The following is a 133,247-nucleotide window of genomic DNA, read 5'->3' as shown; positions in this document are numbered from 1 at the left end:
GGTTTTAGGCTTGATGGAGTGGTTTCAACGTCAGCCGAGGGGTTTTGGCCCTGGCGGAGTGGTTTCAGCCCCGACGCAGCGGTTTTGGTCCTGGCACAGTGGTTTCAGCCCCGACGGAGTGGTTTTAGGCTCGGCGGAGTGGTTTCAGCCCCGACACAGTGGTTTCAGGCTTGATGGAGTGGTTTCAACGTCAGGTGAGTGGTTTTGGCCCTGGCGGAGTGGTTTCAGCCCCGATGGAGTGGTTTTAGGCTTGCCGGAGTGGTTTTGGCCCTGACGGAGTGGTTTTAGGCTCGGCGGAGTGGTTTCAGCTCCGACGCAGTGGTTTTAGGCTCGCTGGAGTGGTTTTAATGTCAGCCGAGTGGTTTTGGCGCTGGCGGAGTGGTTTCAGCCCCGACACAGTGGTTTTAGGCTTGATGGAGTGGTTTCAACGTCAGCCGAGGGGTTTTGGCCCTGGCGGAGTGGTTTCAGTCCCGACGCAGCGGTTTTGGTCCTGGCACAGTGGTTTCAGCCCCGACGGAGTGGTTTTAGGCTTGGCGGAGTAGTTTCAGCCCCGACGCAGTGGTTTTAGGCTCAGCGGAGTGGTTTCAGCCCCGACGGAGTGGTTTTAGGCTTGATGCAGTGGTTTTAATGTCGGCGGAGTGGTTTTGGCCCTGGTGGAACGCTTTCAGCCCCGACTGATTGGTTTTGGCCCTGGCGGAGTGGTTTTCGGCCTGATGCAGTGCTTTTCAGCCTGACGGAGTGGTTTCTGCCCCGACGGAGTGGTTTTGGTCCTGGCACAGTGGTTTCCGCCCCGACGGTGTTGTTTTAGGCTCGGCGGAGTGGTTTCAGCCCCGACGGAGTGGTTTTAGGCTCAGCGGAGTGGTTTCAGCCCCGATGGAGTGGTTTCAGGCTCGGCGGAGTGGTTTCAGCCCCGACACAGTGGTTTTAGGCTTGATGCAGTGGTTTTAGGCTTGGTGGAGCCGTTTCAGCCCTGACGCTCTGCTTTTAGGCTCGGCGGCATGGTTTTGGCCCCGATGCAGTGGTTTCAGGCTTGGCGGAGTGGCTTGCGCCCCGACGGAGTTGTTTTAGGCCCGGCGGAGTGCTTTCAGCCCCGGCGGAGTGGTTTTAGGCTCGGCAGAGTGATTTTGGTCCTGACGGAGTGGTTTTAGCTTTGGCAGAGTGGTTTCAGCCCCGACGCAGTGGTTTCAGGCTCGGCGGAGTGGTTTCAGCCCCGACGCAGTGGTTTCAGCCCTGACGCAGTGGTTTTAGGCTTGATGGAGTGGTTTTGGCCCTGACGGAGTTGTTTCAGCAGTGGTGGAGTGGTTTTGGCCCCGACGCAGTGGTTTTAGGCTCGGCGGAGTAGTTTTAGGCCTGACGCAGTGGTTTTAGGCTCGGCGGAGTGCTTTTCAGCCCCGATGGAGTGGTTTTAGGCTTGGCGCAGTGGTTTCAATGTCGGCGGAGTGGTTTTGGCCCTGGTGGAACGCTTTCAGCCCCGACTGATTGGTTTTGGCCCTGGTGGAGTGGTTTTCGGCCTGACGCAGTGCTTTTCAGCCTGACGGAGTGGTTTCAGCCCCGACGCAGTGGTTTTAGGCTTGCCAGAGTGGTTTCAGCCCCGACGCATTGGTTTTTGGCTCGGCGGAGTGGTTTCAGCCCCGACGGAGTGGTTTTAGGCTCGGCGGAGTGGTTTCAGCCCCGACGGAGTGGTTTTAGGCTTGGCAGAGTGATTTCAGCCCCGACGGAGTGGTTTTAGGCTTGGCGTAGTGGTCTTAATGTCGGCAGAGTGGTTTCCGCCCCGACGCAGTGGTTTTCGGCCTGACACAGTGCTTTTCAGCCTGACGCAGCAGTTTCCGCCCCAGCACAGTGGTTTCAGCCCCAACGGAGTAGTTTTAGGCTTTATGGAGTGGTTTGAAGGTCAGCCGAGTGGTTTCAGCCCCGACGGGGTGGTTTCATCCGGGACGGATTCGTTTCGGTCCTGCCACAGTGGTTTCAGGCCCGACGGAGTAGTTTCAGCCTCAGCGGAGTGGTTTCGGCCTCGTCCGTGTGGTTTCAGGCTTGCCGGAGTGGTTTCGGCCCCGACGCAGTGGTTTTAGGCTCGGCGGAGTGGTTTCAGCCCCGACGCAGTGGTTTTAGGCGCGGCGGAGAGGTTTCAGCCCCGACGCAGTGGTTTTAGGCGCGGCGGAGTGGTTTCAGCCCCGACGGAGTGGATTTGGTCCTGGCACAGTGGTTTCAGCCCCGACACAGTGGTTTTAGGCTCGGCGGAGTGGTTTCAGCCCCGACACAGTGGTTTTAGGCTTGATGGAGTGGTTTCAACGTCAGCCGAGGGGTTTTGGCCCTGGCGGAGTGGTTTCAGCCCCGACGCAGCGGTTTTGGTCCTGGCACAGTGGTTTCAGCCCCGACGGAGTGGTTTTAGGCTCGGCGGAGTGGTTTCAGCCCCGACACAGTGGTTTCAGGCTTGATGGAGTGGTTTCAACGTCAGGTGAGTGGTTTTGGCCCTGACGGAGTGGTTTCAGCCCCGATGGAGTGGTTTTAGGCTTGCCGGAGTGGTTTTGGCCCTGACGGAGTGCTTTTAGGCTCGGCGGAGTGGTTTTGGTCCTGACGGAGTGGTTTTAGCTTTGGCAGAGTGGTTTCAGCCCTGACGCAGTGGTTTCAGGCTTGGCGGAGTGGTTTCAGCCCCGACGCAGTGGTTTCAGCCCTGACGCAGTGGTTTTAGGCTTGATGGAGTGGTTTTGGCCCTGACGGAGTTGTTTTGTCCCCAGCAGAGTGGTTTCAGCCCCGACGCAGCGGTTTTGGCCCTGGCGGAGCAGTTTCTGCCCTGACGGAGTTGTTTCAGCAGTGGTGGAGTGGTTTTGGCCCCGACGCAGTGGTTTTAGGCTCGGCGGAGTGGTTTTAGGCCCGACGGGGTGGATTCAGGCTCGGCGGAGTGGTTTCAGCCCCGACGCAGTGGTTTTAGGCTCGGCGGAGTGCTTTTCAGCCCCGATGGAGTGGTTTTAGGCTTGGCGCAGTGTTTTTAATGTCGGCGGAGTGGTTTTGGCCCTGGTGGAACGCTTTCAGCCCCGACTGATTGGTTTTGGCCCTGGTGGAGTGGTTTTCGGCCTGATGCAGTGCTTTTCAGCCTGACAGTGTGGTTTCCGCCCCGACGGAGTGGTTTTGGTCCTGGCACAGTGGTTTCAGCCCCACGGAGTGGCTTTAGGCTCAGCGGAGTGGTTTTAGTCCTGACGGAGTGGTGTTAGGCTTGGCAGAGTGGTTTTAGGCTTGGCGGAGTGGTCTTAATGTCGGCAGAGTGGTTTTGGCCCTGGTGGAGTGGTTTTCGGCCTGACACAGTGCTTTTCAGCCTGACGCAGCAGTTTCCGCCCCAGCACAGTGGTTTCAGCCCCAACGGAGTAGTTTTAGGCTTTATGGAGTGGTTTGAAGGTCAGCCGAGTGGTTTCAGCCCCGACGGGGTGGTTTCATCCGGGACGGATTCGTTTCGGTCCTGCCACAGTGGTTTCAGGCCCGACGGAGTAGTTTCAGCCTCAGCGGAGTGGTTTCGGCCTCGTCCGTGTGGTTTCAGGCTTGCCGGAGTGGTTTCGGCCCCGACGCAGTGGTTTTAGGCTCGGCGGAGTGGTTTCAGCCCCGACACAGTGGTTTTAGGCTTGATGGAGTGGTTTCAACGTCAGCCGAGGGGTTTTGGCCCTGGCGGAGTGGTTTCAGCCCCGACGCAGCGGTTTTGGTCCTGGCACAGTGGTTTCAGCCCCGACGGAGTGGTTTTAGGCTCGGCGGAGTGGTTTCAGCCCCGACACAGTGGTTTCAGGCCTGATGGAGTGGTTTCAACGTCAGGTGAGTGGTTTTGGCCCTGGCGGAGTGGTTTCAGCCCCGACGCAGTGGTTTTAGGCTCGGCGGAGTGGTTTCAGCCCCGACGGAGTGGTTTTAGGCTTGGCAGAGTGATTTCAGCCCCGACGGAGTGGTTTTAGGCTTGGCGTAGTGGTCTTAATGTCGGCGGAGTGGTTTCCGCCCCGACGCAGTGGTTTTCGGCCTGACACAGTGCTTTTCAGCCTGACGCAGCAGTTTCCGCCCCAGCACAGTGGTTTCAGCCCCAACGGAGTAGTTTTAGGCTTTATGGAGTGGTTTTAGGCTCAGCGGAGTGGTTTCAGCCCCGACGGGGTGGTTTCATCCGGGACGGATTCGTTTCGGTCCTGCCACAGTGGTTTCAGGCCCGACGGAGTAGTTTCAGCCTCAGCGGAGTGGTTTCGGCCTCGTCCGTGTGGTTTCAGGCTTGCCGGAGTGGTTTCGGCCCCGACGCAGTGGTTTTAGGCTCAGCGGAGTGGTTTCAGCCCCGACGCAGTGGTTTTAGGCTCGGCGGAGAGGTTTCAGCCCCGACACAGTGGTTTTAGGCTCGGCAGAGTGGTTTCAGCCCCGACGGAGTGGATTTGGTCCTGGCACAGTGGTTTCAGCCCCGACACAGTGGTTTTAGGCTCGGCGGAGTGGTTTCAGCCCCGACACAGTGGTTTTAGGCTTGATGGAGTGGTTTCAACGTCAGCCGAGGGGTTTTGGCCCTGGCGGAGTGGTTTCAGCCCCGACGCAGCGGTTTTGGTCCTGGCACAGTGGTTTCAGCCCCGACGGAGTGGTTTTAGGCTCGGCGGAGTGGTTTCAGCCCCGACACAGTGGTTTCAGGCTTGATGGAGTGGTTTCAACGTCAGGTGAGTGGTTTTGGCCCTGGCGGAGTGGTTTCAGCCCCGATGGAGTGGTTTTAGGCTTGCCGGAGTGGTTTTGGCCCTGACGGAGTGGTTTTAGGCTCGGCGGAGTGGTTTCAGCTCCGACACAGTGGTTTTAGGCTCGCTGGAGTGGTTTTAATGTCAGCCGAGTGGTTTTGGCGCTGGCGGAGTGGTTTCAGCCCCGACACAGTGGTTTTGGTCCTGGCACAGTGGTTTCAGCCCCGACGGAGTGGTTTTAGGCTTGGCGGAGTAGTTTCAGCCCCGACGCAGTGGTTTTAGGCTCAGCGGAGTGGTTTCAGCCCCGACGGAGTGGTTTTAGGCTTGATGCAGTGGTTTTAATGTCGGCGGAGTGGTTTTGGCCCTGGTGGAACGCTTTCAGCCCCGACTGATTGGTTTTGGCCCTGGCGGAGTGGTTTTCGGCCTGATGCAGTGCTTTTCAGCCTGACGGAGTGGTTTCTGCCCCGACGGAGTGGTTTTGGTCCTGGCACAGTGGTTTCCGCCCCGACGGTGTTGTTTTAGGCTCGGCGGAGTGGTTTCAGCCCCGACGGAGTGGTTTTAGGCTCAGCGGAGTGGTTTCAGCCCCGATGGAGTGGTTTCAGGCTCGGCGGAGTGGTTTCAGCCCCGACACAGTGGTTTTAGGCTTGATGCAGTGGTTTTAGGCTTGGTGGAGCCGTTTCAGCCCTGACGCTCTGCTTTTAGGCTCGGCGGCATGGTTTTGGCCCCGATGCAGTGGTTTCAGGCTTGGCGGAGTGGCTTGCGCCCCGACGGAGTTGTTTTAGGCCCGGCGGAGTGCTTTCAGCCCCGGCGGAGTGGTTTTAGGCTCGGCAGAGTGATTTTGGTCCTGACGGAGTGGTTTTAGCTTTGGCAGAGTGGTTTCAGCCCCGACGCAGTGGTTTCAGGCTCGGCGGAGTGGTTTCAGCCCCGACGCAGTGGTTTCAGCCCTGACGCAGTGGTTTTAGGCTTGATGGAGTGGTTTTGGCCCTGACGGAGTTGTTTTGTCCCCAGCAGAGTGGTTGCAGCCCCGACGCAGCGGTTTTGGCCCTGGCGGAGCAGTTTCTGCCCTGACGGAGTTGTTTCAGCAGTGGTGGAGTGGTTTTGGCCCCGACGCAGTGGTTTTAGGCTCGGCGGAGTAGTTTTAGGCCTGACGCAGTGGTTTTAGGCTCGGCGGAGTGCTTTTCAGCCCCGATGGAGTGGTTTTAGGCTTGGCGCAGTGGTTTCAATGTCGGCGGAGTGGTTTTGGCCCTGGTGGAACGCTTTCAGCCCCGACTGATTGGTTTTGGCCCTGGTGGAGTGGTTTTCGGCCTGACGCAGTGCTTTTCAGCCTGACGGAGTGGTTTCAGCCCCGACGCAGTGGTTTTAGGCTTGCCAGAGTGGTTTCAGCCCCGACGCATTGGTTTTTGGCTCGGCGGAGTGGTTTCAGCCCCGACGGAGTGGTTTTAGGCTCGGCGGAGTGGTTTCAGCCCCGACGGAGTGGTTTTAGGCTTGGCAGAGTGATTTCAGCCCCGACGGAGTGGTTTTAGGCTTGGCGTAGTGGTCTTAATGTCGGCAGAGTGGTTTCCGCCCCGACGCAGTGGTTTTCGGCCTGACACAGTGCTTTTCAGCCTGACGCAGCAGTTTCCGCCCCAGCACAGTGGTTTCAGCCCCAACGGAGTAGTTTTAGGCTTTATGGAGTGGTTTGAAGGTCAGCCGAGTGGTTTCAGCCCCGACGGGGTGGTTTCATCCGGGACGGATTCGTTTCGGTCCTGCCACAGTGGTTTCAGGCCCGACGGAGTAGTTTCAGCCTCAGCGGAGTGGTTTCGGCCTCGTCCATGTGGTTTCAGGCTTGCCGGAGTGGTTTCGGCCCCGACGCAGTGGTTTTAGGCTCAGCGGAGTGGTTTCAGCCCCGACGCAGTGGTTTTAGGCTCGGCGGAGAGGTTTCAGCCCCGACACAGTGGTTTTAGGCTCGGCGGAGTGGTTTCAGCCCCGACGGAGTGGATTTGGTCCTGGCACAGTGGTTTCAGCCCCGACACAGTGGTTTTAGGCTCGGCGGAGTGGTTTCAGCCCCGACACAGTGGTTTTAGGCTTGATGGAGTGGTTTCAACGTCAGCCGAGGGGTTTTGGCCCTGGCGGAGTGGTTTCAGCCCCGACGCAGCGGTTTTGGTCCTGGCACAGTGGTTTCAGCCCCGACGGAGTGGTTTTAGGCTCGGCGGAGTGGTTTCAGCCCCGACACAGTGGTTTCAGGCTTGATGGAGTGGTTTCAACGTCAGGTGAGTGGTTTTGGCCCTGACGGAGTGGTTTCAGCCCCGATGGAGTGGTTTTAGGCTTGCCGGAGTGGTTTTGGCCCTGACGGAGTGGTTTTAGGCTCGGCGGAGTGGTTTTGGTCCTGACGGAGTGGTTTTAGCTTTGGCAGAGTGGTTTCAGCCCTGACGCAGTGGTTTCAGGCTTGGCGGAGTGGTTTCAGCCCCGACGCAGTGGTTTCAGCCCTGACGCAGTGGTTTTAGGCTTGATGGAGTGGTTTTGGCCCTGACGGAGTTGTTTTGTCCCCAGCAGAGTGGTTTCAGCCCCGACGCAGCGGTTTTGGCCCTGGCGGAGCAGTTTCTGCCCTGACGGAGTTGTTTCAGCAGTGGTGGAGTGGTTTTGGCCCCGACGCAGTGGTTTTAGGCTCGGCGGAGTGGTTTTAGGCCCGACGGGGTGGATTCAGGCTCGGCGGAGTGGTTTCAGCCCCGACGCAGTGGTTTTAGGCTCGGCGGAGTGCTTTTCAGCCCCGATGGAGTGGTTTTAGGCTTGGCGCAGTGTTTTTAATGTCGGCGGAGTGGTTTTGGCCCTGGTGGAACGCTTTCAGCCCCGACTGATTGGTTTTGGCCCTGGTGGAGTGGTTTTCGGCCTGATGCAGTGCTTTTCAGCCTGACAGTGTGGTTTCCGCCCCGACGGAGTGGTTTTGGTCCTGGCACAGTGGTTTCAGCCCCACGGAGTGGCTTTAGGCTCAGCGGAGTGGTTTTAGTCCTGACGGAGTGGTGTTAGGCTTGGCAGAGTGGTTTTAGGCTTGGCGGAGTGGTCTTAATGTCGGCAGAGTGGTTTTGGCCCTGGTGGAGTGGTTTTCGGCCTGACACAGTGCTTTTCAGCCTGACGCAGCAGTTTCCGCCCCAGCACAGTGGTTTCAGCCCCAACGGAGTAGTTTTAGGCTTTATGGAGTGGTTTGAAGGTCAGCCGAGTGGTTTCAGCCCCGACGGGGTGGTTTCATCCGGGACGGATTCGTTTCGGTCCTGCCACAGTGGTTTCAGGCCCGACGGAGTAGTTTCAGCCTCAGCGGAGTGGTTTCGGCCTCGTCCGTGTGGTTTCAGGCTTGCCGGAGTGGTTTCGGCCCCGACGCAGTGGTTTTAGGCTCGGCGGAGTGGTTTCAGCCCCGACACAGTGGTTTTAGGCTTGATGGAGTGGTTTCAACGTCAGGTGAGTGGTTTTGGCCCTGGCGGAGTGGTTTCAGCCCCGACGCAGCGGTTTTGGTCCTGGCACAGTGGTTTCAGCCCCGACGGAGTGGTTTTAGGCTCGGCGGAGTGGTTTCAGCCCCGACACAGTGGTTTCAGGCCTGATGGAGTGGTTTCAACGTCAGGTGAGTGGTTTTGGCCCTGGCGGAGTGGTTTCAGCCCCGACGCAGTGGTTTTAGGCTCGGCGGAGTGGTTTCAGCCCCGACGGAGTGGTTTTAGGCTTGGCAGAGTGATTTCAGCCCCGACGGAGTGGTTTTAGGCTTGGCGTAGTGGTCTTAATGTCGGCGGAGTGGTTTCCGCCCCGACGCAGTGGTTTTCGGCCTGACACAGTGCTTTTCAGCCTGACGCAGCAGTTTCCGCCCCAGCACAGTGGTTTCAGCCCCAACGGAGTAGTTTTAGGCTTTATGGAGTGGTTTTAGGCTCAGCGGAGTGGTTTCAGCCCCGACGGGGTGGTTTCATCCGGGACGGATTCGTTTCGGTCCTGCCACAGTGGTTTCAGGCCCGACGGAGTAGTTTCAGCCTCAGCGGAGTGGTTTCGGCCTCGTCCGTGTGGTTTCAGGCTTGCCGGAGTGGTTTCGGCCCCGACGCAGTGGTTTTAGGCTCAGCGGAGTGGTTTCAGCCCCGACGCAGTGGTTTTAGGCTCGGCGGAGAGGTTTCAGCCCCGACACAGTGGTTTTAGGCTCGGCAGAGTGGTTTCAGCCCCGACGGAGTGGATTTGGTCCTGGCACAGTGGTTTCAGCCCCGACGGAGTGGTTTTAGGCTCGGCGGAGTGGTTTCAGCCCCGACACAGTGGTTTTAGGCTTGATGGAGTGGTTTCAACGTCAGCCGAGGGGTTTTGGCCCTGGCGGAGTGGTTTCAGCCCCGACGCAGCGGTTTTGGTCCTGGCACAGTGGTTTCAGCCCCGACGGAGTGGTTTTAGGCTCGGCGGAGTGGTTTCAGCCCCGACACAGTGGTTTCAGGCTTGATGGAGTGGTTTCAACGTCAGGTGAGTGGTTTTGGCCCTGGCGGAGTGGTTTCAGCCCCGATGGAGTGGTTTTAGGCTTGCCGGAGTGGTTTTGGCCCTGACGGAGTGGTTTTAGGCTCGGCGGAGTGGTTTCAGCTCCGACGCAGTGGTTTTAGGCTCGCTGGAGTGGTTTTAATGTCAGCCGAGTGGTTTTGGCGCTGGCGGAGTGGTTTCAGCCCCGACACAGTGGTTTTAGGCTTGATGGAGTGGTTTCAACGTCAGCCGAGGGGTTTTGGCCCTGGCGGAGTGGTTTCAGTCCCGACGCAGCGGTTTTGGTCCTGGCACAGTGGTTTCAGCCCCGACGGAGTGGTTTTAGGCTTGGCGGAGTAGTTTCAGCCCCGACGCAGTGGTTTTAGGCTCAGCGGAGTGGTTTCAGCCCCGACGGAGTGGTTTTAGGCTTGATGCAGTGGTTTTAATGTCGGCGGAGTGGTTTTGGCCCTGGTGGAACGCTTTCAGCCCCGACTGATTGGTTTTGGCCCTGGCGGAGTGGTTTTCGGCCTGATGCAGTGCTTTTCAGCCTGACGGAGTGGTTTCTGCCCCGACGGAGTGGTTTTGGTCCTGGCACAGTGGTTTCCGCCCCGACGGTGTTGTTTTAGGCTCGGCGGAGTGGTTTCAGCCCCGACGGAGTGGTTTTAGGCTCAGCGGAGTGGTTTCAGCCCCGATGGAGTGGTTTCAGGCTCGGCGGAGTGGTTTCAGCCCCGACACAGTGGTTTTAGGCTTGATGCAGTGGTTTTAGGCTTGGTGGAGCCGTTTCAGCCCTGACGCTCTGCTTTTAGGCTCGGCGGCATGGTTTTGGCCCCGATGCAGTGGTTTCAGGCTTGGCGGAGTGGCTTGCGCCCCGACGGAGTTGTTTTAGGCCCGGCGGAGTGCTTTCAGCCCCGGCGGAGTGGTTTTAGGCTCGGCAGAGTGATTTTGGTCCTGACGGAGTGGTTTTAGCTTTGGCAGAGTGGTTTCAGCCCCGACGCAGTGGTTTCAGGCTCGGCGGAGTGGTTTCAGCCCCGACGCAGTGGTTTCAGCCCTGACGCAGTGGTTTTAGGCTTGATGGAGTGGTTTTGGCCCTGACGGAGTTGTTTTGTCCCCAGCAGAGTGGTTGCAGCCCCGACGCAGCGGTTTTGGCCCTGGCGAAGGAGTTTCTGCCCTGACGGAGTTGTTTCAGCAGTGGTGGAGTGGTTTTGGCCCCGACGCAGTGGTTTTAGGCTCGGCGGAGTAGTTTTAGGCCTGACGCAGTGGTTTTAGGCTCGGCGGAGTGCTTTTCAGCCCCGATGGAGTGGTTTTAGGCTTGGCGCAGTGGTTTCAATGTCGGCGGAGTGGTTTTGGCCCTGGTGGAACGCTTTCAGCCCCGACTGATTGGTTTTGGCCCTGGTGGAGTGGTTTTCGGCCTGACGCAGTGCTTTTCAGCCTGACGGAGTGGTTTCAGCCCCGACGCAGTGGTTTTAGGCTTGCCAGAGTGGTTTCAGCCCCGACGCATTGGTTTTTGGCTCGGCGGAGTGGTTTCAGCCCCGACGGAGTGGTTTTAGGCTCGGCGGAGTGGTTTCAGCACTGGTGGAGTGGTTTTGGCCCTGACGGAGTGGTTTTGGTCCTGATGCAGTGGTTTCAGCCCCGACACAGTGGTTTTAGGCTCGGCGGAGTGCTTTTCAGCCCCGATGGAGTGGTTTTAGGCTTGGCGCAGTGTTTTTAATGTCGGCGGAGTGGTTTTGGCCCTGGTGGAACGCTTTCAGCCCCGACTGATTGGTTTTGGCCCTGGCGGAGTGGTTTTCGGCCTGATGCAGTGCTTTTCAGCCTGATGGAGTGGTTTCTGCCCCGACGGAGTGGTTTTGGTCCTGGCACAGTGGTTTCAGCCCCGACGGTGTTGTTTTAGGCTCGGCGGAGTGGTTTCAGCCCCGACGGAGTGGTTTTAGGCTCAGCGGAGTGGTTTCAGCCCCGATGGAGTGGTTTCAGGCTCGGCGGAGTGGTTTCAGCCCCGACACAGTGGTTTTAGGCTTGATGCAGTGGTTTTAGGCTTGGTGGAGCCGTTTCAGCCCTGACGCTCTGCTTTTAGGCTCGGCGGCGTGGTTTTGGCCCCGATGCAGTGGTTTCAGGCTTGGCGGAGTGGCTTGCGCCCCGACGGAGTTGTTTTAGGCCCGGCGGAGTGCTTTCAGCCCCGGCGGAGTGGTTTTAGGCTTGGCGGAGTGGTTTCAGCCCCGACGCAGTGGTTTCAGCCCTGACGCAGTGGTTTTAGGCTTGATGGAGTGGTTTCAGCCCTGACGCAGTGGTTTTAGGCTCGGCAGAGTGGTTTCAGCCCCGACAGAGTGGTTTCAGGCTCGGCAGAGTGGTTTCAGCCCCGACGGAGTGGTTTTAGGCTCTGCGGAGTGGTTTTGGCCCTGACGGAGTGGTTTTAGCCCCGGCGGAGTGGTTTTAGGCTTGGCGCAGTGGTTTTAATGTCGGCGGAGTGGTTTTGGCCCTGGTGGAGTGGTTTTCAGCGTGACGCAGTGCTTTTCAGCCTGACGGAGTGGTTTCAGCCCCGACGGAGTGGTTTTGGTCTTGGCACAGTGGTCTCCGCCCCGACGCATTGGCTTTAGGCTCAGCGGAGTGGTTTTAGGCTCGGCGCAGTGGTTTCAGCCCTGACGGAGTGGTTTTAGCCTCAGCGGAGTGGTTTTAGTCCTGACGGAGTGGTTTTAGGCTTGGCAGAGGCTTTTTAGGCTTGGCGGAGTGGTCTTAATGTCGGCAGAGTGGTTTTGGCTCTGGTGGAGTGGTTTTCGGCCTGACACAGTGCTTTTCAGCCTGACGCAGCAGTTTCCGCCCCAGCACAGTGGTCTCAGCCCCGACGCAGCGGTTTTGGTCCTGGCACAGTGGTTTCAGCCCCGACGGAGTGGTTTTAGGCTCGGCAGAGTGCTTTCAGCCCCGACGGAGTGGTTTTAGGCTCGGCGGAGTGGTTTCAGCCCCGACGGGGTGGTTTCAGCCCCGACGGATTCGTTTTGGTCCTGGCACAGTGGTTTCAGGCCCGACGGAGTAGTTTCAGGCTCGGCGGAGTAGCTTCTGCCCCGACAGAGTGGTTTTAGGCTCGGCGGAGTGGTTTCAGCCCCGACGCAGTGGTTTTAGGCTTGATGCAGTGGTTTTAATGTCGGTGGAGTGGTTTTGGCCCTGGTGGAACGCTTTCAGCCCCGACTGATTGGTTTTGGCCCTGGCGGAGTGGTTTTCGGCCTGATGCAGTGCTTTTCAGCCTGACGGAGTGGTTTCTGCCCCGACGGAGTGGTTTTGGTCCTGGCACAGTGGTTTCCGCCCCGACGGTGTTGTTTTAGGCTCGGCGGAGTCGTTTTAGGCCCGACGGAGTGGTTTTAGGCTCAGCGGAGTGGTTTCAGCCCCGATGGAGTGGTTTCAGGCTCGGCGGAGTGGTTTCAGCCCCGACACAGTGGTTTTAGGCTTGATGCAGTGGTTTTAGGCTTGGTGGAGCCGTTTCAGCCCTGACGCTCTGCTTTTAGGCTCGGCGGCGTGGTTTTGGCCCCGATGCAGTGGTTTCAGGCTTGGCGGAGTGGCTTGCGCCCCGACGGAGTTGTTTTAGGCCCGGCGGAGTGCTTTCAGCCCCGGCGGAGTGGTTTTAGGCTCGGCAGAGTGATTTTGGTCCTGACGGAGTGGTTTTAGCTTTGGCAGAGTGGTTTCAGCCCCGACGCAGTGGTTTCAGGCTCGGCGGAGTGGTTTCAGCCCCGACGCAGTGGTTTCAGCCCTGACGCAGTGGTTTTAGGCTTGATGGAGTGGTTTTGGCCCTGACGGAGTTGTTTTGTCCCCAGCAGAGTGGTTTCAGCCCCGACGCAGCGGTTTTGGCCCTGGCGAAGGAGTTTCTGCCCTGACGGAGTTGTTTCAGCAGTGGTGGAGTGGTTTTGGCCCCGACGCAGTGGTTTTAGGCTCGGCGGAGTAGTTTTAGGCCTGACGCAGTGGTTTTAGGCTCGGCGGAGTGGTTTCAGCCCCGATGGAGTGGTTTTAGGCTTGATGGAGTGCTTTCAGCCCCGACACAGTGGTTTTACCCTCAGTGGAGTGGTTTTGGCCCCGACGGGGTGGTTTCAGCACTGGTGGAGTGGTTTTGGCCCTGACGGAGTTGTTTTAGGCCTGATGGAGTGGTTTCAGCCCTGATGCAGTGTTTTCAGGCTCGGCGGAGTGATTTCGGCCCCGACGGGGTGGTTTCAGGCTCGGCGGAGTGGTTTCAGCCCCGATGGAATGGTTTTAGGCTTGACGGAGTGGTTTCAGCACTGGTGGAGTGGTTTTGGCCCTCACGGACTTCTTTTAGGCCTGATGCAGTGGTTTCAGCCCCAACAGAGTGGTTTTAGGCTCGGCGGAGTGGTTTCAGCCCCGACACAGTCGTTTTAGGCTTGATGGAGTGGTTTTAAGGTCAGCCGAGGGGTTTTGGCCCTGGCGGAGTGGTTTCAGCCCCGACGCAGCGCTTTTGGTCCTGGCACAGTGGTTTCAGCCCCGATGGAGTGGTTTCAGTCCCGACGCAGTCGTTTTAGGCCTGATGGAGTGGTTTTAGGCTTGGTGGAGCGGTTTCAGCCCCGACGCTCTGCTTTTAGGCTCGGTGGCGTGGTTTTGGCCCTCACGGAGTGGTTTCAGGCTTGGCGGAATGGTTTCAGGCTTGGCGGAGTGGTTTCAGCCCCGACAGAGAGGTTTTAGGCCCGGCGGAGTGGTTTCAGCTCCGACGCAGTGGTTTTAGGCTTGATGGAGTGGTTTTAAGGTCAGCCGAGTGGTTTTGGCCCTGGCGGAGTGGTTTCAGCCCCGATGGAGTGGATTTAGGCTTGCCGGAGTGGTTTCAGCACTGGTGGAGTGGTTTTGGCCCTGACGGAGTTGTTTTAGGCATGATGCAGTGGTTTCAGCCCCGACGCAGTGGTTTTAGGCTCGGCGGAGTGGTTTCAGCCCCGACGCAGTTTTTAGGCTCGGCGGAGTGGTTTCAGCCCCGACGGAATGGTTTCAGGCTCGGCGGAGTGGTTTCAGTTCCGACGCAGTGGTTTTAGGCTCGGCGGAGTGGTTTCAGACCCGACGGTGTGGTTTTAGGCTCTGCGGAGTGGTTTTGGCCCTGACGGAGTGGTTTTAGCCCCGGCGGAGTGGTTTTAGGCTTGGCGCAGTGGTTTCGGCCCCGACGGAGTTGTTTTAGGCTCGGTGGAGTGGTTTCAGCCCCGACGGAGTGGTTTTAAGTTCAGCCGAGTCGTTTCAGCCCCGACGCACTGGTTTTAGGCTTGATGGAGTGGATTTCCCCCTGACGGAGTGCTTTCAGCCCCGACGGAGTGGTTTTAGGCTCGGCGGAGTGGTTTCAGCCCCGACGGGGTGGTTTCAGCCCCGACGGATTCGTTTTGGTCCTGGCACAGTGGTTTCAGGCCCGACGGAGTAGTTTCAGGCTCGGCGGAGTAGCTTCTGCCCCGACAGAGTGGTTTTAGGCTCGGCGGAGTGGTTTCAGCCCCGACGCAGTGGTTTTAGGCTCGGCGGAGTGGTTTCAGCCCCGACGCAGTGGTTTTAGGCTTGATGCAGTGGTTTTAATGTCGGCGGAGTGGTTTTGGCCCTGGTGGAACGCTTTCAGCCCCGACTGATTGGTTTTGGCCCTGGCGGAGTGGTTTTCGGCCTGATGCAGTGCTTTTCAGCCTGACGGAGTGGTTTCTGCCCCGACGGAGTGGTTTTGGTCCTGGCACAGTGGTTTCAGCCCCGACGGTGTTGTTTGAGGCTCGGCGGAGTGGTTTCAGCCCCGACGGTGTTGTTTTAGGCTCGGCGGAGTGGTTTCAGCCCCGACGGAGTGGTTTTAGGCTCAGCGGAGTGGTTTCAGCCCCGATGGAGTGGTTTCAGGCTCGGCGGAGTGGTTTCAGCCCCGACACAGTGGTTTTAGGCTTGATGCAGTGGTTTTAGGCTTGGTGGAGCCGTTTCAGCCCTGACGCTCTGCTTTTAGGCTCGGCGGCGTGGTTTTGGCCCCGATGCAGTGGTTTCAGGCTTGGCGGAGTGGCTTGCGCCCCGACGGAGTTGTTTTAGGCCCGGCGGAGTGCTTTCAGCCCCGGCGGAGTGGTTTTAGGCTCGGCAGAGTGGTTTTGGTCCTGACGGAGTGGTTTTAGCTTTGGCAGAGTGGTTTCAGCCCCGACGCAGTGGTTTCAGGCTCGGCGGAGTGGTTTCAGCCCCGACGCAGTGGTTTCAGCCCTGACGCAGTGGTTTTAGGCTTGATGGAGTGGTTTTGGCCCTGACGGAGTTGTTTTGTCCCCAGCAGAGTGGTTTCAGCCCCGACGCAGCGGTTTTGGCCCTGGCGGAGCAGTTTCTGCCCTGACGGAGTTGTTTCAGCAGTGGTGGAGTGGTTTTGGCCCTGACGCAGTGGTTTTAGGCTCGGCGGAGTAGTTTTAGGCCTGACGCAGTGGTTTTAGGCTCGGCGGAGTGGTTTCAGCCCCGATGGAGTGGTTTTAGGCTTGATGGAGTGCTTTCAGCCCCGACACAGTGGTTTTACCCTCAGTGGAGTGGTTTTGGCCCTGACGGGGTGGTTTCAGCACTGGTGGAGTGGTTTTGGCCCTGACGGAGTTGTTTTAGGCCTGATGGAGTGGTTTCAGCCCTGATGCAGTGTTTTCAGGCTCGGCGGAGTGATTTCGGCCCCGACGGGGTGGTTTCAGGCTCGGCGGAGTGGTTTCAGCCCCGATGGAATGGTTTTAGGCTTGACGGAGTGGTTTCAGCACTGGTGGAGTGGTTTTGGCCCTCACGGACTTCTTTTAGGCCTGATGCAGTGGTTTCAGCCCCAACAGAGTGGTTTTAGGCTCGGCGGAGTGGTTTCAGCCCCGACACAGTCGTTTTAGGCTTGATGGAGTGGTTTTAAGGTCAGCCGAGGGGTTTTGGCCCTGGCGGAGTGGTTTCAGCCCCGACGCAGCGCTTTTGGCCCTGGCACAGTGGTTTCAGCCCCGATGGAGTGGTTTCAGGCTCGGCGGAGTGGTTTCAGTCCCGACGCAGTGGTTTTAGGCCTGATGGAGTGGTTTTAGGCTTGGTGGAGCGGTTTCAGCCCCGACGCTCTGCTTTTAGGCTCGGCGGCGTGGTTTTGGCCCTCACGGAGTGGTTTCAGGCTTGGCGGAATGGTTTCAGGCTTGGCGGAGTGGTTTCAGCCCCGACAGAGAGGTTTTAGGCTCGGCGGAGTGGTTTCAGCTCCGACGCAGTGGTTTTAGGCTTGATGGAGTGGTTTTAAGGTCAGCCGAGTGGTTTTGGCCCTGGCGGAGTGGTTTCAGCCCCGATGGAGTGGATTTAGGCTTGCCGGAGTGGTTTCAGCACTGGTGGAGTGGTTTTGGCCCTGACGGAGTTGTTTTAGGCATGATGCAGTGGTTTCAGCCCCGACGGAGTGGTTTCAGGCTCGGCGGAGTGGTTTCAGCCCCGACACAGTCGTTTTAGGCTTGGCGGAGTGGTCTTAATGTCAGCTGAGTGGTTTTGGCCCTGGCGGAGTGGTTTCAGCCCCGACGCAGTGGTTTTAGGCTCGGCGGAGTGGTTTCAGCCCCGACGCAGTTTTTAGGCTCGGCGGAGTGGTTTCAGCCCCGACGGAATGGTTTCAGGCTCGGCGGAGTGGTTTCAGTTCCGACGCAGTGGTTTTAGGCTCGGCGGAGTGGTTTCAGACCCGACGGTGTGGTTTTAGGCTCTGCGGAGTGGTTTTGGCCCTGACGGAGTGGTTTTAGCCCCGGCGGAGTGGTTTTAGGCTTGGCGCAGTGGTTTCGGCCCCGACGGAGTTGTTTTAGGCTCGGTGGAGTGGTTTCAGCCCCGACGGAGTGGTTTTAAGTTCAGCCGAGTCGTTTCAGCCCCGACGCACTGGTTTTAGGCTTGATGGAGTGGATTTCCCCCTGACGGAGTGCTTTCAGCCCCGACGGAGTGGTTTTAGGCTCGGCGGAGTGGTTTCAGCCCCGACGGGGTGGTTTCAGCCCCGACGGATTCGTTTTGGTCCTGGCACAGTGGTTTCAGGCCCGACGGAGTAGTTTCAGGCTCGGCGGAGTAGCTTCTGCCCCGACAGAGTGGTTTTAGGCTCGGCGGAGTGGTTTCAGCCCCGACGCAGTGGTTTTAGGCTCGGCGGAGTGGTTTCAGCCCCGACGCAGTGGTTTTAGGCTTGATGCAGTGGTTTTAATGTCGGCGGAGTGGTTTTGGCCCTGGTGGAACGCTTTCAGCCCCGACTGATTGGTTTTGGCCCTGGCGGAGTGGTTTTCGGCCTGATGCAGTGCTTTTCAGCCTGATGGAGTGGTTTCTGCCCCGACGGAGTGGTTTTGGTCCTGGCACAGTGGTTTCAGCCCCGACGGTGTTGTTTGAGGCTCGGCGGAGTGGTTTCAGCCCCGACGGTGTTGTTTTAGGCTCGGCGGAGTGGTTTCAGCCCCGACGGAGTGGTTTTAGGCTTGATGTAGTGTTTTTAAGGTCAGCCGAGGGGTTTTGGCCCTGGCGGAGTGGTTTCAGCCCCGACGCAGCGCTTTTGGCCCTGGCACAGTGGTTTCAGCCCCGATGGAGTGGTTTCAGCCCCGATGGAGTGGTTTCAGTCCCGACGCAGTGGTTTTAGGCCTGATGGAGTGGTTTTAGGCTTGGTGGAGCGGTTTCAGCCCCGACGCTCTGCTTTTAGGCTCGGCGGCGTGGTTTTGGCCCTCACGGAGTGGTTTCAGGCTTGGCGGAATGGTTTCAGGCTTGGCGGAGTGGTTTCAGCCCCGACAGAGAGGTTTTAGGCTCGGCGGAGTGGTTTCAGCTCCGACGCAGTGGTTTTAGGCTTGATGGAGTGGTTTTAAGGTCAGCCGAGTGGTTTTGGCCCTGGCGGAGTGGTTTCAGCCCCGATGGAGTGGATTTAGGCTTGCCGGAGTGGTTTCAGCACTGGTGGAGTGGTTTTGGCCCTGACGGAGTTGTTTTAGGCATGATGCAGTGGTTTCAGCCCCGACGGAGTGGTTTCAGGCTCGGCGGAGTGGTTTCAGCCCCGACGCAGTGGTTTTAGGCTTGGCGGAGTGGTCTTAATGTCAGCTGAGTGGTTTTGGCCCTGGCGGAGTGGTTTCAGCCCCGACGCAGTGGTTTTAGGCTCGGCGGAGTGGTTTCAGCCCCGACGCAGTTTTTAGGCTCGGCGGAGTGGTTTCAGCCCCGACGGAATGGTTTCAGGCTCGGCGGAGTGGTTTCAGCCCCGACGGAATGGTTTCAGGCTCGGCGGAGTGGTTTCAGTTCCGACGCAGTGGTTTTAGGCTCGGCGGAGTGGTTTCAGCCCCGACGGAGTGGTTTTAGGCTTGATGCAGTGGTTTTAATGTCGGTGGAGTGGTTTTGGCCCTGGTGGAACGCTTTCAGCCCCAACTGATTGGTTTTGGCCCTGGCGGAGTGGTTTTCGGCCTGATGCAGTGCTTTTCAGCCTGACGGAGTGGTTTCTGCCCCGACGGAGTGGTTTTGGTCCTGGCACAGTGGTTTCAGCCCCGACGGTGTTGTTTTAGGCTCGGCGGAGTCGTTTTAGGCCCGACGGAGTGGTTTTAGGCTCAGCGGAGTGGTTTTAGCCCCGATGGAGTGGTTTCAGGCTCGGCGGAGTGGTTTCAGCCCCGACACAGTGGTTTTAGGCTTGATGCAGTGGTTTTAGGCTTGGTGGAGCCGTTTCAGCCCTGACGCTCTGCTTTTAGGCTCGGCGGCGTGGTTTTGGCCCCGATGCAGTGGTTTCAGGCTTGGCGGAGTGGCTTGCGCCCCGACGGAGTTGTTTTAGGCCCGGCGGAGTGCTTTCAGCCCCGGCGGAGTGGTTTTAGGCTCGGCAGAGTGATTTTGGTCCTGACGGAGTGGTTTTAGCTTTGGCAGAGTGGTTTCAGCCCCGACGCAGTGGTTTCAGGCTCGGCGGAGTGGTTTCAGCCCCGACGCAGTGGTTTCAGCCCTGACGCAGTGGTTTTAGGCTTGATGGAGTGGTTTTGGCCCTGACGGAGTTGTTTTGTCCCCAGCAGAGTGGTTTCAGCCCCGACGCAGCGGTTTTGGCCCTGGCGAAGGAGTTTCTGCCCTGACGGAGTTGTTTCAGCAGTGGTGGAGTGGTTTTGGCCCCGACGCAGTGGTTTTAGGCTCGGCGGAGTAGTTTTAGGCCTGACGCAGTGGTTTTAGGCTCGGCGGAGTGGTTTCAGCCCCGATGGAGTGGTTTTAGGCTTGATGGAGTGCTTTCAGCCCCGACACAGTGGTTTTACCCTCAGTGGAGTGGTTTTGGCCCCGACGGGGTGGTTTCAGCACTGGTGGAGTGGTTTTGGCCCTGACGGAGTTGTTTTAGGCCTGATGGAGTGGTTTCAGCCCTGATGCAGTGTTTTCAGGCTCGGCGGAGTGATTTCGGCCCCGACGGGGTGGTTTCAGGCTCGGCGGAGTGGTTTCAGCCCCGATGGAATGGTTTTAGGCTTGACGGAGTGGTTTCAGCACTGGTGGAGTGGTTTTGGCCCTCACGGACTTCTTTTAGGCCTGATGCAGTGGTTTCAGCCCCAACAGAGTGGTTTTAGGCTCGGCGGAGTGGTTTCAGCCCCGACACAGTCGTTTTAGGCTTGATGGAGTGGTTTTAAGGTCAGCCGAGGGGTTTTGGCCCTGGCGGAGTGGTTTCAGCCCCGACGCAGCGCTTTTGGTCCTGGCACAGTGGTTTCAGCCCCGATGGAGTGGTTTCAGTCCCGACGCAGTCGTTTTAGGCCTGATGGAGTGGTTTTAGGCTTGGTGGAGCGGTTTCAGCCCCGACGCTCTGCTTTTAGGCTCGGTGGCGTGGTTTTGGCCCTCACGGAGTGGTTTCAGGCTTGGCGGAATGGTTTCAGGCTTGGCGGAGTGGTTTCAGCCCCGACAGAGAGGTTTTAGGCCCGGCGGAGTGGTTTCAGCTCCGACGCAGTGGTTTTAGGCTTGATGGAGTGGTTTTAAGGTCAGCCGAGTGGTTTTGGCCCTGGCGGAGTGGTTTCAGCCCCGATGGAGTGGATTTAGGCTTGCCGGAGTGGTTTCAGCACTGGTGGAGTGGTTTTGGCCCTGACGGAGTTGTTTTAGGCATGATGCAGTGGTTTCAGCCCCGACGGAGTGGTTTCAGGCTCGGCGGAGTGGTTTCAGCCCCGACGCAGTGGTTTTAGGCTTGGCGGAGTGGTCTTAATGTCAGCTGAGTGGTTTTGGCCCTGGCGGAGTGGTTTCAGCCCCGACGCAGTGGTTTTAGGCTCGGCGGAGTGGTTTCAGCCCCGACGCAGTTTTTAGGCTCGGCGGAGTGGTTTCAGCCCCGACGGAATGGTTTCAGGCTCGGCGGAGTGGTTTCAGTTCCGACGCAGTGGTTTTAGGCTCGGCGGAGTGGTTTCAGACCCGACGGTGTGGTTTTAGGCTCTGCGGAGTGGTTTTGGCCCTGACGGAGTGGTTTTAGCCCCGGCGGAGTGGTTTTAGGCTTGGCGCAGTGGTTTCGGCCCCGACGGAGTTGTTTTAGGCTCGGTGGAGTGGTTTCAGCCCCGACGGAGTGGTTTTAAGTTCAGCCGAGTCGTTTCAGCCCCGACGCACTGGTTTTAGGCTTGATGGAGTGGATTTCCCCCTGACGGAGTGCTTTCAGCCCCGACGGAGTGGTTTTAGGCTCGGCGGAGTGGTTTCAGCCCCGACGGGGTGGTTTCAGCCCCGACGGATTCGTTTTGGTCCTGGCACAGTGGTTTCAGGCCCGACGGAGTAGTTTCAGGCTCGGCGGAGTAGCTTCTGCCCCGACAGAGTGGTTTTAGGCTCGGCGGAGTGGTTTCAGCCCCGACGCAGTGGTTTTAGGCTCGGCGGAGTGGTTTCAGCCCCGACGGAGTGGTTTTAGGCTTGATGCAGTGGTTTTAATGTCGGCGGAGTGGTTTTGGCCCTGGTGGAACGCTTTCAGCCCCGACTGATTGGTTTTGGCCCTGGCGGAGTGGTTTTCGGCCTGATGCAGTGCTTTTCAGCCTGACGGAGTGGTTTCTGCCCCGACGGAGTGGTTTTGGTCCTGGCACAGTGGTTTCAGCCCCGACGGTGTTGTTTGAGGCTCGGCGGAGTGGTTTCAGCCCCGACGGTGTTGTTTTAGGCTCGGCGGAGTGGTTTCAGCCCCCACGGAGTGGTTTTAGGCTCAGCGGAGTGGTTTCAGCCCCGATGGAGTGGTTTCAGGCTCGGCGGAGTGGTTTCAGCCCCGACACAGTCGTTTTAGGCTTGATGCAGTGGTTTTAGGCTTGGTGGAGCCGTTTCAGCCCTGACGCTCTGCTTTTAGGCTCGGCGGCGTGGTTTTGGCCCCGATGCAGTGGTTTCAGGCTTGGCGGAGTGGCTTGCGCCCCGACGGAGTTGTTTTAGGCCCGGCGGAGTGCTTTCAGCCCCGGCGGAGTGGTTTTAGGCTCGGCAGAGTGGTTTTGGTCCTGACGGAGTGGTTTTAGCTTTGGCAGAGTGGTTTCAGCCCCGACGCAGTGGTTTCAGGCTCGGCGGAGTGGTTTCAGCCCCGACGCAGTGGTTTCAGCCCTGACGCAGTGGTTTTAGGCTTGATGGAGTGGTTTTGGCCCTGACGGAGTTGTTTTGTCCCCAGCAGAGTGGTTTCAGCCCCGACGCAGCGGTTTTGGCCCTGGCGAAGGAGTTTCTGCCCTGACGGAGTTGTTTCAGCAGTGGTGGAGTGGTTTTGGCCCTGACGCAGTGGTTTTAGGCTCGGCGGAGTAGTTTTAGGCCTGACGCAGTGGTTTTAGGCTCGGCGGAGTGGTTTCAGCCCCGATGGAGTGGTTTTAGGCTTGATGGAGTGCTTTCAGCCCCGACACAGTGGTTTTACCCTCAGTGGAGTGGTTTTGGCCCCGACGGGGTGGTTTCAGCACTGGTGGAGTGGTTTTGGCCCTGACGGAGTTGTTTTAGGCCTGATGGAGTGGTTTCAGCCCTGATGCAGTGTTTTCAGGCTCGGCGGAGTGATTTCGGCCCCGACGGGGTGGTTTCAGGCTCGGCGGAGTGGTTTCAGCCCCGATGGAATGGTTTTAGGCTTGACGGAGTGGTTTCAGCACTGGTGGAGTGGTTTTGGCCCTCACGGACTTCTTTTAGGCCTGATGCAGTGGTTTCAGCCCCAACAGAGTGGTTTTAGGCTCGGCGGAGTGGTTTCAGCCCCGACACAGTCGTTTTAGGCTTGATGGAGTGGTTTTAAGGTCAGCCGAGGGGTTTTGGCCCTGGCGGAGTGGTTTCAGCCCCGACGCAGCGCTTTTGGCCCTGGCACAGTGGTTTCAGCCCCGATGGAGTGGTTTCAGGCTCGGCGGAGTGGTTTCAGTCCCGACGCAGTGGTTTTAGGCCTGATGGAGTGGTTTTAGGCTTGGTGGAGCGGTTTCAGCCCCGACGCTCTGCTTTTAGGCTCGGCGGCGTGGTTTTGGCCCTCACGGAGTGGTTTCAGGCTTGGCGGAATGGTTTCAGGCTTGGCGGAGTGGTTTCAGCCCCGACAGAGAGGTTTTAGGCTCGGCGGAGTGGTTTCAGCTCCGACGCAGTGGTTTTAGGCTTGATGGAGTGGTTTTAAGGTCAGCCGAGTGGTTTTGGCCCTGGCGGAGTGGTTTCAGCCCCGATGGAGTGGATTTAGGCTTGCCGGAGTGGTTTCAGCACTGGTGGAGTGGTTTTGGCCCTGACGGAGTTGTTTTAGGCATGATGCAGTGGTTTCAGCCCCGACGGAGTGGTTTCAGGCTCGGCGGAGTGGTTTCAGCCCCGACGCAGTGGTTTTAGGCTTGGCGGAGTGGTCTTAATGTCAGCTGAGTGGTTTTGGCCCTGGCGGAGTGGTTTCAGCCCCGACGCAGTGGTTTTAGGCTCGGCGGAGTGGTTTCAGCCCCGACGCAGTTTTTAGGCTCGGCGGAGTGGTTTCAGCCCCGACGGAATGGTTTCAGGCTCGGCGGAGTGGTTTCAGTTCCGACGCAGTGGTTTTAGGCTCGGCGGAGTGGTTTCAGACCCGACGGTGTGGTTTTAGGCTCTGCGGAGTGGTTTTGGCCCTGACGGAGTGGTTTTAGCCCCGGCGGAGTGGTTTTAGGCTTGGCGCAGTGGTTTCGGCCCCGACGGAGTTGTTTTAGGCTCGGTGGAGTGGTTTCAGCCCCGACGGAGTGGTTTTAAGTTCAGCCGAGTCGTTTCAGCCCCGACGCACTGGTTTTAGGCTTGATGGAGTGGATTTCCCCCTGACGGAGTGCTTTCAGCCCCGACGGAGTGGTTTTAGGCTCGGCGGAGTGGTTTCAGCCCCGACGGGGTGGTTTCAGCCCCGACGGATTCGTTTTGGTCCTGGCACAGTGGTTTCAGGCCCGACGGAGTAGTTTCAGGCTCGGCGGAGTAGCTTCTGCCCCGACAGAGTGGTTTTAGGCTCGGCGGAGTGGTTTCAGCCCCGACGCAGTGGTTTTAGGCTCGGCGGAGTGGTTTCAGCCCCGACGCAGTGGTTTTAGGCTTGATGCAGTGGTTTTAATGTCGGCGGAGTGGTTTTGGCCCTGGTGGAACGCTTTCAGCCCCGACTGATTGGTTTTGGCCCTGGCGGAGTGGTTTTCGGCCTGATGCAGTGCTTTTCAGCCTGACGGAGTGGTTTCTGCCCCGACGGAGTGGTTTTGGTCCTGGCACAGTGGTTTCAGCCCCGACGGTGTTGTTTGAGGCTCGGCGGAGTGGTTTCAGCCCCGACGGTGTTGTTTTAGGCTCGGCGGAGTGGTTTCAGCCCCGACGGAGTGGTTTTAGGCTTGATGGAGTGTTTTTAAGGTCAGCCGAGGGGTTTTGGCCCTGGCGGAGTGGTTTCAGCCCCGACGCAGCGCTTTTGGCCCTGGCACAGTGGTTTCAGCCCCGATGGAGTGGTTTCAGCCCCGATGGAGTGGTTTCAGTCCCGACGCAGTGGTTTTAGGCCTGATGGAGTGGTTTTAGGCTTGGTGGAGCGGTTTCAGCCCCGACGCTCTGCTTTTAGGCTCGGCGGCGTGGTTTTGGCCCTCACGGAGTGGTTTCAGGCTTGGCGGAATGGTTTCAGGCTTGGCGGAGTGGTTTCAGCCCCGACAGAGAGGTTTTAGGCTCGGCGGAGTGGTTTCAGCTCCGACGCAGTGGTTTTAGGCTTGATGGAGTGGTTTTAAGGTCAGCCGAGTGGTTTTGGCCCTGGCGGAGTGGTTTCAGCCCCGATGGAGTGGATTTAGGCTTGCCGGAGTGGTTTCAGCACTGGTGGAGTGGTTTTGGCCCTGACGGAGTTGTTTTAGGCATGATGCAGTGGTTTCAGCCCCGACGGAGTGGTTTCAGGCTCGGCGGAGTGGTTTCAGCCCCGACGCAGTGGTTTTAGGCTTGGCGGAGTGGTCTTAATGTCAGCTGAGTGGTTTTGGCCCTGGCGGAGTGGTTTCAGCCCCGACGCAGTGGTTTTAGGCTCGGCGGAGTGGTTTCAGCCCCGACGCAGTTTTTAGGCTCGGCGGAGTGGTTTCAGCCCCGACGGAATGGTTTCAGGCTCGGCGGAGTGGTTTCAGCCCCGACGGAATGGTTTCAGGCTCGGCGGAGTGGTTTCAGTTCCGACGCAGTGGTTTTAGGCTCGGCGGAGTGGTTTCAGACCCGACGGTGTGGTTTTAGGCTCTGCGGAGTGGTTTTGGCCCTGACGGAGTGGTTTTAGCCCCGGCGGAGTGGTTTTAGGCTTGGCGCAGTGGTTTCGGCCCCGACGGAGTTGTTTTAGGCTCGGTGGAGTGGTTTCAGCCCCGACGGAGTGGTTTTAAGTTCAGCCGAGTCGTTTCAGCCCCGACGCACTGGTTTTAGGCTTGATGGAGTGGATTTCCCCCTGACGGAGTGCTTTCAGCCCCGACGGAGTGGTTTTAGGCTCGGCGGAGTGGTTTCAGCCCCGACGGGGTGGTTTCAGCCCCGACGGATTCGTTTTGGTCCTGGCACAGTGGTTTCAGGCCCGACGGAGTAGTTTCAGGCTCGGCGGAGTAGCTTCTGCCCCGACAGAGTGGTTTTAGGCTCGGCGGAGTGGTTTCAGCCCCGACGCAGTGGTTTTAGGCTCGGCGGAGTGGTTTCAGCCCCGACGGAGTGGTTTTAGGCTTGATGCAGTGGTTTTAATGTCGGCGGAGTGGTTTTGGCCCTGGTGGAACGCTTTCAGCCCCGACTGATTGGTTTTGGCCCTGGCGGAGTGGTTTTCGGCCTGATGCAGTGCTTTTCAGCCTGACGGAGTGGTTTCTGCCCCGACGGAGTGGTTTTGGTCCTGGCACAGTGGTTTCAGCCCCGACGGTGTTGTTTGAGGCTCGGCGGAGTGGTTTCAGCCCCGACGGTGTTGTTTTAGGCTCGGCGGAGTGGTTTCAGCCCCGACGGAGTGGTTTTAGGCTTGATGGAGTGTTTTTAAGGTCAGCCGAGGGGTTTTGGCCCTGGCGGAGTGGTTTCAGCCCCGACGCAGCGCTTTTGGCCCTGGCACAGTGGTTTCAGCCCCGATGGAGTGGTTTCAGCCCCGATGGAGTGGTTTCAGTCCCGACGCAGTGGTTTTAGGCCTGATGGAGTGGTTTTAGGCTTGGTGGAGCGGTTTCAGCCCCGACGCTCTGCTTTTAGGCTCGGCGGCGTGGTTTTGGCCCTCACGGAGTGGTTTCAGGCTTGGCGGAATGGTTTCAGGCTTGGCGGAGTGGTTTCAGCCCCGACAGAGAGGTTTTAGGCTCGGCGGAGTGGTTTCAGCTCCGACGCAGTGGTTTTAGGCTTGATGGAGTGGTTTTAAGGTCAGCCGAGTGGTTTTGGCCCTGGCGGAGTGGTTTCAGCCCCGATGGAGTGGATTTAGGCTTGCCGGAGTGGTTTCAGCACTGGTGGAGTGGTTTTGGCCCTGACGGAGTTGTTTTAGGCATGATGCAGTGGTTTCAGCCCCGACGGAGTGGTTTCAGGCTCGGCGGAGTGGTTTCAGCCCCGACGCAGTGGTTTTAGGCTTGGCGGAGTGGTCTTAATGTCAGCTGAGTGGTTTTGGCCCTGGCGGAGTGGTTTCAGCCCCGACGCAGTGGTTTTAGGCTCGGCGGAGTGGTTTCAGCCCCGACGCAGTTTTTAGGCTCGGCGGAGTGGTTTCAGCCCCGACGGAATGGTTTCAGGCTCGGCGGAGTGGTTTCAGCCCCGACGGAATGGTTTCAGGCTCGGCGGAGTGGTTTCAGTTCCGACGCAGTGGTTTTAGGCTCGGCGGAGTGGTTTCAGACCCGACGGTGTGGTTTTAGGCTCTGCGGAGTGGTTTTGGCCCTGACGGAGTGGTTTTAGCCCCGGCGGAGTGGTTTTAGGCTTGGCGCAGTGGTTTCGGCCCCGACGGAGTTGTTTTAGGCTCGGTGGAGTGGTTTCAGCCCCGACGGAGTGGTTTTAAGTTCAGCCGAGTCGTTTCAGCCCCGACGCACTGGTTTTAGGCTTGATGGAGTGGATTTCCCCCTGACGGAGTGCTTTCAGCCCCGACGGAGTGGTTTTAGGCTCGGCGGAGTGGTTTCAGCCCCGACGGGGTGGTTTCAGCCCCGACGGATTCGTTTTGGTCCTGGCACAGTGGTTTCAGGCCCGACGGAGTAGTTTCAGGCTCGGCGGAGTAGCTTCTGCCCCGACAGAGTGGTTTTAGGCTCGGCGGAGTGGTTTCAGCCCCGACGCAGTGGTTTTAGGCTCGGCGGAGTGGTTTCAGCCCCGACGGAGTGGTTTTAGGCTTGATGCAGTGGTTTTAATGTCGGCGGAGTGGTTTTGGCCCTGGTGGAACGCTTTCAGCCCCGACTGATTGGTTTTGGCCCTGGCGGAGTGGTTTTCGGCCTGGTGCAGTGCTTTTCAGCCTGACGGAGTGGTTTCTGCCCCGACGGAGTGGTTTTGGTCCTGGCACAGTGGTTTCAGCCCCGACGGTGTTGTTTGAGGCTCGGCGGAGTGGTTTCAGCCCCGACGGTGTTGTTTTAGGCTCGGCGGAGTGGTTTCAGCCCCGACGGAGTGGTTTTAGGCTCAGCGGAGTGGTTTCAGCCCCGATGGAGTGGTTTCAGGCTCGGCGGAGTGGTTTCAGCCCCGACGCAGTGGTTTTAGGCTTGATGCAGTGGTTTTAGGCTTGGTGGAGCCGTTTCAGCCCTGACGCTCTGCTTTTAGGCTCGGCGGCGTGGTTTTGGCCCCGATGCAGTGGTTTCAGGCTTGGCGGAGTGGCTTGCGCCCCGACGGAGTTGTTTTAGGCCCGGCGGAGTGCTTTCAGCCCCGGCGGAGTGGTTTTAGGCTCGGCAGAGTGGTTTTGGTCCTGACGGAGTGATTTTAGCTTTGGCAGAGTGGTTTCAGCCCCGACGCAGTGGTTTCAGGCTCGGCGGAGTGGTTTCAGCCCCGACGCAGTGGTTTCAGCCCTGACGCAGTGGTTTTAGGCTTGATGGAGTGGTTTTGGCCCTGACGGAGTTGTTTTGTCCCCAGCAGAGTGGTTTCAGCCCCGACGCAGCGGTTTTGGCCCTGGCGGAGCAGTTTCTGCCCTGACGGAGTTGTTTCAGCAGTGGTGGAGTGGTTTTGGCCCTGACGCAGTGGTTTTAGGCTCGGCGGAGTGGTTTTAGGCCTGACGCAGTGGTTTTAGGCTCGGCGGAGTGGTTTCAGCCCCGACGCAGTGGTTTTAGGCTCGGCGGAGTGGTTTCAGCCCCGACACAGTGGTTTTACCCTCAGTGGAGTGGTTTTGGCCCTGACGGGGTGGTTTCAGCACTGGTGGAGTGGTTTTGGCCCTGACGGAGTTGTTTTAGGCCTGATGGAGTGGTTTCAGCCCTGATGCAGTGTTTTCAGGCTCGGCGGAGTGATTTCGGCCCCGACGGGGTGGTTTCAGGCTCGGCGGAGTGGTTTCAGCCCCGATGGAATGGTTTTAGGCTTGACGGAGTGGTTTCAGCACTGGTGGAGTGGTTTTGGCCCTCACGGACTTCTTTTAGGCCTGATGCAGTGGTTTCAGCCCCAACAGAGTGGTTTTAGGCTCGGCGGAGTGGTTTCAGCCCCGACACAGTCGTTTTAGGCTTGATGGAGTGGTTTTAAGGTCAGCCGAGGGGTTTTGGCCCTGGCGGAGTGGTTTCAGCCCCGACGCAGCGGTTTTGGTCCTGGCACAGTGGTTTCAGCCCCGATGGAGTGGTTTCAGGCTCGGCGGAGTGGTTTCAGTCCCGACGCAGTGGTTTTAGGCCTGATGGAGTGGTTTTAGGCTTGGTGGAGCGGTTTCAGCCCCGACGCTCTGCTTTTAGGCTCGGCGGCGTGGTTTTGGCCCTCACGGAGTGGTTTCAGGCTTGGCGGAATGGTTTCAGGCTTGGCGGAGTGGTTTCAGCCCCGACAGAGAGGTTTTAGGCTCGGCGGAGTGGTTTCAGCTCCGACGCAGTGGTTTTAGGCTTGATGGAGTGGTTTTAAGGTCAGCCGAGTGGTTTTGGCCCTGGCGGAGTGGTTTCAGCCCCGATGGAGTGGATTTAGGCTTGCCGGAGTGGTTTCAGCACTGGTGGAGTGGTTTTGGCCCTGACGGAGTTGTTTTAGGCATGATGCAGTGGTTTCAGCCCCGACGGAGTGGTTTCAGGCTCGGCGGAGTGGTTTCAGCCCCGACGCAGTGGTTTTAGGCTTGGCGGAGTGGTCTTAATGTCAGCTGAGTGGTTTTGGCCCTGGCGGAGTGGTTTCAGCCCCGACGCAGTGGTTTTAGGCTCGGCGGAGTGGTTTCAGCCCCGACGCAGTTTTTAGGCTCGGCGGAGTGGTTTCAGCCCCGACGGAATGGTTTCAGGCTCGGCGGAGTGGTTTCAGTTCCGACGCAGTGGTTTTAGGCTCGGCGGAGTGGTTTCAGACCCGACGGTGTGGTTTTAGGCTCTGCGGAGTGGTTTTGGCCCTGACGGAGTGGTTTTAGCCCCGGCGGAGTGGTTTTAGGCTTGGCGCAGTGGTTTCGGCCCCGACGGAGTTGTTTTAGGCTCGGTGGAGTGGTTTCAGCCCCGATGGAGTGGTTTTAAGTTCAGCCGAGTCGTTTCAGCCCCGACGCACTGGTTTTAGGCTTGATGGAGTGGATTTCCCCCTGACGGAGTGCTTTCAGCCCCGACGGAGTGGTTTTAGGCTCGGCGGAGTGGTTTCAGCCCCGACGGGGTGGTTTCAGCCCCGACGGATTCGTTTTGGTCCTGGCACAGTGGTTTCAGGCCCGACGGAGTAGTTTCAGGCTCGGCGGAGTAGCTTCTGCCCCGACAGAGTGGTTTTAGGCTCGGCGGAGTGGTTTCAGCCCCGACGCAGTGGTTTTAGGCTCGGCGGAGTGGTTTCAGCCCCGACGGAGTGGTTTTAGGCTTGATGCAGTGGTTTTAATGTCGGCGGAGTGGTTTTGGCCCTGGTGGAACGCTTTCAGCCCCGACTGATTGGTTTTGGCCCTGGCGGAGTGGTTTTCGGCCTGATGCAGTGCTTTTCAGCCTGACGGAGTGGTTTCTGCCCCGACGGAGTGGTTTTGGTCCTGGCACAGTGGTTTCAGCCCCGACGGTGTTGTTTTAGGCTCGGCGGAGTGGTTTCAGCCCCGACGGTGTTGTTTTAGGCTCGGCGGAGTGGTTTCAGCCCCGACGGAGTGGTTTTAGGCTCAGCGGAGTGGTTTCAGCCCCGATGGAGTGGTTTCAGGCTCGGCGGAGTGGTTTCAGCCCCGACACAGTGGTTTTAGGCTTGATGCAGTGGTTTTAGGCTTGGTGGAGCCGTTTCAGCCCTGACGCTCTGCTTTTAGGCTCGGCGGCGTGGTTTTGGCCCCGATGCAGTGGTTTCAGGCTTGGCGGAGTGGCTTGCGCCCCGACGGAGTTGTTTTAGGCCCGGCGGAGTGCTTTCAGCCCCGGCGGAGTGGTTTTAGGCTCGGCAGAGTGGTTTTGGTCCTGACGGAGTGATTTTAGCTTTGGCAGAGTGGTTTCAGCCCCGACGCAGTGGTTTCAGGCTCGGCGGAGTGGTTTCAGCCCCGACGCAGTGGTTTCAGCCCTGACGCAGTGGTTTTAGGCTTGATGGAGTGGTTTTGGCCCTGACGGAGTTGTTTTGTCCCCAGCAGAGTGGTTTCAGCCCCGACGCAGCGGTTTTGGCCCTGGCGGAGCAGTTTCTGCCCTGACGGAGTTGTTTCAGCAGTGGTGGAGTGGTTTTGGCCCCGACGCAGTGGTTTTAGGCTCGGCGGAGTAGTTTTAGGCCTGACGCAGTGGTTTTAGGCTCGGCGGAGTGGTTTCAGCCCCGATGGAGTGGTTTTAGGCTTGATGGAGTGCTTTCAGCCCCGACACAGTGGTTTTACCCTCAGTGGAGTGGTTTTGGCCCCGACGGGGTGGTTTCAGCACTGGTGGAGTGGTTTTGGCCCTGACGGAGTTGTTTTAGGCCTGATGGAGTGGTTTCAGCCCTGATGCAGTGTTTTCAGGCTCGGCGGAGTGATTTCGGCCCCGACGGGGTGGTTTCAGGCTCGGCGGAGTGGTTTCAGCCCCGATGGAATGGTTTTAGGCTTGACGGAGTGGTTTCAGCACTGGTGGAGTGGTTTTGGCCCTCACGGACTTCTTTTAGGCCTGATGCAGTGGTTTCAGCCCCAACAGAGTGGTTTTAGGCTCGGCGGAGTGGTTTCAGCCCCGACACAGTCGTTTTAGGCTTGATGGAGTGGTTTTAAGGTCAGCCGAGGGGTTTTGGCCCTGGCGGAGTGGTTTCAGCCCCGACGCAGCGCTTTTGGCCCTGGCACAGTGGTTTCAGCCCCGATGGAGTGGTTTCAGGCTCGGCGGAGTGGTTTCAGTCCCGACGCAGTGGTTTTAGGCCTGATGGAGTGGTTTTAGGCTTGGTGGAGCGGTTTCAGCCCCGACGCTCTGCTTTTAGGCTCGGCGGCGTGGTTTTGGCCCTCACGGAGTGGTTTCAGGCTTGGCGGAATGGTTTCAGGCTTGGCGGAGTGGTTTCAGCCCCGACAGAGAGGTTTTAGGCTCGGCGGAGTGGTTTCAGCTCCGACGCAGTGGTTTTAGGCTTGATGGAGTGGTTTTAAGGTCAGCCGAGTGGTTTTGGCCCTGGCGGAGTGGTTTCAGCCCCGATGGAGTGGATTTAGGCTTGCCGGAGTGGTTTCAGCACTGGTGGAGTGGTTTTGGCCCTGACGGAGTTGTTTTAGGCATGATGCAGTGGTTTCAGCCCCGACGGAGTGGTTTCAGGCTCGGCGGAGTGGTTTCAGCCCCGACGCAGTGGTTTTAGGCTTGGCGGAGTGGTCTTAATGTCAGCTGAGTGGTTTTGGCCCTGGCGGAGTGGTTTCAGCCCCGACGCAGTGGTTTTAGGCTCGGCGGAGTGGTTTCAGCCCCGACGCAGTTTTTAGGCTTGGCGGAGTGGTTTCAGCCCCGACGGAATGGTTTCAGGCTCGGCGGAGTGGTTTCAGCCCCGACGGAATGGTTTCAGGCTCGGCGGAGTGGTTTCAGTTCCGACGCAGTGGTTTTAGGCTCGGCGGAGTGGTTTCAGACCCGACGGTGTGGTTTTAGGCTCTGCGGAGTGGTTTTGGCCCTGACGGAGTGGTTTTAGCCCCGGCGGAGTGGTTTTAGGCTTGGCGCAGTGGTTTCGGCCCCGACGGAGTTGTTTTAGGCTCGGTGGAGTGGTTTCAGCCCCGACGGAGTGGTTTTAAGTTCAGCCGAGTCGTTTCAGCCCCGACGCACTGGTTTTAGGCTTGATGGAGTGGATTTCCCCCTGACGGAGTGCTTTCAGCCCCGACGGAGTGGTTTTAGGCTCGGCGGAGTGGTTTCAGCCCCGACGGGGTGGTTTCAGCCCCGACGGATTCGTTTTGGTCCTGGCACAGTGGTTTCAGGCCCGACGGAGTAGTTTCAGGCTCGGCGGAGTAGCTTCTGCCCCGACAGAGTGGTTTTAGGCTCGGCGGAGTGGTTTCAGCCCCGACGCAGTGGTTTTAGGCTCGGCGGAGTGGTTTCAGCCCCGACGGAGTGGTTTTAGGCTTGATGCAGTGGTTTTAATGTCGGCGGAGTGGTTTTGGCCCTGGTGGAACGCTTTCAGCCCCGACTGATTGGTTTTGGCCCTGGCGGAGTGGTTTTCGGCCTGATGCAGTGCTTTTCAGCCTGACGGAGTGGTTTCTGCCCCGACGGAGTGGTTTTGGTCCTGGCACAGTGGTTTCAGCCCCGACGGTGTTGTTTGAGGCTCGGCGGAGTGGTTTCAGCCCCGACGGTGTTGTTTTAGGCTCGGCGGAGTGGTTTCAGCCCCGACGGAGTGGTTTTAGGCTCAGCGGAGTGGTTTCAGCCCCGATGGAGTGGTTTCAGGCTCGGCGGAGTGGTTTCAGCCCCGACACAGTGGTTTTAGGCTTGATGCAGTGGTTTTAGGCTTGGTGGAGCCGTTTCAGCCCTGACGCTCTGCTTTTAGGCTCGGCGGCGTGGTTTTGGCCCCGATGCAGTGGTTTCAGGCTTGGCGGAGTGGCTTGCGCCCCGACGGAGTTGTTTTAGGCCCGGCGGAGTGCTTTCAGCCCCGGCGGAGTGGTTTTAGGCTCGGCAGAGTGGTTTTGGTCCTGACGGAGTGGTTTTAGCTTTGGCAGAGTGGTTTCAGCCCCGACGCAGTGGTTTCAGGCTCGGCGGAGTGGTTTCAGCCCCGACGCAGTGGTTTCAGCCCTGACGCAGTGGTTTTAGGCTTGATGGAGTGGTTTTGGCCCTGACGGAGTTGTTTTGTCCCCAGCAGAGTGGTTTCAGCCCCGACGCAGCGGTTTTGGCCCTGGCGAAGGAGTTTCTGCCCTGACGGAGTTGTTTCAGCAGTGGTGGAGTGGTTTTGGCCCTGACGCAGTGGTTTTAGGCTCGGCGGAGTAGTTTTAGGCCTGACGCAGTGGTTTTAGGCTCGGCGGAGTGGTTTCAGCCCCGATGGAGTGGTTTTAGGCTTGATGGAGTGCTTTCAGCCCCGACACAGTGGTTTTACCCTCAGTGGAGTGGTTTTGGCCCCGACGGGGTGGTTTCAGCACTGGTGGAGTGGTTTTGGCCCTGACGGAGTTGTTTTAGGCCTGATGGAGTGGTTTCAGCCCTGATGCAGTGTTTTCAGGCTCGGCGGAGTGATTTCGGCCCCGACGGGGTGGTTTCAGGCTCGGCGGAGTGGTTTCAGCCCCGATGGAATGGTTTTAGGCTTGACGGAGTGGTTTCAGCACTGGTGGAGTGGTTTTGGCCCTCACGGACTTCTTTTAGGCCTGATGCAGTGGTTTCAGCCCCAACAGAGTGGTTTTAGGCTCGGCGGAGTGGTTTCAGCCCCGACACAGTCGTTTTAGGCTTGATGGAGTGGTTTTAAGGTCAGCCGAGGGGTTTTGGCCCTGGCGGAGTGGTTTCAGCCCCGACGCAGCGCTTTTGGCCCTGGCACAGTGGTTTCAGCCCCGATGGAGTGGTTTCCGGCTCGGCGGAGTGGTTTCAGTCCCGACGCAGTGGTTTTAGGCCTGATGGAGTGGTTTTAGGCTTGGTGGAGCGGTTTCAGCCCCGACGCTCTGCTTTTAGGCTCGGCGGCGTGGTTTTGGCCCTCACGGAGTGGTTTCAGGCTTGGCGGAATGGTTTCAGGCTTGGCGGAGTGGTTTCAGCCCCGACAGAGAGGTTTTAGGCTCGGCGGAGTGGTTTCAGCTCCGACGCAGTGGTTTTAGGCTTGATGGAGTGGTTTTAAGGTCAGCCGAGTGGTTTTGGCCCTGGCGGAGTGGTTTCAGCCCCGATGGAGTGGATTTAGGCTTGCCGGAGTGGTTTCAGCACTGGTGGAGTGGTTTTGGCCCTGACGGAGTTGTTTTAGGCATGATGCAGTGGTTTCAGCCCCGACGGAGTGGTTTCAGGCTCGGCGGAGTGGTTTCAGCCCCGACGCAGTGGTTTTAGGCTTGGCGGAGTGGTCTTAATGTCAGCTGAGTGGTTTTGGCCCTGGCGGAGTGGTTTCAGCCCCGACGCAGTGGTTTTAGGCTCGGCGGAGTGGTTTCAGCCCCGACGCAGTTTTTAGGCTCGGCGGAGTGGTTTCAGCCCCGACGGAATGGTTTCAGGCTCGGCGGAGTGGTTTCAGTTCCGACGCAGTGGTTTTAGGCTCGGCGGAGTGGTTTCAGACCCGACGGTGTGGTTTTAGGCTCTGCGGAGTGGTTTTGGCCCTGACGGAGTGGTTTTAGCCCCGGCGGAGTGGTTTTAGGCTTGGCGCAGTGGTTTCGGCCCCGACGGAGTTGTTTTAGGCTCGGTGGAGTGGTTTCAGCCCCGACGGAGTGGTTTTAAGTTCAGCCGAGTCGTTTCAGCCCCGACGCACTGGTTTTAGGCTTGATGGAGTGGATTTCCCCCTGACGGAGTGCTTTCAGCCCCGACGGAGTGGTTTTAGGCTCGGCGGAGTGGTTTCAGCCCCGACGGGGTGGTTTCAGCCCCGACGGATTCGTTTTGGTCCTGGCACAGTGGTTTCAGGCCCGACGGAGTAGTTTCAGGCTCGGCGGAGTAGCTTCTGCCCCGACAGAGTGGTTTTAGGCTCGGCGGAGTGGTTTCAGCCCCGACGCAGTGGTTTTAGGCTCGGCGGAGTGGTTTCAGCCCCGACGCAGTGGTTTTAGGCTTGATGCAGTGGTTTTAATGTCGGCGGAGTGGTTTTGGCCCTGGTGGAACGCTTTCAGCCCCGACTGATTGGTTTTGGCCCTGGCGGAGTGGTTTTCGGCCTGATGCAGTGCTTTTCAGCCTGACGGAGTGGTTTCTGCCCCGACGGAGTGGTTTTGGTCCTGGCACAGTGGTTTCAGCCCCGACGGTGTTGTTTGAGGCTCGGCGGAGTGGTTTCAGCCCCGACGGTGTTGTTTTAGGCTCGGCGGAGTGGTTTCAGCCCCGACGGAGTGGTTTTAGGCTTGATGGAGTGTTTTTAAGGTCAGCCGAGGGGTTTTGGCCCTGGCGGAGTGGTTTCAGCCCCGACGCAGCGCTTTTGGCCCTGGCACAGTGGTTTCAGCCCCGATGGAGTGGTTTCAGCCCCGATGGAGTGGTTTCAGTCCCGACGCAGTGGTTTTAGGCCTGATGGAGTGGTTTTAGGCTTGGTGGAGCGGTTTCAGCCCCGACGCTCTGCTTTTAGGCTCGGCGGCGTGGTTTTGGCCCTCACGGAGTGGTTTCAGGCTTGGCGGAATGGTTTCAGGCTTGGCGGAGTGGTTTCAGCCCCGACAGAGAGGTTTTAGGCTCGGCGGAGTGGTTTCAGCTCCGACGCAGTGGTTTTAGGCTTGATGGAGTGGTTTTAAGGTCAGCCGAGTGGTTTTGGCCCTGGCGGAGTGGTTTCAGCCCCGATGGAGTGGATTTAGGCTTGCCGGAGTGGTTTCAGCACTGGTGGAGTGGTTTTGGCCCTGACGGAGTTGTTTTAGGCATGATGCAGTGGTTTCAGCCCCGACGGAGTGGTTTCAGGCTCGGCGGAGTGGTTTCAGCCCCGACGCAGTGGTTTTAGGCTTGGCGGAGTGGTCTTAATGTCAGCTGAGTGGTTTTGGCCCTGGCGGAGTGGTTTCAGCCCCGACGCAGTGGTTTTAGGCTCGGCGGAGTGGTTTCAGCCCCGACGCAGTTTTTAGGCTCGGCGGAGTGGTTTCAGCCCCGACGGAATGGTTTCAGGCTCGGCGGAGTGGTTTCAGCCCCGACGGAATGGTTTCAGGCTCGGCGGAGTGGTTTCAGTTCCGACGCAGTGGTTTTAGGCTCGGCGGAGTGGTTTCAGACCCGACGGTGTGGTTTTAGGCTCTGCGGAGTGGTTTTGGCCCTGACGGAGTGGTTTTAGCCCCGGCGGAGTGGTTTTAGGCTTGGCGCAGTGGTTTCGGCCCCGACGGAGTTGTTTTAGGCTCGGTGGAGTGGTTTCAGCCCCGACGGAGTGGTTTTAAGTTCAGCCGAGTCGTTTCAGCCCCGACGCACTGGTTTTAGGCTTGATGGAGTGGATTTCCCCCTGACGGAGTGCTTTCAGCCCCGACGGAGTGGTTTTAGGCTCGGCGGAGTGGTTTCAGCCCCGACGGGGTGGTTTCAGCCCCGACGGATTCGTTTTGGTCCTGGCACAGTGGTTTCAGGCCCGACGGAGTAGTTTCAGGCTCGGCGGAGTAGCTTCTGCCCCGACAGAGTGGTTTTAGGCTCGGCGGAGTGGTTTCAGCCCCGACGCAGTGGTTTTAGGCTCGGCGGAGTGGTTTCAGCCCCGACGGAGTGGTTTTAGGCTTGATGCAGTGGTTTTAATGTCGGCGGAGTGGTTTTGGCCCTGGTGGAACGCTTTCAGCCCCGACTGATTGGTTTTGGCCCTGGCGGAGTGGTTTTCGGCCTGATGCAGTGCTTTTCAGCCTGACGGAGTGGTTTCTGCCCCGACGGAGTGGTTTTGGTCCTGGCACAGTGGTTTCAGCCCCGACGGTGTTGTTTGAGGCTCGGCGGAGTGGTTTCAGCCCCGACGGTGTTGTTTTAGGCTCGGCGGAGTGGTTTCAGCCCCGACGGAGTGGTTTTAGGCTTGATGGAGTGTTTTTAAGGTCAGCCGAGGGGTTTTGGCCCTGGCGGAGTGGTTTCAGCCCCGACGCAGCGCTTTTGGCCCTGGCACAGTGGTTTCAGCCCCGATGGAGTGGTTTCAGCCCCGATGGAGTGGTTTCAGTCCCGACGCAGTGGTTTTAGGCCTGATGGAGTGGTTTTAGGCTTGGTGGAGCGGTTTCAGCCCCGACGCTCTGCTTTTAGGCTCGGCGGCGTGGTTTTGGCCCTCACGGAGTGGTTTCAGGCTTGGCGGAATGGTTTCAGGCTTGGCGGAGTGGTTTCAGCCCCGACAGAGAGGTTTTAGGCTCGGCGGAGTGGTTTCAGCTCCGACGCAGTGGTTTTAGGCTTGATGGAGTGGTTTTAAGGTCAGCCGAGTGGTTTTGGCCCTGGCGGAGTGGTTTCAGCCCCGATGGAGTGGATTTAGGCTTGCCGGAGTGGTTTCAGCACTGGTGGAGTGGTTTTGGCCCTGACGGAGTTGTTTTAGGCATGATGCAGTGGTTTCAGCCCCGACGGAGTGGTTTCAGGCTCGGCGGAGTGGTTTCAGCCCCGACGCAGTGGTTTTAGGCTTGGCGGAGTGGTCTTAATGTCAGCTGAGTGGTTTTGGCCCTGGCGGAGTGGTTTCAGCCCCGACGCAGTGGTTTTAGGCTCGGCGGAGTGGTTTCAGCCCCGACGCAGTTTTTAGGCTCGGCGGAGTGGTTTCAGCCCCGACGGAATGGTTTCAGGCTCGGCGGAGTGGTTTCAGCCCCGACGGAATGGTTTCAGGCTCGGCGGAGTGGTTTCAGTTCCGACGCAGTGGTTTTAGGCTCGGCGGAGTGGTTTCAGACCCGACGGTGTGGTTTTAGGCTCTGCGGAGTGGTTTTGGCCCTGACGGAGTGGTTTTAGCCCCGGCGGAGTGGTTTTAGGCTTGGCGCAGTGGTTTCGGCCCCGACGGAGTTGTTTTAGGCTCGGTGGAGTGGTTTCAGCCCCGACGGAGTGGTTTTAAGTTCAGCCGAGTCGTTTCAGCCCCGACGCACTGGTTTTAGGCTTGATGGAGTGGATTTCCCCCTGACGGAGTGCTTTCAGCCCCGACGGAGTGGTTTTAGGCTCGGCGGAGTGGTTTCAGCCCCGACGGGGTGGTTTCAGCCCCGACGGATTCGTTTTGGTCCTGGCACAGTGGTTTCAGGCCCGACGGAGTAGTTTCAGGCTCGGCGGAGTAGCTTCTGCCCCGACAGAGTGGTTTTAGGCTCGGCGGAGTGGTTTCAGCCCCGACGCAGTGGTTTTAGGCTCGGCGGAGTGGTTTCAGCCCCGACGGAGTGGTTTTAGGCTTGATGCAGTGGTTTTAATGTCGGCGGAGTGGTTTTGGCCCTGGTGGAACGCTTTCAGCCCCGACTGATTGGTTTTGGCCCTGGCGGAGTGGTTTTCGGCCTGGTGCAGTGCTTTTCAGCCTGACGGAGTGGTTTCTGCCCCGACGGAGTGGTTTTGGTCCTGGCACAGTGGTTTCAGCCCCGACGGTGTTGTTTGAGGCTCGGCGGAGTGGTTTCAGCCCCGACGGTGTTGTTTTAGGCTCGGCGGAGTGGTTTCAGCCCCGACGGAGTGGTTTTAGGCTCAGCGGAGTGGTTTCAGCCCCGATGGAGTGGTTTCAGGCTCGGCGGAGTGGTTTCAGCCCCGACGCAGTGGTTTTAGGCTTGATGCAGTGGTTTTAGGCTTGGTGGAGCCGTTTCAGCCCTGACGCTCTGCTTTTAGGCTCGGCGGCGTGGTTTTGGCCCCGATGCAGTGGTTTCAGGCTTGGCGGAGTGGCTTGCGCCCCGACGGAGTTGTTTTAGGCCCGGCGGAGTGCTTTCAGCCCCGGCGGAGTGGTTTTAGGCTCGGCAGAGTGGTTTTGGTCCTGACGGAGTGATTTTAGCTTTGGCAGAGTGGTTTCAGCCCCGACGCAGTGGTTTCAGGCTCGGCGGAGTGGTTTCAGCCCCGACGCAGTGGTTTCAGCCCTGACGCAGTGGTTTTAGGCTTGATGGAGTGGTTTTGGCCCTGACGGAGTTGTTTTGTCCCCAGCAGAGTGGTTTCAGCCCCGACGCAGCGGTTTTGGCCCTGGCGGAGCAGTTTCTGCCCTGACGGAGTTGTTTCAGCAGTGGTGGAGTGGTTTTGGCCCCGACGCAGTGGTTTTAGGCTCGGCGGAGTAGTTTTAGGCCTGACGCAGTGGTTTTAGGCTCGGCGGAGTGGTTTCAGCCCCGATGGAGTGGTTTTAGGCTTGATGGAGTGCTTTCAGCCCCGACACAGTGGTTTTACCCTCAGTGGAGTGGTTTTGGCCCCGACGGGGTGGTTTCAGCACTGGTGGAGTGGTTTTGGCCCTGACGGAGTTGTTTTAGGCCTGATGGAGTGGTTTCAGCCCTGATGCAGTGTTTTCAGGCTCGGCGGAGTGATTTCGGCCCCGACGGGGTGGTTTCAGGCTCGGCGGAGTGGTTTCAGCCCCGATGGAATGGTTTTAGGCTTGACGGAGTGGTTTCAGCACTGGTGGAGTGGTTTTGGCCCTCACGGACTTCTTTTAGGCCTGATGCAGTGGTTTCAGCCCCAACAGAGTGGTTTTAGGCTCGGCGGAGTGGTTTCAGCCCCGACGCAGTGGTTTTAGGCTCGGCGGAGTGGTTTCAGCCCCGACACAGTGGTTTTACCCTCAGTGGAGTGGTTTTGGCCCTGACGGGGTGGTTTCAGCACTGGTGGAGTGGTTTTGGCCCTGACGGAGTTGTTTTAGGCCTGATGGAGTGGTTTCAGCCCTGATGCAGTGTTTTCAGGCTCGGCGGAGTGATTTCGGCCCCGACGGGGTGGTTTCAGGCTCGGCGGAGTGGTTTCAGCCCCGATGGAATGGTTTTAGGCTTGACGGAGTGGTTTCAGCACTGGTGGAGTGGTTTTGGCCCTCACGGACTTCTTTTAGGCCTGATGCAGTGGTTTCAGCCCCAACAGAGTGGTTTTAGGCTCGGCGGAGTGGTTTCAGCCCCGACACAGTCGTTTTAGGCTTGATGGAGTGGTTTTAAGGTCAGCCGAGGGGTTTTGGCCCTGGCGGAGTGGTTTCAGCCCCGACGCAGCGGTTTTGGTCCTGGCACAGTGGTTTCAGCCCCGATGGAGTGGTTTCAGGCTCGGCGGAGTGGTTTCAGTCCCGACGCAGTGGTTTTAGGCCTGATGGAGTGGTTTTAGGCTTGGTGGAGCGGTTTCAGCCCCGACGCTCTGCTTTTAGGCTCGGCGGCGTGGTTTTGGCCCTCACGGAGTGGTTTCAGGCTTGGCGGAATGGTTTCAGGCTTGGCGGAGTGGTTTCAGCCCCGACAGAGAGGTTTTAGGCTCGGCGGAGTGGTTTCAGCTCCGACGCAGTGGTTTTAGGCTTGATGGAGTGGTTTTAAGGTCAGCCGAGTGGTTTTGGCCCTGGCGGAGTGGTTTCAGCCCCGATGGAGTGGATTTAGGCTTGCCGGAGTGGTTTCAGCACTGGTGGAGTGGTTTTGGCCCTGACGGAGTTGTTTTAGGCATGATGCAGTGGTTTCAGCCCCGACGGAGTGGTTTCAGGCTCGGCGGAGTGGTTTCAGCCCCGACGCAGTGGTTTTAGGCTTGGCGGAGTGGTCTTAATGTCAGCTGAGTGGTTTTGGCCCTGGCGGAGTGGTTTCAGCCCCGACGCAGTGGTTTTAGGCTCGGCGGAGTGGTTTCAGCCCCGACGCAGTTTTTAGGCTCGGCGGAGTGGTTTCAGCCCCGACGGAATGGTTTCAGGCTCGGCGGAGTGGTTTCAGTTCCGACGCAGTGGTTTTAGGCTCGGCGGAGTGGTTTCAGACCCGACGGTGTGGTTTTAGGCTCTGCGGAGTGGTTTTGGCCCTGACGGAGTGGTTTTAGCCCCGGCGGAGTGGTTTTAGGCTTGGCGCAGTGGTTTCGGCCCCGACGGAGTTGTTTTAGGCTCGGTGGAGTGGTTTCAGCCCCGATGGAGTGGTTTTAAGTTCAGCCGAGTCGTTTCAGCCCCGACGCACTGGTTTTAGGCTTGATGGAGTGGATTTCCCCCTGACGGAGTGCTTTCAGCCCCGACGGAGTGGTTTTAGGCTCGGCGGAGTGGTTTCAGCCCCGACGGGGTGGTTTCAGCCCCGACGGATTCGTTTTGGTCCTGGCACAGTGGTTTCAGGCCCGACGGAGTAGTTTCAGGCTCGGCGGAGTAGCTTCTGCCCCGACAGAGTGGTTTTAGGCTCGGCGGAGTGGTTTCAGCCCCGACGCAGTGGTTTTAGGCTCGGCGGAGTGGTTTCAGCCCCGACGCAGTGGTTTTAGGCTTGATGCAGTGGTTTTAATGTCGGCGGAGTGGTTTTGGCCCTGGTGGAACGCTTTCAGCCCCGACTGATTGGTTTTGGCCCTGGCGGAGTGGTTTTCGGCCTGATGCAGTGCTTTTCAGCCTGACGGAGTGGTTTCTGCCCCGACGGAGTGGTTTTGGTCCTGGCACAGTGGTTTCAGCCCCGACGGTGTTGTTTTAGGCTCGGCGGAGTGGTTTCAGCCCCGACGGTGTTGTTTTAGGCTCGGCGGAGTGGTTTCAGCCCCGACGGAGTGGTTTTAGGCTCAGCGGAGTGGTTTCAGCCCCGATGGAGTGGTTTCAGGCTCGGCGGAGTGGTTTCAGCCCCGACACAGTGGTTTTAGGCTTGATGCAGTGGTTTTAGGCTTGGTGGAGCCGTTTCAGCCCTGACGCTCTGCTTTTAGGCTCGGCGGCGTGGTTTTGGCCCCGATGCAGTGGTTTCAGGCTTGGCGGAGTGGCTTGCGCCCCGACGGAGTTGTTTTAGGCCCGGCGGAGTGCTTTCAGCCCCGGCGGAGTGGTTTTAGGCTCGGCAGAGTGGTTTTGGTCCTGACGGAGTGATTTTAGCTTTGGCAGAGTGGTTTCAGCCCCGACGCAGTGGTTTCAGGCTCGGCGGAGTGGTTTCAGCCCCGACGCAGTGGTTTCAGCCCTGACGCAGTGGTTTTAGGCTTGATGGAGTGGTTTTGGCCCTGACGGAGTTGTTTTGTCCCCAGCAGAGTGGTTTCAGCCCCGACGCAGCGGTTTTGGCCCTGGCGGAGCAGTTTCTGCCCTGACGGAGTTGTTTCAGCAGTGGTGGAGTGGTTTTGGCCCCGACGCAGTGGTTTTAGGCTCGGCGGAGTAGTTTTAGGCCTGACGCAGTGGTTTTAGGCTCGGCGGAGTGGTTTCAGCCCCGATGGAGTGGTTTTAGGCTTGATGGAGTGCTTTCAGCCCCGACACAGTGGTTTTACCCTCAGTGGAGTGGTTTTGGCCCCGACGGGGTGGTTTCAGCACTGGTGGAGTGGTTTTGGCCCTGACGGAGTTGTTTTAGGCCTGATGGAGTGGTTTCAGCCCTGATGCAGTGTTTTCAGGCTCGGCGGAGTGATTTCGGCCCCGACGGGGTGGTTTCAGGCTCGGCGGAGTGGTTTCAGCCCCGATGGAATGGTTTTAGGCTTGACGGAGTGGTTTCAGCACTGGTGGAGTGGTTTTGGCCCTCACGGACTTCTTTTAGGCCTGATGCAGTGGTTTCAGCCCCAACAGAGTGGTTTTAGGCTCGGCGGAGTGGTTTCAGCCCCGACACAGTCGTTTTAGGCTTGATGGAGTGGTTTTAAGGTCAGCCGAGGGGTTTTGGCCCTGGCGGAGTGGTTTCAGCCCCGACGCAGCGCTTTTGGCCCTGGCACAGTGGTTTCAGCCCCGATGGAGTGGTTTCAGGCTCGGCGGAGTGGTTTCAGTCCCGACGCAGTGGTTTTAGGCCTGATGGAGTGGTTTTAGGCTTGGTGGAGCGGTTTCAGCCCCGACGCTCTGCTTTTAGGCTCGGCGGCGTGGTTTTGGCCCTCACGGAGTGGTTTCAGGCTTGGCGGAATGGTTTCAGGCTTGGCGGAGTGGTTTCAGCCCCGACAGAGAGGTTTTAGGCTCGGCGGAGTGGTTTCAGCTCCGACGCAGTGGTTTTAGGCTTGATGGAGTGGTTTTAAGGTCAGCCGAGTGGTTTTGGCCCTGGCGGAGTGGTTTCAGCCCCGATGGAGTGGATTTAGGCTTGCCGGAGTGGTTTCAGCACTGGTGGAGTGGTTTTGGCCCTGACGGAGTTGTTTTAGGCATGATGCAGTGGTTTCAGCCCCGACGGAGTGGTTTCAGGCTCGGCGGAGTGGTTTCAGCCCCGACGCAGTGGTTTTAGGCTTGGCGGAGTGGTCTTAATGTCAGCTGAGTGGTTTTGGCCCTGGCGGAGTGGTTTCAGCCCCGACGCAGTGGTTTTAGGCTCGGCGGAGTGGTTTCAGCCCCGACGCAGTTTTTAGGCTTGGCGGAGTGGTTTCAGCCCCGACGGAATGGTTTCAGGCTCGGCGGAGTGGTTTCAGCCCCGACGGAATGGTTTCAGGCTCGGCGGAGTGGTTTCAGTTCCGACGCAGTGGTTTTAGGCTCGGCGGAGTGGTTTCAGACCCGACGGTGTGGTTTTAGGCTCTGCGGAGTGGTTTTGGCCCTGACGGAGTGGTTTTAGCCCCGGCGGAGTGGTTTTAGGCTTGGCGCAGTGGTTTCGGCCCCGACGGAGTTGTTTTAGGCTCGGTGGAGTGGTTTCAGCCCCGACGGAGTGGTTTTAAGTTCAGCCGAGTCGTTTCAGCCCCGACGCACTGGTTTTAGGCTTGATGGAGTGGATTTCCCCCTGACGGAGTGCTTTCAGCCCCGACGGAGTGGTTTTAGGCTCGGCGGAGTGGTTTCAGCCCCGACGGGGTGGTTTCAGCCCCGACGGATTCGTTTTGGTCCTGGCACAGTGGTTTCAGGCCCGACGGAGTAGTTTCAGGCTCGGCGGAGTAGCTTCTGCCCCGACAGAGTGGTTTTAGGCTCGGCGGAGTGGTTTCAGCCCCGACGCAGTGGTTTTAGGCTCGGCGGAGTGGTTTCAGCCCCGACGGAGTGGTTTTAGGCTTGATGCAGTGGTTTTAATGTCGGCGGAGTGGTTTTGGCCCTGGTGGAACGCTTTCAGCCCCGACTGATTGGTTTTGGCCCTGGCGGAGTGGTTTTCGGCCTGATGCAGTGCTTTTCAGCCTGACGGAGTGGTTTCTGCCCCGACGGAGTGGTTTTGGTCCTGGCACAGTGGTTTCAGCCCCGACGGTGTTGTTTGAGGCTCGGCGGAGTGGTTTCAGCCCCGACGGTGTTGTTTTAGGCTCGGCGGAGTGGTTTCAGCCCCCACGGAGTGGTTTTAGGCTCAGCGGAGTGGTTTCAGCCCCGATGGAGTGGTTTCAGGCTCGGCGGAGTGGTTTCAGCCCCGACACAGTGGTTTTAGGCTTGATGCAGTGGTTTTAGGCTTGGTGGAGCCGTTTCAGCCCTGACGCTCTGCTTTTAGGCTCGGCGGCGTGGTTTTGGCCCCGATGCAGTGGTTTCAGGCTTGGCGGAGTGGCTTGCGCCCCGACGGAGTTGTTTTAGGCCCGGCGGAGTGCTTTCAGCCCCGGCGGAGTGGTTTTAGGCTCGGCAGAGTGGTTTTGGTCCTGACGGAGTGGTTTTAGCTTTGGCAGAGTGGTTTCAGCCCCGACGCAGTGGTTTCAGGCTCGGCGGAGTGGTTTCAGCCCCGACGCAGTGGTTTCAGCCCTGACGCAGTGGTTTTAGGCTTGATGGAGTGGTTTTGGCCCTGACGGAGTTGTTTTGTCCCCAGCAGAGTGGTTTCAGCCCCGACGCAGCGGTTTTGGCCCTGGCGGAGCAGTTTCTGCCCTGACGGAGTTGTTTCAGCAGTGGTGGAGTGGTTTTGGCCCTGACGCAGTGGTTTTAGGCTCGGCGGAGTGGTTTTAGGCCTGACGCAGTGGTTTTAGGCTCGGCGGAGTGGTTTCAGCCCCGACGCAGTGGTTTTAGGCTCGGCGGAGTGGTTTCAGCCCCGACGCAGTGGTTTTAGGCTTGGCGCAGTGGTTTTAATGTCGGCGGAGTGGTTTTGGCCCTGGTGGAACGCTTTCAGCCCCGACTGATTGGTTTTGGCCCTGGCGGAGTGGTTTTCGGCCTGATGCAGTGCTTTTCAGCCTGACGGAGTGGTTTCTGCCCCGACGGAGTGGTTTTGGTCCTGGCACAGTGGTTTCCGCCCCGACGCAGTGGCTTTAGGCTCGGCGGAGTGGTTTTAGGCCTGACGCAGTGGTTTTCGCCCTGGCCGGTCAGTTTTAGCCCTGACGGAGTGCTTTTCGGCTTGGTGGAGTGGTTTTGGCCCTGAGGGAGTTGTTTTAGGCTCGGCAGAGTGGTTTCAGCCCCGACAAAGTGTTTTTACGCTCGGCGGAGTGTTTTTAGGCTCGGCACAGTACTTTCGGCCCCGACGGTGTGGTTTCGGCCCCGACGGAGCGGTTTTTCAGGCTTGGCAGAGTGGTTTTAAGGTCAGCCGAGTGGTTTTGGCGCTGGCGGAGTGGTTTTAATGTCAGCCGAGTGGTTTTGGCGCTGGCGGAGTGGTTTCAGCCCCGACACAGTGGTTTTGGCCCTGGCGGAGTGGTTTCAGCCCCGACGCAGTGGTTTTAGGCCCTGGCAGAGCAGTTTCAGCCCCGGCGGAGTGGTTTGAGCACTGGCAGAGTTGTTTTAGTCTCAGCGGAGTGGTTTTAGGCCTGACACAGTGGTTTCAGGCTCGGTGGTGTGGTTTCAACCCCTTATGGAGTGGTTTCTGCCCTGGTGGAATGCTTTCAGCCCCGACGTAGTCATTTTAGGCTTGATGGAGTGGTTTTCAGCTCAGCCGAGTGGTTTTGGTCTTGGCATAGTGGTTTCAGCGCCGACGGAGTGGGTTTGGCCCTGACAGAGTGGTTTCAGCACTGGTGGAGTGGTTTCAGCCCCGATGGAGTGGTTTTAGGCTCGGCAGAGTGCTTTCGGCCCCGACGCAGTGGTTTCGGCCTCGGCGGAGCGGTTTCCACCCCGACGGAGCGGTTTCGGCCCCGGCGGACTTGTTTTCGGCTTGGCAGAGTGGTTTTGGCCCCAACACAGTGCTTTTGGGCCTCACGTAGTGTTTTTAGGCTTGGTGGAGTGCTCTTCAGCCCCAGCGGAGTGGGTTTCGGCCCCTGTGGAGTGCGTTTCGGCCCCTGCCGCGTTTTCTCCCAAGCCCACCAGGCCTAGCAGTAGGCCGTACCAGGCTGCACCAGCCCCCCAGCCCCCACACCAGGCCACCCTAGCCCACCAGGCCTGGCACCAGGCTGCACCAGCCCCCCAAGTCCTGCACCAGGATGGCCATTCTCCACTCTCCATTCAGCAGGCAACATGGCAATGCAGCTCTACAGCCCAACACGTCCCACACCCAGCCACAGCCTCTTCCTCTTCGTCCCACCTCACCTCAAGCCACCTCTGCCCTCAACGGCCCTGCCAGCACCAGCACCTCCAGCGCCGCCTCCGCCTCTCCGGCACCCGCTCTCCACAGGCTCCACACGCCACCTTTCCCCCTCCAAGCGCTCCGCTTCACCACACCGCCTGCCAAAACCAAGCACAAGGCCACGCGCAGCTTTCCTAGGGACCCTCTCACACGGCCGGGCCTTTCCGTGGACAGCAGCCCCCCGACCCGCGCCTCCTCCAGCCTCGCCGCCCTCGCCGACACCCCGCCTCGCGCAGCCCACCCCCTCGGGCCTCGCGGGACACCGCAGCGCCTCGGGGGCAGCGCTCCTCCGCAACGCACCCTCCCGCCTCAGTTGGCGGGATCCTGTGCAGAGCCCAACCTGCTCCCAGCACTTGGCCTCCGGCACCAGCCACTCCAGGCCCGCGCGAGCCACCGCCGCTTCCTGCCTGCCCTGCCCGCAGCCCCTGCCCTGCCCGCGCACGGCGCCTGTCCTCCCCGCTGCCCTCTGCCGCCAGCGACAGCCGACCGGGCGGCGACAGGCGGGAGGACGGGAGGACAGCGAGGGGGACACTGAGGGGGGACAGTGGGGACCGCGTCCCTGGCGCCGGCAGCCCCAGCCCCGCCGCCCGCCCGCCCGCTCGCTCACTCGGCGGCGCCCACGGCCGCCGGACGCCATCTCCGGCCTCTCTCCGCTCCCTCCCGCCCTCCGCCCGGGCCGCCGCGGGGATTGGCCGGCCGGGCCAGCTGCCTCTCGGCCATTGGAGGGCGCCTGCGTGCCGCCCGCCGCTGATTGGCGCCCCGCTCCCGCCTCTGGCCGGGGGGGAGGGTGTGGTTGGTGGCGGGGTGGCTGGCTGTGTGGTGGCGCCTGGCGGCGGCGGCAAAGATGGCGGAGCGGAAGGGGAGGGCTCCCTGCCCCGTCCTGCCCCGTGGCGCGGCGCAGTTGGAGAGCGGCAGGCTGCGGGACACGCAGTGGGTCGTGGCGCAGCCGGGCGGGCAGGGCTCGGGGGCGGCGGGGGGGCCGGGCCGGGCCTGAGGGCGGTAGCGGCAGGGGAAGGGGGCGGGGGGCGGCGAAGGGGCTTTTCGGGGGCCGAAGGGCGGCGGCGCCTGCGCCGGGGCCGCCGGCGGGAGGCTGCGCGAAGGTGCTGGTGGCTGCGAGGCGCGGCCAGCTCGGGGCAGGGCTGGTGCTGGTGCTGGGAGGCGGCGGGGGTCGGTGCCGGGCGGGCCGGGGAGGGTTTGCGGCGGCCGGTCGGCTGGGGCCGGGGCCGGGGCCGAGCAGGGCTTCGGTGTCGCCCGGCGCCCAGCTGCGTCGCCGCTGGACGGGGGAGTGTTTGCGTCCGCCGCCTGCTCGCCCGCCGCCTGGGGAAGGGAGCTGAAGGGCGGCAGGGAAAGGGGTGGGGGAAGTAGGAGCAGGGTTGGAGCTGGGTGGTCTGTTTGGAAAGGGCTTTCCGAGGGTTTTGTTGCTGCCGTCCCGGGTTGTGGATCTGTGTGCGTGGGGCTGGTGGCTCCTGTGCACGATGCAGTGATGCAGTGGGTACAGTGAAGCTGACCTGCACTTGCTCGCAGGCCTTTGCTGCGAGGCTGGTTCTTGTAGCCGTGAGCGAAGGGATTAGGTGTGTGGCTGCGGTGGTGGCAGTGGGTGCTCGGGCTTGTTTCTGAGCTGCAGGCTGCAGCAGGGGAGCAAGGGGTGACTTTCTGGTCTGCGCGTGGAGATGTGGGTGGCAGGATCGCTGCGGAGACCGTCCGTGCTGTCCCTGAGGGTGGTGGCAGTGTCCTCATACCATGCTGAGGAAAGGGTAGCTGTCACAGAGCACCAGCCCTGGGCTATATGGGAGCCGAGGCAGGGCAAAGTCTGTGTGTGAGTGTTGTGGGTGCAGGCCGTGTTTGAAGGGAGGGAGTGGATTTTGGGAAGCACCTTCTGGTTTTGGTAGGGAGAAGTGCCTTGCAGTTAGCTGTGCGTTTCGGAGATGGATCTTGGGTCATGGTTTTCCTGTTTGTCTTCTTATGGGCTAGTACGGGCTTGCAAAGCGCTCTAGGGGTTCGTACAGCAATTAAAATCAAAGCATATCATTTGGCCAGGGGGAAAACCATCTTTGAAGCTCACTACTAGAAGATGTGTTTTACTGGAGAGGATACTTTGGGGTTTCAGCTGCCTAGGGAGCTGAGAAGTGTAGTGGGAGCTGTGTCCTGTCTCTGCAAGATCTCTGTCTGCTTCTTTTGTGGCCGCTGAGAGCTGATGTGCTCACTGAGAGCTCAGTTGTGTTTCTGCGATTGTTTTTCTCGGTTGTGTTTTCTGTTGTCTGGGTCAGTTCAACGTGGCCGCTTTGTCTGTCTGAGGGGGCAACTGGGGCGTGCAGCTCCCGCTGCCAGAGGGCTGGGGGTGTTTCAGTTCCCAGTAGGTCATGACCGACTGGGTTTCGCTCTCCGGTGCTCCTCTCCGCAGGTAAGGCCAGTGGGAATGTCTCGTGCCAGGGGAAGGGGCTCTCTGGGACAGCTCTGGCTGGGTTGCAATGTACTGGAGCGTACGAGGGACTGGAGGACTTTGGACTTGCTTCTCTTTGGCTTTGCTTTTTGGAGTTGTTTAGCAAGCTCCCGACCTGGGCTTCCCGACAACCTGTGCTTGTGGCTGCCCCTTTTTGGGGAGCTGTTGGGCAGTTGCTGTGAAAGGCAGCCCGGAGAGTCTTGGTGTTGCGGAGAGTTGAATTGTGCAACTGTTTCTTGCAGAGTAGAGAACGTGGCGCTGGAAAACGAGGTGGGACATGTCTGCGAGCTTTTAGCTAAGGAGGAAAGCAGTGATTTGCCTTTTTAGGGAAGCCACGGGTACTAAAGAGGAGAGGGAGCGTGAGTTGTGTGCAAGAGATGCTGTTGCTGTGTTGTGGTGCAGTGCCAGACTCGAGAGAGGGTCTCTCCTTTTCTAGGTGTCTGGGCGTCCCCTGCAGCCCACGCAGTAGGAACGTTGTAGCCCCTTGGCATTTCTGTACTGTGCCGGCGCCTTCTCCCTGAAGGTAGGCCTCTTGGTGTTCAGCGTTGTCGCCTTGCACACGAAGGAGGAGGAGAAACGGGCCTGAGCTGCGTATGGGAGGAAGAGGCTTTTTGCCCATCACTGGCAGCGCGCAGAGAGCAGCAGCGCTTGGGCTCCTTCCGAGACCTTTGAGGCCTGGTAGGTGCCAGACAAGCTACGGCTTTGGTTTATTTATTTCATTATTATTATTGTTTTTTTCATATTTGGGGCCACTAGTTTTGTGCGTTTCTGCTCTGTTTTCAGCAGGAGCCGTGCTCTGTGGATGCACTGAAGTCCAGAAGGCAGAGCCGCAGCGCCCGCTCCCCGGGGGGGACGCGGGGTCGGGCCCGAGTGTTGAGAGAGGGGAAAGTGCCTGGTCCTGCTCTTTCTGAAGAGCTCTGTTTTGTTTTCCTAGGTGCTGGTTGCTGGCCCCTTGGCCTCAGGGCTTTGTGTGGGGGCAGCCACTGGGCAGGGCTTTTTTGTGCCCCCACCAAAGCCCTGGGGCTGGGGAGTGTGGGGGTCTGGGCTGAGGCCTGCCCCTGCTGCCCTTAAAGGCAAGGTTGAGAGGCTTTAAGGCTCTTCAAGTCTCTGGGGGCTCTTCAGGGAACTTGGAGTCCCTTAATTTCTTCCCAAGTCCCTCAGTGTAACTTGGAGAACCACCTGAGTCCCTGAGGTTGGTCTTCCAGTTACACTGAGGGACTTGGGAAGAAATTAAGGAACTCCAAGCTACTTGAAGGGCACCCTGAGACTTGAAGACTCTGAAAGTCTCCCAAGCCTGCCTTTAAGGGCAAGGGTGGGTGTCGGGGGCCTCGACCCGACCGGCTTCCTCCGGGGGGCAGGGGCAGGCCTGGCCCCACCGGAGCCGCTCCCACTCGAGGGAGCTGCTCGGGGCAAAAAAGCGCCGCGGCCTCGCTGTGCCTGGGCGCCCTCGCTGCTCGGCCACGTGCCCCCAGCCGAGTTGACGACCAAACCTTTGCTGTCATGAGGAACGCCCACGTCCAGCCGCGGAAAGGTCGGGGCCCCGGGGACCTAGATGGACCCACAGCGGCCGTGGCTGCTTTCTCCATCGCCTGGGGGCCTGGCAGGGCTGGCAACGCTGCTCTCCCTGGAGAGGAGGCTGCTCTCCCCCTTGGGCTCCGGGATCGGGTCCCTGGGGGCCGGGGGCAGGGCCCGGCCGTCTCGCTGACTCCGCTGGCGCTTCCACAGGGCCGGACGGGCTGCAAGGAAAAGACAAGAGCCCTTGGTGGCCCCGTCCTCTGCCCGGCTGCTGACAGCTGAGCTGCCGGGTGCTGTCCGGCCGGAGAGGGCTCCGCGGGCACAGGACTGCGGCTCCCTCCTCTTCCTCCTCCTGGTGCTGGGCAGGGCAAGGGGATCGCTGCCAAACTCCTCTGCGTCCTGCCTGCCTGCAGGTGCTGCACGAGCCCCTCCCCGCCTGGCTGGGGTGAAGCCAGCAGGGTGCAGTGCGGGGGGAGGGGGGCTCTGGGGTGCCCCACAAGACAATCCAAGCCTCAAGGGAGCTCCAAAAGGCAAACTGAGGAGCCTGGGGCGCATGGAGAAGCGAGCGGCAGGCTGAGGTACCAAATGGAGGGAGGGCTCCGAGGTGCTCTGGAAGGGGAAAAAAAACCCAAACAAACAAGCCCCAAGGCTCTGGGGATCCAAAAAGCAAAGCCGAGGGCTCCAGCACATCCCCACAGGCGAGCAGAAACATCTCAGATGCTTCAAAAGGCAAGCTCTCTCTCAAAGAGCTACAGAGGGCTCTAGGAAAAGCACCCTGAGGTGGCTAGAGCACCCTGAAAAGCACACTAAGGGCTCTGGGGTGTCCCAGAGGCACCCCCAGGGGTGCAGGGTGCCCCAAAAGCTACACTGAGGGTCCAGGGGCACCCTGAAAGGCACCCCAATCACTCTGGGGTGCAAGGAAAGGCACTCTGAGGGGGCCCAGGGGACCCCAAAATACATACCAACAGGCCCAGGACATACCTAAAAGGACATGAAATTGGTCTGTGGTGCCCTGAAAGCCGCATCTTGAGCTCTGGGGTGCACCAAATGGCACAGCAAGGGGACCGACAGGCACTGAAAGGCACACCAAGGGGTCTGGGTGACCCCAAAAAGCACACCAAGGGGCCTTGGGCACCCTGGACGGCACACCGAGGGGCTGAGGCACTCTGAAAGAAACACCGGGGGGTCCGCGCGGCCTGAGCAGCACAGCGAGAGGCCAGGAAAGCCCTGAAAGACATGGCAAACACTGCCAAAAGTGACACCGCGGGCTCCAGGGCAGCCCCAAACGCGCAATGGGGGCGCCGCGGAGCACCCACAGCCCCACTCGGGGCTCAGGCTGCACCGAAACGCCCACCGAGGAGCCCGGGGCAGCAGGAGAAAACTGCTGAGGGCGCCAGACCTCTCCGAAAGGCCCAACGCGGGGCCAGGGGCACCCCAAAAGCCACAACCGGAGCTCTGCGGAGCACAACAATGCACACCAAGGGCACAGGGCAGCACCCAAAGGCACCCTCAGCAGGGGCTGGCACCCCAAAAGGCACACCCAGGCTTTGAGGCACCCTGAAACGCACCCCGAGCAGCCATGGACACACCGCAAGGCAGACAAAAGGCGTCCAGGGCACCCCCAGAAGCACAACAAGGCCTCTACGGCACCCCGAAAGCCACAACGACCCGCCTGGGACCTACCAAAAACCACACTACATGGCTCTGTGGTGCCCCAAAAGCCACATCCGCAGCCCTGGGCTGCCCCAAAAGCCACACCAAGGGGCCCAGCGCACACCAAAAGGCACCCTCAGCACCTCTAAGCACCCCAAAAGGCCCACCAGACGGCTCCATGGCACCCCCACACGCACCCCGAGGGCGCTGCGGGCCCCCCCCCACGCACCCCGAGGGCCCTGGGCACACCAAAAGGCACGGGCAGGCACCCGCGACGCACCAACACGCCCATCGAGCTCCCTGGGCCACCAGGAGAGCCACAACCAGGGGCTGCAGAGGCACCACAAGGCACAACCAGGCCTCTGCGAGCAACCACACGCACCTCACAAGCCCTGGCCATCACCAAAAGACACCCCCGAGGGCCCAGGACACCCCCCAAGGGGCCACGAGGCCTCCACCGAGCACCCCAACCCTGACCCAAGGGCCACAGGCAACACTAAAGGCATCGCAAAAGCCTCCAGGGAGCCACCAACTCACACCAAGGCACCCAGCAGCCACCAAAAAGCACACCGAGGGCTCTGGCTGGCCTGGAAGAGCACACGGATAAGTCCAGGGCACCCCCAAAGGCCCCCAAGAGGCCAGCACAGCACCCAGAGGCACACTGAATGCCCTGGGGAGCACCAGTGGGCACCACGAGGGCTCTGGGGAGTCCCCAGAGGGGCAGCGACGGGTCTGGGCAGCACCACGGGGCACCTGAAGAGCCCCGCGGTGGGCACAAACGCACACCGAAGGGTCACGGATGACACAAAAGCACAACATGGGGTCTGGGCACCCCCAAAGCTACCCCGAGGGGTCGCAGGTGCCCCAAAAGGCACACCAAATGACTCAGAGGCACCACAACAGACAGACCAAGGGGGCTGGGATGGGGCCAAAAACCACCTCCAGGAGTGTGCGGCACCCCAGAGGGCACACGGAGGGCCTCGGCCACCTCCAAAAGAGTCCGAATGAGACCGCAGAGCCCATCCAAACCCGTCCAAACCTGCAGAGCCTGCCACAAGGCCGTCCGAGCATGCAGAGCCTGATACGAAGGGGTCCAGGACGCACCCAAAGGCACGCGGAGGCTCCACGGCCGCACTCGAAGGCATGTGGAGGATACTCAACTTACCAGAACGACATTGTGACGCTCGCCAATCTTGTAGAACGACACTCGGTGGCTCCCTGGCCGCATCAAAAGGCACGCAGAGGCTCTCCCACTTCGTAGAATGACACTTGGAGGCAGCCCAGTCTCCTACAATGACATTTGGAGACTCCCCGCTATCCTAAAATGACACTTTGAAGTTCCCCGGCCACACTGAAAGGCACGTGAAGGCTCCCCAGCCTCCTGGAATGAAACTCGAACGCTGCCCAGGCTCCTAGAATAACACTCAGAGGCTCTCCGGCCTCCTAGAACAACACTTGGACACTACACAATCTCCTAAGGCCCAGCCTCCTACAACCACACTCCGAGGCTGCCCAGCCTCTTACAATGGGACTTGGAGACTGCCCGCTCTCCTACAACCACGCTCGAAGGCTCCCCGGCTGCACCGAAAAGCACGCCGAGGCTCCCCACCCATACCCAAAGCAACACAGACGCTGCCCGCTGTCCTACAACGACACACGGAGGCTCCCCAGCTTCCTACAATGACACGCCGAGGCTGCCTGGCTGCACCCAAATGCATGCAGAGCCTGCCCGGACCCTCACAAAGGCACGCGGAGCCTGTCCAGCAGTACCGAAAGGTGTGCGGAGGCTGCCCAACTGCACCCTAAGGCATGCGGAGGCTGACCACTCTCCTACAACAACACTCCAAGGCTCCCCAGCTGCACCGAAAAGCATGCTAAGGCTGCTCACCGTACCCAAACGCATGCAGGAGGCCAGACAGCCTCCGCGACGATACTCCGAGGCTCCCAGGCCTCCTAGAATGACACTCCAAGGCTGCCCGGCAGCACCCAAAGGCATGCTGAGGCTCCCAGGCCATACCGAAAGGTACACGGAGGCTGCCCAGCTTCCTAGAATGATGCTCGGTGGCTGCCCGGATAATTAGAATGATGCTCGGCGGCTGCTCACTCGCCTAGAAAGACACTCCGAGGCGGCCCGCTCTCCTACAACGACACTCGGAGGCTGCCTGGCCGCACCCAAAGGCACGCGGAGGCTGCCCGGACCCTCACAAAGGCACGTGGAGGCTGCCCAGTTGATTAGAATGACACTTGGAGGCTGCCCACTCTCCTACCACCCCACTTGGAGGCTGCTCACTCTCCCAGAACGACACTCCCAGGCTCCCCAGCTGTACCGAAAAGCACACCAAGGCTCCCCACCCATATCCAAACGCAGGCGGAGGCTGCCCGCTCTCCCTGGAATGGCACGCGGAGGCTGCCGGCTGTACCAAAAGGAACGCAGAGGCTCCCCGGCTTCCTAGAACGACACTCGGAGGCTGCCTGGCCGCACCCAACGGCATGCCGCGGCTCCCTGGCTGTACCGAAAGGTACACGGAGGCTCCTCACTCTCCTACAACGACACTCGGAGCCTACCGGCCATACTGAAAGGTAGGTGGAGGCTCCTCAGCCTCACCCAAAGGCACCCGGAGGCTCCTCAGCCTCCTAGAACAACACTTGGAGGTAACCCGGCTGCACCTGAAGGCACACGGAGACTCCCCAGTCTCCTCGAACAACGCTCGGAGGCTCCCCGGCCTGCTAGACCAACACGCAGCTGCCTGGTCTCTCAGAAAGACACACGGAGGCTGCCCAGCCTCCCAGAACGACACGTGGAGGCTGCCCAGCTGCACCCAAAGGCAGAAGGAGGGCTGCCTGGGGCACTTTAGGGGAGATGCCCCCACCTCCCTGCCCACTCCCCGAGGCCTCCAGGGGGCAGGCGCAGCCACAGGAGGGCTTCCCCAGGCTGGGGCTCCCCTCAGGCCTTCCAGCCCTGCCATGTCCCCACCTCGGGGATGCTGGGCTACACCTGCTGGCAAGGAGAGGCTCTGCTGAGGAAGGCAGGCCTAAGGGAGCAACCGAATGAACACAGAGGAAGACTGTGACTGCCCTCAGTGATCTTGTGGGCAGGAAGGGCCGAGCCCTAGCTGTTGCTTCCCTAGGCCACGAGCATGGAGCTGGCCGAGCCTAGTGAAGCAGCAGAGGGGTTTGCTCTCTCACCCTGAGAACTGCGTTCAGACAAATGCACCAGGAATGTGTCCCAACAGTGTCAAAGCCTGGGAAAAATAAAAGAAAAACAAAGCAGAACCCAAACCCTTTTTGGCAATGGTCATTTCTTTCCCTCGGCACTAAAAAGCCTCTGCATTAGGGACATCCACTGGGAATAGTGGGCTTGGGGTGGGTGCTAATTTGGGGGAGGGGGGAGGGTTGAAAAATGTGATCCTCATGAGCCGAAATCCCCATTTTCAGTCCAAAGTCACTCATTTTGCAGAAGAAAAATGTGATGCTCGCACACAGCCTACAATACTCGCAGCGCCCTCACACTGCTTGGGTTCCCCGTGGAGGAGGTGCTTCGCAGAGGGAAATGGAAGGACTGGGAGGCTGCAGGGAGAGGACCAGAGGAGACTTGAGCATGCATGAGGGGAAGAGAGGGGATCTGAGCACAGGCAGAGGGGCAGAGAGCACGTGAGCGTGCCTGGAGAAGGGATCTGAGGGTGCCCAAAGGAGCCTGGAGGATGCCAAGGGGGCAACCGAGGCGGTTGCAAGGCACACGACTGCGCAGCCCAAGAAAGCCAACAGGGACAGAAAGGCTGCCGAGAGCCCCTGGCTTCAACAGCCCAGGAAGGCAGCCCGCTCAGGGCGCCGGTGCCTCTTCCGGAGCCGGAGAGTTGTGTAAGCATGCCCGTGTCTCTGCAGGAGAGCATATTCACGCAGCTCGGGAGGAGAACATCCACCAAAGACAGGTCCATGTGTAGGCAAGCCTTCTGTCACCTTCCTGTCCGTGTGCCTCTGCTCACCCAAGTGCAACGGGAGTGGGACAAAGAAGCGCTCGCTTGCGTGTATGTGGTACAGAGGTGTCCGAAGCCTGGGGGAAGGCCATGGCAAAGTGTCCGAGATGTCAACCTCTCTCTGCTTGGCAGAGCAGAAATTGGCCTCTTCAATGAAAGGAGCAAGAGCTGCTCAGGAAAGAGCTTGTTCACTTGCAAAGGGCACGCTCGGCAGCACCCCCTTCCTACTTGTGCCCTCCGCACGCTGGTGCTACCTGGAAGCATCACCTGGCCAATGCCTCGTCTTTTCCACACATAACCACTCGAGGGGCTTTTTTTTTTTTTTTCCTCAGGAGAGCACTGGGGCGTGTGTGCAGTGCGCGCGTGTGCGTTGAGGTGCCTTTGTGGAGAAGGTGCTGAGCCTTGTTGCTGGGGGAACATGGGGAGGGGGCGAGCAGGAGAGTGCTGGGGAGACGTTGGGAGGGTTTGTGGCTGGCGAGAGCCTCTGCTTCATTAAGGTTACCTGATCGAGGACCAAGGGGCAAGTGAGAAGAAAACTCCACAGAGACCTGAACCTGACAGGCGAGGGAGAACAGACAAGGGCAAAGGCCAAAAGCCTCCAGTCTCTACTTACCTGGCCCTGAGGCCACTACAGGCATAGTCTGGGAGAGGGATAACCTGGGCTTTGCAAGTGATGAGGAGTCCTGAGGATTTGGGGTTGTTCACGGGGGGTAGTGGACCCGTGCAGAACGGAGTAAGCAATGTGTGGGGCAGGGGATCAAGGAGGAAGAAAGAGGGGGAATGGGATGGAGGGGTGCAAGAGGGGCCTCTGAACAGCACTGCGAGGCTTCTGAAGGAGCAACAATAGCAAAACAGCCAGGAAGACACCTTCAAAGGATTGACATGAGCTTTATTCATATATTCTAGACGCCCCTTTTCTGAGTTTCACGTTACTGAGCACGGGAGAAGTTTTCAATTGCTTCCTTCATTTCCTAAAACAAAAAAAAAGAAGATAAAAAATAATAATAGTCACCAACCAAACAAAGACAAGCTAGCTATAAGCTGGAAGACAAACGCAAACCCTCGGTAGCTGAGTTCTTTAGAGAAAATAAAAGGATCTGTAGATGCATACAATTGCTGCTTGGCTCTACTTAGCAAATTACCTCGATTAACTGAGTTTTGTCATTGTCCTGCCGGTGGTGGTAAATACACTGGCTGAGCAGCAGATGGAGTTTCTCGAGGTGGCGTATGCTGCAGTCCTTGGTTGCCTCGCCCACAGCATTCAGCAGCTGCTGAAGAAAAAAGCCAGACAGTAGACATTTACAGTAGCACGAGATCTTCTGAGCAGGCTCTCGATGTGTTCACACACACACAAGAAGGCAGTCCAACACAACTCTCATCCTACTTTCTCGTATCGCTAAATAAAGGAGGAGTGAAACGTCAGGGAACAGACTTAAGCATGGCACCGGATTTCCATGGAGGAAATGAGCTCCTTGGACCTACTTGAGAGAAAGAGCAAGGCTCCAGTTGTGTTAGCTGCATGTTGGCCCTGCCTGCAGCTCCGCTGGCATATTGGAGAGCTCCAGGCTCGGCAGCAGAGCGGGAAGGAAAGGTAGATGAGCGAGCTGCAACCTACCCTGAGCCAGATGTGAGTTTCCTTCTCAGCAGCGGGTGACCATCTCCTCCTCTTCTCTGCCTGGCTCTCCGAGGGCGATGTGGGCCGCCTTCGCTTTCGTCTGCATACAGCTGCACAGAGATAGCAGAAGCAGCAAGCCAAAGCGTTACCTAAGCAGTTCTGTCTTCCAAATCGAGCATCGTCCTCTTACTTGGTGCACAAGGCAAAACAAGACAAAAAGGAAAACAGGAGGGAACTTGCCACCAGGCAGGGGCGTACTGGCATCTGCAGGCACCGCTGGCAATGTGTGCTCCTCTTGCTCCTCCAGCTGCCGCTCTTCCTCCTCCGCCAGCAGTCGAGGCTCAGGTGGGGATGCCACAGGCAGGACTTCCAGTGCGTGGCAACCTTCAGTCAACCAGAACAGGTTAGCCAAGCGATGGCAGTCCGACACAAGCAGAGTACAAAGTCATGCCAGGAAATCAAATACCCAAACACATGCCAAAGAGCTGCTAAGCTACCGATGGCAAAGCTCTATGTGTAGGACAGTTCCCACCTGCTCTCCTTTGTGGTGCAGCAGGTGGAGCAGCTTGGTGGAGAAGCAAGTCCTCAAAAAGCTTTCTCCCTTCCTCCTTGCTGGGTGGCTGGACATTGAAGACTTCTCCATAAAGCTCCGAAAACAAAGCTTGCACCTGAGGCGGGAGGAGAAAAGACAGTGCAGCCCTAAGGCCCCCCGCAGATTCGTGCTCTACTCCAAGCAGGTGAAAACTGTTTTCAGGGAAGCCGAGGAATGCTTTGAATAAGGGGGAGACTAGAACAAGTTTGCTTCTTGGCCTTCACGGCAAGATTGTAGTGGGTCAGCCCGGCACTGGAGGGCGTCTTCTGTAAGGAAGACCTCCAGGATGAAAGCTCAGGGCAGCGAGCCGAGGTTCCAGTGAGGCCAGGGAGGGCACGCACCAGCTCCTAGGTGGCCTGCAGTGGATTGCCTTGCCTTGCCGCCCTTCACTTGGAAGCCTTGTGGCAACTCCCGAGGGAGGAGATGCCAGCAGGGTGCCCTAGAAATAGCAATGTCCAAGTGCTTAGGAGGGCACAGGATTGAGGTACTTCAGGGAGTGATAAATTATCATGAGACTGAGAAAAGCGGGCAAAGCGGTGGCAGAAATACCTCTTCCGGGAGATCTGCATGGCAAACATCCGAAGTAGCGAGCAACAGCACTGGAGCGTAAGGTGGAATGCGCTCTAGCAGTGTGGTGAGCGTAGCTCTCAAGGTGACTCCAGCAGCCTCCCACCAGGCATGGATGTGTGGCATATAAATGATGCTGGGTGCTGTCCTCTGGGCTTCTCGGACCAACTAGTAAGAAGGAAGTTTGGGGAAGACCACTGAAGCGAGTAGCAGCATACCTGTGGTATGCTGAGAGAAAAGAAACCCTTTTCTTTGGCCCCAAACCGGGGTTGCCGTTCAGTCTGCTAAAGAAGGAGGCTGGCGAAAGGGCATGACCAGCAGTCAGGCAGATGCAGAGGCGCCTCCTGGGAGCTAGAGAGCCTGAAGAGGCAAGGGAAACAGCTCTGCGGAGCCCGCTGCCAGCAGCAGCAGCTCTTGCCAGGAAGAGAGGTTTCTCAAGAGCATCTTGGAGCTCCCTGAGCTGCTAGCAACAGCCTTACTGTGCGGCACTTGCAATGGAAAAGATGCTCCTGCACAACATGCTGCTTCTCTGCTGTTCAGTGTACAAGAAAAGGGTTCCTTCAGCACAACATAAACACCACAGAAAGCACAGGAAAGCCAGGCCGCCTCCGCTAAGCCCGTGAAGTCTATTAATGCTGTGAGACTGCAGAGAGAAGCGGTACCTGTGTGCATCTTTCTTCAGGTGGCGTGCTGCTAGCAAAGAGAGCCGGCAGGTCCAGCACGTGAACGGCAAACCTCTCCAGCGCGTGTAAGAGTGCAGGCGCCAAGTGAGAAGTTTGCCCGTAGCCGGGCTCTCCAGCTATTAGGAACCTGGGCCGGTGACATGCTGGCTGGCCACAAGCATTGCTAGGAGAAGAGCTGCAAGACAAGCAGTTTGGAAAGAAAGCGATGAGTCAAGACACAGCTGGTGAAGGTGTCTGTCTTTGTCCAGCACACACCAGTCTGCCTGTCTTCCCCGCTGAAGCTCTCACGCTCAGGATGTCCTGAGTTGAGGAGCCTTGAGTTCTCCGCACTGGTCAAGCTTAGGTGAAAGTGGTCAGCTGGTAACGGAGGTGGTGGTCACGAAGGGGCAGAACAAGCCTTCTGGGAAAGCAAATGACGCGGGCTTTGAGAGCCCTTAGCTGTATGTGAGGAAGGGCAAAAGTGGCTAGGCTCAATAACAACATTCCTGTAAGCCCATAGAAATGGGGGCTACTTGCTTGATTCTTGCGTTCCAATTGTTTCATCTGTCCTTGGGTGCTGTCTCCTAGGTTGCAAGTGCAACTCTCCTTGAGGAATAGCGTGCATGAAATTAGGGCAGCATGCCCTAATGTCTGTGGATGTCTTTGGGGGAGGAAAAGGAGGCTGCCCCCTTCAGCTTGATCGGCTGCAGCTCCTTGCTTTCTTACAACTGTAGCACCTAGTTCTATCTCTGTGCTTGCTTCTTGCAGTTTTGGATACCAGACACCCTGGGCAAGGTCTTCTTTCCTCCCTCATCTACCACCCCTCCCACCTGCAACCGCCAAGACACTTGGGAAAGCCCCAGCAATCAATCAGAAGCATTTCACTCAAAAGGTCGCGGGCAGTTTAACAACCTGTTAAAGTGGAGGAAGGTTTCCTTTTGCTGTCCAGAAGGTGATGCCTCCTCACTCTCCATGCAGGCGTTTTCTACAGAAGGATTGGTACCGTGAGAAGGTAAGAGAGGCTTGTTAACTCTCCTGAAGGTCTGCAGCCCTCCCTTGCACTAAGCCAGCTTCTAACTGAGGGCTGAAACCCACTGCCTTGTATGTCTTCACTGCCTGGGCATACACGGAATAATGCCATTTCCCCCAAACTGTCTGCCTTTGCCTAAGCTATGTTTTACTGGTGGCAAAAACTCCTCTTCTCCTTACAGTACAGCTAGAGGACAAGCAGGAAGCCCTTCCGCAGTTCCTGGACACCTAAAGCAGCCAGCAAGGCCACTTCTTTCTGCAGCGGGAGCCCACACTCCCAGTGTGGAAAGGAAGGGAAGGGCACGGCCTAACACTCCCTCATATTGCCTCCTCTTTCAAGCCTTAAATCAGTGCCAAACCCCAGGAAAGATGATGCTGACAACCTCCAGAAGCTGGCTGCTTCAGTGGAGAACGCATAGTTCCCTTGCTGTGAACCGGGAGGAGTTCCCAGCTCTGCCCTCTCTACCGTTCATTCCATTTACCCTCCGCCTGCCGCAAGGGTTTCTTTCTGTTGTTGGCGCAAACTAGCAGGGTTTGCTTTGGGAGAGGCTGACGGCAGTGAACGTAACGGCCCTACCTGGCTGTTGGTGCTTCTGGAGTGCAAGGGCTGCGTGGGGAAATACCCTCTGCACGCCTTTTAGGAGCCTCTCTAGCGTGTTCTGAAGCAGTGGCTTGGAGGCGGGTGGGAGTGGTTGCCCGGGGGAAGCCACGGCCCTCTGTGAAGCTGGTGCAGTCTTCTGCATAGCCAGCACAAAATCGGTTGCAGTGATCTCAATGGAAGCCACGTTGATCTGCAGCTTCTGACTGCTGGTGTAGATGTGGGGATAGTGGCGATGGAGAGCGCAGAGGGCAGCTTCAGCGCAGAGGGCTTGAATGTCGGCCCCACAGTATCCTAATTCAGCAGAGCAGAAGCAAAAGGTCCGTCAGTCTCAGGCAGCTCAGAGGAGCCAAGGACAGGCTTTGCCAAGGGACGCTCCGTTCTGGGAGGCACAGCCTCCCGTGTGGTGAGAGACAAGGGAAGGGAAGGCTCGGGAGCTTGGCTACTGCCTGGCACAAGCTCAGACGCTGTCAGGACCCAGTCAGAGGCAGGAACTCGGAGCGCTTTTTCATCTTACCGACACATGTTTCAGCCAGCTCTTCAAGCAGCGTGTCCGATGGCTTTGGGCTCCAGCCTCTCGTGTGGATCCTGAAAATCTCTTTGCGAGCCTACAAGCCAGATGGTTACATTTGGGCTTGTCTGCAACCTTTTTCTCAGAAACAAAAGAAACATCCGCAAAAGCCCCACTGTCACATTCCCGTACTTGCTTGTCTTCCTCTGCTAAAGTTAAGAAATGTGTGCATTCTAGTAACACACTGCCTGCTTCTCGAAGCTCAGTACTTCCCCAGTAGGTAGGAGGAGTAACTACAGTAGGAGAAACAATAATTCTGACTCAAACCTCTACCCCTGAACGAGCAAACGTCAAGCTGTGCCTATGCTCATCTCCGACCTTTGCCAGAGATTCAGGGAAGTGTTTCCTGTTTCTTTCCTGTTTTCCTGTTTCTTTCCTGTTTTCTTACTGTGTTGTGCATTGTTACGAGCCTTCGATCCAATAATGTGTTTCTCCTTCCTCTCCGCTCCCCACACGCTAACTCAAGAAAAAAGAATCTGGGATAGCCAAGAGGGGGGGGAAAAAAAAAAAAAAAAGAAAAGGAAAGAAAGCACCAAAGCCGGGGCTCCACTTTCTCCTGGAGTTTCTATTTTCTAAAGGAAACAGTTACTTCTGGTTGCTCTGTAGCTCTGTGGTCCCTGCTTGGATGTTGCCAAAGAACTGCAAGCGTCCCAAGCCTTGCCACTAGAAAGCTTCCCCAGTGTTGCATCTGGGCAGTGTCCTTCCCGTCTCCATCCAGCTGCCTGCTCAGACCAGTTACAATGGCAGCTCCCTAAAGGCTCCTGGGCGGCTCCCAGGATTCCCAGCGCGGCCACACTCAAGCACAAGCTTTCACCTAAGCTTCTCCCAAGTGGAGGAGTGAGAGCGAGGAGGCAACTTCAGGAGGCAAGGGCCTGGGTGGACTAAGGAACGAAGCCAAGCGCAACCGCTTGGGCGAGGAAGAAAGCCCGTGTGCTCCAGGCTCCGTGAAACTCCTGTTTGCAGCCTCCCTCCCAGTTCTGCTCGGGGAACAGGGAGGTCTCCAGCACGTAGGGCACCTCTTTGCTTCCTCCCTCTCGGAGACAGTGTGTGGCAACAGGGTGTTCTTGTAAAGAGAGGCCTTGGCACCGTAGCAGGAAGGTTGCTGGAAGAGCCTTACCTGTCTGTTTGGCAAGGTGAAAAGGAACTCCCTGTCAAAGCGGCCAGGCCTTCGCAAAGCAGGATCCAGGGAGTCTGGCCTGTTGGTGGCGCCGATGACCACGACCTCGCCTCTGCTGTCTAAGCCATCCATGAGTGCCAGCAGCGTGGTGACAATTGAACTGGCAAGGAAATGTTGTTGGATTGCCTGGTTTAGTAGCTGCTGTTACATGCCGCCCGACTTTCTCCAAAGTCACGTCACTCAAAAAGGATAAGCTTTTCTGGAAGAGCTGTTGATTAGGGAAAGGACTCATGGTAGGCCCCAAACACCGAGGTAAGGCAAGAGAGGCCTTGTCCAGAAACCAAGCTTAGGGACTCGATTTCAACTCTTGTCTTTAAAATCCTGTGAACCTCTGTGTCATGGTACTAGAGGAGTTCAGAAGAAGTGCGTGTGTCATCTCCAGGGGACCAGCTGGGTCTTTTTCCCTCGGGAAAGGAAACGAAGCCGATTACGTGGCAATGCAAGGAAAAGGTGGTACCTGTGAATCTGATCTTGGTGACTGGAGCGCACAGGAGCCAGACCGTCGATCTCATCGAAGAAAATAATCGAAGGCCGCTTCTCATAGGCCTGGAAGGGAAGCACAGATGCAGGGCTACTGAGTGTATGTAAAACACAGCCCTACTCAGCAAGAACACGCAGGATGATCCTTGTGGCTGCAAAGGCACGGAGCCTGTGCTGGCCCCAACCCATCTGCAAGGTTTCCAGCCCTTCAGGCCAAGCCGGACGGCACGGGAGAAGGGAACACTGATGTTCCCATGTCAACAGGAGACACGGCCAAACTAGGCAGGAGGCCGAGTTCTGCTGACAGACGTCCACCGCGGACAAGTACAGGTACAACTCTGGCCCAACCTATTTCCTCCTTACCTGCTCAAATAAGGAGCGGAGCTGCCGCTCGGATTCTCCGACCCATTGACTGAGGCAGTCGGCACCTTTTCTCACAAAGAAGGCTATTCTCTTGTCTCCCTGCCTACATTCATTTGCGAGCGCTCGAGCCACCAGTGTCTTTCCAGTGCCTGGTGGCCCACAGAACAGACAGCCTCTGCAACATGACAAAAAGAGATGTCCGTAGCTACAATAAAAAGACATGGGAAAGTGCCTGTGGCAACCGCCGTCCTGAAAGCAAAGCAGCCTTCCCGCCTGACCAGAACACTTGCAGTATTAGAGCGCAGGAAGAGCTCCAGTGGGAGGAAAGTCCAGACAGGTGCCAGTGTTCCCAAGAGGCAAGATTTGAGAGCAAACAAAGCCTGTCTTTCTGGTGGAAAAAGTCGGAAGCTCTTTGACTGAGCCTTACAAAGAGAGGGAGGCGGGAAGTCAGCAGGTCTGTCAAACAACAGCTTAGAGGTGACTTGCCGGACCTCGTGCCTTCCCGCTTATAAACTAGTCAAGGGGACTTTTCCAAAACACTCAGAAGCCAACCAGCAGAAGCACTCCCAAAGCCACCTTCTTAAACCAGGAGCCTTCTGCAGCGTCTTCAGCTTTGACAGCCCTGGACAGCAAGCCTTTGACTGCAACAAAGCATTGCTTGTGGTGTGAAAGTAGGTCTAGCCTGGGCGTAAGCCATTTGTAAGGAATTCCTGTTTACTGCCACTGGGCAAACTGTGCCCGGGCAGAAATGTGGAAGCACACAGGTGTGCTGGCACCTGCGCTTCATGTTCTCCGGAGAAGAGCGCAATTAGCATGTTGTAGTTCTAAGGCAGCGTGTGTTACCTGGGGGGTCGGATTTGGAATCGCTCAAAGAACTCGGGGTAAAGCAAGGGAAACAGCACCATCTCCTTTAAAGCGGCAATGTGGTCAGCGAGACCACCGACACCATCAAAGCATACCTAGGGAAACATTCAAGAGGAGACGTGTCAGAGGTCAGAGAAAGCTGCAGCCTAGCCAAAAAAGCCTTCCTCCCAATGTATCCTATGCCAGCCCAAAGGGAAGGTTCAGGATGACCTGGCAGTTCCCCGAGAGTAAACCGTGAAGCACGGGAGCTGTTGACAGCCACAGTCAGGAAGGTTCTCATGAACACTGGAAAGGTCCCCACCGCCTCAGTGAGTTCCCACTCCTCACCGAACTCTCGGTTTGCACTGGGTCCACTTGCGGCAGGCTGGTTCCCGTTTTCCTTCCCTCTGCGTGCTTTCCTTCGCGTTCATCCTTCCCAGAGTGTAGGGGAAGACCCCTGTTGTGCAAGAAGGAGAAAGGGCAAGGGGCTTTCTAAATGAACCTGCAGGTAGAGGGATAGCTGCGCTTTTCCTGTTGCAAGAGAGTGTGGAAGCACTTATACACTGGCATAAACGTGGATGTTGTGAAGCTATATTCATTTCTCAGAGGCAAGAAGAATTTGGTTCGAGCCACCTGTCCAATTTAAACTGACCTATTTTCAATCATGGGACAGAAGAGACTGACATTTTACTCAAACGTAGCAAGACACTCTCCCTCTAGGTCTCACTAAATTGCCTACCTGGGTTAAGAAAATCATTGTTCTACTTCACCATGAAATTGTCTACTGACGATTTGTGGCAGGGGCTTCTGGCTTCAGTTACCCAGTCTCAGCCAGGACCTCCACCCTCATCCTTCATCACTGGCTCCTTCCCCCCCCCCCCCCCAAATCCTGCCTTTTTACAAGCTCTTGGCTAATGAAAGCTATCTTCTCTCCCAGAGGAAAAGCCTTGCTTCCTCTAGACCCTCCGACTGTCACAGCTACAATGCTGTGATTTTCCCCTCGTGACCGTCCCTCGGGAAAGCTTTACAAGTGTTACTCAGTGATGGGAGAGGCACCGCTACGGCTCCCTGAGAACTATCACTAGCCATACACCGACCTGCTCGTTCTTCTGCAGCACGGGCTTCGTGACCGGGCACGGCGAGACGCAGCTCTTTGTCTGACTTCAGAAGATGGGCCTGAAGAAACAAAAAGCAGCAATGAGCCTGCACGCCGGCCAAGAAACGCAACATGCACAGGATACAGGCATCTCAATGACAAAGGGAGAGCCTGACCTGCAGAATGAAGGCAGGGCATGTCAATGACAGTTGTTTTCCTTTAGCCACGTGGAGCCCACTCTGCACAAGAAATCAGCTCTCCCGAGAAACTGTGCGTGGAACCTACCTTCCAATGCCTCCTGGTAGTAGGCAACAGTCTTCCTGGCTCGAAGGTTATACTGCTTCCAGGGACCTTTGCCATCTTCCCCTTGCCGGCCTTCACCTTCCCGCGTTGCCCCTGTAATCACAGAGCCTAGACAGAGCTTCTGATTGGTCTGTGTGTGTATGCATTTGCATTGCCCACCCTGTATCCCACTTACACACAAGCAACGAGCCCTTCAGAGAGGCTCTGCATCTAGCCTACCTTCCCGGGGAGCGGGAGTGTCCTCAGCAGTTTGCCTGAGGTGAGGTGCCCGGGGAGTACCTTCGCCATCATCCTCTGTCTGCTCGTCTTCTGAGGACCCTGTAATTACAGTGCCCAGGCATCATTTCTGGTTTGTCTCTGCCTATGTACCTTCTCATTCCAGAAGTTCTACTCCCCCACCCTTAATCAGAAGCAACCAGCCCTTCAGGCCAACGGTGCCTGTAACCCACATTCCGATGGCTCTTGGTACTGGACGACGGCGTTCCGGGGTCGAAGGTAATAGTCCTTGGGAGAGTCGCGGCCATCTTCCCCTGTGTGGCGTTCACCTGCCTTTGATGGCCCTACAATGACAGAAGCTAGCTCTACTTTGGGACTGCGCTGTGCGCACGGACATTTTCATGTCCCCGCTTAGGCGTGGGGAATTAGCCCTTCCGAGAAAGGCTGCCTCTAACGTACTTTCCAGTGGAGCTTGATAGCATATGACAGATGATTTCCTTTCTCTCAGGCTATAGCACGCCTACAGGGAGCAAAGACAGAGGCTCTTGTGGAGCGCAGTGCACTTTGGAAGGCGTTTGTTCAGCTGCGTGAAAAGTGCAAGGGCATCAGAGTGCTGGGTGGAAGACAGAACTTACTGAGAAAGAGGAAGGTAAAGACGTTTTGACTTCTTCTGCAAGGACTCCTTCAGTCTGCCTGAGGTCCATGCTTCCTCCGAACCTGAGCTCAAGCAGCATATGAAGCACATGTCAACTTTTGGAAGCATGCAAGAGAAGCTCTTTACTCCTGAGGCAGTTTCTCAGGCAATGAAAACTGCTGAAGAGGACAAGGGAAATCTGCTGAAAGTGAAGCAAGTGTTTGGTTCACAAGACACTAGAGAAATTGCTGAGCCCGTAGACACGAGAGCCAGTAGTCGGAAGGTCTAGTTGGAATGATAATGCAAAACCTCAGCCAGCAGCAGGGAGTTACGCAGGAGCTGCCTGCAGCTTCTGCAGACATGAAGCACCTTTATGATTCCTCCTCTCACGCACCCTCTCAGTCCTCAAAGACTGGAGTAGCCATGACTGCACAAAACACTCCTGCCAACCAGGTTGGCTCCACCATACCAAGGAGCACAAGCGTAACTCCGAAACCCACAGCTACATGAACACTCGTCACAGGAGAAACCTGTGTTGGCAGCAGCAAAGGAGGAGGCAGTTATTGGAGCAAGGGCCAAAGGTCCTCTCACCACAGCTGAGGAGGCACGAGTGACACGGGGGTGGACGTGTTGCTGGGGAGCCAAGATTCTAAGCGTGGAAGTTGTGCAGCCCCGACAGCGCCCTATAATGGAGGGGCTCCCACAGCGGGCAATTTCCAGCAGGCCAGAGGACTTCCCTAGGGGCCCAGAGGGAATTCGCAGCCTCCCGAGTTAGTCCAAATAGGTCTTGCGGCCAGGAGAAGCCGCTGCTCTCCAACGTCCTGCTGGGAACCTCACCAAACAGCGTCTCGCGCTGTCCCACCACCTCCTCTCGCCTCCTCCTGCTCCCGGCCCAGCAGCTCCTCCAGAGCAGAGCAGAGCAGAGCAGAGCAGTAGCGAGAGCACCGCCAAGCGCGTGGGCTCAGCTCAGGCTCCCGGGCGATGTGGGCAGGGGGAAGCTGTTGCTGTGATGCGCTCACTGCGTCCTGCCCCAGCCCATGTCACAGAGGGGCTGCAGGGACGCATTGACCGGCCAGGCCCTGCCAAGATGGGCCCTGCAAGGGGAAGGGGAGCTGCCTGGGGCACTTTAGGGGAGATGCCCCCACCTCCCTGCCCACTCCCCGAGGCCTCCAGGGGGCAGGCGCAGCCACAGGAGGGCTTCCCCAGGCTGGGGCTCCCCTCAGGCCTTCCAGCCCTGCCATGTCCCCACCTCGGGGATGCTGGGCTACACCTGCTGGCAAGGAGAGGCTCTGCTGAGGAAGGCAGGCCTAAGGGAGCAACCGAATGAACACAGAGGAAGACTGTGACTGCCCTCAGTGATCTTGTGGGCAGGAAGGGCCGAGCCCTAGCTGTTGCTTCCCTAGGCCACGAGCATGGAGCTGGCCGAGCCTAGTGAAGCAGCAGAGGGGTTTGCTCTCTCACCCTGAGAACTGCGTTCAGACAAATGCACCAGGAATGTGTCCCAACAGTGTCAAAGCCTGGGAAAAATAAAAGAAAAACAAAGCAGAACCCAAACCCTTTTTGGCAATGGTCATTTCTTTCCCTCGGCACTAAAAAGCCTCTGCATTAGGGACATCCACTGGGAATAGTGGGCTTGGGGTGGGTGCTAATTTGGGGGAGGGGGGAGGGTTGAAAAATGTGATCCTCATGAGCCGAAATCCCCATTTTCAGTCCAAAGTCACTCATTTTGCAGAAGAAAAATGTGATGCTCGCACACAGCCTACAATACTCGCAGCGCCCTCACACTGCTTGGGTTCCCCGTGGAGGAGGTGCTTCGCAGAGGGAAATGGAAGGACTGGGAGGCTGCAGGGAGAGGACCAGAGGAGACTTGAGCATGCATGAGGGGAAGAGAGGGGATCTGAGCACAGGCAGAGGGGCAGAGAGCACGTGAGCGTGCCTGGAGAAGGGATCTGAGGGTGCCCAAAGGAGCCTGGAGGATGCCAAGGGGGCAACCGAGGCGGTTGCAAGGCACACGACTGCGCAGCCCAAGAAAGCCAACAGGGACAGAAAGGCTGCCGAGAGCCCCTGGCTTCAACAGCCCAGGAAGGCAGCCCGCTCAGGGCGCCGGTGCCTCTTCCGGAGCCGGAGAGTTGTGTAAGCATGCCCGTGTCTCTGCAGGAGAGCATATTCACGCAGCTCGGGAGGAGAACATCCACCAAAGACAGGTCCATGTGTAGGCAAGCCTTCTGTCACCTTCCTGTCCGTGTGCCTCTGCTCACCCAAGTGCAACGGGAGTGGGACAAAGAAGCGCTCGCTTGCGTGTATGTGGTACAGAGGTGTCCGAAGCCTGGGGGAAGGCCATGGCAAAGTGTCCGAGATGTCAACCTCTCTCTGCTTGGCAGAGCAGAAATTGGCCTCTTCAATGAAAGGAGCAAGAGCTGCTCAGGAAAGAGCTTGTTCACTTGCAAAGGGCACGCTCGGCAGCACCCCCTTCCTACTTGTGCCCTCCGCACGCTGGTGCTACCTGGAAGCATCACCTGGCCAATGCCTCGTCTTTTCCACACATAACCACTCGAGGGGCTTTTTTTTTTTTTTTCCTCAGGAGAGCACTGGGGCGTGTGTGCAGTGCGCGCGTGTGCGTTGAGGTGCCTTTGTGGAGAAGGTGCTGAGCCTTGTTGCTGGGGGAACATGGGGAGGGGGCGAGCAGGAGAGTGCTGGGGAGACGTTGGGAGGGTTTGTGGCTGGCGAGAGCCTCTGCTTCATTAAGGTTACCTGATCGAGGACCAAGGGGCAAGTGAGAAGAAAACTCCACAGAGACCTGAACCTGACAGGCGAGGGAGAACAGACAAGGGCAAAGGCCAAAAGCCTCCAGTCTCTACTTACCTGGCCCTGAGGCCACTACAGGCATAGTCTGGGAGAGGGATAACCTGGGCTTTGCAAGTGATGAGGAGTCCTGAGGATTTGGGGTTGTTCACGGGGGGTAGTGGACCCGTGCAGAACGGAGTAAGCAATGTGTGGGGCAGGGGATCAAGGAGGAAGAAAGAGGGGGAATGGGATGGAGGGGTGCAAGAGGGGCCTCTGAACAGCACTGCGAGGCTTCTGAAGGAGCAACAATAGCAAAACAGCCAGGAAGACACCTTCAAAGGATTGACATGAGCTTTATTCATATATTCTAGACGCCCCTTTTCTGAGTTTCACGTTACTGAGCACGGGAGAAGTTTTCAATTGCTTCCTTCATTTCCTAAAACAAAAAAAAAGAAGATAAAAAATAATAATAGTCACCAACCAAACAAAGACAAGCTAGCTATAAGCTGGAAGACAAACGCAAACCCTCGGTAGCTGAGTTCTTTAGAGAAAATAAAAGGATCTGTAGATGCATACAATTGCTGCTTGGCTCTACTTAGCAAATTACCTCGATTAACTGAGTTTTGTCATTGTCCTGCCGGTGGTGGTAAATACACTGGCTGAGCAGCAGATGGAGTTTCTCGAGGTGGCGTATGCTGCAGTCCTTGGTTGCCTCGCCCACAGCATTCAGCAGCTGCTGAAGAAAAAAGCCAGACAGTAGACATTTACAGTAGCACGAGATCTTCTGAGCAGGCTCTCGATGTGTTCACACACACACAAGAAGGCAGTCCAACACAACTCTCATCCTACTTTCTCGTATCGCTAAATAAAGGAGGAGTGAAACGTCAGGGAACAGACTTAAGCATGGCACCGGATTTCCATGGAGGAAATGAGCTCCTTGGACCTACTTGAGAGAAAGAGCAAGGCTCCAGTTGTGTTAGCTGCATGTTGGCCCTGCCTGCAGCTCCGCTGGCATATTGGAGAGCTCCAGGCTCGGCAGCAGAGCGGGAAGGAAAGGTAGATGAGCGAGCTGCAACCTACCCTGAGCCAGATGTGAGTTTCCTTCTCAGCAGCGGGTGACCATCTCCTCCTCTTCTCTGCCTGGCTCTCCGAGGGCGATGTGGGCCGCCTTCGCTTTCGTCTGCATACAGCTGCACAGAGATAGCAGAAGCAGCAAGCCAAAGCGTTACCTAAGCAGTTCTGTCTTCCAAATCGAGCATCGTCCTCTTACTTGGTGCACAAGGCAAAACAAGACAAAAAGGAAAACAGGAGGGAACTTGCCACCAGGCAGGGGCGTACTGGCATCTGCAGGCACCGCTGGCAATGTGTGCTCCTCTTGCTCCTCCAGCTGCCGCTCTTCCTCCTCCGCCAGCAGTCGAGGCTCAGGTGGGGATGCCACAGGCAGGACTTCCAGTGCGTGGCAACCTTCAGTCAACCAGAACAGGTTAGCCAAGCGATGGCAGTCCGACACAAGCAGAGTACAAAGTCATGCCAGGAAATCAAATACCCAAACACATGCCAAAGAGCTGCTAAGCTACCGATGGCAAAGCTCTATGTGTAGGACAGTTCCCACCTGCTCTCCTTTGTGGTGCAGCAGGTGGAGCAGCTTGGTGGAGAAGCAAGTCCTCAAAAAGCTTTCTCCCTTCCTCCTTGCTGGGTGGCTGGACATTGAAGACTTCTCCATAAAGCTCCGAAAACAAAGCTTGCACCTGAGGCGGGAGGAGAAAAGACAGTGCAGCCCTAAGGCCCCCCGCAGATTCGTGCTCTACTCCAAGCAGGTGAAAACTGTTTTCAGGGAAGCCGAGGAATGCTTTGAATAAGGGGGAGACTAGAACAAGTTTGCTTCTTGGCCTTCACGGCAAGATTGTAGTGGGTCAGCCCGGCACTGGAGGGCGTCTTCTGTAAGGAAGACCTCCAGGATGAAAGCTCAGGGCAGCGAGCCGAGGTTCCAGTGAGGCCAGGGAGGGCACGCACCAGCTCCTAGGTGGCCTGCAGTGGATTGCCTTGCCTTGCCGCCCTTCACTTGGAAGCCTTGTGGCAACTCCCGAGGGAGGAGATGCCAGCAGGGTGCCCTAGAAATAGCAATGTCCAAGTGCTTAGGAGGGCACAGGATTGAGGTACTTCAGGGAGTGATAAATTATCATGAGACTGAGAAAAGCGGGCAAAGCGGTGGCAGAAATACCTCTTCCGGGAGATCTGCATGGCAAACATCCGAAGTAGCGAGCAACAGCACTGGAGCGTAAGGTGGAATGCGCTCTAGCAGTGTGGTGAGCGTAGCTCTCAAGGTGACTCCAGCAGCCTCCCACCAGGCATGGATGTGTGGCATATAAATGATGCTGGGTGCTGTCCTCTGGGCTTCTCGGACCAACTAGTAAGAAGGAAGTTTGGGGAAGACCACTGAAGCGAGTAGCAGCATACCTGTGGTATGCTGAGAGAAAAGAAACCCTTTTCTTTGGCCCCAAACCGGGGTTGCCGTTCAGTCTGCTAAAGAAGGAGGCTGGCGAAAGGGCATGACCAGCAGTCAGGCAGATGCAGAGGCGCCTCCTGGGAGCTAGAGAGCCTGAAGAGGCAAGGGAAACAGCTCTGCGGAGCCCGCTGCCAGCAGCAGCAGCTCTTGCCAGGAAGAGAGGTTTCTCAAGAGCATCTTGGAGCTCCCTGAGCTGCTAGCAACAGCCTTACTGTGCGGCACTTGCAATGGAAAAGATGCTCCTGCACAACATGCTGCTTCTCTGCTGTTCAGTGTACAAGAAAAGGGTTCCTTCAGCACAACATAAACACCACAGAAAGCACAGGAAAGCCAGGCCACCTCCGCTAAGCCCGTGAAGTCTATTAATGCTGTGAGACTGCAGAGAGAAGCGGTACCTGTGTGCATCTTTCTTCAGGTGGCGTGCTGCTAGCAAAGAGAGCCGGCAGGTCCAGCACGTGAACGGCAAACCTCTCCAGCGCGTGTAAGAGTGCAGGCGCCAAGTGAGAAGTTTGCCCGTAGCCGGGCTCTCCAGCTATTAGGAACCTGGGCCGGTGACATGCTGGCTGGCCACAAGCATTGCTAGGAGAAGAGCTGCAAGACAAGCAGTTTGGAAAGAAAGCGATGAGTCAAGACACAGCTGGTGAAGGTGTCTGTCTTTGTCCAGCACACACCAGTCTGCCTGTCTTCCCCGCTGAAGCTCTCACGCTCAGGATGTCCTGAGTTGAGGAGCCTTGAGTTCTCCGCACTGGTCAAGCTTAGGTGAAAGTGGTCAGCTGGTAACGGAGGTGGTGGTCACGAAGGGGCAGAACAAGCCTTCTGGGAAAGCAAATGACGCGGGCTTTGAGAGCCCTTAGCTGTATGTGAGGAAGGGCAAAAGTGGCTAGGCTCAATAACAACATTCCTGTAAGCCCATAGAAATGGGGGCTACTTGCTTGATTCTTGCGTTCCAATTGTTTCATCTGTCCTTGGGTGCTGTCTCCTAGGTTGCAAGTGCAACTCTCCTTGAGGAATAGCGTGCATGAAATTAGGGCAGCATGCCCTAATGTCTGTGGATGTCTTTGGGGGAGGAAAAGGAGGCTGCCCCCTTCAGCTTGATCGGCTGCAGCTCCTTGCTTTCTTACAACTGTAGCACCTAGTTCTATCTCTGTGCTTGCTTCTTGCAGTTTTGGATACCAGACACCCTGGGCAAGGTCTTCTTTCCTCCCTCATCTACCACCCCTCCCACCTGCAACCGCCAAGACACTTGGGAAAGCCCCAGCAATCAATCAGAAGCATTTCACTCAAAAGGTCGCGGGCAGTTTAACAACCTGTTAAAGTGGAGGAAGGTTTCCTTTTGCTGTCCAGAAGGTGATGCCTCCTCACTCTCCATGCAGGCGTTTTCTACAGAAGGATTGGTACCGTGAGAAGGTAAGAGAGGCTTGTTAACTCTCCTGAAGGTCTGCAGCCCTCCCTTGCACTAAGCCAGCTTCTAACTGAGGGCTGAAACCCACTGCCTTGTATGTCTTCACTGCCTGGGCATACACGGAATAATGCCATTTCCCCCAAACTGTCTGCCTTTGCCTAAGCTATGTTTTACTGGTGGCAAAAACTCCTCTTCTCCTTACAGTACAGCTAGAGGACAAGCAGGAAGCCCTTCCGCAGTTCCTGGACACCTAAAGCAGCCAGCAAGGCCACTTCTTTCTGCAGCGGGAGCCCACACTCCCAGTGTGGAAAGGAAGGGAAGGGCACGGCCTAACACTCCCTCATATTGCCTCCTCTTTCAAGCCTTAAATCAGTGCCAAACCCCAGGAAAGATGATGCTGACAACCTCCAGAAGCTGGCTGCTTCAGTGGAGAACGCATAGTTCCCTTGCTGTGAACCGGGAGGAGTTCCCAGCTCTGCCCTCTCTACCGTTCATTCCATTTACCCTCCGCCTGCCGCAAGGGTTTCTTTCTGTTGTTGGCGCAAACTAGCAGGGTTTGCTTTGGGAGAGGCTGACGGCAGTGAACGTAACGGCCCTACCTGGCTGTTGGTGCTTCTGGAGTGCAAGGGCTGCGTGGGGAAATACCCTCTGCACGCCTTTTAGGAGCCTCTCTAGCGTGTTCTGAAGCAGTGGCTTGGAGGCGGGTGGGAGTGGTTGCCCGGGGGAAGCCACGGCCCTCTGTGAAGCTGGTGCAGTCTTCTGCATAGCCAGCACAAAATCGGTTGCAGTGATCTCAATGGAAGCCACGTTGATCTGCAGCTTCTGACTGCTGGTGTAGATGTGGGGATAGTGGCGATGGAGAGCGCAGAGGGCAGCTTCAGCGCAGAGGGCTTGAATGTCGGCCCCACAGTATCCTAATTCAGCAGAGCAGAAGCAAAAGGTCCGTCAGTCTCAGGCAGCTCAGAGGAGCCAAGGACAGGCTTTGCCAAGGGACGCTCCGTTCTGGGAGGCACAGCCTCCCGTGTGGTGAGAGACAAGGGAAGGGAAGGCTCGGGAGCTTGGCTACTGCCTGGCACAAGCTCAGACGCTGTCAGGACCCAGTCAGAGGCAGGAACTCGGAGCGCTTTTTCATCTTACCGACACATGTTTCAGCCAGCTCTTCAAGCAGCGTGTCCGATGGCTTTGGGCTCCAGCCTCTCGTGTGGATCCTGAAAATCTCTTTGCGAGCCTACAAGCCAGATGGTTACATTTGGGCTTGTCTGCAACCTTTTTCTCAGAAACAAAAGAAACATCCGCAAAAGCCCCACTGTCACATTCCCGTACTTGCTTGTCTTCCTCTGCTAAAGTTAAGAAATGTGTGCATTCTAGTAACACACTGCCTGCTTCTCGAAGCTCAGTACTTCCCCAGTAGGTAGGAGGAGTAACTACAGTAGGAGAAACAATAATTCTGACTCAAACCTCTACCCCTGAACGAGCAAACGTCAAGCTGTGCCTATGCTCATCTCCGACCTTTGCCAGAGATTCAGGGAAGTGTTTCCTGTTTCTTTCCTGTTTTCCTGTTTCTTTCCTGTTTTCTTACTGTGTTGTGCATTGTTACGAGCCTTCGATCCAATAATGTGTTTCTCCTTCCTCTCCGCTCCCCACACGCTAACTCAAGAAAAAAGAATCTGGGATAGCCAAGAGGGGGGGGAAAAAAAAAAAAAAAGAAAAGGAAAGAAAGCACCAAAGCCGGGGCTCCACTTTCTCCTGGAGTTTCTATTTTCTAAAGGAAACAGTTACTTCTGGTTGCTCTGTAGCTCTGTGGTCCCTGCTTGGATGTTGCCAAAGAACTGCAAGCGTCCCAAGCCTTGCCACTAGAAAGCTTCCCCAGTGTTGCATCTGGGCAGTGTCCTTCCCGTCTCCATCCAGCTGCCTGCTCAGACCAGTTACAATGGCAGCTCCCTAAAGGCTCCTGGGCGGCTCCCAGGATTCCCAGCGCGGCCACACTCAAGCACAAGCTTTCACCTAAGCTTCTCCCAAGTGGAGGAGTGAGAGCGAGGAGGCAACTTCAGGAGGCAAGGGCCTGGGTGGACTAAGGAACGAAGCCAAGCGCAACCGCTTGGGCGAGGAAGAAAGCCCGTGTGCTCCAGGCTCCGTGAAACTCCTGTTTGCAGCCTCCCTCCCAGTTCTGCTCGGGGAACAGGGAGGTCTCCAGCACGTAGGGCACCTCTTTGCTTCCTCCCTCTCGGAGACAGTGTGTGGCAACAGGGTGTTCTTGTAAAGAGAGGCCTTGGCACCGTAGCAGGAAGGTTGCTGGAAGAGCCTTACCTGTCTGTTTGGCAAGGTGAAAAGGAACTCCCTGTCAAAGCGGCCAGGCCTTCGCAAAGCAGGATCCAGGGAGTCTGGCCTGTTGGTGGCGCCGATGACCACGACCTCGCCTCTGCTGTCTAAGCCATCCATGAGTGCCAGCAGCGTGGTGACAATTGAACTGGCAAGGAAATGTTGTTGGATTGCCTGGTTTAGTAGCTGCTGTTACATGCCGCCCGACTTTCTCCAAAGTCACGTCACTCAAAAAGGATAAGCTTTTCTGGAAGAGCTGTTGATTAGGGAAAGGACTCATGGTAGGCCCCAAACACCGAGGTAAGGCAAGAGAGGCCTTGTCCAGAAACCAAGCTTAGGGACTCGATTTCAACTCTTGTCTTTAAAATCCTGTGAACCTCTGTGTCATGGTACTAGAGGAGTTCAGAAGAAGTGCGTGTGTCATCTCCAGGGGACCAGCTGGGTCTTTTTCCCTCGGGAAAGGAAACGAAGCCGATTACGTGGCAATGCAAGGAAAAGGTGGTACCTGTGAATCTGATCTTGGTGACTGGAGCGCACAGGAGCCAGACCGTCGATCTCATCGAAGAAAATAATCGAAGGCCGCTTCTCATAGGCCTGGAAGGGAAGCACAGATGCAGGGCTACTGAGTGTATGTAAAACACAGCCCTACTCAGCAAGAACACGCAGGATGATCCTTGTGGCTGCAAAGGCACGGAGCCTGTGCTGGCCCCAACCCATCTGCAAGGTTTCCAGCCCTTCAGGCCAAGCCGGACGGCACGGGAGAAGGGAACACTGATGTTCCCATGTCAACAGGAGACACGGCCAAACTAGGCAGGAGGCCGAGTTCTGCTGACAGACGTCCACCGCGGACAAGTACAGGTACAACTCTGGCCCAACCTATTTCCTCCTTACCTGCTCAAATAAGGAGCGGAGCTGCCGCTCGGATTCTCCGACCCATTGACTGAGGCAGTCGGCACCTTTTCTCACAAAGAAGGCTATTCTCTTGTCTCCCTGCCTACATTCATTTGCGAGCGCTCGAGCCACCAGTGTCTTTCCAGTGCCTGGTGGCCCACAGAACAGACAGCCTCTGCAACATGACAAAAAGAGATGTCCGTAGCTACAATAAAAAGACATGGGAAAGTGCCTGTGGCAACCGCCGTCCTGAAAGCAAAGCAGCCTTCCCGCCTGACCAGAACACTTGCAGTATTAGAGCGCAGGAAGAGCTCCAGTGGGAGGAAAGTCCAGACAGGTGCCAGTGTTCCCAAGAGGCAAGATTTGAGAGCAAACAAAGCCTGTCTTTCTGGTGGAAAAAGTCGGAAGCTCTTTGACTGAGCCTTACAAAGAGAGGGAGGCGGGAAGTCAGCAGGTCTGTCAAACAACAGCTTAGAGGTGACTTGCCGGACCTCGTGCCTTCCCGCTTATAAACTAGTCAAGGGGACTTTTCCAAAACACTCAGAAGCCAACCAGCAGAAGCACTCCCAAAGCCACCTTCTTAAACCAGGAGCCTTCTGCAGCGTCTTCAGCTTTGACAGCCCTGGACAGCAAGCCTTTGACTGCAACAAAGCATTGCTTGTGGTGTGAAAGTAGGTCTAGCCTGGGCGTAAGCCATTTGTAAGGAATTCCTGTTTACTGCCACTGGGCAAACTGTGCCCGGGCAGAAATGTGGAAGCACACAGGTGTGCTGGCACCTGCGCTTCATGTTCTCCGGAGAAGAGCGCAATTAGCATGTTGTAGTTCTAAGGCAGCGTGTGTTACCTGGGGGGTCGGATTTGGAATCGCTCAAAGAACTCGGGGTAAAGCAAGGGAAACAGCACCATCTCCTTTAAAGCGGCAATGTGGTCAGCGAGACCACCGACACCATCAAAGCATACCTAGGGAAACATTCAAGAGGAGACGTGTCAGAGGTCAGAGAAAGCTGCAGCCTAGCCAAAAAAGCCTTCCTCCCAATGTATCCTATGCCAGCCCAAAGGGAAGGTTCAGGATGACCTGGCAGTTCCCCGAGAGTAAACCGTGAAGCACGGGAGCTGTTGACAGCCACAGTCAGGAAGGTTCTCATGAACACTGGAAAGGTCCCCACCGCCTCAGTGAGTTCCCACTCCTCACCGAACTCTCGGTTTGCACTGGGTCCACTTGCGGCAGGCTGGTTCCCGTTTTCCTTCCCTCCGCGTGCTTTCCCTCGCGTTCATCCTTCCCAGAGTGTAGGGGAAGACCCCTGTTGTGCAAGAAGGAGAAAGGGCAAGGGGCTTTCTAAATGAACCTGCAGGTAGAGGGATAGCTGCGCTTTTCCTGTTGCAAGAGAGTGTGGAAGCACTTATACACTGGCATAAACGTGGATGTTGTGAAGCTATATTCATTTCTCAGAGGCAAGAAGAATTTGGTTCGAGCCACCTGTCCAATTTAAACTGACCTATTTTCAATCATGGGACAGAAGAGACTGACATTTTACTCAAACGTAGCAAGACACTCTCCCTCTAGGTCTCACTAAATTGCCTACCTGGGTTAAGAAAATCATTGTTCTACTTCACCATGAAATTGTCTACTGACGATTTGTGGCAGGGGCTTCTGGCTTCAGTTACCCAGTCTCAGCCAGGACCTCCACCCTCATCCTTCATCACTGGCTCCTTCCCCCCCCCCCCCCCCCAAATCCTGCCTTTTTACAAGCTCTTGGCTAATGAAAGCTATCTTCTCTCCCAGAGGAAAAGCCTTGCTTCCTCTAGACCCTCCGACTGTCACAGCTACAATGCTGTGATTTTCCCCTCGTGACCGTCCCTCGGGAAAGCTTTACAAGTGTTACTCAGTGATGGGAGAGGCACCGCTACGGCTCCCTGAGAACTATCACTAGCCATACACCGACCTGCTCGTTCTTCTGCAGCACGGGCTTCGTGACCGGGCACGGCGAGACGCAGCTCTTTGTCTGACTTCAGAAGATGGGCCTGAAGAAACAAAAAGCAGCAATGAGCCTGCACGCCGGCCAAGAAACGCAACATGCACAGGATACAGGCATCTCAATGACAAAGGGAGAGCCTGACCTGCAGAATGAAGGCAGGGCATGTCAATGACAGTTGTTTTCCTTTAGCCACGTGGAGCCCACTCTGCACAAGAAATCAGCTCTCCCGAGAAACTGTGCGTGGAACCTACCTTCCAATGCCTCCTGGTAGTAGGCAACAGTCTTCCTGGCTCGAAGGTTATACTGCTTCCAGGGACCTTTGCCATCTTCCCCTTGCCGGCCTTCACCTTCCCGCGTTGCCCCTGTAATCACAGAGCCTAGACAGAGCTTCTGATTGGTCTGTGTGTGTATGCATTTGCATTGCCCACCCTGTATCCCACTTACACACAAGCAACGAGCCCTTCAGAGAGGCTCTGCATCTAGCCTACCTTCCCGGGGAGCGGGAGTGTCCTCAGCAGTTTGCCTGAGGTGAGGTGCCCGGGGAGTACCTTCGCCATCATCCTCTGTCTGCTCGTCTTCTGAGGACCCTGTAATTACAGTGCCCAGGCATCATTTCTGGTTTGTCTCTGCCTATGTACCTTCTCATTCCAGAAGTTCTACTCCCCCACCCTTAATCAGAAGCAACCAGCCCTTCAGGCCAACGGTGCCTGTAACCCACATTCCGATGGCTCTTGGTACTGGACGACGGCGTTCCGGGGTCGAAGGTAATAGTCCTTGGGAGAGTCGCGGCCATCTTCCCCTGTGTGGCGTTCACCTGCCTTTGATGGCCCTACAATGACAGAAGCTAGCTCTACTTTGGGACTGCGCTGTGCGCACGGACATTTTCATGTCCCCGCTTAGGCGTGGGGAATTAGCCCTTCCGAGAAAGGCTGCCTCTAACGTACTTTCCAGTGGAGCTTGATAGCATATGACAGATGATTTCCTTTCTCTCAGGCTATAGCACGCCTACAGGGAGCAAAGACAGAGGCTCTTGTGGAGCGCAGTGCACTTTGGAAGGCGTTTGTTCAGCTGCGTGAAAAGTGCAAGGGCATCAGAGTGCTGGGTGGAAGACAGAACTTACTGAGAAAGAGGAAGGTAAAGACGTTTTGACTTCTTCTGCAAGGACTCCTTCAGTCTGCCTGAGGTCCATGCTTCCTCCGAACCTGAGCTCAAGCAGCATATGAAGCACATGTCAACTTTTGGAAGCATGCAAGAGAAGCTCTTTACTCCTGAGGCAGTTTCTCAGGCAATGAAAACTGCTGAAGAGGACAAGGGAAATCTGCTGAAAGTGAAGCAAGTGTTTGGTTCACAAGACACTAGAGAAATTGCTGAGCCCGTAGACACGAGAGCCAGTAGTCGGAAGGTCTAGTTGGAATGATAATGCAAAACCTCAGCCAGCAGCAGGGAGTTACGCAGGAGCTGCCTGCAGCTTCTGCAGACATGAAGCACCTTTATGATTCCTCCTCTCACGCACCCTCTCAGTCCTCAAAGACTGGAGTAGCCATGACTGCACAAAACACTCCTGCCAACCAGGTTGGCTCCACCATACCAAGGAGCACAAGCGTAACTCCGAAACCCACAGCTACATGAACACTCGTCACAGGAGAAACCTGTGTTGGCAGCAGCAAAGGAGGAGGCAGTTATTGGAGCAAGGGCCAAAGGTCCTCTCACCACAGCTGAGGAGGCACGAGTGACACGGGGGTGGACGTGTTGCTGGGGAGCCAAGATTCTAAGCGTGGAAGTTGTGCAGCCCCGACAGCGCCCTATAATGGAGGGGCTCCCACAGCGGGCAATTTCCAGCAGGCCAGAGGACTTCCCTAGGGGCCCAGAGGGAATTCGCAGCCTCCCGAGTTAGTCCAAATAGGTCTTGCGGCCAGGAGAAGCCGCTGCTCTCCAACGTCCTGCTGGGAACCTCACCAAACAGCGTCTCGCGCTGTCCCACCACCTCCTCTCGCCTCCTCCTGCTCCCGGCCCAGCAGCTCCTCCAGAGCAGAGCAGAGCAGAGCAGAGCAGAGCAGAGCAGTAGCGAGAGCACCGCCAAGCGCGTGGGCTCAGCTCAGGCTCCCGGGGCGATGTGGGCAGGGGGAAGCTGTTGCTGTGATGCGCTCACTGCGTCCTGCCCCAGCCCATGTCACAGAGGGGCTGCAGGGACGCATTGACCGGCCAGGCCCTGCCAAGATGGGCCCTGCAAGGGGAAGGGGAGCTGCCTGGGGCACTTTAGGGGAGATGCCCCCACCTCCCTGCCCACTCCCCGAGGCCGCCAGGGGGCAGGCGCAGCCACAGGAGGGCTTCCCCAGGCTGGGGCTCCCCTCAGGCCTTCCAGCCCTGCCATGTCCCCACCTCGGGGATGCTGGGCTACACCTGCTGGCAAGGAGAGGCTCTGCTGAGGAAGGCAGGCCTAAGGGAGCAACCGAATGAACACAGAGGAAGACTGTGACTGCCCTCAGTGATCTTGTGGGCAGGAAGGGCCGAGCCCTAGCTGTTGCTTCCCTAGGCCACGAGCATGGAGCTGGCCGAGCCTAGTGAAGCAGCAGAGGGGTTTGCTCTCTCACCCTGAGAACTGCGTTCAGACAAATGCACCAGGAATGTGTCCCAACAGTGTCAAAGCCTGGGAAAAATAAAAGAAAAACAAAGCAGAACCCAAACCCTTTTTGGCAATGGTCATTTCTTTCCCTCGGCACTAAAAAGCCTCTGCATTAGGGACATCCACTGGGAATAGTGGGCTTGGGGTGGGTGCTAATTTGGGGGAGGGGGGAGGGTTGAAAAATGTGATCCTCATGAGCCGAAATCCCCATTTTCAGTCCAAAGTCACTCATTTTGCAGAAGAAAAATGTGATGCTCGCACACAGCCTACAATACTCGCAGCGCCCTCACACTGCTTGGGTTCCCCGTGGAGGAGGTGCTTCGCAGAGGGAAATGGAAGGACTGGGAGGCTGCAGGGAGAGGACCAGAGGAGACTTGAGCATGCATGAGGGGAAGAGAGGGGATCTGAGCACAGGCAGAGGGGCAGAGAGCACGTGAGCGTGCCTGGAGAAGGGATCTGAGGGTGCCCAAAGGAGCCTGGAGGATGCCAAGGGGGCAACCGAGGCGGTTGCAAGGCACACGACTGCGCAGCCCAAGAAAGCCAACAGGGACAGAAAGGCTGCCGAGAGCCCCTGGCTTCAACAGCCCAGGAAGGCAGCCCGCTCAGGGCGCCGGTGCCTCTTCCAGAGCCGGAGAGTTGTGTAAGCATGCCCGTGTCTCTGCAGGAGAGCATATTCACGCAGCTCGGGAGGAGAACATCCACCAAAGACAGGTCCATGTGTAGGCAAGCCTTCTGTCACCTTCCTGTCCGTGTGCCTCTGCTCACCCAAGTGCAACGGGAGTGGGACAAAGAAGCGCTCGCTTGCGTGTATGTGGTACAGAGGTGTCCGAAGCCTGGGGGAAGGCCATGGCAAAGTGTCCGAGATGTCAACCTCTCTCTGCTTGGCAGAGCAGAAATTGGCCTCTTCAATGAAAGGAGCAAGAGCTGCTCAGGAAAGAGCTTGTTCACTTGCAAAGGGCACGCTCGGCAGCACCCCCTTCCTACTTGTGCCCTCCGCACGCTGGTGCTACCTGGAAGCATCACCTGGCCAATGCCTCGTCTTTTCCACACATAACCACTCGAGGGGCTTTTTTTTTTTTTTTCCTCAGGAGAGCACTGGGGCGTGTGTGCAGTGCGCGCGTGTGCGTTGAGGTGCCTTTGTGGAGAAGGTGCTGAGCCTTGTTGCTGGGGGAACATGGGGAGGGGGCGAGCAGGAGAGTGCTGGGGAGACGTTGGGAGGGTTTGTGGCTGGCGAGAGCCTCTGCTTCATTAAGGTTACCTGATCGAGGACCAAGGGGCAAGTGAGAAGAAAACTCCACAGAGACCTGAACCTGACAGGCGAGGGAGAACAGACAAGGGCAAAGGCCAAAAGCCTCCAGTCTCTACTTACCTGGCCCTGAGGCCACTACAGGCATAGTCTGGGAGAGGGATAACCTGGGCTTTGCAAGTGATGAGGAGTCCTGAGGATTTGGGGTTGTTCACGGGGGGTAGTGGACCCGTGCAGAACGGAGTAAGCAATGTGTGGGGCAGGGGATCAAGGAGGAAGAAAGAGGGGGAATGGGATGGAGGGGTGCAAGAGGGGCCTCTGAACAGCACTGCGAGGCTTCTGAAGGAGCAACAATAGCAAAACAGCCAGGAAGACACCTTCAAAGGATTGACATGAGCTTTATTCATATATTCTAGACGCCCCTTTTCTGAGTTTCACGTTACTGAGCACGGGAGAAGTTTTCAATTGCTTCCTTCATTTCCTAAAACAAAAAAAAAGAAGATAAAAAATAATAATAGTCACCAACCAAACAAAGACAAGCTAGCTATAAGCTGGAAGACAAACGCAAACCCTCGGTAGCTGAGTTCTTTAGAGAAAATAAAAGGATCTGTAGATGCATACAATTGCTGCTTGGCTCTACTTAGCAAATTACCTCGATTAACTGAGTTTTGTCATTGTCCTGCCGGTGGTGGTAAATACACTGGCTGAGCAGCAGATGGAGTTTCTCGAGGTGGCGTATGCTGCAGTCCTTGGTTGCCTCGCCCACAGCATTCAGCAGCTGCTGAAGAAAAAAGCCAGACAGTAGACATTTACAGTAGCACGAGATCTTCTGAGCAGGCTCTCGATGTGTTCACACACACACAAGAAGGCAGTCCAACACAACTCTCATCCTACTTTCTCGTATCGCTAAATAAAGGAGGAGTGAAACGTCAGGGAACAGACTTAAGCATGGCACCGGATTTCCATGGAGGAAATGAGCTCCTTGGACCTACTTGAGAGAAAGAGCAAGGCTCCAGTTGTGTTAGCTGCATGTTGGCCCTGCCTGCAGCTCCGCTGGCATATTGGAGAGCTCCAGGCTCGGCAGCAGAGCGGGAAGGAAAGGTAGATGAGCGAGCTGCAACCTACCCTGAGCCAGATGTGAGTTTCCTTCTCAGCAGCGGGTGACCATCTCCTCCTCTTCTCTGCCTGGCTCTCCGAGGGCGATGTGGGCCGCCTTCGCTTTCGTCTGCATACAGCTGCACAGAGATAGCAGAAGCAGCAAGCCAAAGCGTTACCTAAGCAGTTCTGTCTTCCAAATCGAGCATCGTCCTCTTACTTGGTGCACAAGGCAAAACAAGACAAAAAGGAAAACAGGAGGGAACTTGCCACCAGGCAGGGGCGTACTGGCATCTGCAGGCACCGCTGGCAATGTGTGCTCCTCTTGCTCCTCCAGCTGCCGCTCTTCCTCCTCCGCCAGCAGTCGAGGCTCAGGTGGGGATGCCACAGGCAGGACTTCCAGTGCGTGGCAACCTTCAGTCAACCAGAACAGGTTAGCCAAGCGATGGCAGTCCGACACAAGCAGAGTACAAAGTCATGCCAGGAAATCAAATACCCAAACACATGCCAAAGAGCTGCTAAGCTACCGATGGCAAAGCTCTATGTGTAGGACAGTTCCCACCTGCTCTCCTTTGTGGTGCAGCAGGTGGAGCAGCTTGGTGGAGAAGCAAGTCCTCAAAAAGCTTTCTCCCTTCCTCCTTGCTGGGTGGCTGGACATTGAAGACTTCTCCATAAAGCTCCGAAAACAAAGCTTGCACCTGAGGCGGGAGGAGAAAAGACAGTGCAGCCCTAAGGCCCCCCGCAGATTCGTGCTCTACTCCAAGCAGGTGAAAACTGTTTTCAGGGAAGCCGAGGAATGCTTTGAATAAGGGGGAGACTAGAACAAGTTTGCTTCTTGGCCTTCACGGCAAGATTGTAGTGGGTCAGCCCGGCACTGGAGGGCGTCTTCTGTAAGGAAGACCTCCAGGATGAAAGCTCAGGGCAGCGAGCCGAGGTTCCAGTGAGGCCAGGGAGGGCACGCACCAGCTCCTAGGTGGCCTGCAGTGGATTGCCTTGCCTTGCCGCCCTTCACTTGGAAGCCTTGTGGCAACTCCCGAGGGAGGAGATGCCAGCAGGGTGCCCTAGAAATAGCAATGTCCAAGTGCTTAGGAGGGCACAGGATTGAGGTACTTCAGGGAGTGATAAATTATCATGAGACTGAGAAAAGCGGGCAAAGCGGTGGCAGAAATACCTCTTCCGGGAGATCTGCATGGCAAACATCCGAAGTAGCGAGCAACAGCACTGGAGCGTAAGGTGGAATGCGCTCTAGCAGTGTGGTGAGCGTAGCTCTCAAGGTGACTCCAGCAGCCTCCCACCAGGCATGGATGTGTGGCATATAAATGATGCTGGGTGCTGTCCTCTGGGCTTCTCGGACCAACTAGTAAGAAGGAAGTTTGGGGAAGACCACTGAAGCGAGTAGCAGCATACCTGTGGTATGCTGAGAGAAAAGAAACCCTTTTCTTTGGCCCCAAACCGGGGTTGCCGTTCAGTCTGCTAAAGAAGGAGGCTGGCGAAAGGGCATGACCAGCAGTCAGGCAGATGCAGAGGCGCCTCCTGGGAGCTAGAGAGCCTGAAGAGGCAAGGGAAACAGCTCTGCGGAGCCCGCTGCCAGCAGCAGCAGCTCTTGCCAGGAAGAGAGGTTTCTCAAGAGCATCTTGGAGCTCCCTGAGCTGCTAGCAACAGCCTTACTGTGCAGCACTTGCAATGGAAAAGATGCTCCTGCACAACATGCTGCTTCTCTGCTGTTCAGTGTACAAGAAAAGGGTTCCTTCAGCACAACATAAACACCACAGAAAGCACAGGAAAGCCAGGCCGCCTCCGCTAAGCCCGTGAAGTCTATTAATGCTGTGAGACTGCAGAGAGAAGCGGTACCTGTGTGCATCTTTCTTCAGGTGGCGTGCTGCTAGCAAAGAGAGCCGGCAGGTCCAGCACGTGAACGGCAAACCTCTCCAGCGCGTGTAAGAGTGCAGGCGCCAAGTGAGAAGTTTGCCCGTAGCCGGGCTCTCCAGCTATTAGGAACCTGGGCCGGTGACATGCTGGCTGGCCACAAGCATTGCTAGGAGAAGAGCTGCAAGACAAGCAGTTTGGAAAGAAAGCGATGAGTCAAGACACAGCTGGTGAAGGTGTCTGTCTTTGTCCAGCACACACCAGTCTGCCTGTCTTCCCCGCTGAAGCTCTCACGCTCAGGATGTCCTGAGTTGAGGAGCCTTGAGTTCTCCGCACTGGTCAAGCTTAGGTGAAAGTGGTCAGCTGGTAACGGAGGTGGTGGTCACGAAGGGGCAGAACAAGCCTTCTGGGAAAGCAAATGACGCGGGCTTTGAGAGCCCTTAGCTGTATGTGAGGAAGGGCAAAAGTGGCTAGGCTCAATAACAACATTCCTGTAAGCCCATAGAAATGGGGGCTACTTGCTTGATTCTTGCGTTCCAATTGTTTCATCTGTCCTTGGGTGCTGTCTCCTAGGTTGCAAGTGCAACTCTCCTTGAGGAATAGCGTGCATGAAATTAGGGCAGCATGCCCTAATGTCTGTGGATGTCTTTGGGGGAGGAAAAGGAGGCTGCCCCCTTCAGCTTGATCGGCTGCAGCTCCTTGCTTTCTTACAACTGTAGCACCTAGTTCTATCTCTGTGCTTGCTTCTTGCAGTTTTGGATACCAGACACCCTGGGCAAGGTCTTCTTTCCTCCCTCATCTACCACCCCTCCCACCTGCAACCGCCAAGACACTTGGGAAAGCCCCAGCAATCAATCAGAAGCATTTCACTCAAAAGGTCGCGGGCAGTTTAACAACCTGTTAAAGTGGAGGAAGGTTTCCTTTTGCTGTCCAGAAGGTGATGCCTCCTCACTCTCCATGCAGGCGTTTTCTACAGAAGGATTGGTACCGTGAGAAGGTAAGAGAGGCTTGTTAACTCTCCTGAAGGTCTGCAGCCCTCCCTTGCACTAAGCCAGCTTCTAACTGAGGGCTGAAACCCACTGCCTTGTATGTCTTCACTGCCTGGGCATACACGGAATAATGCCATTTCCCCCAAACTGTCTGCCTTTGCCTAAGCTATGTTTTACTGGTGGCAAAAACTCCTCTTCTCCTTACAGTACAGCTAGAGGACAAGCAGGAAGCCCTTCCGCAGTTCCTGGACACCTAAAGCAGCCAGCAAGGCCACTTCTTTCTGCAGCGGGAGCCCACACTCCCAGTGTGGAAAGGAAGGGAAGGGCACGGCCTAACACTCCCTCATATTGCCTCCTCTTTCAAGCCTTAAATCAGTGCCAAACCCCAGGAAAGATGATGCTGACAACCTCCAGAAGCTGGCTGCTTCAGTGGAGAACGCATAGTTCCCTTGCTGTGAACCGGGAGGAGTTCCCAGCTCTGCCCTCTCTACCGTTCATTCCATTTACCCTCCGCCTGCCGCAAGGGTTTCTTTCTGTTGTTGGCGCAAACTAGCAGGGTTTGCTTTGGGAGAGGCTGACGGCAGTGAACGTAACGGCCCTACCTGGCTGTTGGTGCTTCTGGAGTGCAAGGGCTGCGTGGGGAAATACCCTCTGCACGCCTTTTAGGAGCCTCTCTAGCGTGTTCTGAAGCAGTGGCTTGGAGGCGGGTGGGAGTGGTTGCCCGGGGGAAGCCACGGCCCTCTGTGAAGCTGGTGCAGTCTTCTGCATAGCCAGCACAAAATCGGTTGCAGTGATCTCAATGGAAGCCACGTTGATCTGCAGCTTCTGACTGCTGGTGTAGATGTGGGGATAGTGGCGATGGAGAGCGCAGAGGGCAGCTTCAGCGCAGAGGGCTTGAATGTCGGCCCCACAGTATCCTAATTCAGCAGAGCAGAAGCAAAAGGTCCGTCAGTCTCAGGCAGCTCAGAGGAGCCAAGGACAGGCTTTGCCAAGGGACGCTCCGTTCTGGGAGGCACAGCCTCCCGTGTGGTGAGAGACAAGGGAAGGGAAGGCTCGGGAGCTTGGCTACTGCCTGGCACAAGCTCAGACGCTGTCAGGACCCAGTCAGAGGCAGGAACTCGGAGCGCTTTTTCATCTTACCGACACATGTTTCAGCCAGCTCTTCAAGCAGCGTGTCCGATGGCTTTGGGCTCCAGCCTCTCGTGTGGATCCTGAAAATCTCTTTGCGAGCCTACAAGCCAGATGGTTACATTTGGGCTTGTCTGCAACCTTTTTCTCAGAAACAAAAGAAACATCCGCAAAAGCCCCACTGTCACATTCCCGTACTTGCTTGTCTTCCTCTGCTAAAGTTAAGAAATGTGTGCATTCTAGTAACACACTGCCTGCTTCTCGAAGCTCAGTACTTCCCCAGTAGGTAGGAGGAGTAACTACAGTAGGAGAAACAATAATTCTGACTCAAACCTCTACCCCTGAACGAGCAAACGTCAAGCTGTGCCTATGCTCATCTCCGACCTTTGCCAGAGATTCAGGGAAGTGTTTCCTGTTTCTTTCCTGTTTTCCTGTTTCTTTCCTGTTTTCTTACTGTGTTGTGCATTGTTACGAGCCTTCGATCCAATAATGTGTTTCTCCTTCCTCTCCGCTCCCCACACGCTAACTCAAGAAAAAAGAATCTGGGATAGCCAAGAGGGGGGGGAAAAAAAAAAAAAAAAGAAAAGGAAAGAAAGCACCAAAGCCGGGGCTCCACTTTCTCCTGGAGTTTCTATTTTCTAAAGGAAACAGTTACTTCTGGTTGCTCTGTAGCTCTGTGGTCCCTGCTTGGATGTTGCCAAAGAACTGCAAGCGTCCCAAGCCTTGCCACTAGAAAGCTTCCCCAGTGTTGCATCTGGGCAGTGTCCTTCCCGTCTCCATCCAGCTGCCTGCTCAGACCAGTTACAATGGCAGCTCCCTAAAGGCTCCTGGGCGGCTCCCAGGATTCCCAGCGCGGCCACACTCAAGCACAAGCTTTCACCTAAGCTTCTCCCAAGTGGAGGAGTGAGAGCGAGGAGGCAACTTCAGGAGGCAAGGGCCTGGGTGGACTAAGGAACGAAGCCAAGCGCAACCGCTTGGGCGAGGAAGAAAGCCCGTGTGCTCCAGGCTCCGTGAAACTCCTGTTTGCAGCCTCCCTCCCAGTTCTGCTCGGGGAACAGGGAGGTCTCCAGCACGTAGGGCACCTCTTTGCTTCCTCCCTCTCGGAGACAGTGTGTGGCAACAGGGTGTTCTTGTAAAGAGAGGCCTTGGCACCGTAGCAGGAAGGTTGCTGGAAGAGCCTTACCTGTCTGTTTGGCAAGGTGAAAAGGAACTCCCTGTCAAAGCGGCCAGGCCTTCGCAAAGCAGGATCCAGGGAGTCTGGCCTGTTGGTGGCGCCGATGACCACGACCTCGCCTCTGCTGTCTAAGCCATCCATGAGTGCCAGCAGCGTGGTGACAATTGAACTGGCAAGGAAATGTTGTTGGATTGCCTGGTTTAGTAGCTGCTGTTACATGCCGCCCGACTTTCTCCAAAGTCACGTCACTCAAAAAGGATAAGCTTTTCTGGAAGAGCTGTTGATTAGGGAAAGGACTCATGGTAGGCCCCAAACACCGAGGTAAGGCAAGAGAGGCCTTGTCCAGAAACCAAGCTTAGGGACTCGATTTCAACTCTTGTCTTTAAAATCCTGTGAACCTCTGTGTCATGGTACTAGAGGAGTTCAGAAGAAGTGCGTGTGTCATCTCCAGGGGACCAGCTGGGTCTTTTTCCCTCGGGAAAGGAAACGAAGCCGATTACGTGGCAATGCAAGGAAAAGGTGGTACCTGTGAATCTGATCTTGGTGACTGGAGCGCACAGGAGCCAGACCGTCGATCTCATCGAAGAAAATAATCGAAGGCCGCTTCTCATAGGCCTGGAAGGGAAGCACAGATGCAGGGCTACTGAGTGTATGTAAAACACAGCCCTACTCAGCAAGAACACGCAGGATGATCCTTGTGGCTGCAAAGGCACGGAGCCTGTGCTGGCCCCAACCCATCTGCAAGGTTTCCAGCCCTTCAGGCCAAGCCGGACGGCACGGGAGAAGGGAACACTGATGTTCCCATGTCAACAGGAGACACGGCCAAACTAGGCAGGAGGCCGAGTTCTGCTGACAGACGTCCACCGCGGACAAGTACAGGTACAACTCTGGCCCAACCTATTTCCTCCTTACCTGCTCAAATAAGGAGCGGAGCTGCCGCTCGGATTCTCCGACCCATTGACTGAGGCAGTCGGCACCTTTTCTCACAAAGAAGGCTATTCTCTTGTCTCCCTGCCTACATTCATTTGCGAGCGCTCGAGCCACCAGTGTCTTTCCAGTGCCTGGTGGCCCACAGAACAGACAGCCTCTGCAACATGACAAAAAGAGATGTCCGTAGCTACAATAAAAAGACATGGGAAAGTGCCTGTGGCAACCGCCGTCCTGAAAGCAAAGCAGCCTTCCCGCCTGACCAGAACACTTGCAGTATTAGAGCGCAGGAAGAGCTCCAGTGGGAGGAAAGTCCAGACAGGTGCCAGTGTTCCCAAGAGGCAAGATTTGAGAGCAAACAAAGCCTGTCTTTCTGGTGGAAAAAGTCGGAAGCTCTTTGACTGAGCCTTACAAAGAGAGGGAGGCGGGAAGTCAGCAGGTCTGTCAAACAACAGCTTAGAGGTGACTTGCCGGACCTCGTGCCTTCCCGCTTATAAACTAGTCAAGGGGACTTTTCCAAAACACTCAGAAGCCAACCAGCAGAAGCACTCCCAAAGCCACCTTCTTAAACCAGGAGCCTTCTGCAGCGTCTTCAGCTTTGACAGCCCTGGACAGCAAGCCTTTGACTGCAACAAAGCATTGCTTGTGGTGTGAAAGTAGGTCTAGCCTGGGCGTAAGCCATTTGTAAGGAATTCCTGTTTACTGCCACTGGGCAAACTGTGCCCGGGCAGAAATGTGGAAGCACACAGGTGTGCTGGCACCTGCGCTTCATGTTCTCCGGAGAAGAGCGCAATTAGCATGTTGTAGTTCTAAGGCAGCGTGTGTTACCTGGGGGGTCGGATTTGGAATCGCTCAAAGAACTCGGGGTAAAGCAAGGGAAACAGCACCATCTCCTTTAAAGCGGCAATGTGGTCAGCGAGACCACCGACACCATCAAAGCATACCTAGGGAAACATTCAAGAGGAGACGTGTCAGAGGTCAGAGAAAGCTGCAGCCTAGCCAAAAAAGCCTTCCTCCCAATGTATCCTATGCCAGCCCAAAGGGAAGGTTCAGGATGACCTGGCAGTTCCCCGAGAGTAAACCGTGAAGCACGGGAGCTGTTGACAGCCACAGTCAGGAAGGTTCTCATGAACACTGGAAAGGTCCCCACCGCCTCAGTGAGTTCCCACTCCTCACCGAACTCTCGGTTTGCACTGGGTCCACTTGCGGCAGGCTGGTTCCCGTTTTCCTTCCCTCCGCGTGCTTTCCCTCGCGTTCATCCTTCCCAGAGTGTAGGGGAAGACCCCTGTTGTGCAAGAAGGAGAAAGGGCAAGGGGCTTTCTAAATGAACCTGCAGGTAGAGGGATAGCTGCGCTTTTCCTGTTGCAAGAGAGTGTGGAAGCACTTATACACTGGCATAAACGTGGATGTTGTGAAGCTATATTCATTTCTCAGAGGCAAGAAGAATTTGGTTCGAGCCACCTGTCCAATTTAAACTGACCTATTTTCAATCATGGGACAGAAGAGACTGACATTTTACTCAAACGTAGCAAGACACTCTCCCTCTAGGTCTCACTAAATTGCCTACCTGGGTTAAGAAAATCATTGTTCTACTTCACCATGAAATTGTCTACTGACGATTTGTGGCAGGGGCTTCTGGCTTCAGTTACCCAGTCTCAGCCAGGACCTCCACCCTCATCCTTCATCACTGGCTCCTTCCCCCCCCCCCCCCCCCAAATCCTGCCTTTTTACAAGCTCTTGGCTAATGAAAGCTATCTTCTCTCCCAGAGGAAAAGCCTTGCTTCCTCTAGACCCTCCGACTGTCACAGCTACAATGCTGTGATTTTCCCCTCGTGACCGTCCCTCGGGAAAGCTTTACAAGTGTTACTCAGTGATGGGAGAGGCACCGCTACGGCTCCCTGAGAACTATCACTAGCCATACACCGACCTGCTCGTTCTTCTGCAGCACGGGCTTCGTGACCGGGCACGGCGAGACGCAGCTCTTTGTCTGACTTCAGAAGATGGGCCTGAAGAAACAAAAAGCAGCAATGAGCCTGCACGCCGGCCAAGAAACGCAACATGCACAGGATACAGGCATCTCAATGACAAAGGGAGAGCCTGACCTGCAGAATGAAGGCAGGGCATGTCAATGACAGTTGTTTTCCTTTAGCCACGTGGAGCCCACTCTGCACAAGAAATCAGCTCTCCCGAGAAACTGTGCGTGGAACCTACCTTCCAATGCCTCCTGGTAGTAGGCAACAGTCTTCCTGGCTCGAAGGTTATACTGCTTCCAGGGACCTTTGCCATCTTCCCCTTGCCGGCCTTCACCTTCCCGCGTTGCCCCTGTAATCACAGAGCCTAGACAGAGCTTCTGATTGGTCTGTGTGTGTATGCATTTGCATTGCCCACCCTGTATCCCACTTACACACAAGCAACGAGCCCTTCAGAGAGGCTCTGCATCTAGCCTACCTTCCCGGGGAGCGGGAGTGTCCTCAGCAGTTTGCCTGAGGTGAGGTGCCCGGGGAGTACCTTCGCCATCATCCTCTGTCTGCTCGTCTTCTGAGGACCCTGTAATTACAGTGCCCAGGCATCATTTCTGGTTTGTCTCTGCCTATGTACCTTCTCATTCCAGAAGTTCTACTCCCCCACCCTTAATCAGAAGCAACCAGCCCTTCAGGCCAACGGTGCCTGTAACCCACATTCCGATGGCTCTTGGTACTGGACGACGGCGTTCCGGGGTCGAAGGTAATAGTCCTTGGGAGAGTCGCGGCCATCTTCCCCTGTGTGGCGTTCACCTGCCTTTGATGGCCCTACAATGACAGAAGCTAGCTCTACTTTGGGACTGCGCTGTGCGCACGGACATTTTCATGTCCCCGCTTAGGCGTGGGGAATTAGCCCTTCCGAGAAAGGCTGCCTCTAACGTACTTTCCAGTGGAGCTTGATAGCATATGACAGATGATTTCCTTTCTCTCAGGCTATAGCACGCCTACAGGGAGCAAAGACAGAGGCTCTTGTGGAGCGCAGTGCACTTTGGAAGGCGTTTGTTCAGCTGCGTGAAAAGTGCAAGGGCATCAGAGTGCTGGGTGGAAGACAGAACTTACTGAGAAAGAGGAAGGTAAAGACGTTTTGACTTCTTCTGCAAGGACTCCTTCAGTCTGCCTGAGGTCCATGCTTCCTCCGAACCTGAGCTCAAGCAGCATATGAAGCACATGTCAACTTTTGGAAGCATGCAAGAGAAGCTCTTTACTCCTGAGGCAGTTTCTCAGGCAATGAAAACTGCTGAAGAGGACAAGGGAAATCTGCTGAAAGTGAAGCAAGTGTTTGGTTCACAAGACACTAGAGAAATTGCTGAGCCCGTAGACACGAGAGCCAGTAGTCGGAAGGTCTAGTTGGAATGATAATGCAAAACCTCAGCCAGCAGCAGGGAGTTACGCAGGAGCTGCCTGCAGCTTCTGCAGACATGAAGCACCTTTATGATTCCTCCTCTCACGCACCCTCTCAGTCCTCAAAGACTGGAGTAGCCATGACTGCACAAAACACTCCTGCCAACCAGGTTGGCTCCACCATACCAAGGAGCACAAGCGTAACTCCGAAACCCACAGCTACATGAACACTCGTCACAGGAGAAACCTGTGTTGGCAGCAGCAAAGGAGGAGGCAGTTATTGGAGCAAGGGCCAAAGGTCCTCTCACCACAGCTGAGGAGGCACGAGTGACACGGGGGTGGACGTGTTGCTGGGGAGCCAAGATTCTAAGCGTGGAAGTTGTGCAGCCCCGACAGCGCCCTATAATGGAGGGGCTCCCACAGCGGGCAATTTCCAGCAGGCCAGAGGACTTCCCTAGGGGCCCAGAGGGAATTCGCAGCCTCCCGAGTTAGTCCAAATAGGTCTTGCGGCCAGGAGAAGCCGCTGCTCTCCAACGTCCTGCTGGGAACCTCACCAAACAGCGTCTCGCGCTGTCCCACCACCTCCTCTCGCCTCCTCCTGCTCCCGGCCCAGCAGCTCCTCCAGAGCAGAGCAGAGCAGAGCAGAGCAGTAGCGAGAGCACCGCCAAGCGCGTGGGCTCAGCTCAGGCTCCCGGGCGATGTGGGCAGGGGGAAGCTGTTGCTGTGATGCGCTCACTGCGTCCTGCCCCAGCCCATGTCACAGAGGGGCTGCAGGGACGCATTGACCGGCCAGGCCCTGCCAAGATGGGCCCTGCAAGGGGAAGGGGAGCTGCCTGGGGCACTTTAGGGGAGATGCCCCCACCTCCCTGCCCACTCCCCGAGGCCTCCAGGGGGCAGGCGCAGCCACAGGAGGGCTTCCCCAGGCTGGGGCTCCCCTCAGGCCTTCCAGCCCTGCCATGTCCCCACCTCGGGGATGCTGGGCTACACCTGCTGGCAAGGAGAGGCTCTGCTGAGGAAGGCAGGCCTAAGGGAGCAACCGAATGAACACAGAGGAAGACTGTGACTGCCCTCAGTGATCTTGTGGGCAGGAAGGGCCGAGCCCTAGCTGTTGCTTCCCTAGGCCACGAGCATGGAGCTGGCCGAGCCTAGTGAAGCAGCAGAGGGGTTTGCTCTCTCACCCTGAGAACTGCGTTCAGACAAATGCACCAGGAATGTGTCCCAACAGTGTCAAAGCCTGGGAAAAATAAAAGAAAAACAAAGCAGAACCCAAACCCTTTTTGGCAATGGTCATTTCTTTCCCTCGGCACTAAAAAGCCTCTGCATTAGGGACATCCACTGGGAATAGTGGGCTTGGGGTGGGTGCTAATTTGGGGGAGGGGGGAGGGTTGAAAAATGTGATCCTCATGAGCCGAAATCCCCATTTTCAGTCCAAAGTCACTCATTTTGCAGAAGAAAAATGTGATGCTCGCACACAGCCTACAATACTCGCAGCGCCCTCACACTGCTTGGGTTCCCCGTGGAGGAGGTGCTTCGCAGAGGGAAATGGAAGGACTGGGAGGCTGCAGGGAGAGGACCAGAGGAGACTTGAGCATGCATGAGGGGAAGAGAGGGGATCTGAGCACAGGCAGAGGGGCAGAGAGCACGTGAGCGTGCCTGGAGAAGGGATCTGAGGGTGCCCAAAGGAGCCTGGAGGATGCCAAGGGGGCAACCGAGGCGGTTGCAAGGCACACGACTGCGCAGCCCAAGAAAGCCAACAGGGACAGAAAGGCTGCCGAGAGCCCCTGGCTTCAACAGCCCAGGAAGGCAGCCCGCTCAGGGCGCCGGTGCCTCTTCCGGAGCCGGAGAGTTGTGTAAGCATGCCCGTGTCTCTGCAGGAGAGCATATTCACGCAGCTCGGGAGGAGAACATCCACCAAAGACAGGTCCATGTGTAGGCAAGCCTTCTGTCACCTTCCTGTCCGTGTGCCTCTGCTCACCCAAGTGCAACGGGAGTGGGACAAAGAAGCGCTCGCTTGCGTGTATGTGGTACAGAGGTGTCCGAAGCCTGGGGGAAGGCCATGGCAAAGTGTCCGAGATGTCAACCTCTCTCTGCTTGGCAGAGCAGAAATTGGCCTCTTCAATGAAAGGAGCAAGAGCTGCTCAGGAAAGAGCTTGTTCACTTGCAAAGGGCACGCTCGGCAGCACCCCCTTCCTACTTGTGCCCTCCGCACGCTGGTGCTACCTGGAAGCATCACCTGGCCAATGCCTCGTCTTTTCCACACATAACCACTCGAGGGGCTTTTTTTTTTTTTTTCCTCAGGAGAGCACTGGGGCGTGTGTGCAGTGCGCGCGTGTGCGTTGAGGTGCCTTTGTGGAGAAGGTGCTGAGCCTTGTTGCTGGGGGAACATGGGGAGGGGGCGAGCAGGAGAGTGCTGGGGAGACGTTGGGAGGGTTTGTGGCTGGCGAGAGCCTCTGCTTCATTAAGGTTACCTGATCGAGGACCAAGGGGCAAGTGAGAAGAAAACTCCACAGAGACCTGAACCTGACAGGCGAGGGAGAACAGACAAGGGCAAAGGCCAAAAGCCTCCAGTCTCTACTTACCTGGCCCTGAGGCCACTACAGGCATAGTCTGGGAGAGGGATAACCTGGGCTTTGCAAGTGATGAGGAGTCCTGAGGATTTGGGGTTGTTCACGGGGGGTAGTGGACCCGTGCAGAACGGAGTAAGCAATGTGTGGGGCAGGGGATCAAGGAGGAAGAAAGAGGGGGAATGGGATGGAGGGGTGCAAGAGGGGCCTCTGAACAGCACTGCGAGGCTTCTGAAGGAGCAACAATAGCAAAACAGCCAGGAAGACACCTTCAAAGGATTGACATGAGCTTTATTCATATATTCTAGACGCCCCTTTTCTGAGTTTCACGTTACTGAGCACGGGAGAAGTTTTCAATTGCTTCCTTCATTTCCTAAAACAAAAAAAAAGAAGATAAAAAATAATAATAGTCACCAACCAAACAAAGACAAGCTAGCTATAAGCTGGAAGACAAACGCAAACCCTCGGTAGCTGAGTTCTTTAGAGAAAATAAAAGGATCTGTAGATGCATACAATTGCTGCTTGGCTCTACTTAGCAAATTACCTCGATTAACTGAGTTTTGTCATTGTCCTGCCGGTGGTGGTAAATACACTGGCTGAGCAGCAGATGGAGTTTCTCGAGGTGGCGTATGCTGCAGTCCTTGGTTGCCTCGCCCACAGCATTCAGCAGCTGCTGAAGAAAAAAGCCAGACAGTAGACATTTACAGTAGCACGAGATCTTCTGAGCAGGCTCTCGATGTGTTCACACACACACAAGAAGGCAGTCCAACACAACTCTCATCCTACTTTCTCGTATCGCTAAATAAAGGAGGAGTGAAACGTCAGGGAACAGACTTAAGCATGGCACCGGATTTCCATGGAGGAAATGAGCTCCTTGGACCTACTTGAGAGAAAGAGCAAGGCTCCAGTTGTGTTAGCTGCATGTTGGCCCTGCCTGCAGCTCCGCTGGCATATTGGAGAGCTCCAGGCTCGGCAGCAGAGCGGGAAGGAAAGGTAGATGAGCGAGCTGCAACCTACCCTGAGCCAGATGTGAGTTTCCTTCTCAGCAGCGGGTGACCATCTCCTCCTCTTCTCTGCCTGGCTCTCCGAGGGCGATGTGGGCCGCCTTCGCTTTCGTCTGCATACAGCTGCACAGAGATAGCAGAAGCAGCAAGCCAAAGCGTTACCTAAGCAGTTCTGTCTTCCAAATCGAGCATCGTCCTCTTACTTGGTGCACAAGGCAAAACAAGACAAAAAGGAAAACAGGAGGGAACTTGCCACCAGGCAGGGGCGTACTGGCATCTGCAGGCACCGCTGGCAATGTGTGCTCCTCTTGCTCCTCCAGCTGCCGCTCTTCCTCCTCCGCCAGCAGTCGAGGCTCAGGTGGGGATGCCACAGGCAGGACTTCCAGTGCGTGGCAACCTTCAGTCAACCAGAACAGGTTAGCCAAGCGATGGCAGTCCGACACAAGCAGAGTACAAAGTCATGCCAGGAAATCAAATACCCAAACACATGCCAAAGAGCTGCTAAGCTACCGATGGCAAAGCTCTATGTGTAGGACAGTTCCCACCTGCTCTCCTTTGTGGTGCAGCAGGTGGAGCAGCTTGGTGGAGAAGCAAGTCCTCAAAAAGCTTTCTCCCTTCCTCCTTGCTGGGTGGCTGGACATTGAAGACTTCTCCATAAAGCTCCGAAAACAAAGCTTGCACCTGAGGCGGGAGGAGAAAAGACAGTGCAGCCCTAAGGCCCCCCGCAGATTCGTGCTCTACTCCAAGCAGGTGAAAACTGTTTTCAGGGAAGCCGAGGAATGCTTTGAATAAGGGGGAGACTAGAACAAGTTTGCTTCTTGGCCTTCACGGCAAGATTGTAGTGGGTCAGCCCGGCACTGGAGGGCGTCTTCTGTAAGGAAGACCTCCAGGATGAAAGCTCAGGGCAGCGAGCCGAGGTTCCAGTGAGGCCAGGGAGGGCACGCACCAGCTCCTAGGTGGCCTGCAGTGGATTGCCTTGCCTTGCCGCCCTTCACTTGGAAGCCTTGTGGCAACTCCCGAGGGAGGAGATGCCAGCAGGGTGCCCTAGAAATAGCAATGTCCAAGTGCTTAGGAGGGCACAGGATTGAGGTACTTCAGGGAGTGATAAATTATCATGAGACTGAGAAAAGCGGGCAAAGCGGTGGCAGAAATACCTCTTCCGGGAGATCTGCATGGCAAACATCCGAAGTAGCGAGCAACAGCACTGGAGCGTAAGGTGGAATGCGCTCTAGCAGTGTGGTGAGCGTAGCTCTCAAGGTGACTCCAGCAGCCTCCCACCAGGCATGGATGTGTGGCATATAAATGATGCTGGGTGCTGTCCTCTGGGCTTCTCGGACCAACTAGTAAGAAGGAAGTTTGGGGAAGACCACTGAAGCGAGTAGCAGCATACCTGTGGTATGCTGAGAGAAAAGAAACCCTTTTCTTTGGCCCCAAACCGGGGTTGCCGTTCAGTCTGCTAAAGAAGGAGGCTGGCGAAAGGGCATGACCAGCAGTCAGGCAGATGCAGAGGCGCCTCCTGGGAGCTAGAGAGCCTGAAGAGGCAAGGGAAACAGCTCTGCGGAGCCCGCTGCCAGCAGCAGCAGCTCTTGCCAGGAAGAGAGGTTTCTCAAGAGCATCTTGGAGCTCCCTGAGCTGCTAGCAACAGCCTTACTGTGCGGCACTTGCAATGGAAAAGATGCTCCTGCACAACATGCTGCTTCTCTGCTGTTCAGTGTACAAGAAAAGGGTTCCTTCAGCACAACATAAACACCACAGAAAGCACAGGAAAGCCAGGCCACCTCCGCTAAGCCCGTGAAGTCTATTAATGCTGTGAGACTGCAGAGAGAAGCGGTACCTGTGTGCATCTTTCTTCAGGTGGCGTGCTGCTAGCAAAGAGAGCCGGCAGGTCCAGCACGTGAACGGCAAACCTCTCCAGCGCGTGTAAGAGTGCAGGCGCCAAGTGAGAAGTTTGCCCGTAGCCGGGCTCTCCAGCTATTAGGAACCTGGGCCGGTGACATGCTGGCTGGCCACAAGCATTGCTAGGAGAAGAGCTGCAAGACAAGCAGTTTGGAAAGAAAGCGATGAGTCAAGACACAGCTGGTGAAGGTGTCTGTCTTTGTCCAGCACACACCAGTCTGCCTGTCTTCCCCGCTGAAGCTCTCACGCTCAGGATGTCCTGAGTTGAGGAGCCTTGAGTTCTCCGCACTGGTCAAGCTTAGGTGAAAGTGGTCAGCTGGTAACGGAGGTGGTGGTCACGAAGGGGCAGAACAAGCCTTCTGGGAAAGCAAATGACGCGGGCTTTGAGAGCCCTTAGCTGTATGTGAGGAAGGGCAAAAGTGGCTAGGCTCAATAACAACATTCCTGTAAGCCCATAGAAATGGGGGCTACTTGCTTGATTCTTGCGTTCCAATTGTTTCATCTGTCCTTGGGTGCTGTCTCCTAGGTTGCAAGTGCAACTCTCCTTGAGGAATAGCGTGCATGAAATTAGGGCAGCATGCCCTAATGTCTGTGGATGTCTTTGGGGGAGGAAAAGGAGGCTGCCCCCTTCAGCTTGATCGGCTGCAGCTCCTTGCTTTCTTACAACTGTAGCACCTAGTTCTATCTCTGTGCTTGCTTCTTGCAGTTTTGGATACCAGACACCCTGGGCAAGGTCTTCTTTCCTCCCTCATCTACCACCCCTCCCACCTGCAACCGCCAAGACACTTGGGAAAGCCCCAGCAATCAATCAGAAGCATTTCACTCAAAAGGTCGCGGGCAGTTTAACAACCTGTTAAAGTGGAGGAAGGTTTCCTTTTGCTGTCCAGAAGGTGATGCCTCCTCACTCTCCATGCAGGCGTTTTCTACAGAAGGATTGGTACCGTGAGAAGGTAAGAGAGGCTTGTTAACTCTCCTGAAGGTCTGCAGCCCTCCCTTGCACTAAGCCAGCTTCTAACTGAGGGCTGAAACCCACTGCCTTGTATGTCTTCACTGCCTGGGCATACACGGAATAATGCCATTTCCCCCAAACTGTCTGCCTTTGCCTAAGCTATGTTTTACTGGTGGCAAAAACTCCTCTTCTCCTTACAGTACAGCTAGAGGACAAGCAGGAAGCCCTTCCGCAGTTCCTGGACACCTAAAGCAGCCAGCAAGGCCACTTCTTTCTGCAGCGGGAGCCCACACTCCCAGTGTGGAAAGGAAGGGAAGGGCACGGCCTAACACTCCCTCATATTGCCTCCTCTTTCAAGCCTTAAATCAGTGCCAAACCCCAGGAAAGATGATGCTGACAACCTCCAGAAGCTGGCTGCTTCAGTGGAGAACGCATAGTTCCCTTGCTGTGAACCGGGAGGAGTTCCCAGCTCTGCCCTCTCTACCGTTCATTCCATTTACCCTCCGCCTGCCGCAAGGGTTTCTTTCTGTTGTTGGCGCAAACTAGCAGGGTTTGCTTTGGGAGAGGCTGACGGCAGTGAACGTAACGGCCCTACCTGGCTGTTGGTGCTTCTGGAGTGCAAGGGCTGCGTGGGGAAATACCCTCTGCACGCCTTTTAGGAGCCTCTCTAGCGTGTTCTGAAGCAGTGGCTTGGAGGCGGGTGGGAGTGGTTGCCCGGGGGAAGCCACGGCCCTCTGTGAAGCTGGTGCAGTCTTCTGCATAGCCAGCACAAAATCGGTTGCAGTGATCTCAATGGAAGCCACGTTGATCTGCAGCTTCTGACTGCTGGTGTAGATGTGGGGATAGTGGCGATGGAGAGCGCAGAGGGCAGCTTCAGCGCAGAGGGCTTGAATGTCGGCCCCACAGTATCCTAATTCAGCAGAGCAGAAGCAAAAGGTCCGTCAGTCTCAGGCAGCTCAGAGGAGCCAAGGACAGGCTTTGCCAAGGGACGCTCCGTTCTGGGAGGCACAGCCTCCCGTGTGGTGAGAGACAAGGGAAGGGAAGGCTCGGGAGCTTGGCTACTGCCTGGCACAAGCTCAGACGCTGTCAGGACCCAGTCAGAGGCAGGAACTCGGAGCGCTTTTTCATCTTACCGACACATGTTTCAGCCAGCTCTTCAAGCAGCGTGTCCGATGGCTTTGGGCTCCAGCCTCTCGTGTGGATCCTGAAAATCTCTTTGCGAGCCTACAAGCCAGATGGTTACATTTGGGCTTGTCTGCAACCTTTTTCTCAGAAACAAAAGAAACATCCGCAAAAGCCCCACTGTCACATTCCCGTACTTGCTTGTCTTCCTCTGCTAAAGTTAAGAAATGTGTGCATTCTAGTAACACACTGCCTGCTTCTCGAAGCTCAGTACTTCCCCAGTAGGTAGGAGGAGTAACTACAGTAGGAGAAACAATAATTCTGACTCAAACCTCTACCCCTGAACGAGCAAACGTCAAGCTGTGCCTATGCTCATCTCCGACCTTTGCCAGAGATTCAGGGAAGTGTTTCCTGTTTCTTTCCTGTTTTCCTGTTTCTTTCCTGTTTTCTTACTGTGTTGTGCATTGTTACGAGCCTTCGATCCAATAATGTGTTTCTCCTTCCTCTCCGCTCCCCACACGCTAACTCAAGAAAAAAGAATCTGGGATAGCCAAGAGGGGGGGGAAAAAAAAAAAAAAAGAAAAGGAAAGAAAGCACCAAAGCCGGGGCTCCACTTTCTCCTGGAGTTTCTATTTTCTAAAGGAAACAGTTACTTCTGGTTGCTCTGTAGCTCTGTGGTCCCTGCTTGGATGTTGCCAAAGAACTGCAAGCGTCCCAAGCCTTGCCACTAGAAAGCTTCCCCAGTGTTGCATCTGGGCAGTGTCCTTCCCGTCTCCATCCAGCTGCCTGCTCAGACCAGTTACAATGGCAGCTCCCTAAAGGCTCCTGGGCGGCTCCCAGGATTCCCAGCGCGGCCACACTCAAGCACAAGCTTTCACCTAAGCTTCTCCCAAGTGGAGGAGTGAGAGCGAGGAGGCAACTTCAGGAGGCAAGGGCCTGGGTGGACTAAGGAACGAAGCCAAGCGCAACCGCTTGGGCGAGGAAGAAAGCCCGTGTGCTCCAGGCTCCGTGAAACTCCTGTTTGCAGCCTCCCTCCCAGTTCTGCTCGGGGAACAGGGAGGTCTCCAGCACGTAGGGCACCTCTTTGCTTCCTCCCTCTCGGAGACAGTGTGTGGCAACAGGGTGTTCTTGTAAAGAGAGGCCTTGGCACCGTAGCAGGAAGGTTGCTGGAAGAGCCTTACCTGTCTGTTTGGCAAGGTGAAAAGGAACTCCCTGTCAAAGCGGCCAGGCCTTCGCAAAGCAGGATCCAGGGAGTCTGGCCTGTTGGTGGCGCCGATGACCACGACCTCGCCTCTGCTGTCTAAGCCATCCATGAGTGCCAGCAGCGTGGTGACAATTGAACTGGCAAGGAAATGTTGTTGGATTGCCTGGTTTAGTAGCTGCTGTTACATGCCGCCCGACTTTCTCCAAAGTCACGTCACTCAAAAAGGATAAGCTTTTCTGGAAGAGCTGTTGATTAGGGAAAGGACTCATGGTAGGCCCCAAACACCGAGGTAAGGCAAGAGAGGCCTTGTCCAGAAACCAAGCTTAGGGACTCGATTTCAACTCTTGTCTTTAAAATCCTGTGAACCTCTGTGTCATGGTACTAGAGGAGTTCAGAAGAAGTGCGTGTGTCATCTCCAGGGGACCAGCTGGGTCTTTTTCCCTCGGGAAAGGAAACGAAGCCGATTACGTGGCAATGCAAGGAAAAGGTGGTACCTGTGAATCTGATCTTGGTGACTGGAGCGCACAGGAGCCAGACCGTCGATCTCATCGAAGAAAATAATCGAAGGCCGCTTCTCATAGGCCTGGAAGGGAAGCACAGATGCAGGGCTACTGAGTGTATGTAAAACACAGCCCTACTCAGCAAGAACACGCAGGATGATCCTTGTGGCTGCAAAGGCACGGAGCCTGTGCTGGCCCCAACCCATCTGCAAGGTTTCCAGCCCTTCAGGCCAAGCCGGACGGCACGGGAGAAGGGAACACTGATGTTCCCATGTCAACAGGAGACACGGCCAAACTAGGCAGGAGGCCGAGTTCTGCTGACAGACGTCCACCGCGGACAAGTACAGGTACAACTCTGGCCCAACCTATTTCCTCCTTACCTGCTCAAATAAGGAGCGGAGCTGCCGCTCGGATTCTCCGACCCATTGACTGAGGCAGTCGGCACCTTTTCTCACAAAGAAGGCTATTCTCTTGTCTCCCTGCCTACATTCATTTGCGAGCGCTCGAGCCACCAGTGTCTTTCCAGTGCCTGGTGGCCCACAGAACAGACAGCCTCTGCAACATGACAAAAAGAGATGTCCGTAGCTACAATAAAAAGACATGGGAAAGTGCCTGTGGCAACCGCCGTCCTGAAAGCAAAGCAGCCTTCCCGCCTGACCAGAACACTTGCAGTATTAGAGCGCAGGAAGAGCTCCAGTGGGAGGAAAGTCCAGACAGGTGCCAGTGTTCCCAAGAGGCAAGATTTGAGAGCAAACAAAGCCTGTCTTTCTGGTGGAAAAAGTCGGAAGCTCTTTGACTGAGCCTTACAAAGAGAGGGAGGCGGGAAGTCAGCAGGTCTGTCAAACAACAGCTTAGAGGTGACTTGCCGGACCTCGTGCCTTCCCGCTTATAAACTAGTCAAGGGGACTTTTCCAAAACACTCAGAAGCCAACCAGCAGAAGCACTCCCAAAGCCACCTTCTTAAACCAGGAGCCTTCTGCAGCGTCTTCAGCTTTGACAGCCCTGGACAGCAAGCCTTTGACTGCAACAAAGCATTGCTTGTGGTGTGAAAGTAGGTCTAGCCTGGGCGTAAGCCATTTGTAAGGAATTCCTGTTTACTGCCACTGGGCAAACTGTGCCCGGGCAGAAATGTGGAAGCACACAGGTGTGCTGGCACCTGCGCTTCATGTTCTCCGGAGAAGAGCGCAATTAGCATGTTGTAGTTCTAAGGCAGCGTGTGTTACCTGGGGGGTCGGATTTGGAATCGCTCAAAGAACTCGGGGTAAAGCAAGGGAAACAGCACCATCTCCTTTAAAGCGGCAATGTGGTCAGCGAGACCACCGACACCATCAAAGCATACCTAGGGAAACATTCAAGAGGAGACGTGTCAGAGGTCAGAGAAAGCTGCAGCCTAGCCAAAAAAGCCTTCCTCCCAATGTATCCTATGCCAGCCCAAAGGGAAGGTTCAGGATGACCTGGCAGTTCCCCGAGAGTAAACCGTGAAGCACGGGAGCTGTTGACAGCCACAGTCAGGAAGGTTCTCATGAACACTGGAAAGGTCCCCACCGCCTCAGTGAGTTCCCACTCCTCACCGAACTCTCGGTTTGCACTGGGTCCACTTGCGGCAGGCTGGTTCCCGTTTTCCTTCCCTCCGCGTGCTTTCCCTCGCGTTCATCCTTCCCAGAGTGTAGGGGAAGACCCCTGTTGTGCAAGAAGGAGAAAGGGCAAGGGGCTTTCTAAATGAACCTGCAGGTAGAGGGATAGCTGCGCTTTTCCTGTTGCAAGAGAGTGTGGAAGCACTTATACACTGGCATAAACGTGGATGTTGTGAAGCTATATTCATTTCTCAGAGGCAAGAAGAATTTGGTTCGAGCCACCTGTCCAATTTAAACTGACCTATTTTCAATCATGGGACAGAAGAGACTGACATTTTACTCAAACGTAGCAAGACACTCTCCCTCTAGGTCTCACTAAATTGCCTACCTGGGTTAAGAAAATCATTGTTCTACTTCACCATGAAATTGTCTACTGACGATTTGTGGCAGGGGCTTCTGGCTTCAGTTACCCAGTCTCAGCCAGGACCTCCACCCTCATCCTTCATCACTGGCTCCTTCCCCCCCCCCCCCCCCAAATCCTGCCTTTTTACAAGCTCTTGGCTAATGAAAGCTATCTTCTCTCCCAGAGGAAAAGCCTTGCTTCCTCTAGACCCTCCGACTGTCACAGCTACAATGCTGTGATTTTCCCCTCGTGACCGTCCCTCGGGAAAGCTTTACAAGTGTTACTCAGTGATGGGAGAGGCACCGCTACGGCTCCCTGAGAACTATCACTAGCCATACACCGACCTGCTCGTTCTTCTGCAGCACGGGCTTCGTGACCGGGCACGGCGAGACGCAGCTCTTTGTCTGACTTCAGAAGATGGGCCTGAAGAAACAAAAAGCAGCAATGAGCCTGCACGCCGGCCAAGAAACGCAACATGCACAGGATACAGGCATCTCAATGACAAAGGGAGAGCCTGACCTGCAGAATGAAGGCAGGGCATGTCAATGACAGTTGTTTTCCTTTAGCCACGTGGAGCCCACTCTGCACAAGAAATCAGCTCTCCCGAGAAACTGTGCGTGGAACCTACCTTCCAATGCCTCCTGGTAGTAGGCAACAGTCTTCCTGGCTCGAAGGTTATACTGCTTCCAGGGACCTTTGCCATCTTCCCCTTGCCGGCCTTCACCTTCCCGCGTTGCCCCTGTAATCACAGAGCCTAGACAGAGCTTCTGATTGGTCTGTGTGTGTATGCATTTGCATTGCCCACCCTGTATCCCACTTACACACAAGCAACGAGCCCTTCAGAGAGGCTCTGCATCTAGCCTACCTTCCAGGGGAGCGGGAGTGTCCTCAGCAGTTTGCCTGAGGTGAGGTGCCCGGGGAGTACCTTCGCCATCATCCTCTGTCTGCTCGTCTTCTGAGGACCCTGTAATTACAGTGCCCAGGCATCATTTCTGGTTTGTCTCTGCCTATGTACCTTCTCATTCCAGAAGTTCTACTCCCCCACCCTTAATCAGAAGCAACCAGCCCTTCAGGCCAACGGTGCCTGTAACCCACATTCCGATGGCTCTTGGTACTGGACGACGGCGTTCCGGGGTCGAAGGTAATAGTCCTTGGGAGAGTCGCGGCCATCTTCCCCTGTGTGGCGTTCACCTGCCTTTGATGGCCCTACAATGACAGAAGCTAGCTCTACTTTGGGACTGCGCTGTGCGCACGGACATTTTCATGTCCCCGCTTAGGCGTGGGGAATTAGCCCTTCCGAGAAAGGCTGCCTCTAACGTACTTTCCAGTGGAGCTTGATAGCATATGACAGATGATTTCCTTTCTCTCAGGCTATAGCACGCCTACAGGGAGCAAAGACAGAGGCTCTTGTGGAGCGCAGTGCACTTTGGAAGGCGTTTGTTCAGCTGCGTGAAAAGTGCAAGGGCATCAGAGTGCTGGGTGGAAGACAGAACTTACTGAGAAAGAGGAAGGTAAAGACGTTTTGACTTCTTCTGCAAGGACTCCTTCAGTCTGCCTGAGGTCCATGCTTCCTCCGAACCTGAGCTCAAGCAGCATATGAAGCACATGTCAACTTTTGGAAGCATGCAAGAGAAGCTCTTTACTCCTGAGGCAGTTTCTCAGGCAATGAAAACTGCTGAAGAGGACAAGGGAAATCTGCTGAAAGTGAAGCAAGTGTTTGGTTCACAAGACACTAGAGAAATTGCTGAGCCCGTAGACACGAGAGCCAGTAGTCGGAAGGTCTAGTTGGAATGATAATGCAAAACCTCAGCCAGCAGCAGGGAGTTACGCAGGAGCTGCCTGCAGCTTCTGCAGACATGAAGCACCTTTATGATTCCTCCTCTCACGCACCCTCTCAGTCCTCAAAGACTGGAGTAGCCATGACTGCACAAAACACTCCTGCCAACCAGGTTGGCTCCACCATACCAAGGAGCACAAGCGTAACTCCGAAACCCACAGCTACATGAACACTCGTCACAGGAGAAACCTGTGTTGGCAGCAGCAAAGGAGGAGGCAGTTATTGGAGCAAGGGCCAAAGGTCCTCTCACCACAGCTGAGGAGGCACGAGTGACACGGGGGTGGACGTGTTGCTGGGGAGCCAAGATTCTAAGCGTGGAAGTTGTGCAGCCCCGACAGCGCCCTATAATGGAGGGGCTCCCACAGCGGGCAATTTCCAGCAGGCCAGAGGACTTCCCTAGGGGCCCAGAGGGAATTCGCAGCCTCCCGAGTTAGTCCAAATAGGTCTTGCGGCCAGGAGAAGCCGCTGCTCTCCAACGTCCTGCTGGGAACCTCACCAAACAGCGTCTCGCGCTGTCCCACCACCTCCTCTCGCCTCCTCCTGCTCCCGGCCCAGCAGCTCCTCCAGAGCAGAGCAGAGCAGAGCAGAGCAGAGCAGAGCAGTAGCGAGAGCACCGCCAAGCGCGTGGGCTCAGCTCAGGCTCCCGGGGCGATGTGGGCAGGGGGAAGCTGTTGCTGTGATGCGCTCACTGCGTCCTGCCCCAGCCCATGTCACAGAGGGGCTGCAGGGACGCATTGACCGGCCAGGCCCTGCCAAGATGGGCCCTGCAAGGGGAAGGGGAGCTGCCTGGGGCACTTTAGGGGAGATGCCCCCACCTCCCTGCCCACTCCCCGAGGCCGCCAGGGGGCAGGCGCAGCCACAGGAGGGCTTCCCCAGGCTGGGGCTCCCCTCAGGCCTTCCAGCCCTGCCATGTCCCCACCTCGGGGATGCTGGGCTACACCTGCTGGCAAGGAGAGGCTCTGCTGAGGAAGGCAGGCCTAAGGGAGCAACCGAATGAACACAGAGGAAGACTGTGACTGCCCTCAGTGATCTTGTGGGCAGGAAGGGCCGAGCCCTAGCTGTTGCTTCCCTAGGCCACGAGCATGGAGCTGGCCGAGCCTAGTGAAGCAGCAGAGGGGTTTGCTCTCTCACCCTGAGAACTGCGTTCAGACAAATGCACCAGGAATGTGTCCCAACAGTGTCAAAGCCTGGGAAAAATAAAAGAAAAACAAAGCAGAACCCAAACCCTTTTTGGCAATGGTCATTTCTTTCCCTCGGCACTAAAAAGCCTCTGCATTAGGGACATCCACTGGGAATAGTGGGCTTGGGGTGGGTGCTAATTTGGGGGAGGGGGGAGGGTTGAAAAATGTGATCCTCATGAGCCGAAATCCCCATTTTCAGTCCAAAGTCACTCATTTTGCAGAAGAAAAATGTGATGCTCGCACACAGCCTACAATACTCGCAGCGCCCTCACACTGCTTGGGTTCCCCGTGGAGGAGGTGCTTCGCAGAGGGAAATGGAAGGACTGGGAGGCTGCAGGGAGAGGACCAGAGGAGACTTGAGCATGCATGAGGGGAAGAGAGGGGATCTGAGCACAGGCAGAGGGGCAGAGAGCACGTGAGCGTGCCTGGAGAAGGGATCTGAGGGTGCCCAAAGGAGCCTGGAGGATGCCAAGGGGGCAACCGAGGCGGTTGCAAGGCACACGACTGCGCAGCCCAAGAAAGCCAACAGGGACAGAAAGGCTGCCGAGAGCCCCTGGCTTCAACAGCCCAGGAAGGCAGCCCGCTCAGGGCGCCGGTGCCTCTTCCGGAGCCGGAGAGTTGTGTAAGCATGCCCGTGTCTCTGCAGGAGAGCATATTCACGCAGCTCGGGAGGAGAACATCCACCAAAGACAGGTCCATGTGTAGGCAAGCCTTCTGTCACCTTCCTGTCCGTGTGCCTCTGCTCACCCAAGTGCAACGGGAGTGGGACAAAGAAGCGCTCGCTTGCGTGTATGTGGTACAGAGGTGTCCGAAGCCTGGGGGAAGGCCATGGCAAAGTGTCCGAGATGTCAACCTCTCTCTGCTTGGCAGAGCAGAAATTGGCCTCTTCAATGAAAGGAGCAAGAGCTGCTCAGGAAAGAGCTTGTTCACTTGCAAAGGGCACGCTCGGCAGCACCCCCTTCCTACTTGTGCCCTCCGCACGCTGGTGCTACCTGGAAGCATCACCTGGCCAATGCCTCGTCTTTTCCACACATAACCACTCGAGGGGCTTTTTTTTTTTTTTTCCTCAGGAGAGCACTGGGGCGTGTGTGCAGTGCGCGCGTGTGCGTTGAGGTGCCTTTGTGGAGAAGGTGCTGAGCCTTGTTGCTGGGGGAACATGGGGAGGGGGCGAGCAGGAGAGTGCTGGGGAGACGTTGGGAGGGTTTGTGGCTGGCGAGAGCCTCTGCTTCATTAAGGTTACCTGATCGAGGACCAAGGGGCAAGTGAGAAGAAAACTCCACAGAGACCTGAACCTGACAGGCGAGGGAGAACAGACAAGGGCAAAGGCCAAAAGCCTCCAGTCTCTACTTACCTGGCCCTGAGGCCACTACAGGCATAGTCTGGGAGAGGGATAACCTGGGCTTTGCAAGTGATGAGGAGTCCTGAGGATTTGGGGTTGTTCACGGGGGGTAGTGGACCCGTGCAGAACGGAGTAAGCAATGTGTGGGGCAGGGGATCAAGGAGGAAGAAAGAGGGGGAATGGGATGGAGGGGTGCAAGAGGGGCCTCTGAACAGCACTGCGAGGCTTCTGAAGGAGCAACAATAGCAAAACAGCCAGGAAGACACCTTCAAAGGATTGACATGAGCTTTATTCATATATTCTAGACGCCCCTTTTCTGAGTTTCACGTTACTGAGCACGGGAGAAGTTTTCAATTGCTTCCTTCATTTCCTAAAACAAAAAAAAAGAAGATAAAAAATAATAATAGTCACCAACCAAACAAAGACAAGCTAGCTATAAGCTGGAAGACAAACGCAAACCCTCGGTAGCTGAGTTCTTTAGAGAAAATAAAAGGATCTGTAGATGCATACAATTGCTGCTTGGCTCTACTTAGCAAATTACCTCGATTAACTGAGTTTTGTCATTGTCCTGCCGGTGGTGGTAAATACACTGGCTGAGCAGCAGATGGAGTTTCTCGAGGTGGCGTATGCTGCAGTCCTTGGTTGCCTCGCCCACAGCATTCAGCAGCTGCTGAAGAAAAAAGCCAGACAGTAGACATTTACAGTAGCACGAGATCTTCTGAGCAGGCTCTCGATGTGTTCACACACACACAAGAAGGCAGTCCAACACAACTCTCATCCTACTTTCTCGTATCGCTAAATAAAGGAGGAGTGAAACGTCAGGGAACAGACTTAAGCATGGCACCGGATTTCCATGGAGGAAATGAGCTCCTTGGACCTACTTGAGAGAAAGAGCAAGGCTCCAGTTGTGTTAGCTGCATGTTGGCCCTGCCTGCAGCTCCGCTGGCATATTGGAGAGCTCCAGGCTCGGCAGCAGAGCGGGAAGGAAAGGTAGATGAGCGAGCTGCAACCTACCCTGAGCCAGATGTGAGTTTCCTTCTCAGCAGCGGGTGACCATCTCCTCCTCTTCTCTGCCTGGCTCTCCGAGGGCGATGTGGGCCGCCTTCGCTTTCGTCTGCATACAGCTGCACAGAGATAGCAGAAGCAGCAAGCCAAAGCGTTACCTAAGCAGTTCTGTCTTCCAAATCGAGCATCGTCCTCTTACTTGGTGCACAAGGCAAAACAAGACAAAAAGGAAAACAGGAGGGAACTTGCCACCAGGCAGGGGCGTACTGGCATCTGCAGGCACCGCTGGCAATGTGTGCTCCTCTTGCTCCTCCAGCTGCCGCTCTTCCTCCTCCGCCAGCAGTCGAGGCTCAGGTGGGGATGCCACAGGCAGGACTTCCAGTGCGTGGCAACCTTCAGTCAACCAGAACAGGTTAGCCAAGCGATGGCAGTCCGACACAAGCAGAGTACAAAGTCATGCCAGGAAATCAAATACCCAAACACATGCCAAAGAGCTGCTAAGCTACCGATGGCAAAGCTCTATGTGTAGGACAGTTCCCACCTGCTCTCCTTTGTGGTGCAGCAGGTGGAGCAGCTTGGTGGAGAAGCAAGTCCTCAAAAAGCTTTCTCCCTTCCTCCTTGCTGGGTGGCTGGACATTGAAGACTTCTCCATAAAGCTCCGAAAACAAAGCTTGCACCTGAGGCGGGAGGAGAAAAGACAGTGCAGCCCTAAGGCCCCCCGCAGATTCGTGCTCTACTCCAAGCAGGTGAAAACTGTTTTCAGGGAAGCCGAGGAATGCTTTGAATAAGGGGGAGACTAGAACAAGTTTGCTTCTTGGCCTTCACGGCAAGATTGTAGTGGGTCAGCCCGGCACTGGAGGGCGTCTTCTGTAAGGAAGACCTCCAGGATGAAAGCTCAGGGCAGCGAGCCGAGGTTCCAGTGAGGCCAGGGAGGGCACGCACCAGCTCCTAGGTGGCCTGCAGTGGATTGCCTTGCCTTGCCGCCCTTCACTTGGAAGCCTTGTGGCAACTCCCGAGGGAGGAGATGCCAGCAGGGTGCCCTAGAAATAGCAATGTCCAAGTGCTTAGGAGGGCACAGGATTGAGGTACTTCAGGGAGTGATAAATTATCATGAGACTGAGAAAAGCGGGCAAAGCGGTGGCAGAAATACCTCTTCCGGGAGATCTGCATGGCAAACATCCGAAGTAGCGAGCAACAGCACTGGAGCGTAAGGTGGAATGCGCTCTAGCAGTGTGGTGAGCGTAGCTCTCAAGGTGACTCCAGCAGCCTCCCACCAGGCATGGATGTGTGGCATATAAATGATGCTGGGTGCTGTCCTCTGGGCTTCTCGGACCAACTAGTAAGAAGGAAGTTTGGGGAAGACCACTGAAGCGAGTAGCAGCATACCTGTGGTATGCTGAGAGAAAAGAAACCCTTTTCTTTGGCCCCAAACCGGGGTTGCCGTTCAGTCTGCTAAAGAAGGAGGCTGGCGAAAGGGCATGACCAGCAGTCAGGCAGATGCAGAGGCGCCTCCTGGGAGCTAGAGAGCCTGAAGAGGCAAGGGAAACAGCTCTGCGGAGCCCGCTGCCAGCAGCAGCAGCTCTTGCCAGGAAGAGAGGTTTCTCAAGAGCATCTTGGAGCTCCCTGAGCTGCTAGCAACAGCCTTACTGTGCAGCACTTGCAATGGAAAAGATGCTCCTGCACAACATGCTGCTTCTCTGCTGTTCAGTGTACAAGAAAAGGGTTCCTTCAGCACAACATAAACACCACAGAAAGCACAGGAAAGCCAGGCCACCTCCGCTAAGCCCGTGAAGTCTATTAATGCTGTGAGACTGCAGAGAGAAGCGGTACCTGTGTGCATCTTTCTTCAGGTGGCGTGCTGCTAGCAAAGAGAGCCGGCAGGTCCAGCACGTGAACGGCAAACCTCTCCAGCGCGTGTAAGAGTGCAGGCGCCAAGTGAGAAGTTTGCCCGTAGCCGGGCTCTCCAGCTATTAGGAACCTGGGCCGGTGACATGCTGGCTGGCCACAAGCATTGCTAGGAGAAGAGCTGCAAGACAAGCAGTTTGGAAAGAAAGCGATGAGTCAAGACACAGCTGGTGAAGGTGTCTGTCTTTGTCCAGCACACACCAGTCTGCCTGTCTTCCCCGCTGAAGCTCTCACGCTCAGGATGTCCTGAGTTGAGGAGCCTTGAGTTCTCCGCACTGGTCAAGCTTAGGTGAAAGTGGTCAGCTGGTAACGGAGGTGGTGGTCACGAAGGGGCAGAACAAGCCTTCTGGGAAAGCAAATGACGCGGGCTTTGAGAGCCCTTAGCTGTATGTGAGGAAGGGCAAAAGTGGCTAGGCTCAATAACAACATTCCTGTAAGCCCATAGAAATGGGGGCTACTTGCTTGATTCTTGCGTTCCAATTGTTTCATCTGTCCTTGGGTGCTGTCTCCTAGGTTGCAAGTGCAACTCTCCTTGAGGAATAGCGTGCATGAAATTAGGGCAGCATGCCCTAATGTCTGTGGATGTCTTTGGGGGAGGAAAAGGAGGCTGCCCCCTTCAGCTTGATCGGCTGCAGCTCCTTGCTTTCTTACAACTGTAGCACCTAGTTCTATCTCTGTGCTTGCTTCTTGCAGTTTTGGATACCAGACACCCTGGGCAAGGTCTTCTTTCCTCCCTCATCTACCACCCCTCCCACCTGCAACCGCCAAGACACTTGGGAAAGCCCCAGCAATCAATCAGAAGCATTTCACTCAAAAGGTCGCGGGCAGTTTAACAACCTGTTAAAGTGGAGGAAGGTTTCCTTTTGCTGTCCAGAAGGTGATGCCTCCTCACTCTCCATGCAGGCGTTTTCTACAGAAGGATTGGTACCGTGAGAAGGTAAGAGAGGCTTGTTAACTCTCCTGAAGGTCTGCAGCCCTCCCTTGCACTAAGCCAGCTTCTAACTGAGGGCTGAAACCCACTGCCTTGTATGTCTTCACTGCCTGGGCATACACGGAATAATGCCATTTCCCCCAAACTGTCTGCCTTTGCCTAAGCTATGTTTTACTGGTGGCAAAAACTCCTCTTCTCCTTACAGTACAGCTAGAGGACAAGCAGGAAGCCCTTCCGCAGTTCCTGGACACCTAAAGCAGCCAGCAAGGCCACTTCTTTCTGCAGCGGGAGCCCACACTCCCAGTGTGGAAAGGAAGGGAAGGGCACGGCCTAACACTCCCTCATATTGCCTCCTCTTTCAAGCCTTAAATCAGTGCCAAACCCCAGGAAAGATGATGCTGACAACCTCCAGAAGCTGGCTGCTTCAGTGGAGAACGCATAGTTCCCTTGCTGTGAACCGGGAGGAGTTCCCAGCTCTGCCCTCTCTACCGTTCATTCCATTTACCCTCCGCCTGCCGCAAGGGTTTCTTTCTGTTGTTGGCGCAAACTAGCAGGGTTTGCTTTGGGAGAGGCTGACGGCAGTGAACGTAACGGCCCTACCTGGCTGTTGGTGCTTCTGGAGTGCAAGGGCTGCGTGGGGAAATACCCTCTGCACGCCTTTTAGGAGCCTCTCTAGCGTGTTCTGAAGCAGTGGCTTGGAGGCGGGTGGGAGTGGTTGCCCGGGGGAAGCCACGGCCCTCTGTGAAGCTGGTGCAGTCTTCTGCATAGCCAGCACAAAATCGGTTGCAGTGATCTCAATGGAAGCCACATTGATCTGCAGCTTCTGACTGCTGGTGTAGATGTGGGGATAGTGGCGATGGAGAGCGCAGAGGGCAGCTTCAGCGCAGAGGGCTTGAATGTCGGCCCCACAGTATCCTAATTCAGCAGAGCAGAAGCAAAAGGTCCGTCAGTCTCAGGCAGCACAGAGGAGCCAAGGACAGGCTTTGCCAAGGGACGCTCCGTTCTGGGAGGCACAGCCTCCCGTGTGGTGAGAGACAAGGGAAGGGAAGGCTCGGGAGCTTGGCTACTGCCTGGCACAAGCTCAGACGCTGTCAGGACCCAGTCAGAGGCAGGAACTCGGAGCGCTTTTTCATCTTACCGACACATGTTTCAGCCAGCTCTTCAAGCAGCGTGTCCGATGGCTTTGGGCTCCAGCCTCTCGTGTGGATCCTGAAAATCTCTTTGCGAGCCTACAAGCCAGATGGTTACATTTGGGCTTGTCTGCAACCTTTTTCTCAGAAACAAAAGAAACATCCGCAAAAGCCCCACTGTCACATTCCCGTACTTGCTTGTCTTCCTCTGCTAAAGTTAAGAAATGTGTGCATTCTAGTAACACACTGCCTGCTTCTCGAAGCTCAGTACTTCCCCAGTAGGTAGGAGGAGTAACTACAGTAGGAGAAACAATAATTCTGACTCAAACCTCTACCCCTGAACGAGCAAACGTCAAGCTGTGCCTATGCTCATCTCCGACCTTTGCCAGAGATTCAGGGAAGTGTTTCCTGTTTCTTTCCTGTTTTCCTGTTTCTTTCCTGTTTTCTTACTGTGTTGTGCATTGTTACGAGCCTTCGATCCAATAATGTGTTTCTCCTTCCTCTCCGCTCCCCACACGCTAACTCAAGAAAAAAGAATCTGGGATAGCCAAGAGGGGGGGGAAAAAAAAAAAAAAAAGAAAAGGAAAGAAAGCACCAAAGCCGGGGCTCCACTTTCTCCTGGAGTTTCTATTTTCTAAAGGAAACAGTTACTTCTGGTTGCTCTGTAGCTCTGTGGTCCCTGCTTGGATGTTGCCAAAGAACTGCAAGCGTCCCAAGCCTTGCCACTAGAAAGCTTCCCCAGTGTTGCATCTGGGCAGTGTCCTTCCCGTCTCCATCCAGCTGCCTGCTCAGACCAGTTACAATGGCAGCTCCCTAAATGCTCCTGGGCGGCTCCCAGGATTCCCAGCGCGGCCACACTCAAGCACAAGCTTTCACCTAAGCTTCTCCCAAGTGGAGGAGTGAGAGCGAGGAGGCAACTTCAGGAGGCAAGGGCCTGGGTGGACTAAGGAACGAAGCCAAGCGCAACCGCTTGGGCGAGGAAGAAAGCCCGTGTGCTCCAGGCTCCGTGAAACTCCTGTTTGCAGCCTCCCTCCCAGTTCTGCTCGGGGAACAGGGAGGTCTCCAGCACGTAGGGCACCTCTTTGCTTCCTCCCTCTCGGAGACAGTGTGTGGCAACAGGGTGTTCTTGTAAAGAGAGGCCTTGGCACCGTAGCAGGAAGGTTGCTGGAAGAGCCTTACCTGTCTGTTTGGCAAGGTGAAAAGGAACTCCCTGTCAAAGCGGCCAGGCCTTCGCAAAGCAGGATCCAGGGAGTCTGGCCTGTTGGTGGCGCCGATGACCACGACCTCGCCTCTGCTGTCTAAGCCATCCATGAGTGCCAGCAGCGTGGTGACAATTGAACTGGCAAGGAAATGTTGTTGGATTGCCTGGTTTAGTAGCTGCTGTTACATGCCGCCCGACTTTCTCCAAAGTCACGTCACTCAAAAAGGATAAGCTTTTCTGGAAGAGCTGTTGATTAGGGAAAGGACTCATGGTAGGCCCCAAACACCGAGGTAAGGCAAGAGAGGCCTTGTCCAGAAACCAAGCTTAGGGACTCGATTTCAACTCTTGTCTTTAAAATCCTGTGAACCTCTGTGTCATGGTACTAGAGGAGTTCAGAAGAAGTGCGTGTGTCATCTCCAGGGGACCAGCTGGGTCTTTTTCCCTCGGGAAAGGAAACGAAGCCGATTACGTGGCAATGCAAGGAAAAGGTGGTACCTGTGAATCTGATCTTGGTGACTGGAGCGCACAGGAGCCAGACCGTCGATCTCATCGAAGAAAATAATCGAAGGCCGCTTCTCATAGGCCTGGAAGGGAAGCACAGATGCAGGGCTACTGAGTGTATGTAAAACACAGCCCTACTCAGCAAGAACACGCAGGATGATCCTTGTGGCTGCAAAGGCACGGAGCCTGTGCTGGCCCCAACCCATCTGCAAGGTTTCCAGCCCTTCAGGCCAAGCCGGACGGCACGGGAGAAGGGAACACTGATGTTCCCATGTCAACAGGAGACACGGCCAAACTAGGCAGGAGGCCGAGTTCTGCTGACAGACGTCCACCGCGGACAAGTACAGGTACAACTCTGGCCCAACCTATTTCCTCCTTACCTGCTCAAATAAGGAGCGGAGCTGCCGCTCGGATTCTCCGACCCATTGACTGAGGCAGTCGGCACCTTTTCTCACAAAGAAGGCTATTCTCTTGTCTCCCTGCCTACATTCATTTGCGAGCGCTCGAGCCACCAGTGTCTTTCCAGTGCCTGGTGGCCCACAGAACAGACAGCCTCTGCAACATGACAAAAAGAGATGTCCGTAGCTACAATAAAAAGACATGGGAAAGTGCCTGTGGCAACCGCCGTCCTGAAAGCAAAGCAGCCTTCCCGCCTGACCAGAACACTTGCAGTATTAGAGCGCAGGAAGAGCTCCAGTGGGAGGAAAGTCCAGACAGGTGCCAGTGTTCCCAAGAGGCAAGATTTGAGAGCAAACAAAGCCTGTCTTTCTGGTGGAAAAAGTCGGAAGCTCTTTGACTGAGCCTTACAAAGAGAGGGAGGCGGGAAGTCAGCAGGTCTGTCAAACAACAGCTTAGAGGTGACTTGCCGGACCTCGTGCCTTCCCGCTTATAAACTAGTCAAGGGGACTTTTCCAAAACACTCAGAAGCCAACCAGCAGAAGCACTCCCAAAGCCACCTTCTTAAACCAGGAGCCTTCTGCAGCGTCTTCAGCTTTGACAGCCCTGGACAGCAAGCCTTTGACTGCAACAAAGCATTGCTTGTGGTGTGAAAGTAGGTCTAGCCTGGGCGTAAGCCATTTGTAAGGAATTCCTGTTTACTGCCACTGGGCAAACTGTGCCCGGGCAGAAATGTGGAAGCACACAGGTGTGCTGGCACCTGCGCTTCATGTTCTCCGGAGAAGAGCGCAATTAGCATGTTGTAGTTCTAAGGCAGCGTGTGTTACCTGGGGGGTCGGATTTGGAATCGCTCAAAGAACTCGGGGTAAAGCAAGGGAAACAGCACCATCTCCTTTAAAGCGGCAATGTGGTCAGCGAGACCACCGACACCATCAAAGCATACCTAGGGAAACATTCAAGAGGAGACGTGTCAGAGGTCAGAGAAAGCTGCAGCCTAGCCAAAAAAGCCTTCCCCCCAATGTATCCTATGCCAGCCCAAAGGGAAGGTTCAGGATGACCTGGCAGTTCCCCGAGAGTAAACCGTGAAGCACGGGAGCTGTTGACAGCCACAGTCAGGAAGGTTCTCATGAACACTGGAAAGGTCCCCACCGCCTCAGTGAGTTCCCACTCCTCACCGAACTCTCGGTTTGCACTGGGTCCACTTGCGGCAGGCTGGTTCCCGTTTTCCTTCCCTCCGCGTGCTTTCCCTCGCGTTCATCCTTCCCAGAGTGTAGGGGAAGACCCCTGTTGTGCAAGAAGGAGAAAGGGCAAGGGGCTTTCTAAATGAACCTGCAGGTAGAGGGATAGCTGCGCTTTTCCTGTTGCAAGAGAGTGTGGAAGCACTTATACACTGGCATAAACGTGGATGTTGTGAAGCTATATTCATTTCTCAGAGGCAAGAAGAATTTGGTTCGAGCCACCTGTCCAATTTAAACTGACCTATTTTCAATCATGGGACAGAAGAGACTGACATTTTACTCAAGCGTAGCAAGACACTCTCCCTCTAGGTCTCACTAAATTGCCTACCTGGGTTAAGAAAATCATTGTTCTACTTCACCATGAAATTGTCTACTGACGATTTGTGGCAGGGGCTTCTGGCTTCAGTTACCCAGTCTCAGCCAGGACCTCCACCCTCATCCTTCATCACTGGCTCCTTCCCCCCCCCCCCCCCCCCAAATCCTGCCTTTTTACAAGCTCTTGGCTAATGAAAGCTATCTTCTCTCCCAGAGGAAAAGCCTTGCTTCCTCTAGACCCTCCGACTGTCACAGCTACAATGCTGTGATTTTCCCCTCGTGACCGTCCCTCGGGAAAGCTTTACAAGTGTTACTCAGTGATGGGAGAGGCACCGCTACGGCTCCCTGAGAACTATCACTAGCCATACACCGACCTGCTCGTTCTTCTGCAGCACGGGCTTCGTGACCGGGCACGGCGAGACGCAGCTCTTTGTCTGACTTCAGAAGATGGGCCTGAAGAAACAAAAAGCAGCAATGAGCCTGCACGCCGGCCAAGAAACGCAACATGCACAGGATACAGGCATCTCAATGACAAAGGGAGAGCCTGACCTGCAGAATGAAGGCAGGGCATGTCAATGACAGTTGTTTTCCTTTAGCCACGTGGAGCCCACTCTGCACAAGAAATCAGCTCTCCCGAGAAACTGTGCGTGGAACCTACCTTCCAATGCCTCCTGGTAGTAGGCAACAGTCTTCCTGGCTCGAAGGTTATACTGCTTCCAGGGACCTTTGCCATCTTCCCCTTGCCGGCCTTCACCTTCCCGCGTTGCCCCTGTAATCACAGAGCCTAGACAGAGCTTCTGATTGGTCTGTGTGTGTATGCATTTGCATTGCCCACCCTGTATCCCACTTACACACAAGCAACGAGCCCTTCAGAGAGGCTCTGCATCTAGCCTACCTTCCCGGGGAGCGGGAGTGTCCTCAGCAGTTTGCCTGAGGTGAGGTGCCCGGGGAGTACCTTCGCCATCATCCTCTGTCTGCTCGTCTTCTGAGGACCCTGTAATTACAGTGCCCAGGCATCATTTCTGGTTTGTCTCTGCCTATGTACCTTCTCATTCCAGAAGTTCTACTCCCCCACCCTTAATCAGAAGCAACCAGCCCTTCAGGCCAACGGTGCCTGTAACCCACATTCCGATGGCTCTTGGTACTGGACGACGGCGTTCCGGGGTCGAAGGTAATAGTCCTTGGGAGAGTCGCGGCCATCTTCCCCTGTGTGGCGTTCACCTGCCTTTGATGGCCCTACAATGACAGAAGCTAGCTCTACTTTGGGACTGCGCTGTGCGCACGGACATTTTCATGTCCCCGCTTAGGCGTGGGGAATTAGCCCTTCCGAGAAAGGCTGCCTCTAACGTACTTTCCAGTGGAGCTTGATAGCATATGACAGATGATTTCCTTTCTCTCAGGCTATAGCACGCCTACAGGGAGCAAAGACAGAGGCTCTTGTGGAGCGCAGTGCACTTTGGAAGGCGTTTGTTCAGCTGCGTGAAAAGTGCAAGGGCATCAGAGTGCTGGGTGGAAGACAGAACTTACTGAGAAAGAGGAAGGTAAAGACGTTTTGACTTCTTCTGCAAGGACTCCTTCAGTCTGCCTGAGGTCCATGCTTCCTCCGAACCTGAGCTCAAGCAGCATATGAAGCACATGTCAACTTTTGGAAGCATGCAAGAGAAGCTCTTTACTCCTGAGGCAGTTTCTCAGGCAATGAAAACTGCTGAAGAGGACAAGGGAAATCTGCTGAAAGTGAAGCAAGTGTTTGGTTCACAAGACACTAGAGAAATTGCTGAGCCCGTAGACACGAGAGCCAGTAGTCGGAAGGTCTAGTTGGAATGATAATGCAAAACCTCAGCCAGCAGCAGGGAGTTACGCAGGAGCTGCCTGCAGCTTCTGCAGACATGAAGCACCTTTATGATTCCTCCTCTCACGCACCCTCTCAGTCCTCAAAGACTGGAGTAGCCATGACTGCACAAAACACTCCTGCCAACCAGGTTGGCTCCACCATACCAAGGAGCACAAGCGTAACTCCGAAACCCACAGCTACATGAACACTCGTCACAGGAGAAACCTGTGTTGGCAGCAGCAAAGGAGGAGGCAGTTATTGGAGCAAGGGCCAAAGGTCCTCTCACCACAGCTGAGGAGGCACGAGTGACACGGGGGTGGACGTGTTGCTGGGGAGCCAAGATTCTAAGCGTGGAAGTTGTGCAGCCCCGACAGCGCCCTATAATGGAGGGGCTCCCACAGCGGGCAATTTCCAGCAGGCCAGAGGACTTCCCTAGGGGCCCAGAGGGAATTCGCAGCCTCCCGAGTTAGTCCAAATAGGTCTTGCGGCCAGGAGAAGCCGCTGCTCTCCAACGTCCTGCTGGGAACCTCACCAAACAGCGTCTCGCGCTGTCCCACCACCTCCTCTCGCCTCCTCCTGCTCCCGGCCCAGCAGCTCCTCCAGAGCAGAGCAGAGCAGAGCAGAGCAGTAGCGAGAGCACCGCCAAGCGCGTGGGCTCAGCTCAGGCTCCCGGGGCGATGTGGGCAGGGGGAAGCTGTTGCTGTGATGCGCTCACTGCGTCCTGCCCCAGCCCATGTCACAGAGGGGCTGCAGGGACGCATTGACCGGCCAGGCCCTGCCAAGATGGGCCCTGCAAGGGGAAGGGGAGCTGCCTGGGGCACTTTAGGGGAGATGCCCCCACCTCCCTGCCCACTCCCCGAGGCCGCCAGGGGGCAGGCGCAGCCACAGGAGGGCTTCCCCAGGCTGGGGCTCCCCTCAGGCCTTCCAGCCCTGCCATGTCCCCACCTCGGGGATGCTGGGCTACACCTGCTGGCAAGGAGAGGCTCTGCTGAGGAAGGCAGGCCTAAGGGAGCAACCGAATGAACACAGAGGAAGACTGTGACTGCCCTCAGTGATCTTGTGGGCAGGAAGGGCCGAGCCCTAGCTGTTGCTTCCCTAGGCCACGAGCATGGAGCTGGCCGAGCCTAGTGAAGCAGCAGAGGGGTTTGCTCTCTCACCCTGAGAACTGCGTTCAGACAAATGCACCAGGAATGTGTCCCAACAGTGTCAAAGCCTGGGAAAAATAAAAGAAAAACAAAGCAGAACCCAAACCCTTTTTGGCAATGGTCATTTCTTTCCCTCGGCACTAAAAAGCCTCTGCATTAGGGACATCCACTGGGAATAGTGGGCTTGGGGTGGGTGCTAATTTGGGGGAGGGGGGAGGGTTGAAAAATGTGATCCTCATGAGCCGAAATCCCCATTTTCAGTCCAAAGTCACTCATTTTGCAGAAGAAAAATGTGATGCTCGCACACAGCCTACAATACTCGCAGCGCCCTCACACTGCTTGGGTTCCCCGTGGAGGAGGTGCTTCGCAGAGGGAAATGGAAGGACTGGGAGGCTGCAGGGAGAGGACCAGAGGAGACTTGAGCATGCATGAGGGGAAGAGAGGGGATCTGAGCACAGGCAGAGGGGCAGAGAGCACGTGAGCGTGCCTGGAGAAGGGATCTGAGGGTGCCCAAAGGAGCCTGGAGGATGCCAAGGGGGCAACCGAGGCGGTTGCAAGGCACACGACTGCGCAGCCCAAGAAAGCCAACAGGGACAGAAAGGCTGCCGAGAGCCCCTGGCTTCAACAGCCCAGGAAGGCAGCCCGCTCAGGGCGCCGGTGCCTCTTCCGGAGCCGGAGAGTTGTGTAAGCATGCCCGTGTCTCTGCAGGAGAGCATATTCACGCAGCTCGGGAGGAGAACATCCACCAAAGACAGGTCCATGTGTAGGCAAGCCTTCTGTCACCTTCCTGTCCGTGTGCCTCTGCTCACCCAAGTGCAACGGGAGTGGGACAAAGAAGCGCTCGCTTGCGTGTATGTGGTACAGAGGTGTCCGAAGCCTGGGGGAAGGCCATGGCAAAGTGTCCGAGATGTCAACCTCTCTCTGCTTGGCAGAGCAGAAATTGGCCTCTTCAATGAAAGGAGCAAGAGCTGCTCAGGAAAGAGCTTGTTCACTTGCAAAGGGCACGCTCGGCAGCACCCCCTTCCTACTTGTGCCCTCCGCACGCTGGTGCTACCTGGAAGCATCACCTGGCCAATGCCTCGTCTTTTCCACACATAACCACTCGAGGGGCTTTTTTTTTTTTTTTCCTCAGGAGAGCACTGGGGCGTGTGTGCAGTGCGCGCGTGTGCGTTGAGGTGCCTTTGTGGAGAAGGTGCTGAGCCTTGTTGCTGGGGGAACATGGGGAGGGGGCGAGCAGGAGAGTGCTGGGGAGACGTTGGGAGGGTTTGTGGCTGGCGAGAGCCTCTGCTTCATTAAGGTTACCTGATCGAGGACCAAGGGGCAAGTGAGAAGAAAACTCCACAGAGACCTGAACCTGACAGGCGAGGGAGAACAGACAAGGGCAAAGGCCAAAAGCCTCCAGTCTCTACTTACCTGGCCCTGAGGCCACTACAGGCATAGTCTGGGAGAGGGATAACCTGGGCTTTGCAAGTGATGAGGAGTCCTGAGGATTTGGGGTTGTTCACGGGGGGACCCGTGCAGAACGGAGTAAGCAATGTGTGGGGCAGGGGATCAAGGAGGAAGAAAGAGGGGGAATGGGATGGAGGGGTGCAAGAGGGGCCTCTGAACAGCACTGCGAGGCTTCTGAAGGAGCAACAATAGCAAAACAGCCAGGAAGACACCTTCAAAGGATTGACATGAGCTTTATTCATATATTCTAGACGCCCCTTTTCTGAGTTTCACGTTACTGAGCACGGGAGAAGTTTTCAATTGCTTCCTTCATTTCCTAAAACAAAAAAAAAGAAGATAAAAAATAATAATAGTCACCAACCAAACAAAGACAAGCTTGCTATAAGCTGGAAGACAAACGCAAACCCTCGGTAGCTGAGTTCTTTAGAGAAAATAAAAGGATCTGTAGATGCATACAATTGCTGCTTGGCTCTACTTAGCAAATTACCTCGATTAACTGAGTTTTGTCATTGTCCTGCCGGTGGTGGTAAATACACTGGCTGAGCAGCAGATGGAGTTTCTCGAGGTGGCGTATGCTGCAGTCCTTGGTTGCCTCGCCCACAGCATTCAGCAGCTGCTGAAGAAAAAAGCCAGACAGTAGACATTTACAGTAGCACGAGATCTTCTGAGCAGGCTCTCGATGTGTTCACACACACACAAGAAGGCAGTCCAACACAACTCTCATCCTACTTTCTCGTATCGCTAAATAAAGGAGGAGTGAAACGTCAGGGAACAGACTTAAGCATGGCACCGGATTTCCATGGAGGAAATGAGCTCCTTGGACCTACTTGAGAGAAAGAGCAAGGCTCCAGTTGTGTTAGCTGCATGTTGGCCCTGCCTGCAGCTCCGCTGGCATATTGGAGAGCTCCAGGCTCGGCAGCAGAGCGGGAAGGAAAGGTAGATGAGCGAGCTGCAACCTACCCTGAGCCAGATGTGAGTTTCCTTCTCAGCAGCGGGTGACCATCTCCTCCTCTTCTCTGCCTGGCTCTCCGAGGGCGATGTGGGCCGCCTTCGCTTTCGTCTGCATACAGCTGCACAGAGATAGCAGAAGCAGCAAGCCAAAGCGTTACCTAAGCAGTTCTGTCTTCCAAATCGAGCATCGTCCTCTTACTTGGTGCACAAGGCAAAACAAGACAAAAAGGAAAACAGGAGGGAACTTGCCACCAGGCAGGGGCGTACTGGCATCTGCAGGCACCGCTGGCAATGTGTGCTCCTCTTGCTCCTCCAGCTGCCGCTCTTCCTCCTCCGCCAGCAGTCGAGGCTCAGGTGGGGATGCCACAGGCAGGACTTCCAGTGCGTGGCAACCTTCAGTCAACCAGAACAGGTTAGCCAAGCGATGGCAGTCCGACACAAGCAGAGTACAAAGTCATGCCAGGAAATCAAATACCCAAACACATGCCAAAGAGCTGCTAAGCTACCGATGGCAAAGCTCTATGTGTAGGACAGTTCCCACCTGCTCTCCTTTGTGGTGCAGCAGGTGGAGCAGCTTGGTGGAGAAGCAAGTCCTCAAAAAGCTTTCTCCCTTCCTCCTTGCTGGGTGGCTGGACATTGAAGACTTCTCCATAAAGCTCCGAAAACAAAGCTTGCACCTGAGGCGGGAGGAGAAAAGACAGTGCAGCCCTAAGGCCCCCCGCAGATTCGTGCTCTACTCCAAGCAGGTGAAAACTGTTTTCAGGGAAGCCGAGGAATGCTTTGAATAAGGGGGAGACTAGAACAAGTTTGCTTCTTGGCCTTCACGGCAAGATTGTAGTGGGTCAGCCCGGCACTGGAGGGCGTCTTCTGTAAGGAAGACCTCCAGGATGAAAGCTCAGGGCAGCGAGCCGAGGTTCCAGTGAGGCCAGGGAGGGCACGCACCAGCTCCTAGGTGGCCTGCAGTGGATTGCCTTGCCTTGCCGCCCTTCACTTGGAAGCCTTGTGGCAACTCCCGAGGGAGGAGATGCCAGCAGGGTGCCCTAGAAATAGCAATGTCCAAGTGCTTAGGAGGGCACAGGATTGAGGTACTTCAGGGAGTGATAAATTATCATGAGACTGAGAAAAGCGGGCAAAGCGGTGGCAGAAATACCTCTTCCGGGAGATCTGCATGGCAAACATCCGAAGTAGCGAGCAACAGCACTGGAGCGTAAGGTGGAATGCGCTCTAGCAGTGTGGTGAGCGTAGCTCTCAAGGTGACTCCAGCAGCCTCCCACCAGGCATGGATGTGTGGCATATAAATGATGCTGGGTGCTGTCCTCTGGGCTTCTCGGACCAACTAGTAAGAAGGAAGTTTGGGGAAGACCACTGAAGCGAGTAGCAGCATACCTGTGGTATGCTGAGAGAAAAGAAACCCTTTTCTTTGGCCCCAAACCGGGGTTGCCGTTCAGTCTGCTAAAGAAGGAGGCTGGCGAAAGGGCATGACCAGCAGTCAGGCAGATGCAGAGGCGCCTCCTGGGAGCTAGAGAGCCTGAAGAGGCAAGGGAAACAGCTCTGCGGAGCCCGCTGCCAGCAGCAGCAGCTCTTGCCAGGAAGAGAGGTTTCTCAAGAGCATCTTGGAGCTCCCTGAGCTGCTAGCAACAGCCTTACTGTGCAGCACTTGCAATGGAAAAGATGCTCCTGCACAACATGCTGCTTCTCTGCTGTTCAGTGTACAAGAAAAGGGTTCCTTCAGCACAACATAAACACCACAGAAAGCACAGGAAAGCCAGGCCACCTCCGCTAAGCCCGTGAAGTCTATTAATGCTGTGAGACTGCAGAGAGAAGCGGTACCTGTGTGCATCTTTCTTCAGGTGGCGTGCTGCTAGCAAAGAGAGCCGGCAGGTCCAGCACGTGAACGGCAAACCTCTCCAGCGCGTGTAAGAGTGCAGGCGCCAAGTGAGAAGTTTGCCCGTAGCCGGGCTCTCCAGCTATTAGGAACCTGGGCCGGTGACATGCTGGCTGGCCACAAGCATTGCTAGGAGAAGAGCTGCAAGACAAGCAGTTTGGAAAGAAAGCGATGAGTCAAGACACAGCTGGTGAAGGTGTCTGTCTTTGTCCAGCACACACCAGTCTGCCTGTCTTCCCCGCTGAAGCTCTCACGCTCAGGATGTCCTGAGTTGAGGAGCCTTGAGTTCTCCGCACTGGTCAAGCTTAGGTGAAAGTGGTCAGCTGGTAACGGAGGTGGTGGTCACGAAGGGGCAGAACAAGCCTTCTGGGAAAGCAAATGACGCGGGCTTTGAGAGCCCTTAGCTGTATGTGAGGAAGGGCAAAAGTGGCTAGGCTCAATAACAACATTCCTGTAAGCCCATAGAAATGGGGGCTACTTGCTTGATTCTTGCGTTCCAATTGTTTCATCTGTCCTTGGGTGCTGTCTCCTAGGTTGCAAGTGCAACTCTCCTTGAGGAATAGCGTGCATGAAATTAGGGCAGCATGCCCTAATGTCTGTGGATGTCTTTGGGGGAGGAAAAGGAGGCTGCCCCCTTCAGCTTGATCGGCTGCAGCTCCTTGCTTTCTTACAACTGTAGCACCTAGTTCTATCTCTGTGCTTGCTTCTTGCAGTTTTGGATACCAGACACCCTGGGCAAGGTCTTCTTTCCTCCCTCATCTACCACCCCTCCCACCTGCAACCGCCAAGACACTTGGGAAAGCCCCAGCAATCAATCAGAAGCATTTCACTCAAAAGGTCGCGGGCAGTTTAACAACCTGTTAAAGTGGAGGAAGGTTTCCTTTTGCTGTCCAGAAGGTGATGCCTCCTCACTCTCCATGCAGGCGTTTTCTACAGAAGGATTGGTACCGTGAGAAGGTAAGAGAGGCTTGTTAACTCTCCTGAAGGTCTGCAGCCCTCCCTTGCACTAAGCCAGCTTCTAACTGAGGGCTGAAACCCACTGCCTTGTATGTCTTCACTGCCTGGGCATACACGGAATAATGCCATTTCCCCCAAACTGTCTGCCTTTGCCTAAGCTATGTTTTACTGGTGGCAAAAACTCCTCTTCTCCTTACAGTACAGCTAGAGGACAAGCAGGAAGCCCTTCCGCAGTTCCTGGACACCTAAAGCAGCCAGCAAGGCCACTTCTTTCTGCAGCGGGAGCCCACACTCCCAGTGTGGAAAGGAAGGGAAGGGCACGGCCTAACACTCCCTCATATTGCCTCCTCTTTCAAGCCTTAAATCAGTGCCAAACCCCAGGAAAGATGATGCTGACAACCTCCAGAAGCTGGCTGCTTCAGTGGAGAACGCATAGTTCCCTTGCTGTGAACCGGGAGGAGTTCCCAGCTCTGCCCTCTCTACCGTTCATTCCATTTACCCTCCGCCTGCCGCAAGGGTTTCTTTCTGTTGTTGGCGCAAACTAGCAGGGTTTGCTTTGGGAGAGGCTGACGGCAGTGAACGTAACGGCCCTACCTGGCTGTTGGTGCTTCTGGAGTGCAAGGGCTGCGTGGGGAAATACCCTCTGCACGCCTTTTAGGAGCCTCTCTAGCGTGTTCTGAAGCAGTGGCTTGGAGGCGGGTGGGAGTGGTTGCCCGGGGGAAGCCACGGCCCTCTGTGAAGCTGGTGCAGTCTTCTGCATAGCCAGCACAAAATCGGTTGCAGTGATCTCAATGGAAGCCACATTGATCTGCAGCTTCTGACTGCTGGTGTAGATGTGGGGATAGTGGCGATGGAGAGCGCAGAGGGCAGCTTCAGCGCAGAGGGCTTGAATGTCGGCCCCACAGTATCCTAATTCAGCAGAGCAGAAGCAAAAGGTCCGTCAGTCTCAGGCAGCACAGAGGAGCCAAGGACAGGCTTTGCCAAGGGACGCTCCGTTCTGGGAGGCACAGCCTCCCGTGTGGTGAGAGACAAGGGAAGGGAAGGCTCGGGAGCTTGGCTACTGCCTGGCACAAGCTCAGACGCTGTCAGGACCCAGTCAGAGGCAGGAACTCGGAGCGCTTTTTCATCTTACCGACACATGTTTCAGCCAGCTCTTCAAGCAGCGTGTCCGATGGCTTTGGGCTCCAGCCTCTCGTGTGGATCCTGAAAATCTCTTTGCGAGCCTACAAGCCAGATGGTTACATTTGGGCTTGTCTGCAACCTTTTTCTCAGAAACAAAAGAAACATCCGCAAAAGCCCCACTGTCACATTCCCGTACTTGCTTGTCTTCCTCTGCTAAAGTTAAGAAATGTGTGCATTCTAGTAACACACTGCCTGCTTCTCGAAGCTCAGTACTTCCCCAGTAGGTAGGAGGAGTAACTACAGTAGGAGAAACAATAATTCTGACTCAAACCTCTACCCCTGAACGAGCAAACGTCAAGCTGTGCCTATGCTCATCTCCGACCTTTGCCAGAGATTCAGGGAAGTGTTTCCTGTTTCTTTCCTGTTTTCCTGTTTCTTTCCTGTTTTCTTACTGTGTTGTGCATTGTTACGAGCCTTCGATCCAATAATGTGTTTCTCCTTCCTCTCCGCTCCCCACACGCTAACTCAAGAAAAAAGAATCTGGGATAGCCAAGAGGGGGGGGAAAAAAAAAAAAAAAAGAAAAGGAAAGAAAGCACCAAAGCCGGGGCTCCACTTTCTCCTGGAGTTTCTATTTTCTAAAGGAAACAGTTACTTCTGGTTGCTCTGTAGCTCTGTGGTCCCTGCTTGGATGTTGCCAAAGAACTGCAAGCGTCCCAAGCCTTGCCACTAGAAAGCTTCCCCAGTGTTGCATCTGGGCAGTGTCCTTCCCGTCTCCATCCAGCTGCCTGCTCAGACCAGTTACAATGGCAGCTCCCTAAATGCTCCTGGGCGGCTCCCAGGATTCCCAGCGCGGCCACACTCAAGCACAAGCTTTCACCTAAGCTTCTCCCAAGTGGAGGAGTGAGAGCGAGGAGGCAACTTCAGGAGGCAAGGGCCTGGGTGGACTAAGGAACGAAGCCAAGCGCAACCGCTTGGGCGAGGAAGAAAGCCCGTGTGCTCCAGGCTCCGTGAAACTCCTGTTTGCAGCCTCCCTCCCAGTTCTGCTCGGGGAACAGGGAGGTCTCCAGCACGTAGGGCACCTCTTTGCTTCCTCCCTCTCGGAGACAGTGTGTGGCAACAGGGTGTTCTTGTAAAGAGAGGCCTTGGCACCGTAGCAGGAAGGTTGCTGGAAGAGCCTTACCTGTCTGTTTGGCAAGGTGAAAAGGAACTCCCTGTCAAAGCGGCCAGGCCTTCGCAAAGCAGGATCCAGGGAGTCTGGCCTGTTGGTGGCGCCGATGACCACGACCTCGCCTCTGCTGTCTAAGCCATCCATGAGTGCCAGCAGCGTGGTGACAATTGAACTGGCAAGGAAATGTTGTTGGATTGCCTGGTTTAGTAGCTGCTGTTACATGCCGCCCGACTTTCTCCAAAGTCACGTCACTCAAAAAGGATAAGCTTTTCTGGAAGAGCTGTTGATTAGGGAAAGGACTCATGGTAGGCCCCAAACACCGAGGTAAGGCAAGAGAGGCCTTGTCCAGAAACCAAGCTTAGGGACTCGATTTCAACTCTTGTCTTTAAAATCCTGTGAACCTCTGTGTCATGGTACTAGAGGAGTTCAGAAGAAGTGCGTGTGTCATCTCCAGGGGACCAGCTGGGTCTTTTTCCCTCGGGAAAGGAAACGAAGCCGATTACGTGGCAATGCAAGGAAAAGGTGGTACCTGTGAATCTGATCTTGGTGACTGGAGCGCACAGGAGCCAGACCGTCGATCTCATCGAAGAAAATAATCGAAGGCCGCTTCTCATAGGCCTGGAAGGGAAGCACAGATGCAGGGCTACTGAGTGTATGTAAAACACAGCCCTACTCAGCAAGAACACGCAGGATGATCCTTGTGGCTGCAAAGGCACGGAGCCTGTGCTGGCCCCAACCCATCTGCAAGGTTTCCAGCCCTTCAGGCCAAGCCGGACGGCACGGGAGAAGGGAACACTGATGTTCCCATGTCAACAGGAGACACGGCCAAACTAGGCAGGAGGCCGAGTTCTGCTGACAGACGTCCACCGCGGACAAGTACAGGTACAACTCTGGCCCAACCTATTTCCTCCTTACCTGCTCAAATAAGGAGCGGAGCTGCCGCTCGGATTCTCCGACCCATTGACTGAGGCAGTCGGCACCTTTTCTCACAAAGAAGGCTATTCTCTTGTCTCCCTGCCTACATTCATTTGCGAGCGCTCGAGCCACCAGTGTCTTTCCAGTGCCTGGTGGCCCACAGAACAGACAGCCTCTGCAACATGACAAAAAGAGATGTCCGTAGCTACAATAAAAAGACATGGGAAAGTGCCTGTGGCAACCGCCGTCCTGAAAGCAAAGCAGCCTTCCCGCCTGACCAGAACACTTGCAGTATTAGAGCGCAGGAAGAGCTCCAGTGGGAGGAAAGTCCAGACAGGTGCCAGTGTTCCCAAGAGGCAAGATTTGAGAGCAAACAAAGCCTGTCTTTCTGGTGGAAAAAGTCGGAAGCTCTTTGACTGAGCCTTACAAAGAGAGGGAGGCGGGAAGTCAGCAGGTCTGTCAAACAACAGCTTAGAGGTGACTTGCCGGACCTCGTGCCTTCCCGCTTATAAACTAGTCAAGGGGACTTTTCCAAAACACTCAGAAGCCAACCAGCAGAAGCACTCCCAAAGCCACCTTCTTAAACCAGGAGCCTTCTGCAGCGTCTTCAGCTTTGACAGCCCTGGACAGCAAGCCTTTGACTGCAACAAAGCATTGCTTGTGGTGTGAAAGTAGGTCTAGCCTGGGCGTAAGCCATTTGTAAGGAATTCCTGTTTACTGCCACTGGGCAAACTGTGCCCGGGCAGAAATGTGGAAGCACACAGGTGTGCTGGCACCTGCGCTTCATGTTCTCCGGAGAAGAGCGCAATTAGCATGTTGTAGTTCTAAGGCAGCGTGTGTTACCTGGGGGGTCGGATTTGGAACCGCTCAAAGAACTCGGGGTAAAGCAAGGGAAACAGCACCATCTCCTTTAAAGCGGCAATGTGGTCAGCGAGACCACCGACACCATCAAAGCATACCTAGGGAAACATTCAAGAGGAGACGTGTCAGAGGTCAGAGAAAGCTGCAGCCTAGCCAAAAAAGCCTTCCCCCCAATGTATCCTATGCCAGCCCAAAGGGAAGGTTCAGGATGACCTGGCAGTTCCCCGAGAGTAAACCGTGAAGCACGGGAGCTGTTGACAGCCACAGTCAGGAAGGTTCTCATGAACACTGGAAAGGTCCCCACCGCCTCAGTGAGTTCCCACTCCTCACCGAACTCTCGGTTTGCACTGGGTCCACTTGCGGCAGGCTGGTTCCCGTTTTCCTTCCCTCCGCGTGCTTTCCCTCGCGTTCATCCTTCCCAGAGTGTAGGGGAAGACCCCTGTTGTGCAAGAAGGAGAAAGGGCAAGGGGCTTTCTAAATGAACCTGCAGGTAGAGGGATAGCTGCGCTTTTCCTGTTGCAAGAGAGTGTGGAAGCACTTATACACTGGCATAAACGTGGATGTTGTGAAGCTATATTCATTTCTCAGAGGCAAGAAGAATTTGGTTCGAGCCACCTGTCCAATTTAAACTGACCTATTTTCAATCATGGGACAGAAGAGACTGACATTTTACTCAAGCGTAGCAAGACACTCTCCCTCTAGGTCTCACTAAATTGCCTACCTGGGTTAAGAAAATCATTGTTCTACTTCACCATGAAATTGTCTACTGACGATTTGTGGCAGGGGCTTCTGGCTTCAGTTACCCAGTCTCAGCCAGGACCTCCACCCTCATCCTTCATCACTGGCTCCTTCCCCCCCCCCCCCCCCCCCAAATCCTGCCTTTTTACAAGCTCTTGGCTAATGAAAGCTATCTTCTCTCCCAGAGGAAAAGCCTTGCTTCCTCTAGACCCTCCGACTGTCACAGCTACAATGCTGTGATTTTCCCCTCGTGACCGTCCCTCGGGAAAGCTTTACAAGTGTTACTCAGTGATGGGAGAGGCACCGCTACGGCTCCCTGAGAACTATCACTAGCCATACACCGACCTGCTCGTTCTTCTGCAGCACGGGCTTCGTGACCGGGCACGGCGAGACGCAGCTCTTTGTCTGACTTCAGAAGATGGGCCTGAAGAAACAAAAAGCAGCAATGAGCCTGCACGCCGGCCAAGAAACGCAACATGCACAGGATACAGGCATCTCAATGACAAAGGGAGAGCCTGACCTGCAGAATGAAGGCAGGGCATGTCAATGACAGTTGTTTTCCTTTAGCCACGTGGAGCCCACTCTGCACAAGAAATCAGCTCTCCCGAGAAACTGTGCGTGGAACCTACCTTCCAATGCCTCCTGGTAGTAGGCAACAGTCTTCCTGGCTCGAAGGTTATACTGCTTCCAGGGACCTTTGCCATCTTCCCCTTGCCGGCCTTCACCTTCCCGCGTTGCCCCTGTAATCACAGAGCCTAGACAGAGCTTCTGATTGGTCTGTGTGTGTATGCATTTGCATTGCCCACCCTGTATCCCACTTACACACAAGCAACGAGCCCTTCAGAGAGGCTCTGCATCTAGCCTACCTTCCCGGGGAGCGGGAGTGTCCTCAGCAGTTTGCCTGAGGTGAGGTGCCCGGGGAGTACCTTCGCCATCATCCTCTGTCTGCTCGTCTTCTGAGGACCCTGTAATTACAGTGCCCAGGCATCATTTCTGGTTTGTCTCTGCCTATGTACCTTCTCATTCCAGAAGTTCTACTCCCCCACCCTTAATCAGAAGCAACCAGCCCTTCAGGCCAACGGTGCCTGTAACCCACATTCCGATGGCTCTTGGTACTGGACGACGGCGTTCCGGGGTCGAAGGTAATAGTCCTTGGGAGAGTCGCGGCCATCTTCCCCTGTGTGGCGTTCACCTGCCTTTGATGGCCCTACAATGACAGAAGCTAGCTCTACTTTGGGACTGCGCTGTGCGCACGGACATTTTCATGTCCCCGCTTAGGCGTGGGGAATTAGCCCTTCCGAGAAAGGCTGCCTCTAACGTACTTTCCAGTGGAGCTTGATAGCATATGACAGATGATTTCCTTTCTCTCAGGCTATAGCACGCCTACAGGGAGCAAAGACAGAGGCTCTTGTGGAGCGCAGTGCACTTTGGAAGGCGTTTGTTCAGCTGCGTGAAAAGTGCAAGGGCATCAGAGTGCTGGGTGGAAGACAGAACTTACTGAGAAAGAGGAAGGTAAAGACGTTTTGACTTCTTCTGCAAGGACTCCTTCAGTCTGCCTGAGGTCCATGCTTCCTCCGAACCTGAGCTCAAGCAGCATATGAAGCACATGTCAACTTTTGGAAGCATGCAAGAGAAGCTCTTTACTCCTGAGGCAGTTTCTCAGGCAATGAAAACTGCTGAAGAGGACAAGGGAAATCTGCTGAAAGTGAAGCAAGTGTTTGGTTCACAAGACACTAGAGAAATTGCTGAGCCCGTAGACACGAGAGCCAGTAGTCGGAAGGTCTAGTTGGAATGATAATGCAAAACCTCAGCCAGCAGCAGGGAGTTACGCAGGAGCTGCCTGCAGCTTCTGCAGACATGAAGCACCTTTATGATTCCTCCTCTCACGCACCCTCTCAGTCCTCAAAGACTGGAGTAGCCATGACTGCACAAAACACTCCTGCCAACCAGGTTGGCTCCACCATACCAAGGAGCACAAGCGTAACTCCGAAACCCACAGCTACATGAACACTCGTCACAGGAGAAACCTGTGTTGGCAGCAGCAAAGGAGGAGGCAGTTATTGGAGCAAGGGCCAAAGGTCCTCTCACCACAGCTGAGGAGGCACGAGTGACACGGGGGTGGACGTGTTGCTGGGGAGCCAAGATTCTAAGCGTGGAAGTTGTGCAGCCCCGACAGCGCCCTATAATGGAGGGGCTCCCACAGCGGGCAATTTCCAGCAGGCCAGAGGACTTCCCTAGGGGCCCAGAGGGAATTCGCAGCCTCCCGAGTTAGTCCAAATAGGTCTTGCGGCCAGGAGAAGCCGCTGCTCTCCAACGTCCTGCTGGGAACCTCACCAAACAGCGTCTCGCGCTGTCCCACCACCTCCTCTCGCCTCCTCCTGCTCCCGGCCCAGCAGCTCCTCCAGAGCAGAGCAGAGCAGAGCAGAGCAGTAGCGAGAGCACCGCCAAGCGCGTGGGCTCAGCTCAGGCTCCCGGGGCGATGTGGGCAGGGGGAAGCTGTTGCTGTGATGCGCTCACTGCGTCCTGCCCCAGCCCATGTCACAGAGGGGCTGCAGGGACGCATTGACCGGCCAGGCCCTGCCAAGATGGGCCCTGCAAGGGGAAGGGGAGCTGCCTGGGGCACTTTAGGGGAGATGCCCCCACCTCCCTGCCCACTCCCCGAGGCCGCCAGGGGGCAGGCGCAGCCACAGGAGGGCTTCCCCAGGCTGGGGCTCCCCTCAGGCCTTCCAGCCCTGCCATGTCCCCACCTCGGGGATGCTGGGCTACACCTGCTGGCAAGGAGAGGCTCTGCTGAGGAAGGCAGGCCTAAGGGAGCAACCGAATGAACACAGAGGAAGACTGTGACTGCCCTCAGTGATCTTGTGGGCAGGAAGGGCCGAGCCCTAGCTGTTGCTTCCCTAGGCCACGAGCATGGAGCTGGCCGAGCCTAGTGAAGCAGCAGAGGGGTTTGCTCTCTCACCCTGAGAACTGCGTTCAGACAAATGCACCAGGAATGTGTCCCAACAGTGTCAAAGCCTGGGAAAAATAAAAGAAAAACAAAGCAGAACCCAAACCCTTTTTGGCAATGGTCATTTCTTTCCCTCGGCACTAAAAAGCCTCTGCATTAGGGACATCCACTGGGAATAGTGGGCTTGGGGTGGGTGCTAATTTGGGGGAGGGGGGAGGGTTGAAAAATGTGATCCTCATGAGCCGAAATCCCCATTTTCAGTCCAAAGTCACTCATTTTGCAGAAGAAAAATGTGATGCTCGCACACAGCCTACAATACTCGCAGCGCCCTCACACTGCTTGGGTTCCCCGTGGAGGAGGTGCTTCGCAGAGGGAAATGGAAGGACTGGGAGGCTGCAGGGAGAGGACCAGAGGAGACTTGAGCATGCATGAGGGGAAGAGAGGGGATCTGAGCACAGGCAGAGGGGCAGAGAGCACGTGAGCGTGCCTGGAGAAGGGATCTGAGGGTGCCCAAAGGAGCCTGGAGGATGCCAAGGGGGCAACCGAGGCGGTTGCAAGGCACACGACTGCGCAGCCCAAGAAAGCCAACAGGGACAGAAAGGCTGCCGAGAGCCCCTGGCTTCAACAGCCCAGGAAGGCAGCCCGCTCAGGGCGCCGGTGCCTCTTCCGGAGCCGGAGAGTTGTGTAAGCATGCCCGTGTCTCTGCAGGAGAGCATATTCACGCAGCTCGGGAGGAGAACATCCACCAAAGACAGGTCCATGTGTAGGCAAGCCTTCTGTCACCTTCCTGTCCGTGTGCCTCTGCTCACCCAAGTGCAACGGGAGTGGGACAAAGAAGCGCTCGCTTGCGTGTATGTGGTACAGAGGTGTCCGAAGCCTGGGGGAAGGCCATGGCAAAGTGTCCGAGAT

General features: G+C 56.1%; 6 protein-coding genes across 6 annotated transcripts; all 6 read right to left on the bottom strand.

Annotated features, from left to right (window-relative positions):
• Window positions 1-56,515: 56,515 nt before the first annotated feature.
• On the bottom strand, window positions 56,516-68,773 carry LOC138068808 (ATPase family AAA domain-containing protein 2-like). The gene is made up of 18 exons (XM_068957530.1): window positions 68,749-68,773; window positions 67,348-67,403; window positions 65,486-65,633; window positions 65,019-65,129; window positions 64,735-64,813; window positions 63,986-64,094; window positions 63,638-63,753; window positions 62,795-62,969; window positions 62,409-62,497; window positions 61,892-62,051; window positions 60,721-60,811; window positions 60,220-60,497; window positions 59,758-59,792; window positions 58,577-58,772; window positions 57,897-58,082; window positions 57,288-57,423; window positions 56,946-57,139; window positions 56,516-56,536 (listed from the first exon to the last, which is right to left on the bottom strand). The coding sequence occupies exons 1-18, from the start codon at window positions 68,771-68,773 to the stop codon at window positions 56,516-56,518; spliced, it is 2,205 nt and encodes a 734-aa protein (XP_068813631.1).
• Window positions 68,774-69,510: 737 nt separating this feature from the next.
• Window positions 69,511-77,982, bottom strand: LOC138068807 (ATPase family AAA domain-containing protein 2-like). Its single transcript, XM_068957529.1, has 14 exons — window positions 77,731-77,982; window positions 76,980-77,088; window positions 76,632-76,747; window positions 75,789-75,963; window positions 75,403-75,491; window positions 74,886-75,045; window positions 73,716-73,806; window positions 73,215-73,492; window positions 72,753-72,787; window positions 71,572-71,767; window positions 70,892-71,077; window positions 70,283-70,418; window positions 69,941-70,134; window positions 69,511-69,531 (listed from the first exon to the last, which is right to left on the bottom strand). Exons 1-14 carry the CDS (start codon window positions 77,925-77,927, stop codon window positions 69,511-69,513), a joined length of 1,983 nt encoding a protein of 660 aa, XP_068813630.1. The 5' UTR covers window positions 77,928-77,982.
• Window positions 77,983-82,517: 4,535 nt separating this feature from the next.
• LOC138068806 (ATPase family AAA domain-containing protein 2-like) lies at window positions 82,518-90,990 on the bottom strand. Its single transcript, XM_068957528.1, has 14 exons — window positions 90,739-90,990; window positions 89,988-90,096; window positions 89,640-89,755; window positions 88,797-88,971; window positions 88,411-88,499; window positions 87,894-88,053; window positions 86,723-86,813; window positions 86,222-86,499; window positions 85,760-85,794; window positions 84,579-84,774; window positions 83,899-84,084; window positions 83,290-83,425; window positions 82,948-83,141; window positions 82,518-82,538 (listed from the first exon to the last, which is right to left on the bottom strand). Exons 1-14 carry the CDS (start codon window positions 90,933-90,935, stop codon window positions 82,518-82,520), a joined length of 1,983 nt encoding a protein of 660 aa, XP_068813629.1. The 5' UTR covers window positions 90,936-90,990.
• A 4,524-nt stretch (window positions 90,991-95,514) lies between these two features.
• Window positions 95,515-103,985, bottom strand: LOC138068805 (ATPase family AAA domain-containing protein 2-like). Its single transcript, XM_068957527.1, has 14 exons — window positions 103,734-103,985; window positions 102,984-103,092; window positions 102,636-102,751; window positions 101,793-101,967; window positions 101,407-101,495; window positions 100,890-101,049; window positions 99,720-99,810; window positions 99,219-99,496; window positions 98,757-98,791; window positions 97,576-97,771; window positions 96,896-97,081; window positions 96,287-96,422; window positions 95,945-96,138; window positions 95,515-95,535 (listed from the first exon to the last, which is right to left on the bottom strand). The coding sequence occupies exons 1-14, from the start codon at window positions 103,928-103,930 to the stop codon at window positions 95,515-95,517; spliced, it is 1,983 nt and encodes a 660-aa protein (XP_068813628.1). The 5' UTR covers window positions 103,931-103,985.
• A 4,535-nt stretch (window positions 103,986-108,520) lies between these two features.
• LOC138068804 (ATPase family AAA domain-containing protein 2-like) lies at window positions 108,521-116,994 on the bottom strand. Its single transcript, XM_068957526.1, has 14 exons — window positions 116,743-116,994; window positions 115,991-116,099; window positions 115,643-115,758; window positions 114,800-114,974; window positions 114,414-114,502; window positions 113,897-114,056; window positions 112,726-112,816; window positions 112,225-112,502; window positions 111,763-111,797; window positions 110,582-110,777; window positions 109,902-110,087; window positions 109,293-109,428; window positions 108,951-109,144; window positions 108,521-108,541 (listed from the first exon to the last, which is right to left on the bottom strand). The coding sequence occupies exons 1-14, from the start codon at window positions 116,937-116,939 to the stop codon at window positions 108,521-108,523; spliced, it is 1,983 nt and encodes a 660-aa protein (XP_068813627.1). The 5' UTR covers window positions 116,940-116,994.
• Window positions 116,995-121,513: 4,519 nt separating this feature from the next.
• On the bottom strand, window positions 121,514-129,988 carry LOC138068803 (ATPase family AAA domain-containing protein 2-like). The gene is made up of 14 exons (XM_068957524.1): window positions 129,737-129,988; window positions 128,984-129,092; window positions 128,636-128,751; window positions 127,793-127,967; window positions 127,407-127,495; window positions 126,890-127,049; window positions 125,719-125,809; window positions 125,218-125,495; window positions 124,756-124,790; window positions 123,575-123,770; window positions 122,895-123,080; window positions 122,286-122,421; window positions 121,944-122,137; window positions 121,514-121,534 (listed from the first exon to the last, which is right to left on the bottom strand). The coding sequence occupies exons 1-14, from the start codon at window positions 129,931-129,933 to the stop codon at window positions 121,514-121,516; spliced, it is 1,983 nt and encodes a 660-aa protein (XP_068813625.1). The 5' UTR covers window positions 129,934-129,988.
• Between the last annotated feature and the right edge of the window lie 3,259 nt (window positions 129,989-133,247).

Source organism: Struthio camelus, chromosome 11 (assembly GCF_040807025.1).
Source record: "Struthio camelus isolate bStrCam1 chromosome 11, bStrCam1.hap1, whole genome shotgun sequence".
Lineage (NCBI taxonomy): Eukaryota > Metazoa > Chordata > Aves > Struthioniformes > Struthionidae > Struthio > Struthio camelus.
This window is presented reverse-complemented; position numbering and strand designations above follow the sequence as displayed.

Excerpts from the sequence above, each read along its gene's own strand:
- LOC138068808 (XM_068957530.1), bottom strand. The coding sequence starts at position 68,773 with ATGCCTGTAGTGGCCTCAGGGCCAG. Across the intron at positions 60,498-60,720 it reads GCTGGCTGAAACATGTGTCG|GATACTGTGGGGCCGACATT; the intron begins GTAAGATGAAAA and ends CTGCTGAATTAG. Across the intron at positions 57,424-57,896 it reads ATGCAGATCTCCCGGAAGAG|GTGCAAGCTTTGTTTTCGGA; the intron begins GTATTTCTGCCA and ends CTCCCGCCTCAG.
- LOC138068807 (XM_068957529.1), bottom strand. The coding sequence starts at position 77,927 with ATGCCCTGCCTTCATTCTGCAGGTCAGGCTCTCCCTTTGTCATTGAGA. Across the intron at positions 77,089-77,730 it reads TGCTGCAGAAGAACGAGCAG|GGGTCTTCCCCTACACTCTG; the intron begins GTCGGTGTATGG and ends CTTGCACAACAG. Across the intron at positions 75,964-76,631 it reads TTCCAAATCCGACCCCCCAG|AGGCTGTCTGTTCTGTGGGC; the intron begins GTAACACACGCT and ends GTCATGTTGCAG.
- LOC138068806 (XM_068957528.1), bottom strand. The coding sequence starts at position 90,935 with ATGCCCTGCCTTCATTCTGCAGGTCAGGCTCTCCCTTTGTCATTGAGA. Across the intron at positions 86,500-86,722 it reads GCTGGCTGAAACATGTGTCG|GATACTGTGGGGCCGACATT; the intron begins GTAAGATGAAAA and ends CTGCTGAATTAG. Across the intron at positions 83,426-83,898 it reads ATGCAGATCTCCCGGAAGAG|GTGCAAGCTTTGTTTTCGGA; the intron begins GTATTTCTGCCA and ends CTCCCGCCTCAG.
- LOC138068805 (XM_068957527.1), bottom strand. The coding sequence starts at position 103,930 with ATGCCCTGCCTTCATTCTGCAGGTCAGGCTCTCCCTTTGTCATTGAGA. Across the intron at positions 99,497-99,719 it reads GCTGGCTGAAACATGTGTCG|GATACTGTGGGGCCGACATT; the intron begins GTAAGATGAAAA and ends CTGCTGAATTAG. Across the intron at positions 97,082-97,575 it reads CTGAAGAAAGATGCACACAG|TTGGTCCGAGAAGCCCAGAG; the intron begins GTACCGCTTCTC and ends CCTTCTTACTAG.
- LOC138068804 (XM_068957526.1), bottom strand. The coding sequence starts at position 116,939 with ATGCCCTGCCTTCATTCTGCAGGTCAGGCTCTCCCTTTGTCATTGAGA. Across the intron at positions 116,100-116,742 it reads TGCTGCAGAAGAACGAGCAG|GGGTCTTCCCCTACACTCTG; the intron begins GTCGGTGTATGG and ends CTTGCACAACAG. Across the intron at positions 112,817-113,896 it reads TCACCTTGCCAAACAGACAG|GCTCGCAAAGAGATTTTCAG; the intron begins GTAAGGCTCTTC and ends TCTGGCTTGTAG.
- LOC138068803 (XM_068957524.1), bottom strand. The coding sequence starts at position 129,933 with ATGCCCTGCCTTCATTCTGCAGGTCAGGCTCTCCCTTTGTCATTGAGA. Across the intron at positions 125,496-125,718 it reads GCTGGCTGAAACATGTGTCG|GATACTGTGGGGCCGACATT; the intron begins GTAAGATGAAAA and ends CTGCTGAATTAG. Across the intron at positions 123,771-124,755 it reads AAGAGGAGTTTTTGCCACCA|CTCTTCTCCTAGCAATGCTT; the intron begins GTAAAACATAGC and ends CTTGTCTTGCAG.